Source organism: Sander vitreus, chromosome 14 (assembly GCF_031162955.1).
Source record: "Sander vitreus isolate 19-12246 chromosome 14, sanVit1, whole genome shotgun sequence".
NCBI classification, from domain to species: domain Eukaryota; kingdom Metazoa; phylum Chordata; class Actinopteri; order Perciformes; family Percidae; genus Sander; species Sander vitreus.
Genome location: NC_135868.1, coordinates 3,768,157 through 3,912,335, shown reverse-complemented (window position 1 = coordinate 3,912,335; position 144,179 = coordinate 3,768,157). Strand labels below are relative to the sequence as shown.

General features: G+C 41.6%; 2 protein-coding genes across 2 annotated transcripts; both read right to left on the bottom strand.

Moving 5' to 3' along the window:
* Positions 1-111: 111 nt before the first annotated feature.
* LOC144529255 (venom phosphodiesterase CdcPDE) lies at positions 112-47,129 on the bottom strand. The gene is made up of 26 exons (XM_078268258.1): positions 47,040-47,129; positions 44,698-44,760; positions 41,594-41,780; positions 38,860-38,994; positions 36,987-37,112; positions 35,163-35,223; positions 34,515-34,612; positions 33,601-33,680; positions 32,898-33,017; positions 32,106-32,215; positions 27,330-27,395; positions 27,142-27,214; positions 22,989-23,097; positions 21,676-21,798; positions 20,632-20,663; positions 20,412-20,539; positions 18,984-19,053; positions 18,272-18,359; positions 17,877-18,049; positions 13,720-13,765; positions 13,249-13,403; positions 9,260-9,395; positions 5,473-5,550; positions 5,258-5,390; positions 3,647-3,803; positions 112-2,364 (listed from the first exon to the last, which is right to left on the bottom strand). The coding sequence occupies exons 1-26, from the start codon at positions 47,127-47,129 to the stop codon at positions 2,191-2,193; spliced, it is 2,811 nt and encodes a 936-aa protein (XP_078124384.1). The 3' UTR covers positions 112-2,190.
* Positions 47,130-59,556: 12,427 nt separating this feature from the next.
* Positions 59,557-132,223, bottom strand: enpp2l (ectonucleotide pyrophosphatase/phosphodiesterase 2-like). The gene is made up of 25 exons (XM_078267710.1): positions 131,885-132,223; positions 126,368-126,473; positions 124,839-124,988; positions 121,614-121,739; positions 119,315-119,375; positions 116,835-116,932; positions 113,283-113,362; positions 113,009-113,128; positions 111,886-111,941; positions 109,495-109,560; positions 106,650-106,722; positions 106,452-106,560; positions 104,507-104,632; positions 103,698-103,729; positions 103,453-103,580; positions 102,322-102,400; positions 100,090-100,177; positions 98,124-98,293; positions 91,850-91,910; positions 90,883-91,022; positions 87,547-87,691; positions 86,753-86,830; positions 78,257-78,389; positions 76,680-76,833; positions 59,557-60,216 (listed from the first exon to the last, which is right to left on the bottom strand). Exons 1-25 carry the CDS (start codon positions 132,149-132,151, stop codon positions 60,046-60,048), a joined length of 2,817 nt encoding a protein of 938 aa, XP_078123836.1. The 5' UTR covers positions 132,152-132,223; the 3' UTR covers positions 59,557-60,045.
* Positions 132,224-144,179: the final 11,956 nt, after the last annotated feature.

Here is a 144,179-nt window from a genome sequence, read left to right as displayed (position 1 = left end):
CAGAATTTGCTTTCTAATCCAGTCCGATTTCTACCGGTTGCGTAGGAACCGGTTCCATAGTGGAACCGGATTTCGGTACCCAACCCTAGTCACAACCCTCCTGAATGGAATTTAACACCTTAAACACCTGCCTCTCATGTACGCATCCTGTCTGCAGACTTTGACAAACATGGGTGTAAACCTCACTCTTGTAAAGTGGATTCAGGACTTTTTAACAGGCAGACAACCGTATGTGAGGGCGGGTCACAGTCAGTCAAGAACCATCATGACACGGGAGTGCCACAAGGATGTGTTTTATCACCACTGTTATTTATTTTATATACTAATAATTGTGTCAGCCACCATTCCACTGACTGAGTTTGCAGATGATGCTGCCCTAGTCGCTTTTTTAACAGATAATGAACAGGACTACAGGACTGAGGTTGACTACTTAGATATTCGAAAGCACAGCAACGGCTCTATTTTTTAAGGAAACTGAGTAGTTTTAATGCAGACACAACAACTCTGACATTGTTTTATTTAACTTGCGTTCAGAGTGTAGTGACTTTCACCATCCAGTGCTGGGGAGGGGGGGAGGTATTTCTGTCCAGAACAGGAACATGCTGATAAGCTGACTAAAATGTGCAGGAAAATTACTGGATCCGATGTTAAAAGCATCTCCAACCTCACAGAATGTTTAATATGGCTCCCTTGAGTGCAAAACAAATTCCCCTCAGGGCATTCATTCATAGCAAATGTTGGCTGCTCGGTGTACTTCAGCTGCACATCACAATAAAGAAAACAAGATAAAAACAAAACAAATGAAAGATGCTTGATATTCATTTATGTTGGCTGTTTGACTCCATCTCTCTCTGTACAATCAGCCAAATACATTTAAATGAAATTGTCATTTCCGAATCTCGGTTTCAGTTACATTGATTTATGCAATCAAATGGGACTGGGGGGGAGACCAAGTAAAACAGCACTTGTTATTTCAACTGGTTAGTCTTTGAAAACAAAGAATCTGGCTGAGGTCTTATTTGTTCCTGCGAACCTTACTTTCCTCCTCATGGTCTACCAATGCAGGCGGGGGAGACTGTGTCCTGTTTTATTAAAAAGAAACATTTGGTTATTTACATTGTTTAAGTATTTGTTGGCCTAAAATCTGCGAAGACTGATTGGCTTGAATTTCAGCCAACCCGACGGCCAACCGTCAGCAGAAAAGGCAGTTGGACTGATCAGTCGGCTCCCGTCGGTCCAAAAAGTGCCTCGGAACACACCGAAGCGACGCCGAAGTCTCCATAACAGCAGGTGGCGCTAATCTGTATTGTCGCCCTAAAAATGAAAACCGGAAATGACGGAACATCTCTCCAGACCTAGTAAACACAGAGCACGCTGTCGTCAGTCATCGTTTTCAACAAGTCAAATTGGCCAAAATGACCGCCGACGGCTCCTCCGACTGACGACGGCACAGAACGCACCAAACGGACTAGAGTCACCGACCTCCTCGCCAGACTGTCCGACGGCCGATAATCGGGTTGGTGTGTCAGCGCCTTTAGACCACTTTAGATTTATTTGTTTTTATTAGGATAATGCACATTAGGGGGGCGCTATAGTCAACATAGACTAGTTTTGACCCTTTTACTCAATCAATGTTAATGGGATATTTGCAACGGCAATGTACCGCAGACCTTGCGGTTCACTCCTCTCGACACTACTGACTGTTCGCCTCCCCACCGTTACGCTTTGGGTCCCGCTTTCGCGCGTTCCCTGGGTCGTCAGGGACGACTGGCGCCGGGAGGCTTGGACCCCATCATAACTGCTTGCAGTTCTAGTTATGATTTGATACTGTAAATAAAATTGAATTGAATTATTTAAAGTCCAGTAGCAACACGGCTCTAAAAGTCCAGTACTGTCAACAAAGATTTGTAAATAGTTTTCTGCTTAAATACCCATTCTGTCCATTTGGGTTATGCATGAATTAACCCCTTAAATACACGATACAAATCATGACAATAGGAATATAATGAGAAGAAATAATATTACAAACTTTTTAGAATTGAAAAGCAAATTAACAATGTCACTATGTTGGGAAATCGATACCTCCAGTCTAGTGGTGGCGAAGTAATAACACAATTTGAGACTACTGACTCAACACTTTTACAGATATGGACTACTGATCTTGGCGATTTCTTGTGGAAAAGAGCTCTTTCATTGTTTTCTGTGAATGGCAGCTGTGGGGCGGGTCTTCATCCTCAGCAGCTCTGGGATTGGGCGACTGCTGCCCTGGTAAAAATCCAACCCTGTGATCCACTCGACGTCTCGGACTCGTGATTGGTGGAACCACACGAGATCCTCGACCCAATGAGATTCGTCTTGTGAACTCTGTCAATGCAAAATAAAAAGTGACCAAAACAACATTTCAAATTGGACAAGTCAACTAATTGTTTGCGATGATGTGTCCCCGAACTAGGGCTACATTTCTGTTGCTTCCTGTTCTCGAAAAAAGAACTGTAATTTAGTACCTGCAAGCAAGAGGGAAGCGGACACGGAGTACACGGTGGCCATTTTCCCTAACGCTAACCCTAACACATCTGAGTTGATTTGAAGGCACCATAAGTAGGCGACATGCACGTTACTCAGGTTGTGTCAGTTGATTGACTCATATAGATATAGGCAATAATAAAATAATATGTAATAAGAATATATACAAAAATATAGGGAGGAAACTTCATTTAAATGATTAGATCAGCATATATGATAGAATAGTGTGTCAGAGGCCACCAAATGTGGCCTATTACGGCCAAAGATTTCTCCGGGGAGGCATGCTCCCGGACACTACTACACAGTCGATGGTGTTTTAAGCCCCCAACGTCCCCTTCCAGGCAGCGCTGCGACCGTTGTCTTCACCACCTGCTTGGTCCAATTAAACATCTCAGCAAGATCTGAATTTCGTTGACTTTGTTCAAAAAAGTGCTGGCCGGATTACCAGAGACCTTCATGTAGATATTCTCGGTCCCCAGAGGATGATTCCATGTAGGTAGACCCAGAATACCTGGATGACTTATCTCAATATTGTTGGTAATCTCCTGACCTTTCTTATAGGACCCCCATTAAACCAAACTTTGCACTTCATCTCTAGAAATATACTGGACAGTCTAGGCATCCTTAGGTTCTTTTATGTTCCAGTAGTGAAGTTTATCTTGCCTTGGCTTTGAGTTATGGGAGTTGACCAGAAGCTGTCAGCCTCTTATCCTTTTTGCACGGTGCTTCTTTCTATTTTTAAATCATGCATGAGGGAGTATAAGTAGATTGAAGTGGTACATTCATGCTGCCAAAAGGCATGAACCCTGATGAACTTGTCATCATTTAGCAACACAGGCTCTAGAAATCTAAGTCTCGTGGCAAAATGAACGTGGAAAGTCCAGTGTAGCACTAGCAGGGAATTCAGTCTCAACCAAGAATGGACAAGGGACTGACAAAAGCAACTGACCATGACCGTTACACAGGGGAACAGAAGACAGTGCTGCTTTGTTCAGGAGCAGTCAACAGGTAAGGCAGGGCCATGCTCAGTCATACAGAAAGTTTCAGTTTAAATGAATGGCCCAGTGTGTGAGGGATGAAGAGTCATATTAAATTGGAAATGTATCATGGTGTGGTTTCTTACTTTGCAGCTTTCAGAGTTGTCTTGTCTGTGAGGCAGCAGGAAGGACACTGTCTGCAGCCTGCCGGCACAGGTGTTCACCGGCAGGGCCGAGTCCCCGCAGCTGGTTAACACAGCAAAGTAATGCGTGGGGATCGGGATGTTCGTTCCGGACACAAACCTGGAGTCACACAAAAACAAACTTGTCTTACCTTGCTCTAACAGCCTCATTTCGTCCGAGTTCAGGAGCATATATACTAATGCAACAAGAGCATTAGTGAGGTCCAACACAGGTGTCAAGTGAAACAGTCTGGCTCACAGTCAGTGGTGTCATGTAACTAAGTCCATTTATTTATATATATATATATATATATATATAATTTGCACTGTACACTGTATATTGTCTCTCTCTTCTCCACATTCAGCATTTATATGTCTAGACTGTCTATTCATATACATTGTGTTATAACTGATCTACTTCACTAACTAGACCACTAGACTAACTGATTATTGACTCTTTACACCATCTCAGCAGTGATATAGACTCTCTGTTCATGCATACTGCATATCCATCGACTTACTTACACCTCGCTACGTGCCGGCATTTGTAATGCCCACATATTCTGCACTTTATGAAGCATATTGTATTCTGTATTCTTGTACTGTATTGAATGTGAAACTATTTGTTGTCTTGCACGCCTACGCTTTTCTTGTCCAGGTCACCTTTGCAAATGAGAACCTGTTCTCAGCGGCCTACCTGGCTAAATAAAGGTTACTACTTGTACTTTTGTCTTTTCTTTTCATGCTGCTTTCAACTTCTACTCCGCTACATTCCAGGGAGAAATATTGTACTTTTTACTCCACTACATTCGTCTGACAGCTTTAGTTACTTTACAAGTTAAGATTTTTGCACACAAAACACATGTAGTTTATACAATATGTTTTATTATGAATTAAACTACCCAACAATAACGGCCTACAAGTCCAGCTGAAATGATCAGACCATTAAACACACAACTGTTTGGATCGTTTCCAGTTTCTAAAATGGGAGGATTTTTCTGCATCGAGTACTTTTACTTTCAATACTTTAAGTACATTTCCCTGATGATACTTGCATACTTTTACTGAAGTAACATTTTCAAAGCAGGACTTTTTTACAGTGTGGTATTAGTACTGACACAAAGTTAATAGCATAGCATAGTCTAAAATAGCCCTGTATGCTGTAGAGTTATTAGGGAAGCGACACTATGCTATGTTTAATATTTTGTGTAACATGGCAATTTCACATAAAAAAAACTCAGGAAATTGTCTTGAAGCACACATCGACTCTTTCTCCCTTATTGAGAACCGCAGCTCGCGCTTGGTTGACCGGTGGAAATAGCAGTTGTTGTTTTTTTTCTATAGAACAATAGAACTGTGTAGAAAGTCAGACCAAATAAACGATGGCATTCATGAGAAAATGTATTGAGTGGTCTGCAGGGATAAATATAAAACAACCCTTTTGGCTTTTAAACCCTGTGGATGAAGTAAAAATGTCACAGTGGAGCACAAATCAAGGCTATTTGTACTGAAAACGAAGAAGCTGTATAGGTGGTAATGGTAATGCCATCAGTTTAACAAGAAAATGAAACTTACTGCTGGATCTGCTCTGGAGTGTCGTATTGGCCGTCATGGTTGTAATCGAAGGCAGGGCCCGTCACCACGTTAATGCCGTTGTAAATAGATGCATATTTCTTTAATAGCGTGCTGTAAAAATAGTCCCAGATCTCTTAACAGAGGAGAGGAGAGACGATTACATTCAAGGAGAAAAAAGGGGAAGTGCTGCAGTGTAGTATTAACCAGTAACTTACTCTTGAACTCGGGGTACATTGGCACCACATTACTCATTATTAGAGCATCGTACTGCTGGTCCGCTGTCGCATTCAGATCTGCAAGAACAACGACAAACAGTGATTTTTTTTTTTTAGATGTGGTAACGTGTGGTGAGAGGAATAACTTCACTGAATGTGTAAAGACAGAAGGTACAACCAGCAGGTGATTTGTTCATTTTTAACAGGGAGGGACGGATCTGTTCGTTTCGTTCACCCCATGAACAACTCTTTTGGTTCCGTATTTTTCAATACCACCCGCCCTAGCTACTGTATGTAGTTTAGAGAATATTATAAATCCAAGACGAAACTGATAGGAGGGCGACAAAAAGACATGATTACAAATCCGTCTGTTACTTCAGCTCCATGGACAGCGCCGTGGATTTATAAATACACAGTGAGTACTGAATATTTCAGAGCTGTGGTCGGAGCCGTAGAGTCTAACGTGCACAAACTTCAGTCAGATAAAGGATCAATGACTCAGGCAGAATAGACTAACATTCAACCAAACAACCCCTCTGCCCCTGCACTCTCTCTCCTACTAGGGGATGGAGAAGGGGGGCAGATTAACAACAGACATGCATTTTGGTCATTTTGCTAACAAGGGGGATGGCTTTACCTCCTTATCCCCTCGCAAATCGCCTCGGGAGTATTTCTGCCTAGTACGATACTTTGTAAAATCTGTGGACTTTTATATGAACAATCTTCTTGCTAAAAAGACAGTTTTTTTTGTGCACATGAACCTCAACTTCAGTTTTGAGAAACCTAGCACTCTGCTGCATCATCTCACTGGGCTTGGAAACAGTTGTTTAGGCCTTCAAGTGTCATAATTCATTGTCTATTTAAAAACAAAAAATGACTGAAAAATGACTCAGGATGAATGTGCCTCTATCAGTGTGTCTAGCACAGGAAGTAGACATTCCCTCTTTGTATCTGTTGGAGTAAACATGTTATTGTGTGTTATTGTGTCACTTTCACATTAACAGAGAGAGAGAGAGCGAACAATAAACAAGAAAGACACAATTCTCAGCCAGGCTACAAGGTCAACTACACCCCCCACATAGAGAAATCCAGGTCATTTCGAGAGAAAGCGCCACAACTCCAGCCAACTCATTAATTCTCAGTTCCCATCATTAGTCCTGGAGTATGTTACACATTATACTGGCCTACTGCTAGCCACATAGCTTGTGTACTGTTGTCACGCATTAGCTTTCCGGGCCAAGAGCTCAGACAGAGCATTTCAGACAGAGCATTTCAGACAGAGGCGCTGCAGCAATAGGCAGTATGAGAAACATCAAAGCATGTAACCAATTCTAGTGGACCCCAAGAGTACAAATATGCCGCTGAAAAGGAGTATAATAGGGGCTCTTTAACCTGCCTGTCAGAGTTGTGCATCTGGATACAAACCCGTTTATCTGTACAGCCTTTACATAAAGTGATTGTCTCTGTATTCAGTGAGCAACAATGTTACCATCGCACATAACATCACTTCAAACTACAGTCTATAGACTTTGTATTTTGTATTGGACGCTGCAGAAGAACTTTAACTACAGCCAAAAAACGAAAATACATTAAAAGTAGTGAATGTAGAGTCTGTTCATTTGCATTGAAATAGCTATAAGAATGGGATGCAATTAATGGGAACCTGCACCAGAGTCTAGTAAAACATGGTTCAATAGAATTTGCAGATACTGTGCAGTGTGATTCCCTAAGGCAACCATTTCTTGTCGTCATAGTGCATATGTCTGGTGTAGAGAATCTTGTGGAATTTTGCTAAAATGCAGATAAGGTCCATGTAACAAGGTGGGAGTGTATTTTCCCAGCAGGAGATAAAGTCAAGATGTGTAAATGGAGGTGGTTACTAATGTTAACTAACATTTTAGTTAGCAATAATTAGCCTGTGCCTATGTTATCTCCTTACATATACCTAATCTCTCCGTCCCTGCTAGATTGATTGAGATTTCTCTTGGCACAGCTACCAGAAGACTTCCAACTTTCAGACAGGTCGCTCACGTCACATTTACGTCTTCAAGCTCAGTTGGAGGCTGCTCAGTAACGCTCAGCCATCACTGGAAAAGTGCTTCTAATAGACTTCACTGGTCTCCGTGGAAGTCTACGGCGTCGCTTTGTCCATTCATTTTACTGTCTATGTGGATAGCCAGATAGCAACGGCCTTTTAATTTCCTGTTTTGTGATTAAAAATTTGATTTCCTGAGAAACTTAGGTCAAAATCCAATCGACCATACCGACGCATTCTTCCAATGTCCTACCTTCCACTGACTGCAGAACGGCTGCGTTCCGCCCTGCAGAGCAGATACGCAGAGCTTCTACTTTTTGCCGGATGCCGGAGAGCTCCGCAGCAATTCAGCACAGGGCAGACAGTGTGGGACAGGAAGTCGAGCACAGAAGCAAAATAAAACATCCGGTTAATTTTCAAAATAAAATACACCGTGCTCATGGCGGATCATATTTCCCTGCACTACACCTTGAAAACGTCATAATGGGCGGAGACAGGCCTGGAGTCGGAATGGAAACAAACTGTTGTTGGTTTTGTGGTTCTGTTTATAGCAACTACATCCTGTTATATCGCGCGATCATACGTGAATTCGTGAGATCTCGTGGGTCCTCGTGACTTAAGCTGTCAGTCATGGCCGCAGCAATTCCGCAACAAATACGGACCTGGTGGGTATTGAAGGATGGCGGAGCACGGAGCCGACACGCAGTGGAGCCGTTCCGCAGTTGGTGTAAATCCGCCGTTAGGCAGACTTTAAACGTTTTTGTTCTCAAAACATGGCATTTCCTTTTGTCGACGATCCCGTTGATGAAGAAGCTATAGGCTTTAGGCTACTTCGCAGGGAGTTAAACATACGTCGGGAGATGATAATGAGGCCCCGACTATAGATGCATTTTCATTTCCAGATAGCCTACTAGCCTACCTATTTGAGCGTTGTCGGTTTTCTTCCCTGTCTATCAGTTATGTAGCCTACATAACGTTATCCGTCCTCATGTCACTAACGTCACGTCTTTACAACATTGGTGATGTTAAAGCCACTGTAGCAAAGTAAGAAAAAGTGACTCGCTCTGAAACGCTTTTGTAGTGTTCCCTGAACACAAACCAGTAAGAGACATTAAAAAGGAGTTCCACATGATTGCAGGTGAATGATGTAAACCCTTTGAAATAAAAGATTATGAGTTATAATTCTGTTAATGATGGTGCTGCAGCCTCAGAATGGGATTAGTAGGCGTAGTACTTTTATAGATATAGTTTCAATACCATTTCACCAGTAATATTATACTTATGATTAACTATGATATTAATACACTATATTGGAACTTACGCATTTACCCTAGCAGCAATTTTCTCCCACGCAAGTCCTCTCTCTTTTGCAGCACACGCTGTGTTGCTTTTTTAACGAAATACATGCAAACTCGCTGTATGTGCGCATGAGTATTTCCTCCGACCGTTTGTTTGTGGTTGTTACCATGGTGAATCGTAGTATCATGGCTCCATTCATGCTGCCTTTTTATTGTGGTGGTGCACGTGCTTAACCCTGAGTGAAACTACTCTGAGTTGATTGAACCAACTCATATCAGCTGTTCTGGAACCGAAAACTCAGAGTTTCCCATCTCAGGGTAAATCAACTCAGAGTTCAGGGTTAGAGTCAGAGCTTGTTAAACCTCCTTCCTGAAACGGACCCCTGGTTGACTCAGGGTTTTGTGAACGTGTTTGTCTGGGTTTGTTTTGTGTGAGGTGGTTGCTGATACATACTGGGAGAGTATAGGAAGGCGTGCGTCAGGTTCCCAGCAGTGTTGTACTGGTTACATCTGGGACTCTGGGACGCTGGGAGTCTGACATCAGCCCTCAAACAGTTTGGGATCACTGGTGGCAACGGGTCCAAGTTCATCTACGAGAATGGGAAAACCTAAGCTTTAATCATAATTACAGTGATAAGCTCCAGGCACAATTTCAAAACCAAAAGTTGGCCCTTTAACTCCATATTAATTCCAGCGATCTTTTATGTCTAGCCTTATTTACAGGTTTTACATGCGTAACATAACGTTTTGAGAGACCACAACTATGAAGCAGCTGTGGTCTATGGATTGTTATCTATTTTCACTGGAACTAAGTACATCAAAACTAATTTATTTGCGCAAACCTTTCATGCTTGTTTGGTCCATATGTTTGTCTGTTTCCCAGCAGGGGTGTAGCATGGGCTGAGTAAGAACACATTACATGATACTGAACGTTTAAGCCAACAATAAGTCCTAAAACTGCTCAGAATGAAATCATAACATTTACTGGGCTTGATGTGTCAACAGATCCATCTCCATGACAACTGAGAAAATTTCATCTGCAGATGAAGACTGTGTGAAATGCCTTAAAGCACCAGAAAGCTAGTAATTGGACCCTTGACTATAGTCTGTAGAAAATGGGAAGAATCATTACTAAGATACTATATCTACTCATTTATTTTTACAGTAAAGTGATACTGATATTTTATTTATATACTGCAGATTTTTGATCTTTAAGTGGTTTTTTTCCCGTTCATATCCATTGGCTGTTGTATTGGTCCAGTTTTTAGGTGCATCACTTACGGTCGTCTTTTACTCATTGAATGCATTAATACATTGTTTTTTTAATCAATGGCTAGCCCAGCTCCTAGACTAAAATAATGGCCTGCATTTATATATTTCTACCTTACTAGACAAAGTGCTTTACAACTTGCCTCTCATTCACACCGATGGTGATGGCTGGCATGCAAGGCACTGGCCGTCGGAAGCAACTTGGGGTTCAGCGTTTTGCTCAGAGACACTTTGTGTGCCAGCTGCACACCGGCTGCGTGGCGTGTCTGTTTTTATTTTGGCTCCCATGCTAACAGGTTAGAGCTTCCACACTGCCTGTGTGACACGCGTGCCTGCTAAAAATAGAACCGACGCCTATTTTTCACGCGACACACAAGCGTGTCGGAAGCGTTTCCAGGCAAAATAGAATAGAATATGTCATTTTGACAAAAATACATTCAATACATGACATTTTGATGTTTGAAAGTCTCTCTAGGTTTTGACATTAATGCAGATATAAATGTAATTTAAATAAATAATAATAAATAATTATCGATTTTCAAATATTGCACCTGTCAATACAGAACTAAATATTCTGGAGCCTATTTTGCCGTCAATACTGCCGACGTTGTCTCTGCTGTAATCCAATCAGTATATATTTATGTTTAACATGGTATTTCATTTTATCAAAGGGAAACATACATGTGTCCAGACAAGGCTAGCAGCAGCAGCAGCGCCGCGTCAGACACGTTTCCGGTGTGTAAAGACAGAAAAATCTACGCAGCCGCCCCGCAGCTGACACGCAACAGAAACGCCACGCTCAGGCCGCGCAGCCAGTGTTCCAGCCGGCTTAACATGCGGGCACCAGGAGCCGTGGATCGAACCGCCAACCATGTGAGCAAAGCATGACCTGCTCTGCCTCCTGAGCAGGGTTCAAAATGAGCACCATTTACCAGCCAAATGCTGGTAAAATATGCAAGTGGCTGGTAGATTTGCTTCACTTGCCAGCCAAAAAATAACCAATGGTAAACTTTTGAGTTGCTGGTCAACTTTGAACCTCGACTAGCCATTTGGCTGGTGGACCAAAATGTTAATTTTGAACCCTGCTCCTGAGCCACAGACACCCCAATATCTTATAATGTGAATTTGATAAAAAATAAATGTATGTTTAATTAAATGCACAGCAAACCTGACGACATATAACATATACTCCGGTTATTTTCTTCCCCGAAATTGACAGATGTGTCTTTGCCTGACAGTGTCCTCGCGGGAAAATGAAAATGCCGTAGCTGTCTCCCCACATACTCTACTGTGATTCCTAAATCCCATGATTCAAACAGGAACCAGCAGACTGGTGGTGCATGAACACTTATTACTGCTACATTTTAATGACCATCCAATCATCATGAGTCACAAGAAATCTGAGGAGTAGTCCACTAGTCCAGTAAAAAGGACTAAAGATAAAAAGGTTTTCTTTTTCTCTTACCAAGAGATTTTTTTTTTTTTTACCATATTTAGTTTTTTGCAAAACACTTTTTTTTACTGCTTTCCTTACATTCTTGCCAACTTCTATTGAACATAAACTGCCAGAACTTCTTTCCAAATTTAGATTACACATGCAAACAACAAGTCTTGGTGATCCTGCAAAATGTGATGGTCATTTCAACCAAAAGGTGGCGCTACAGCTAAAATAAATAAATAAATAAATAAATAAATAAATCAGTGATCAGGATTCTGGTTGAATCATTGGCTTGAGTCATCCTCGCACAAAGCCCTGACATCATGTTATTTTAACAATCGACATGTATCTCACCATGTGTAGTTTCATAGGATTCCAATTTAAAACTTTTAATTTAATTTAATTACTTAAATCAAAGTATTTTTTTCTGTGCCATAGTGATCGCCGACTCTTCAACGGCTCTTGTTCTGGAAGTTATTTTCCCCCGTTCAATATCTCCAATGACGTTTCATAAAATTCTTGTATAAAAAGTTGTCATGGTTGTGTATGTTTCAGTTTCCTGTTTTATTTTGATAGTCTGTTTTTCTCCCTTGTCATGTCTTGTTTTACTTCCTGCCTTGTGTTTTTCCGCCTTTGTGATTGTCTGTGACTTTTTGGGATTCCTGGTCTTTTGGCTTCTTCGACGTTTTGGAACAGTTTTGCCTGCTGTCTTCAGGACTCCTTTTGTTGTATTGATTTTTATTTTTAGTTATTAAATCATCAAGCTCAGCAATTATCTGAATCCTATTACAAAAGAAAACGGCAAAAAAGGCAAAGGTACAAGACTGTGTACAGAACCAATCATAGACAGTCAGTGGTAGCAGCTCGCTTTAGCCGTTCGCAGGTACAGTAGACATTACCGTGGTAACAGCAAGTTCCACCAATCAGAGACGTCACTGTCACGTTAAGGATTGTGGGTAGTGTAGAAGTTCTCCATGAGATTGTGATTTCAACATGTTTTTCTTAAAACAAGGTTGATTGCATACAGACTTCTGGCTTCTACAGGAGCAGAAACATTCGGGGTCAGTCTACCTCGGATGGTTTAGACATTATGGGCCCTATTTTATCGATCTAAGCGCACGGCGTGAAGCGTCTGGCGCAGGTGCGTTCAGGGCGTGTCCAAATCCACTTTTGCTAGTTTGACGGCGGAAAAAAGGCTCCGTGCGCCGGCCGCGTGGTTCAAAAGGGTTGTACTTAGTGTCTTCATTAATCGTAGGTGTGTTTTGGGCGTAACATGCAATCAACCAATCAGAGATCATCTCCCATTCCCTTTAAAAGCCAGGCGCGTTTGGACCTTGGAGCATTGCTATTATGATGGCAGATTTTCACCGTAATATTTTTATTTGTAATCTTTTGCATGTTTGTGTGCTTCTGCGCGTCCCTGTGCGTGTAACAAGCATAGTGTGCACGCGCCGTGCACAAGCCTAGGCGCATTTGACTAATGCTCTGTTAAAATAACAATGAAATGCTGCGCAATACTCCCAGAATGCACCTGAACACGCCTCCCTGTAAGACCAGCACGCCCATGGGCGCACAGATGGGCGCAGGTGCATTTGCTATTTAAACGACTCAGGCGCAGTGCGGGAAATTGACAACTGCGTCGGTCTTAAACTAGCAAAGACACCTGCGTCGGGCTTTGTGCTGCGCTGCGCCGGGTGCAGAGATAGGGCCCTGTGGCTGATAATCAAAAACCTTACTGGCTTGTCCATGGTGAAGGAGCTCCACAGAGGCATCAGCGCTTTGTGGCCGTAGGCGAGGATGAATCCCTCCTGGCGGAGGACGCAGTAAGTCTGGTCACGCTGCAGCATCCGGGGGCGACCAAACAGCATGTGCTTCTTCTCTGCCGCGGACTCTGAAACACCAAAAGTGCACTTCCCTTTACTTTGTCCAATCAGTGGCATTTTGACAAATCAGCTGGAAATCAGCGGGGAGAAGAATGCAAATGTCAACAATTCATTTCAAATATTGTTAGAGAAATTTATAATAGAACACACAAAAGCAGTTTCATCAAAGTGCATTCAGTTGGGATAGTGCAGATAAGAATTGAAAAGATTAGTGGCCAGATTTTGAGGAGCTGATATAGAATCCAAAAATCTAGAAAATAAAAAGACAAATACAGATCCTAGAGGCATTTTAGGTACAGAAGAAGTTTCTGCGAACTTCCTCACCTTCTTCTGCTGTCAGATTCAGACGCATGTTGATAGGGTTTCCAATCTAGAGAGAGAGAAAAAACAAAAGATATGTTATAAACGAAAATAAATGGAAGTTATAGCTTTTAAATTTAGCACAGTACACATTTACATGATTAAATGTGATAAAATACAGCATGATATGCTAGCCTGAAAAAGGTGTGGGAAAAAAAAAATGTATACAATAAACTGCATTAATGTGAAAAGTTAAGATTGAGCCCTTGAAGAATGAGCCCTTGATGTCATATCAAATCCCTTTTATAACATTAGCACTAACACAACACTCTGCTTGTGTACTTTAACATGTTTTTGCCCTGTCCAGCTTCCATGCCTCATAAAGTATAAGGAACAACTTGTCCTGTTGTTTCTTGCTTGTTTCCCCATCTGTCAGAGCTGTTCTTCGTCCTGCTTTGGTCTTCATCATCAGCGATTGTTTCCCCAGCTGAGTAATGGATTCATTGAGATTCATGAATTGTTCACCAGATGTGATGTCGGTTATGACCGAGGTCTCACTTTATTTCCATCGTTTGTTGTTCGCTACAGTTTCCAGGTTATTATTTGTGATTGGAGCCACCTCTAGTGCAGAGATCTTCAACAAAGGGTCCGGGGCCCCTAGGGGGGTCCTAAGAGTTACAGCAGGGGGGGCCACCAACTTTTTGTTATTTAAAAAAATAAAAAAATAAAAAAAATTCAAATGTCTTAACATTGATTTAACATATTATTAGGGAATATAAATCCGCTTTTTTGTGGAAAAAAAAACACAATTCACTGTGCCACATGCATTTTTAACATTAAAAAGGATTTATAAAATCATTCAAACAATTATTTAATAGCTTGGTGTTCTATGCACTATAGAGTCTGTATAAAGGCTTTAGGTCACTAGAGTGCAGATACCCGACCATTCGGACAGATATTTAGAAATGATGTTTGGGTTCGGGTCAGGCTCGGTCACATAAGGCACATAAGGCATTTGTTGTAAAAATGGTGCTGCGGCCCTTGTGTTGTCTTCCTGTCAACCTTGAAAAAAACACTTTTGACGCCATTTTTTCACAGTTTGTTTCTGCTTTTTCCAACGTTTGAAATTGTTACATTTTTCTTCTACACATTTTCAGCGCTTATTTCTACGTCCCATATTTTCTGATATAAAACAAAAACTGAAAACGGGTCAATTTGACCCAAAGTCAACACAAGGAGAGCTCAGTGCGTGTGTGTGTGTGTGTGTGTGTGTGTGTGTGTGTGTGTGGAAAGTGGACAGAAGAGAGAGAGAGAGAGAGAGAGAGAGATAAAGAGGAAGCAGACGTGTAGCTGCGACTGGAGTAGAGTTGGTGGAAAAAGTTTATTTTTTGTACACAGTGTGTGCAGTGTCTGAAATAAACCCCAGACTCAAAGCCAAGTTTGGACATAAATATCTTAATGCCTGTCGGACGCGGGCCGGACTCGGACAGAAAAATGCGGCCCGATCAGCACTCTATAGGCCATTCACATGTACAGTAATTGTAGGCCCAGTTTAATATGCAACTTGTATACTAAATTGTAAACAATATATGTAGTAGTGGGTCCCTGCTCCGTTTCTCTCTCAGTTAAGTGGTCCTTGGCCTAAAAAACTGTTGAACACCCCTGCTCTAGTGGGACATGATCCCAGCAGCCAAATTACTGGCTAATCTGGGGTTTTGCAGAATCTCTAAATGCTGGACGTACTTTTATGGCGATGGGGTTGGGGAAAACGTCACTTCAAGTGCATGAAAAAACACCTACTAAAGAGCAGAAACTGAACAGGAAGCAAGCTCATGAAACAAAAAAAACCCCACAATACTCATAAACAAACAAAAACCACACTCACATGATTTAAGGCCTAAGAGGTCAACAGTATCAGCTCTGTGTATGTTTGTAATATGTCAGCAACGTGTCATTTATTCATTTAAAGACCAACAGTAAGATCCAAAATTGTACTCTGTGACACAGGGTTATTTTTAGGCAGGTAAAACAGGAAACTGACCTCAGAATGTCTGTCTTGCTGCTGACAAAAGCACAATTCCATGTATGCCGCAGATTTCAGAGGCTGATTTCACAAGGCTTGCATTCACTAGTTGGCTTTTAGTTGGCTGTTTTTTTTCTTTCTGGGTCAATTAAGCCCAGTCTCCCAAGTCTCCCAAAACCTCCAAGATTTCAACAGCCGCAATAGCATTTTACAGGGAAAAATTAAGAATTAAAGCAGCTTTAGCAGGAAAGAATAATATGGAAAAAAGAAACTACAGTAGCAACAACATCTGGTGAAACCAGATGTAAGACATCTCCTGTGACTTTGAAAGAGCTTTGCCTTAAAATAACCCTGGTGAGGTCATGCGGGGATATCTTGGCTTCACTCGAAGAGCTTGAGAGATGTGAAAATAATTAGATAGGGAGGACATGATAAAAGGAAATTGTAAGATCCAGCATTTTTGTAACTTGACCCATACGTACTGCGGACTAAAAGTCAGGTTGTCATAATCTTTTTTATTTTGCATAATAAAAAGATCCATCCTTCTTCGTCCGCTTATCCGGGGTTGGGTCTCGGGGGGGCAGCAGCTCCAGCAGGGGACCCCAAACATTATAATATAATCCCAATATAATCCCTCCACCTAGTCCCCCCTTCCTTCTCATAAAATGCATACTTAATCACTGGAGTCCCCCCTCTAAAACCCACAGTTGTCAGTCGCTTTAAGAAAGGGTATACAAATGTGGTAAATGATGCTTAAAGTGCCCATATTATGAAAAAAAAACTTTTTCTGGGATTTGGGGTGTTCTTTTGTGTCTCTGGTGCTTCCACACGCATACAAACTTTGAAAAAAAATCCATCCATGCTGTTCTGAGTGAGATACGGTTTCTGAATGTGTCCTGCCTTCAGTCTCTGGGTGAGCTGTTCAAAATCGGCACGAAACGAGCTGGCTAACCACAACCGTTAGCTCGTAGTATTAGCGCATGCTAACGCTAGCATGCTACCTCGTTCTCAATAGCAAAGCACTGCTACAACACACACAAGTTCACCATAATCTACAAAAGAACTACTTCCATGTGCGCCCTCATTTAGAAGTCTCCCAGCTAATCCTGCCTTGTAACTGACCGAAGTTGGAGAAACAGCCTTTCTTTTACTGTCTATGGAGCTAGCTAGCTGACATGATCTACATCTGAGCTACTGAGCATGTGCAATCAAAGATAGTACAGAAGAAGTAGAAGAAAAGAAGTCTCACTCTGTAGCTAAAGCAGAGACCAGGTGAAAGAGGATCTGGAGCAGTGAGAGAGAGCTGTGCAGTACAACAAATATATGGTGTTTTTTGAAAATTAAACTATGTAAACCTATTCTGGTACAACCTTAAAATACAATAATGAAACTGAAAATGAGCATAATATGGGCACTTTAAAAATGTTCAAAAGAAAAAACATCCTTTACCATGGAAACACTGCTCTCGGGTCTGTTGTGTAATTGTGAAACTGGCTCTGAGTCTGTTGTTCTTCAAATGTCTTTAATATGATAGGAGGATGACATTATGTCTGAGTGCACGATGAGGTCAGACCCTTGTTATAAAATGTGTTGACATTAGTGATTAGCACTAACCCTCTTTTTTTGGATAGAAAAATAATGACCTTAAATTTGTCCGTACCGAGTTAAGAAAGCAACCATGAATTATTTTTATGACACTAAATAAAATTGAATTTAAATTATTATTATTATGGCCACTGTGTTAAATCATGATGTCAACAGGAGTGTAATTGCTGGTTAAGGTCTTTATCATTCAGTGATTACTGTCACTTTGTGTTCAACATTCAAACAATAACCCCCAACCCCTAACCCCTAACCCTAAAAGCCAACAGCCGCCTTTTAAAAATGAACTCTCTTTTATAGACCTATTTTTCTGTGATGCAGTTACGGGTTTTCTAAGTGACTCATTTTGGGCCAATCACTGATTTTTTCATAAGCCTGCCTGAGTATTTGTGTTCTGCAACTGTTACATTAAATAGAACGGCCACGTGATTAAAACTTCCACCACAGCCATGTGTGACGGTCACCATGCGGCCGTAAATACAACGTATCGTCGTTGGGGGAGTCATTGGCAATCAACTCATTCTAAGTAAATGAGGATGTTATGGAAAGTACCCACCAGGGCAGGACAGGAGCATCCCAGGTTGTCTGCAGGGTCGAGGCTGATCATCCGACACTGAGCCGGAGCGCTCTGCTCGGCAGGGTCCGCTGGCGTGTAGTAGGGCCTCCTCAGGACGTGGTTCATACTGCCGTGGGTCCCGTTGTTGTTAGTGGGAGAGATCTGCATCACGTCTGCATGGAGCAATGAGTGTTTAGTTTAGTGGTCCACACTACTGTGTGTTTGTTTACAGCAGATGTGTGCAGTCTAAACATTTCCCAAAGGTCACTTTTTTTCAGGCTGAAATCGTGCATGACAACAGTAAAAGTAATCAATCGCCGTTTACATTTAGTGTGCTTTACTATAGCTAGCTATGGAGGTATTGTATAGGAACGCAGGTACACCCATCCACTCACCACACATAAGATTGTAAAGCTCGATGTTGGAAAAGGGTTCGATTTCAGTTTTGTAGTGAAACTTGGGTCCATAACTGACAAACATGGCCTGCAAGACAAGAGGGAGGAAGAAACATTGATTCCAGTGCTACCATGGCAATGGTGGCCATGTTTAGGCACAAAAAGGTCAAGATAGTTAAAAAAATATTACAACTTAAGGAATAACTGCAATAGAACTACATACAAAGTTTTTTGCCATTAAAGGTGCCCTAAGCGATGTTTGGTGACGGCACTTCTTGTTGACGTTCAAAGTATTTTCAAACAAAACGAGACTAGCTCGCCCCTCCCTCCTCCTCATCCCGTCCCCTCCCCCCCCCCCTCCCCTCCGTGCTTCCGCGCACTAACCCCCCCAACCCCCACCCCCAACTCCTTCTTGTGTATCTTTAGTGGTGCAGGTTGGCGCGGTTTGTTTTTGTTGCCGTTTGTGGAGCCTGGGCTGTCTACAGAGACCGCGTTTGTTTTTTTACAGTGTGTTCAGGGGACAGGCAGCTCGCGGATAGTGAGGACATGTTTGCCGTATGTTACAAAAATGTTTTGACATCGCTTAGAGCACCTTTAATTGCAATGATAGAGACATGTTTTCTTAATATTTTAGAGGGAGGCTAATTTTATTTGAGAGACATTACTGCTGACTGATGACTATTGGAATAATATAGGAATCCTCAGTGCTCACGTGCATGCTCTCAGCATCGTTGTCATAGCCGTGAGCCCCGCCAGAGCAGAATGTGACAGAGCCTGGATATCTGTGGGGACACACGCAAACGCTTTTTAGTTTTCACATAAAAAAAAAATAATAAACATATCAGTGTCTTATAAAAACTGAAATGCTGAGTGTGCCGAGCTGGAGGGGGTGAAGGAACACCCTCTCTCTCTGAAATGACCTGTGATTGACCAAAGTCTCCCGCCACAGCTAGACTAATCAAAATTATGCATTTTATTTATATAGTGCTTTTTGCAACACTCAAAGACACCTTACAGGGAGTTCCAGAGGGAGGGGGCAGCTATGGAGGAGGCTCTGTCAGCCCAGGTCCTAAAGCCTGGAAACAGAGCCAAGTGGAGGTGCAGAAGTCTAGTTTTCTCTTAGGGTGTTTTCACACCTGTAGTTCGTTTTCTTTGGTCCAAATCAGTTGGTGAGTTAGTAAACTTAGAGAAATTTGCCCTCGTCGGTTTGGTTTGGTTTGGTTTGGTTTCACACCTGGAAAAATCCAAGCGTACCAAAATGCGTCATTACAAATCAGGCAAGAACGTCCAGCCCTCTTATTGGTCGGATATGTCTGGGGGCGGATTTTCTGCTGCAGTTTGCTGCTCTGCTGCATTGCAGATTGCTAAACACACCTGACTACAGGAGACATCAGCTCAGACTGGAGGAGTACATATAGTTGGTGCTCTTCGAGTACGGATCACGTTCTCACCACAAACCAACCGCTCCAGAGTTTGATTGAAAGCATACCGAGACCACCTCTTCAAGCAGGCCTCGGTACACTTGTCTGGTCCGCTTCTGGTGCGCACCAGAGTTCGATTGCCGCGTTCTCACCTGCCCAAACGAACCGCACCAGCGGGGCAAACAAACTCTAGTTCGATTCAACCGAACTAAAGGCGGTCGGTGTGAAAACGCCCTTAGATCACTTGAATTACAATATGCTGAAAGATTATTATGTAATTTATGTCCAAGTACGCCAGAAATAAAGTGCCTACCAGAGCTTTAATGCCCGTAGGCCTACCATGTGTTTTCCATGTATCACCATTATGAAAATGAAGTTGTACGTTTCTCACAGTCCACAGTCCTTTTGTTGTCATGTCAGCAATGCCTTTTATTACTTTCAGTTATCATGAGTTTGGCCTTTCTAGCTTGTGTGTGTTTTTGTTTCCATGACGGTGTATTTAGTTTGGAACCATTGCTGCCAAGCAAAAACATTTTGACAAAAACTAAATGTTAAAAATGGTAAGGATGCCCCCTGGGCGCCTCCCTAGGGAGCTGCTACCCCCGCGACCCGACCCCTGATAAGCGGACGAAGATGGATGGATGAAAATGTTAAAAACTCCAGACTACAACTGCAAATAAGAAACAACTAAACAACTGATGGAGGGCAGACATGGATACCTCTCAAACAGCCATTTAGGGTCCACCAGGACGTTGACGTCTTCGATGCGGCGGCTGTTGGCAAAGTGGAGGCGCTTTGGCAGGTTGGCCTTCAGGTACGGCTTGATCTTTTGATCTGGCTTCTTACACTGAAATCCCCAGAAACACAGACAAATATCTTTATTTTAAATAGACACATTTTTATACAAGTTCATTTCTTGTGAGAACATGGAACACTTACAGTCATGTTAGCAACAAGTCCAGCTGAGTCCACTGGAGAGGAATGAAAAAAGGACGTCAACATTTCTGTTAAAGCCAAAACCTTAAAAAAAAAGAATGTTACACAAAACCTATCCTTAACCATGTTGATACACATGCAGCGTTTAGAATCAAATCTGCAGTTGTTATTATTTAATAACATGAGAAAATGATCTACTGTAAGTGTTGAAGAAATCTTTTTGTTGAAGAAAACTCTCACTCTCACAGAACTTTTTACTATCAGCAGAAGAAAACAATGATTTATGCAGCAGGGATGGAGACACACACACACACACACACACACACACACACACACACACACACACACACACACACACACATTTTTCATTAGATGTTTTTTAAAAGATATTCTACGGCCAGACAGCCAAAAACAATAAAGCTATCGAGTGGTTGTGATACCATGAAATGCTAATGCTATTGTGAATATCCAACAAGACATATTTATACACGTGTTATTAATTAGCAAAGTGCTGCTTTGTGCAAACATAATCTAAAGGTTGTTTGAAATGCAGATGTTTCAGCATGGCGTCATTAAGTGTCATTATTTGGTCAACATCAAGTCAGAAAGTCGCGCACACAAACATACAGAACAGATCACGAAGTCCAGTGTGAAAGAACATCTTTTTAACTTGCATGCGTATTTCTTATGCAGACTTCTCAGGTTGTTGCTGTTGTGTGTAGAAGAGCTCAACATGATCACCATGCAAAATAATTACTCTGGGATTTAACCGTGCGGGCTATTCTCATGAAACAGACATATAGCTATGAAAAGTAAAGCCCTGTAATTCATATGTATTTCACGTATTAATTACTGCGTGCACCACATTGTCTGCTAGAGTTCACTTCCCGGGGAAAACGAAAGACGTGTCACATGACGTAGGGTTAGGGTCAGGTTTGGGTTAGTTTACTTTTGACTTTTACTTCTAAATGGGACTCAAAACGCTGTCACCTGGATTCTCGTTCAGTCAGCAGCATTTGAGTAGGTAGCCTCAGTAGGTTAACTCACGCACGGTGTCGTTGTTTTTGGCTCTGATGCGTCCGAATGGTCCCTCTGTGACCCAGTAGTTCTGGATGTCTCCCACCAGCTCCTGCAGCACTTCCTTCCTGTCGCAGCTCGTGTCCTCCATACCTGCAACAGCAAACCAGCTGTTTTAGTCATCCCTCTTATATTGTGCTCCATCACACTGTTGACGTTCTCGTTCTGAGGGACTAGAGAGAATATACCAGTGGTTTTACATGTTCTCTCATGAACTCGCAAGCATTTTTACACTTCCATTACACTGCAGTTGTTTTAGTGATTTCCACCCAGAAATTGGTTTTATTGGTTGTGCACTAATAAAACCTGTGTACGTGGGATATCAGACAAACGAGTCAGAGTCAGCTGCTAAGTACAGTATCAACCTGTAAACTTTATGAAACTACTACTATTCTTTTTAACCGGATCCAGGTTCGCTAATTGTTCATCTTGTTCATAAGACATTGCTGAAACAAGTTACAATTTTAAAAATGAGATGCTTTTTCAGCAGAAAATCCCTCAAGCCTGTGTTGTCGAAGCTTCCCGAATGAGGAAGACTTTTTCAAAATACCTCCTGCTCAGAACTCGACAGTGTAACGCTTTTGCCAGTTGGTCACTGCAATGGTTCCCAAAGTGGGGTCTGGAAATCCTCAGGGCTCCTTGAGGGGATTCCAGGGGGGTCCCCAGCACAAAGGGGAATACATTAATGTATGTACTTATGTATTATTACTATAATTCCGTCCATAAGTAACAAAGGGACAGAATGCATGATTATGTGTGTCATAAGAAATCAGATGGGGGACCCTGGGACAAAATCTTTAAATCACATAGGTCCGTGGTCTAATTAGAGTCAGTTTAGGGGTCCACCAATTGGGAATCCGTAGAGGGAACCACTAGTTCCCTCGACGGAGTCCCAATTATTTCAAGTCTACTATTTTCAGAAGGGAAACTTTATCAGGACCATCATGAAAAGAATTTAAATACGCTTTTTTTTTTCATACCCTTCTTATTTAAATGTTCTTTGTAATGTTCTGCCATTTCATCATTTTTATGTAACGTAAGGCCAGGGATTGCTGTGGCACCAAAATCTGCCTCAGCGGCCAGCAGTGACTAAATAAGTGGAGCCTATAAATTAAAAAAAACACTTTGGAAGTGAAACTGGATCGGTCACATCATTGCATTGATCGGGTGTATCAGAGCATCCTTTTTCAACCCACACAATACACCAGTACATGTATGTGATCCATGGCTACATTGTGATTCATTCGTTTTAAAAAATGCCATCATTTTATATTGTGTGTTACCGTGATCTGCCACGATGATGATGTTGACGCAGCGGTGGAGGCCAATCTGCTTGAGGCCGTTCATAAGCTGACCAATGATCTTATCCACACCCTGGATTGCTTCAATCAGCTGTGTGAAACAAATGAAACAAACACACACATTCAGCAGCTGGCTAAATAGCTCAACTTTCCTCCACAAAAAGCCCCCATTAACTTCAGTGCAGTTCACTTCAGACACTTTATTAATCCCAATGGGCAATTCATTTGCAGCTTACCAGTCCATACAGTCAGTTCCAACAAACACTCACCAAACAGTAGTTAAAAATGTTAAAGATACCAGAGGAAACATATTAAAGGTCGTATGACATGCTGCTTTTATATAGGTCCCCTAATACTGTATCTGAAGTCTCTTTTATATAGACCTTAGTGGTCCCCTAATACTGTATCTGAAGTCTCTTTTATATAGACCTTAGTGGTCCCCTAATACTGTATCTGAAGTCTCTTTTATATAGGCCTTAGTGGTCCCTAATACTGTATCTGAAGTCTCTTTTATATAGGCCTTAGTGGTCCCCTAATACTGCATCTGAAGTCTCTTTTATATAGGCCTTAGTGGTCCTAATACTGTATCTGAAGTCTCTTTTATAGACCTTAGTGGTCCCCTAATACTGTATCTGAAGTCTCTTTTATATAGGCCTTAGTGGTCCCTAATACTGTATCTGAAGTCTCTTTTATATAGACCTTAGTGGTCCCCTAATACTGTATCTGAAGTCTCTTTATATAGACCTTAGTGGTCCCCTAATACTGTATCTGAAGTCTCTTTTATATAGACCTTAGTGGTCCCTAATACTGTATCTGAAGTCTCTTTTATATAGACCTTAGTGGTCCCCTAATACTGTATCTGAAGTCTCTTTTATATAGACCTTAGTGGTCCCCCTAATACTGTATCTGAAGTCTCTTTTATATAGACCTTAGTGGTCCCCTAACACTGTATCCCAAGTCTACTGTGTAGACCTAAGTGACACCTACTACTGTATCAGAAGTCACCTCTATGGAGACCTTGGTGGTCCCCTAAATAACTGTATCTGCAGTCTCTTTTATATAGACCTTAGTGGTCCCCTAATACTGTATCTGAAGTCTCTTTTATATAGACCTTAGTGGTCTCCTAATACTGTATCTGAAGTCTCTTTCCAGAAATTCAGCCTTGGTGCAGAATTACAGCCACTAGAGCCAGTCCCACAATGACCTTTCCTTAGGATGTGCCATTTCTGTGTCTGTAGCTTTAAATGCTATTGAAGAGGAGAGAGGGGGGGAGCTTTACCAGCTTGCCCTGGGCAAAGCAGAGAAAGTGGAGGTAACCTTTCCCTTTATGATGACATACTGTATAGGGAAGATTCCAGATCGGCCCATCTGATCTTTCATTTTCTCAAAGGCAGAGCAGGATACCCAGGGCTTGGTTTACACCTATCACCATTTCTAGCCACTGGGGGACCATAGGCAGGCTGGGGGAACTCATATTAATGTTAAAAAAACCTCAAAGTGAAATTTTCATGCCATGGGACAGGGACAGGTTACAATAACAAAAATGAAAGCAATACATGAGACAATAAATAAAGGCAATAATACAGTAAAAAACAACAAGTCATATAGTCTATGTGATAGCCATCATTGAGGATGAGCATTATGTGTTGAGCAGCCTTGTAGCAGAAGGAATATAAGACTTGGAATAGCAATTAGTTCTACCTGGAGGCACATTATACCGCCGGCCCGAAGGCATTAGAGAGAATGGAAAGGATGTGGTCTGGTTGGCTGATAATTGTCTTTGTTTTCTCAGGAAGTCTAAGTCTTTCTGCTTAACCTCTCTTCTTCCATTTAGGCGGTTCTTGTCCTTCACAGACAACCCACTAAACCAGCAGATATAAGAGAAAGTTAGAATGCTTTCAACAAAAGATTGATAAAAGTTACATAAAATAGTATCACAGTGTATCGGATATAATATGAGGTCAAGAAATACAAGGATATCAAATATTTTTTTCTATTCGAAATGATGCACTGCAAAAATCAGTCAAATAGTCCCAGGACTAGGTGGAGGGATTATATCTCCAACCTGGCCTGGGAACGCCTCGGGATCCCCCAGTCGGAGCTGGTTAATGTGGCCCGGGAAAGGGAAGTTTGGGGTCCCCTGCTGGAGCTGCTACCCCCGCGACCTGACACCGGATAAGCGGACGAAGATGGATGGCTGGATGGATGGAGTATCACACACCAACTATAGGTGTGTCAGATGTCAGACAGTTTTTTCGTTTGTAAAGTTGTCCTTAATTCCTGTGACGTGATGAACTTTGGATCAACACTACTTTCAACATTAGCATTTTTGAATGTGCTCACAGGCACAGGTGTTCTTTGTCAGTTTGGATGTGCATGAATCTGCAGCGGACATCACATGATCTCATTGTTACTGGGAATAGTCTGTTTGGGTTATTGTATCCAGTGTGGGCTGTATTAGTGACCAACTGAAACAAACAATGTTTGTCATGTTTAGTTACAACTGTAAATGTTTTTTGATGTTGTGTCTGAATCAGCCATTAACCCACATTTTGATTACATTAAGAGGTCCTCTTCCTTTACATGTACGCACACAATTAGTTGGTGGTGGAAAGAGATTATCTTAAGTCCTTAGGTTTGATTGGCTCATTGGAGTTCCACTTGACAAAACATGACCCACCTCAATTTCTAGAGGCAATTAGACCTGTTTTCTAACTGTGCTATGCTGGGGATTGACAGAGGTCTCTAAACTCCAGTAGAGTGTATGGAGTCGAACAAAAATGTATCTTGTTGTTCTATCATGCAATACTAGAGAGTATTCTAAAATAAGGTATCACAGCCTGGTATGGTAACCTGACAGTACAGTCCAAATCACAGGTCGCCTCGTTAGGTACAGACAGCTATGAAGATTTTGGGGGTCAAAAACCATCTGTCCCCCCAGACAATTTATGAGCAGTCGGTTATCAGAACGGCACAAAAAATAGTTTCCGATCCGACCCACATACTTCACCCAGAATTTCAGCTTTTACCCTCTGGTAGAAGATTCAGGGTTCCTAAATGCAGGCGAAACCGATATAAACACTCATTTGTGCCTATGTCCATTAAGCTTATCAAGGAGGGGTTGAGACTGAGTCAAGACCAAGACCAGACCAGAGCGAGTACCACACTGCGTGCTGGATAAAATGTGGAAAATGCTAACCATAGGCAGTCCTCAAACTGATCTAAAAGATGCACATTCCCACACCCACAGGAAACAAATTAAGATTCTTCTCCATTCATCTCTTTTATTGCCATAATAGTATCATGAGAAATGCCTTGATAAAATAATCAAAAGGAATGGAATAAAAATCTGAGTCCTCTTTATCTGAGACAGAGACAAGACCGAGTAAAAATGTGGTTGATTCCGAGACGAGACCTTCAAAAAGTGACTCGATCTTGAGTACTACAACACTGGTTTGCACATTACACAAGTAAGTTTACCATACTGTATCACTGCCAGGTTATTCATTAAGGCTCATAAAGAGTCTGACTGCTGACACGAGTCAAAATGTTTTATTAACGATCTCATTAAATCTTTATGGAAATCTTTTATCTGTGGTCCACGAAAGGAATTCAGACCTTTTTAAATTGAGCTATAACGAGACTTATCTGTGATAATCATCGGTAATGGACAACAAAACAAGGCTAATGTGTCTAATGTGATAAAGGGATTTCTTTCTGTTTAGTTGCATTATTGACAAAGGTGGAAGTCAGGTGAAGTGAACACTAAGATGTGCTTAAAGTATTTACAGAATGGATAAAAAATATAATTGAAAAACAAAAATGTGAGCTTGGGCTTGGGTCTTCATGGATGCTACAAAAGACAACAGTAAAAAATGAAAGTAATGTATATAATAATAATAATAATACATTTTATTTATATAGAACTTTACATGGTACTCAAAGACACTTTACAGTAAAAACCAGCACATATAGCACATTAAAATCAGATAAGCAATAAAACCAACACATAAAACAAGCATATTAAAAGCAATTAAAAACAATAAAACCAGTAGCTAGCTATCGTTTAACTCACTGATTCATTTCTTTTCTTAGCTCTCGAGTCATGATCTGATCAGTGATCAGGTGAACTTACCCCTCCACTCACAGGTCCGTAGTTGTGTCCAGATTTATCAGGTTCCTCCAGATACAAAGTGTAGAAATGTGGTCTGGAGGAAAACATTTTTTAATTTTTTTTTTTTTTACTTTAGCACCAACGCCACCAGACAAACAAAACATTATGGCATTTGCTGAATTGCTGTGCACTTTATTGAATACACAAACCTTTCATCATCTGGCAGCTGTAGCCACTTCAGCACCGTGAATACTCGTTCTTCAAAAGGCACTTTACTAAAAATAACAATACAGAGGTAGAGAGATACGGCAGTGGTGAAAATATCTTTAAAAGGCATTGTAGCAGAGTGGTATCATCGTTTTGTCCGAACAAAATGGAAAAAGTGACTTTTCAATGCTAAATGCATTTTCAACATTTAGCTCACTTTCCTCACATTTAGCACATTTTCCTCACATTTGAGACAGAAATTGTATATATATCATATCTAAATGTTAAATCTAAATGTTATATCTAAATCTAAATGTTAAAGTGCCCATATTATGCTCATTTTCAGCTTCATAATTGTATTTTAAGGTTGTACCAGAATAGGTTTACATGGTTTAATTTTCAAAAAACACCATATATTTGTTGTACTGCACAGCTCTCTCTCACTGCTCCAGATCCTCTTTCACCTGGTCTCTGCTTTAGCTACAGAGTGAGACCTCTTTTCTTCTGCGTCTTCTGTACTATCTTTGATTGCACATGCTCAGTAGCTCAGATGTAGATCATGTCAGCTAGCTAGCTCCATAGACAGTAAAAGAAAGTCAGTCAGTCAGTCAGTTAGTCAGTTAGTTAGTTAGTCAGTCAGTCAGTCAGTTAATTAGTCAGTTAGGTAGTCAGTCAGTCAGTCAGTTAGGTAGTTAGTCAGGTAGTCAGTCAGTTAGTCAGTTAGTCAGTCAGTCAGTCAGTTAGTTAGTCAGTCAGTCAGTTAGTTAGTCAGTTAGTTAGTTAGTCAGTCAGTCAGTTAGTCAGTCAGTTATTCAGTCAGTCAGTCAGTTAGTCAGTTAGTCAGTCAGTCAGTCAGTCAGTTAGTCAGTTAGTCAGTTAGTTAGTTAGTTAGTTCGGTCAGTTACAAGGCAGGATTAGCTGGGAGACTTCTAAATGAGGGCGCACATGGAAGTAGTTCTTTTGTAGATTATGGTGAACTTGTATTGTGTGTGTTGTAGCAGTGCTTTGCTATTGAGAATGAGGTAGCATGCTAGCGTTAGCATGCTAACGCTAATGCTACGAGCTAACGGTTGCGGTTAGCCAGCTCGTTTCGACTTGTGACGTCACAAGCCGTGCCGATTTTGAACAGCTCTTTGAACAGACTGAAGGCATCCAACATATTCATCCCAACACAACTAAAATGTCACAATCCAGCCACTTGTAAGAAGTTAGTAATACTGGTTACATAGCTAGTTATCGTGTTTTATTAACCTTAATTCTGTTTGCCAAGGAAATATTTTATTGGCTTGCAAAGTAGCTATCCGTTGCTAACGCTAACGTTAGCTAGCTAATTTATGTCAAAAAGCAGTAGCTAACTAATGTTACTTAATTTCTGTCTCAAATGTGAGGAAAAAGCGCTAAATGTGAGGAAAGTGAGCTAAATGTTGAAAATTGATCAGCAAAAACTTTTACATTCGGCACCCCATACCCACGCACATACTGTTATCGTACTGTTTACACTGTCTGCTTGGGTGGTTCAGTCGCTCAGAACATAGAAAGTGGGACAACCAATGAATGAGCGGGAAGCATTGTCTCGAACACGTATACACTAATGCAGTGGTTCCCCAAAAAGAATTTCTGACGGGCTCCCCTTTTGTAGATACAAATAGTGTCAAGCCACCCTAAAAAAATGTTTTTATTTTTGATCAGGATATATCCTTCAACGCCCACTTAAAACAAACCTCAAGAACAGCCTTTTTTCACCTTCGTAACATTGCCAAAATTAGGAACATCCTGTCTCAAAACGATGCTGAAAAACTAGGCTGGGCTATTGTAACTCCCTATTATCAGGATGCCCAAATAAAACTCTTAGGACTCTCCAGCTGATCCAGAATGCTGCAGCGCGTGTTCTGACAAGAACTAAGAGGGGAGATCACATTTCTCCTGTGTTGGCTTCTCTGCATTGGCTTCCTGTAAAATCCAGGATTGAATTTAAAATACTTCTCCTGACCTACAAAGCTCTAAATGGTCAAGCACCATGATATCTTGAAGAGCTCATAGTACCTTATTGTCCCACTAGAGCACTGCGCTCCCAGAATGCAGAGTTACTTGTTGTTCCTAGAGTCTCTAAAAGTAGAATGGGAGCCAGAGCATTTAGCTATCAGGCTCCTCTCCTGTGGAACCAGCTCCCAGTCTGGGTTCGGGGGGCAGACACCGTCACCACCTTTAAGAGTAAACTTAAAACTCTCCTCTTCGATAAAGCTTATAGTTAGGGAGTAAGAAGTTGCAGCCTTCGCCTAGACCGGCGAGGGAAGGTGTGTAGGGGAAAGGTGTGTAGCCACAGTCATGACGCACCGCCTCCCTATTTCAGCTTCTCTTCATAGAAAGCCTACTATATTTAAGGTATGAGGAGTTGCAGCGTACGCCTAGACCGGCGAGGATGTGTGTGTAGCCACAATCATGGCGCACCCCGACCCATCTCTGCTTCTCCACATAGAAAGCTTACATATACTTAGGGAGTAATGAGTCGCAGCGTTAGCCTAGACCGGCGGGGGGAAGGAGTGTAGCCACAATCGCCGAACACAGCCTCCCTATCTCCCTATCTCCCTTTCTCTGCAGCTCTTAGTTATACAGTTATAGTTCTAGACTACCAGGGTACCTCCTAGGACACACTGAGCTTCTCTATCCTCTCTCTTTCCATCTGTGTGTATTCGTGTCACAGAAATGCTTGTTACTAACATAGCTCCGAGGAGCTTATTCCCCGCAGTCCTTATGTTCTTTTTCCAACTATAGAATAGATCTACCTATCATATAATCAATAATATAGTGAGAGTAGAGGGAGGCAGGAAGTACAGCCTGTTCCGGCAGGGGAGAGTTCAAGCCCGATCCGGCACCTCTCTTTAGCCTGCCTCTCTTAGTTATGCTATTATAATTCTAGACTGCTGGGGAATGTCCTTCCTCCCTATGACACAATGAGCTGCTCTTTCATCTCTCTTTTCATTTGTTCCTTTTATGTGCATCCTTCTCCCAGAAATGCTTGTTACTAACCTAGCTCTGGGGAGTTTTCTCCCCGGAGTCCTTATGTTTCTTCTTCACCCAGAATATCGCCTTGGATTTGGGTGGCACCAAGACCTGGGTTTTGGGTGCAGCTGTCACTGTGGACCTACTACACCCTGCTATGCTCTGCGATTCCCTGCAGTGTCCGGCTGCGTCCTACCGCGTCCACCCATGCTGTGCTGTCCCACATTACACCCCATAATGCCCTGCTGTGCCCTACTATGACATGAACTACCACGACTACCATTGTAGTCACTGTTCCATTATCTTTATTGTGACTATTACTACCACTGTTCATCACACCCCCAACCGGCATCGTCAGACACCGCCTACCAAGAGTCTGGGTCTGTCCGAGGTTTCTTCCTAAAAGGGAGTTTTTCCTCGCCACTGTCGCAATAGCTACCGCTAATGCTTGCTCTTGAGGGAATTATTGTAATTGTTGGGGCTTTGTCTTACTCTGTCTGTAAAGTGTCTCGAGATAACTCGTTATGATTTGATACTATAAATAAAACTGAATTGAATTGAAAAAATTAAAAACATGTTATCGTTTCGGGAGCCATGAATGTACAAATATTTGATCTGATTCAAGTCGTGACCTTTCTCTGGCAATGATGGCCTCCTTTCCTCTGGTTTGATAACAGTACAGAAGACCTTAAGAGCTTAAGTATGATGTGATAAACATGCCTTTATCGAGTGATACTAAAGCAGGAAGGAGTGTCAATGTGCTGACTTTAGGGCATTGGCTGATAAAGAACATCTGTACTTCCAACGAAACCAATATTCCTCATCCCACACCGATAAAAAACTCCTGTCACTGTGTTGCAAAATCAGCATTGTAAAGTACTTTATCAGCAGAAATCCAGGTATGACTATGAATCACTTTGATAATACTACATGGAATATCCCCAGGCCTGTATCAGTGCATTGCCCTTTTATTAATATTGTGTCAACATCTCACTTGTATTTACAGCATTTTATGAACGCTAAATCCTAGCCAGTTCTCTTTTCTTTATTTACAGTAGACACATCTAAAGCTTTATTACATAAGTTCAAACAAATAGTTTCTGAACTATTTTTGTTACTGTTAGTGATTTGATCGGGGACTGACCAACTATTGCAACATCTGCTGTACTTACTCAAGGGCAGGGTTGGTAACTATTTCCAATATACACTTTTTTATATATTGTTTGAGATGGTCTTTACACCCTGACAGCAATAAATAACTTCTGGGTTCTGAAAAAGGAGAAAAAAAGATCAGTCACCTGTAGCTGCTGTGATCCTGTAAAAAAACACCTACCCATCACTGCCACGCGGTCCGCTTGGAAAGAACCTAGATACCAGTTCTCACAATTACAGTGAATTGGGTAATATTTTTCTAAGGAAATAGTACTTTTCGCATGCCTTTTTCTCACGCATTTGCCAACAACAAGCCAGTCATAAAAATGTTCTGTTTGAAAGGCAAGAGATTTTATTGAGCATTTAAAAAAATATATTTTCGGTGTATCGATACATGGACGCCAAGTATTATATAAATTGCACATGAGAATTTCTCAGACTTCAAAACAATAATAATTGTAATAATTATATCTAAAATTCCCACATTATACTGTATGGGACATTGCACTGCCTGTTCTTTTGGTAATGGTGCACAGCCAGTAACTTTGGAGACCAGGTAATCATCCAGCAGGATCTCTCCTATTCTGGTTTCCCAGAATGCTTTTGAAAGGGGGTGTCGGTCTTACCCGTTGTAAGGTTGGTAGATGTTGGGAAAGCTTCCATTGATTTTGACATCTGATCCTGGCCAAAAGAAAGTCCCAGACTTCAGCCCCTGTTGCTTCGCTGTGTGCCAAATCTACAAAGACAAACAGGACAGATCCACACAGGCCAGGGTGTCATTATACAGTCTGCCTTCTACAAAATCTCACCGATTATGACAGTGTTATTCAGGGGTGTCAAACTCATTTTAGTTTAAGGGCCACATGCAGCCCAATTTGATCTGAAATGGGCCGGACCAGTCAAACCATTGCATAATAACAACTCAAAATGTGTCCCTTTCCACAAGTGTCATAGGGTACAAGTACATAATGAAAAATCTTTTTACAAACAACACATTCTCACTTCCAGCATGTTAAAAAGAGATGCTTGGTCAGGTGCCTTCGTTTGTTACTGACGCAAAGAGTCTCATTTAGCGTCTAGCCCTTTGGTGTCAAGATTAGATGCGCTTGGTCGGGAGTCTTCGCGTCACTTTTTGACGCTCTCGGTCGGGACGTACGTTTAAAGGACAGTTCCGGCGCAAAATGAACCTAGGGGTTAATAACATATGTGTACCGAGTCGACCGTTCGAGCTAATCACTGGTTTGCGGTAGCTTGTTTCAAGCTAGAGACACATTGGATTATTATTATTATTATTATTAACCCATAGGTTCATTTTGTGCCGGATCTGTCCTTTAACTGACATGCAGCACAAGAGCGGGACAGTTAGGTTTAGGAAAAGATGGTGGGTGGGGTTCTGACTCAAACCTAACCAGACTCACAGGCTGTCCGAGGTACCAGTCAGGGTTGTCTTTCTCAGGACTGGACAGACTGAAGGTGGCGTCAAACACAGGGTCGTACATAGTGTTGTCAATCAAACCGTTGGACTCTGGATAGAGACCCTGAGAGGATGGGAGAGGAGAGGAGAGGAGAGGAGAGGAGAGGAGAGGAGAGGAGAGGAGAGGGTGTGACCGTTATTTGGATAGGAACCAGTTTCTCAATGGAATACATCTGTAGAAGTTGCTTCATGTCTATCTATGACAAATACTCGCAAGGTTTAACATGAATCAACCTCTAGAGGAACATGTTGTTGTTAGAGACAGTTCACCCCAAAAATGAGATACTACATCTGAAGGGGCGATCCTTCCCATGAATTCAAAATCCAAAAGTACATTGTTGAAAAAAGTTTGAAAACCACTGCCTTAAGCCACACTGGGGAGGCTAACAAAGGCAAATTAAAGCGGCTGAGCTTCGCAGCTCTGCAACAATAACTTATAATAATAATTTTTACTTGCAATTCAGCTACAAATGATGCGTGTATGGTTAGAGGATAGAACGGGTTTTTTTTAAGCCACAGTCCTATAACTTGAAAACATGAAAACCACCAAAAATCTAAATGGGAGTTTTCCCCACATGTGTGTGGAATGTGCATACTCTACAAGCTTATCTATGCATACTATATCTATGATATATGAGTGTCTTTACCGTAACAATGGTGTAGTGATTGGGGAAAGTCTTGCTGGGAAAGGCCGCCTGCATGTACGGTGCCGAGGTTCCACACTCCTCTGTGACGTAAAGAACAGAAGACAAACCACATTAGCTGCTACTTCCACTGAAGACATCTTCATCTTCGTTATAGGGGCATGTGCGTCAATTGCCTGATATGGCCTAATACACGTGGTGTAATGAAAGGATGTGGGTCTGTTGAAACTAGCAACAAACAAAATCTGTACACATGGGCTGGATAAATTCATGATAGAGGACATGACATAGTAATTCTTACTTACACAGACATTTGCACACACATGGAGTAAATATAAATACAAAGACACTTTTGTGATTCATGAGCTCTGCACAGTATTTAGAAAAATGAATCAAGACGTTTTGAGCTCTCATTCAAGAGGCTTTAGGGAGTTCAGGGACTTTACCAAGACATGAAACATCTTCGAGGCCAAATAACAAACTCATTTGACTAAGTGCTTTTAAAAACATCCAGGTCCTGGTAATGAGAATCTTACCAGTCACTGGAAAGCCCAAAAATCACGAGATGGCAGAGCAGTTTTGAAAGCACCGTGAAGAAACGCTTAGAATAGTCGAATAGTAGTCGAATGAAGTCGAATGAAGTTTTATTTCCCCCAGTTGATTTTCACATTGTACCACAATTCTACTGAGTAACCAAAGACTGCTCGAAAGGAAGCAAATCTGAAATGCTCAGAACTGGCCGAAATACAAGTTGAATTTGTAAGGGGAATGTAAGGGGAACCTTCAGGTTCCTCACTGTGAACAGACGTGTCTATGTGCATAGGAGTGTCTTAGTTTTCCAAAAGACTTTGGTCTGGTTTTGTCCACGGGACATGAAGATTAAAAGCGGAACAGAGCATGATGTGGTTAAGACTAACTGAGTTTGTCCAGAACAGGGATGAGAGCGCTCCATGTCTGCAGGTACTCAGCCCGCAGTCCATCCAGAGAGACGAGGAGCAGAGGCTGCTGCGTAAAGCTGTGACGGAGGGGGAAAAATGTAGTCAGAAAGAGAAGATTAGACTTAATACAAACATACAGTTGCTGGATACTGGATAACAAACAGCATGGCTTATGTGGTCATTGCTAACGTAACCGCATGTTTTAACATTTTTATCAAGATCTTTATCGATGTTTGTTAGATTTTCAAATGAAAAAGTAGTTTTTCCATTGGATTGATTGCACATTCTATTCCCCTCATTTCCTCATCTTACATTTAGGCAACTACTGTAAATGTGGAGTCTGGAGCCATTTCTGTCCAAAAGTAGTTACTATAACAAGACCTTCAAAGTTCTGAGATGGCCGTTTTGTCGGCTGGGAGTTTTGTGAATGCCTCCGTGGCCCAAACAAGGAAACACATCTCATTACCTTTAACTTTATTCTGTGATTAATGAAAATTTGGTAACTGCTCAATGTGCAAGAAAAATATTGTTTCATAACTCTCAACTTAAAACTAATGATAACTTCAATCTAATTTCTATAATCTTGTTGTATTTCTGATTATGAATCACATCACATGACATTATTACCCTGCTGGACATGCGGGGGTTGAAAGGTCCTCACACTTGTCCACCACCCACTCTTTCTCTCCTACAGCAGGGTGGCAAACACACACAGCGCGTAAACGACAGTTACATTACATTTCACAATATAACCATTGAAAATTGACGGTCAACACACACCTGATGTCTTTTCCAATGTTGTATTCACATTTCAATCAGCCAGGAGAGCTCCAACAAGATGTGGACAATATAATAATAATAATAATAATTCACTTTAATAATTATACATGTTATTTGTGGAGGACGTTTCATTATTAAAAGTAATCTACGGTGGCCCTGAAGTGCAAATCACAACAGCAAATAGAAAAACGCAACGGCAAATATGAAAACACTTCAACAAATCATAAAACACGACAGCAAATAGGAAAACACGACAGCAAATAGGAAAACACGACAGCAAATAGGAAAACACAACAGCAAATAGATAAAGGTAGGAACTATCTAGCAGAGGACGGAGACTCCTGATTGGACAGACGGACTGTCTAGGCGCTTTTCCGTGTTTTTCACCTCTCCTTCCTCTTAAAATACAGACAGTCCGTCTGTCCAATCAGGAGGGTCCGTCCTCTCCTAGATAGGCCCTACCTTTTCCGGTAGAAGTTAATGCTGTCGTGTTTTCATATTTGCTGTCGTGTTTTCATATTTGCTGTCGTGTTTTCCTATTTGCTGTCGTGTTTTCCTATTTGCCGTCATGTTTTCATATTTGCTGTCGTGTTTTCCTATTTGCCGTTGTGTTTTCCTATTTGCCGTTGTGTTTTATGATTTGTTGAAGTGTTTTCCTATTTGCTGTCGTGTTTTCCTATTTGCTGTCGTGTTTTCCTATTTGCTGTTGTGTTTTATGATTTGCTGTTGCGTTTTTCTATTTGCTGTTGTGATTTGCACTTCAGGGCCACCGTAGTAATCCCAAAGTTTTTCTGAGTAAAACAAGGAGCAAAAAAATACAAAGTTTAATGCTTTCTTAATAACAAATGTTTGGTAACACTTTACTTGAAGGTATCTACATAAGAGTGACATGACACTGTCATGAACACGACATAGTTATGTCACATGAACCCTAACCCTAACCCTAACTAATCATGACAAAAAACCGAATGACACTTACTGACAGAAGCGTTATGTCATAAACGTTTATGACTTGTTCATAATGTTTATGACACGTTCATGACAGTGTCATGTCACTCTACCTATGTAGATACCTTCAAGTAAAGTGTAACCAAAATGTATTTATGCCCTTCTTGAAAGAGTCAGCTGTTTCTGATGCCCTCAGGCAGATGTCTTAATCTCATAATGGCATGAACCAAAATACCAAACGCAACATGAGGTGTTCATAGCAACAGCTGATAAATTATGTGTTGAAGTAGCTCTGCAGCCAGACTGCAATATCTTACGAAAAAAAAAAACAAGCGTCAGAAATTAATCAGGCTGTAAATACACTGTACCAATGAAAAAAGAAATCCTTCACTGAGCCCCGTCCAGCATAATCCCTTTAAAGTATAAACTGGTTTGAAATCGCAAGATGCACTTAGGCTAGATGCTGAAAGGAACTATGAACAAAGTCTTAAAGACCAGAAACAAGACAACATACCCACACAAGTCTTTTTCTGGCTCTCGAAGTACATCAACCAATGAGCAAGACACTTAACCCATAGTAGCTCCAGAGGTGTGCGGCTTCTGACATATATAGCAATTGTAAGTCGCTTTGGATAAAAGCGTCAGCTAAGTGACATTTTATCTCATCTTTATCCATCACCTCACTCGCTCATCCTCTTTCCCCGCCTCTGTTCCCATTCTCACCGTGGCAGACATGTTTGTAGTTTGTGCAGCAGTCTCCTGCAGACAGACAGTCATCGGAGCAGTGACATCTGCTCTGCGTTAGCCTCTTCTCCCCACAGCGTAGCTTCGTGCACTCCCACTGCTCAGCTGCAGTGAACAATCATGGAGTTAGTGTACTACACTGCACTATGCAACCCCGAAGGTGTAATCATTTTTGGCTTGTAACCAAATGCAGAGGTGAAAAGTATTTGTGGATTGTGTTTGTGATTTTTGCAATGTCACGTGCCCATTTAAATGTGATGCATCTCTCAAGAATATTGGTCGGTTTACAGCTCAAAATAAAACAAATGTAGGCTATTGGTGACAAAGTTAGAGGTGTTTTCCATGTGTTATTATTAGTTATGCTATAATGTATGTTATTTTAACAGTTTATTGTTGCTCACATCATAACATGTTATATATTATATAAGCATTTGTTGATGATTAAGGAATTGTTCTTAAACTGTCCATCAAATAATTTGGATGGCTATTATAGGGTTGCATCTGATAAATATAATACCTTGTTAATGGTTAATAAAGACTTTATAAAGCATCCATAAACGTTATTTAGTTTGATATTGTCAGTGTGCAAATAATCAAATAGATTGCCAACATAAGATTTAATGGGGCCAAATTAATGTTACTTGATGCTTTTCAAACTACTTATTATTCATTTACTTATTATTATAAGCATTAGTTACAACTTTATACTGTAATAGCCATCCAAATAATGTTTATAGTAGGGATGCACCGAATCCAGGATTCGGCTTCGGATTTGGCTGAATATTGGGCTTTTTGACGGGGTTGGGTTTCTGCCGAACCTTAGAATTTTTTTCCACTGAACCCTACACTTGCACTACGCGCGCTACGCTGGTCGACGTAATGATGCCGCCGTTGATTACGGGAAGGTGTTTACGTAGGTGGAGCGTTCAATGCAGCAGGCTGTGAGAACGTGAAAATGGAACTGGTGAGCAGAAAAAGTGTAGTTTGGCAGTACTTTCAGTCAAAAGAAGGCCATTCAAGTCCAGCTACATGTTCAATTTGCAGTGCCGAGTTGTCTCGTGGTGGCGAGGACCCTAAACAATACACAACATCACCGCTGTTAAGACATTTTCGTATGAAACATCCGAAAGAATACGAGTTGTGCATGAAGGAATCTACAGACAGCAGCCAAAATGCAGCAACTTCAGGTACGGCAAAGAAAGGACAGTCACAGCTAAAAACTTGTGTTAACCAGACAGTGCCTCTCCCGGGCTGTCAGCCGTTCTCTCGGAGTCTCCCTACAGTGGTAGCGGAGCGGCCGGCTGCTGCTCGTTAGCTAACGTTAGCTTTCTAATTTCACCCACCCAACATGCTTTCAACATACATTTGTTGTATGGCGATAGCGATGTGCTTTCCTACGATGTGAAAAGAGCGTGTGATTTCAACATTAAGTTGTTACATTGAACTATTTTAGAGGCTATGGACGTTGTTTACTTAATTAATGTGTTTACTGTGTTAACGGACTGAGGATGGGAGTAGGATTCGGTATTCGGTTTCGGATTCGGCAGAATCTTAACCAGTGGATTCGGTATTTGGCCGAACCCCAAAAATCTGGATTCGGTGCATCCCTAATTTATAGATGGCTTACAAAACAATGATTTACCATTGACAAAGTATTAACTACCTTTCTTAATGTAAAAACACTGAACTAATGATAAAATAATTTGAAAATGAGTAATAAATCAACAGTCCGTTGTTTGTTAACAGTAAAATAACTATTAACTAATGTTTAATTAACTATCAATTTACCATTTAGTAGTGCTGCTATGATTAGTTACAACGTGTTACCAAAAGAAAAAAAACAGTGTCTCACTGGGGACGGTGCAGATGTCATGGTAGTCATAGCAGCAGCTGTTGCTGGTGTTACAGCTGTGGTCACATCTGCAGCCGGGGGTCTGGTCATCATAGGGCTCGTAGCATCGAGTCCTGCAGGACGTGTGGGGGACGACTGGAAGAGGAAGACGGGATAACACCTTTGTTAATGTTTTGTCTGGTTATTTTGGCAGCTCTCCTACAGATCATCCACGTGTGAATGGCGGCCGTGGATACAAACTCTACGCTGGTTATAATATCATTTACATTTTCAAAATGTAAATGATAAATGTAAGGCTCTCAAAATAGCTCAGACTATTTCTAGAAATATCCTATTCGATGATATTACTTCATTGAGATGACAGCCTTAGTGTGATAATGTTATGACTTAGACATTAAAGGTACACTGTGTAGTGTTTTAAGTATTTTATTAGATAAAATCAATGTCTTCATTCATAAATATGTCCTCATTGGTGTAAAATGACCTCTGCCAATGATCTTATCCTCGTAAGCGAAGAATTTCTTATCTGTATAAGTAACTTTGAATGCTAACGGTAGGCTAACGTTACCTGCTGCTAAGTGTAGTGTTGACTAGCGGCGATGTTTCAGTTCCCTCTAACGTCCGTTTTCGGAGCATCAGAGAGAAGCGCAGGCATTTAAGTGGCACCTAAATAAGGCACCGAAATCCGGGTTGCTATTCGGTCCGGTAGATAGCGGTCGTTAAGGCACCGGTGCCGTATTAGCACCGGGTCTCGGACCCATTCAAAACGGCAATATATATATATATATATATATATATATATATATATATATATATATATATATATATATATACACACACAAGAAACAAAGCAGGACTGAAAGTGTGTAGGCTGAAGCCTGAGCTCATCACACCTACCCTAACCCATGATGTGACTTTTTTTGTTTTTAAAAGAAACTTGTCATGTGTTCAGTACGTACATGTCACGCGGATGGTCCTGGATTTTAATATCACTCAGTCTTCTCTGTGTGTAGTCATAATTTCTTGCCTTGTCACAAGGGACACCTCATCTGTCACATTTTGAGTGACACATCTCTCATCTGATGTGACGTGAGATTGCCATGCGACATCAAGGTGTGAATCATCCGCTGATTCTGCTCTGCTGCCAAAACTGAAAAAGCCTCGAGGATGTGGGCTCACCATGACAAAGCAATGTCTCTAACCTATGAGTAACTACCACACATGTTCTTCAAATTCAACATTCAGGTTTAACAAGATTTGAAGGACGTCTCTCAATGAAACAGGTGTGGAATAAAAAAACAGCACACACCTGGAGCCATCATGCATGTATCAACTGGTTTTAGATTGAACAGGCAAAAACAAGTGAGTCAAAATGTCCACAGTAAAGGGAGGACAAACCTTTCCCTCATGACAACAGTCTTCTTACTACATAATTAACTGTACCTGTCTATAAAACTTGTACAACAACTTTATATCACTATACATCTTGATGCCTTGTTTCTGATACCATATATGTATTTTTTCTCTTTGTCTTTGTTTGTTTGTTTGTTGCTGCAAACAGACCGACAATGATGACCTGTGACATGTGACACAACCCTGTTTCTATTAGCTCCTGGAGCCCCACAACACACCTTTAGCTACAAATTGGCCCGTCGTTGTCCACCATTCCCTCGGTGAACAGTGCAAGGTGCAACTGGACTGCATGTTGTGCACTGCACCTTGATTCATGACACAGTGTAATAGTGTTTGGCTGCGTAACCTCTCGGCTTTATCTACACTTATAAAAATGGTTATACCCAAATCAACTTCCACAGTGGAATGCCTCAACTTTGACTCAGCTCACTGGTATGATTATTGTAAGCAGAAAAGAAAGTGCTCTTGATGATAAGAATGAGAAAATGGTGAATCAACAAGAAAAATGTTGCTAGCTGCTTAGACATTCGGAAACGTATGCAGAGCCAAAACCTCTTTTTCTTCAAGACAGAATGTTCCCTGTATGCGTCAACACTGTCTGTACCCCAGCAGGACGACCAGAGAATTAAAGCCACAGGAATGAGCAGACCGCTGGATAAAAATGGTCTACTGAGCGTTGAAGTTACTGTCTGAACTTGAAGATACTGTCTTTAAGTGAACCCCGCCAGGGCATGCGCTGCTTTGTCCAATACTGTGCTTAGTAAACAGCTGCCGAAACACATGCATGGCTGACAACTAAGCACGCCACTCACCTCTCTGCTATTATGACAAACCAGATTGCATGATGATAAAACAGGATGCGGGTCTTGAGAACGGTAGGCTATTCGTGACAAAGTTAGAGGTGTTTTCCACGTGTAAAAATGTTTGTAATGATCATTAGAAGTCAAATGTGGCTTCACTGTGTAATGTCTAAGACACCACACGGAGAAATCGCAACAATCTGAGGTAAGGGCAAGCATCTGGCTTCACTCAGCAACTATTATACACCGCTACGTGGTCATTGTATGCAAAGGGCTCATTAAATGTGACTGAAACATGTATCATACCATTTCACAAATGATATAGTTAAGTGGTGTCAGTATGAAAGGGAAGAGCAGAGGGTAGACACATGGTTGCCGTAGTGAAGATAAACAATAATTCCTGTGAAATATATGAGTCTGAGCAAGGAGGTGACAGTTTGTTTTAACGCGTGGAAAACGGATTCTTCAGTTCAGTGAAACATTTTTTGTGAGTGCAGAGAAATGTATGTGTCTGACCACACCTTTGGTTCGACATTTCTGCAAGTCCAATCCGAGACCAAGTCCAAGACCGAGGATTAGGATCACAATCGATACAGCCAAGGCACCTATCTGTGACACACAAACACAAATAGATTCCCTTAAAGGTGCAGTAGGTAAGACTTGTAAAACTAACTTTCTGTCATATTTCCTGAAACTGACCCTAACTGCCTAATCACTGCTCATACACACGCATTCATTCTCCCTCAGAAGGGGCTTAGAAGACCGTTTGGGCTTTAGCAGAAAGGGAGGGAGGGGCTGAGAAGTCCTGGATTTCCTCTGAATCCTCTTACAAGACCAGACATGTTTGATAACCCTAAAACTTTCTTTTTGCAAAACTAGTTTGTTTCTGCAACCAAAACCGAAGCTAAAAGGTCAATCTCTAATTCTTCTAATTCGAGAAATAGGTGAATGGCAGCCAAAGTAAAAGCAAACACATTCGCCATCAGTGTCATTCACATTTGATGACATGTTAGATAACAAATGTGTGAAGTTGCTGTACAAACTTTCTGTTGGCATACCCTTCACATTCTTTTGCTGTAAGAACATGATCCCATTGCAGTTTACAGTTTCTGTGTTGCTCTTACATAGAACTGAGAAATGCAAACCATTTTAAAAATGGACTGTTTCAACTCTAGCTGATCCAGTCAATAAAACGGTTAAAGGGTTACTACCGTTTTTTTCAACCTATGTTTTTGTGTCTAAGTGACTGATGGAAACAACAATCTTTGACATTTTTGCTGATCTACGCTGCATGATTTGATATCATCTCTTCCAGACTGCTCTTTAATTGAAGGACAATACAGCAGGACAGCTGGACAAAAAAAAGATAGGGGCTGCTTGTAAAGACAAGTGCGTCGGCTGCCAGGTGTTATTTAATCCAGAATGCTCTTCCATTCATGGTGGCGTGCGAATGTGACGGGACAGTTACCGTGTGTGTGTGTGGAGCCGCCCCTTTTGGAAAAAGACTTTGGTGTAAATGTCATTCTGTTCTTTGAGCTTTTGTCTGAGGATTCCGAAGTCAAACGTGAACATAAAGCCATGAAAACATGGGCGTAGGTCACGGACGTTTTGTGTCACGTAGAAAAGCAATTTAAAATCCCAGTTTTACAATTGATAACGTCTTTGTAAACGTGAATGGGAAGTGATGAAGTACACTTTACAGCTGGATGAACTGAATGCAGTTAAAACAACAACAACAACAACAAACAAAAATGGGGAATGTACATTTTTTTATAAACACCACAGAAATAAAAACCATTAAAAAAAATAACTGGTTGTTATTTTGATTATCGATCAGATGAGACAAATATGCTCCTTTTACAACCCAGAGGGCAACTCAAACATATGGATTACATGTAATATCAAAATGTATATGTATGAATATAAAAACACTTTAAAATGTATTTATTTATTTGTTTCTTTGAACATAGAAATAACTGTTAAAGCCTTTTTGGCACATCTAGTCATAAAAAGTTGGAGAGAAATTCCGGGAAAGTAGATAAATCAATTTTTTTGGGCAAGTTATGTGAGTGATGAACTTAAATCAAACGTAAAATGAGTTGTTTTTCTGGTTGTCTTTTTGACAACTAAACTAAATAGTTTATTTGACATCTTAACTCGACTGCAGCGATCTCGCTTAATACTGGACCAATGTCAAATATTGTTGTTCCCATCAGTCACGTAGACACATAAACACAGGAAAATAGGGTTTTCCAGGTTGAAAAAAACGTTAGTTATCCTTTAACCGTTTTATTGACTGGATTAGCTAGAGTTGAAACAAGCGATCTCGCTTAATACTGGGCCAATGTCAAAGAGTGTTGTTCCCCTTTAAAAGGCTGTCCACTAAAGGAATTACTGAGACCACTGATTTGAATTTATGGTCCACACTTTGTTAGACTCTTAAGCAATGTCTAACAAATCTAAATGGTCCATTTGCTTGAATTGTTGAACGTTATGGAAACAGGAGGACAAGGCGCCTATATGCAGAAATGCACCACAGAAAGATGCTTGCAGTTTGCAACGTATCATTTCATAACTCAGATAGTCCACTGTCAACAGGTTGGATGATGATGAGGAGGAGGAGAAGGGAAGAGAGGAATATGAGAACACATACAGGTAAAAGGAGACCAGCATTGTAGGGATGGAGACAGAGAGCGAGGGCAGCGCAACCACTCTTTCAGGTAGCCGGGGTGCCAAACGCAAGTAACGTTACTGTCAACGGAGAGAAGCGAGGGATGGAGTGGGGGGAAAAGGAGAGAGAGCGACAACAGTTTCACATTTTTTTTTGTTGTGCTAATTTTTTCGTGAGGAATATTTAGGAAGATAGATGTGAAAAAAACGCATACGAAAATTTCGGACTCAGTGTGCAATAACCTAAGAGTGACAAATACATATCTCATAATATGCTATATTTCCCTTAAGCCATCTTATTATATTTAAAAGCATTCTCTACATTGGTGAAACCCATTGAAATCACTCCTCATGATAGTGTGGATCCAATATGAATCCAAAGAGTGGTCCATTACAATCACTCTGCCAAGGTTTGGTGTTCTTCCCATATGTGCCCATGATACCACATTTTGCATTATATAGTAATATCCAATGAAAAAGAGAGTAGTGTGCTCACCAAAACTTCCAAAGAGGTTAAATAAACTATATCTACCAAAGCAGATTCTGGATTATATTAAACTCCTAAACTTGTATCACTGTCAAAACAAAAAAAAAGGCTTCTGACTGTGCATCGTGGCTTTCGCCCATTACCTTCAATTCAGAACCAAAGCCGATACTCACAATTATCTTCTTTTTCTGCAACTCCTTTACAAAACCCATGGTTCCAATGAAAGTGGCAGTCACTCAATGTCACAGCACACAGACAGAAAGACAGATAGCCGATAGATAGATAGATAAAAGGAAACACTCTACTTGTAGAAAAAGGGAGATAATTTCACAGAAGTGACCTCTGGACTAGGAGTGAGCAATAGATAAGTAAATGATTAAACGCGGCCATAACCTCACGTTTCTGTGTTTCAATCTGTCAAACAACAGATGCAGAATGCTTTTGACACCTTTTACTCCAGAAACTCACCTGATAATCTCTAGGAAGAGTCCTCCATTGAAGAATTATGGAGGCCACTCCGCTCCTGGGAACCTACAATAGAGCAAAAAAAATAATTCTAGCCTCATATAAAAAGGTGTGTACCTTTCCAAACCATGTCCAATCAAATGAATTGACCACAAGTGGACTCCAATCAAGGTGAACATCTTAAAGTTGATTAAGAGACACGGGAGGCACCTGAGCAGAATTTCAAGTTCCATAGCAAAGAGTCTGAAAACATCAGGTTTTTTCATTTTAATAAACATTAAATCTAAAATCCTGTTTTGCTTTGATGTCGAAGTTTTCATGATGGGGTTTTGAGTGTAGACTAATGAGATAAAAATCTTAAGTTCAAACTATTTTAGCATGAGGCTCCAACTCACAATATCTGAAAAAGGGGAAGGAAACTAAATACTTTCTGAAAACAGTGTATGTTTGAAAATTGACAAAGACAACACACTGTTTAACAGGCAGAATACAAAGTATTTCTATCTACTATTATTTTAGCCTGCTAACAATTCAATTCAATTTTATTTATAGTATCAAATCATAACACGAGTTATCTCGAGACACTTTACATATAGAGTAGGTCTAGACCACACTCTATAATTTACAAAGACCCAACAATTCCAGTAAGAAGAGCAAGCATTAGCAGTGGCTAATGCGACAGTGGCGAGGAAAAACTCCCTTTTAGGAAGAAACCTCGGACAGACCCAGCTCTTGGTAGGCGGTGTCTGACGGTGTCGGTTGGGGATGTGCTGAACAGTGGCAATGATAGTCAGAAAGATAATGGAACAGTGACTACAAATGGTAGTCGTAGTAGTTCATGTCATAACAGGGCACTGAAGGCGTTACAGGATGTAGCATGGCACAGCACAGCATGGGCAGGCGTAGCAAGACCACACTGACAGCTCCAACCAAGATTGTGGTGCCACCCTAATCCAAGGGAATATTCTGGGCGGGAAAAGAAACATAAGGACTCCGGGGAGTAAACTCCCCAGAGCTAGGTTAGTAACAAGCATTTCTGGGGCAAGGATGCACACAAATGGAAACAAATGGAAAGAGAGAGAAGATAGCAGCTCAGTGTGTCACAGGAAGGAAGGAACTTCCCCTGTAGTCTAGAACTATAATAGCATAACTAAGAGAGGTAGGCTAACAGCAACTTATCTGAGGCTGTTCGTTGCTGTTTAGCTAACATTATGTAAAACACCATGCTAACATGTTAACTGTATGCTAAATGTGCTAGCATGCTAAATCTGAATGCTACATAGGCCTATAATCTGTGATATATCCAAATGTGTGCTTACCATTACAGCTAATGTTAGCAAGATAAATACCATTATATTAACCTACAACTATTGTTTACATCCACCCTAAAATGAACAAGTTAGCACATAATAACATAGCATATATTGTCTTAACACTTTCCTCTATGTTCTCAACTGACTCAAACAATCAGTCTGGCCTTAACATTGCTTTAAATCCTTAGCATTACATCAAAACATCAACACAATTGTGTCAGATATTTGTTTTTACAAACTCCAACTGTAGTTGTCACCGACTGTCATTAATTGTCTTGGTTTTAATTACAGTAAATGACAAAAAATTAAAAACGTATTATCTTAAAAAAAAGAAAGAAATTCAAGTCAAAATGGATTAGCCTGGTCTAGCCGTTTGCTTGTTAGCTAAACAAGACAGTAGGCTAATGTTACTAGCTCTCCAGAATTACAATTCATGTAGTTTAAAATGCCTAAGGTACAATACGTGTTCAAGAGAATCTGAACACAGTTTAATATTTAGCTAGCTAACGTTATCTGTGATTTAAAGTGAAACATTAGCTTAATTATCACACTCGATAGCGTTTACATGCCCCAAATCTGTTGAGCAAATGACGTTAGCTAATGTTAGCTAGTAAACGAGGGTTAAGTTGTTTTTTGTCTTTTGTCTTATATTGCAGTTTGACACTTATCTATCACCCACAGCAGCTGTGTGATAAACTGTCTAGAAACCACAACTGTCACCACCTGTTCAGGTTTTTAAAAAAACATTGACAGTAGACAGTAGCTATTAGATAACTTGCCACCAGACAATGGCTGGTGTAGTTCATTTGGTAACGTTACAGTGTCAGTCAAAGCAAGGTTTGTTTCTAAGTGCATGTTACTGTGACAGTATGCTGTCTAGTCTTCAGAGTTGGGACTTGACAACAGTTATCTATCTTAACCTGAACATACCAACAACATTTAGCAAGGACACTGATGTTAATACAGGTCAACACTTAGCTTTGTATTTATTCACCCTGAGGCCCTTCAAACCCTCAGTAGGTCAACACTCACCTTGACCTGTCTACCTTCGATTACCATGTAGGAAGGGGAAACCTTCATCCAGGGGCGTAGCACCAAATTCTGGGCCCTGTAGGAAGGCATTTTCTATGGGTCCCTCCCCGCATCCACAGCTATTCATTCTAGCATATTTTTGGGCCCTCCTCACATGAGGGCCCTGGGTAGTCAGTCCCCCTTTTCCCCCCAGTCCGACGCCCCTGTCTTCATCCCTTATCAATAAGCAACTAACTAAACAAATTCATCAAAAAGTTTAATGTGCCTTAAATCCCTTTTGGATTATGTCGTAGGGTCTAGATTTCAAGATTTAAAATAATTTATTAATCCCACAATGGGGAAATTCACACTGTTGCAGCAGCAAGGGACAAGAGGAAAAGTAGAAGACACAGATATACACACAATAATAACTAATAATACCAATAATAATGGTACAACTCCGCCATCTACTGTTAAAAGCCGTACCTGCTTCGAGTAGTTTTGGCGCAGCATTATGCTTCAATTTTGTTTATTTATTTCAATTACATTTATTATTCATGTATATTGCTTTGCTAAAGTAAGTGTCAAAGTTTTGCACAGAGAAAATTAGGTTGTAGAGATGGGAAATTCCTCACAGCAACGAAAGATTTCCAGCGAGACAGAGCGTGCTAGCTGTTCACACAGGGTGTTTCTCAATCTCAAGAATGCAAAGAATGCACTTGTGTTCTTGGGGAGAACATTCTTGCTGGTTGTTCTTGGAAGTTCACAAGCACAGAAAACGCTGTTAACAGTTTGAGACGATGCGTTCTTCCTGTTATTGCTCAACACCCCCAGCACAGAGGCTACCAGCAGTGCTCCAAAATAACAGCTAGAAATAAAAACCACAACAATATAACCACTTTGTATTAAAACAATCACCGGACAAGAAAACCTCATAATGCTACAACTGTTGCAATAATATTAGTAAATCCTTGCAGTTGACGCCTCCTTTGATGGCCTAGGAGCCGTCCTCTCACAGTTGCCACCTGATGGGAAAATTGCCAGACCAGTGGCGTTTGCCAGAAAAAGTTGTTCACAGAAACCTTTACTTCCCGTGAGTTTTCTCCCTGCTGGGAGTGACAATGCCTTGGAGTCAAGTTGCCTATCTGTTGCTGGTAGTGACCAGTCTGACCTTGTGGTCCCCACTGATGTACAGGACAGTGAGACAAAGACAATTAACTGGCTGATGCAAATGGATGATGGTGATGCTGCTATCAACATGTTTGATGGTCTTCCAGTTGTGGCTGTAAGTGATCTGCCCTCTGAGAGTGAAGTGACTGTAGCCCCAAATGCAAATGAGGATTTAAATGCCTCTGGTTCATCAGTTTATGCTGCACAGTTGCCTTCTCCCGAGTTTTCTGCTGAAGGTGTGGCACACCAGGTTGCACCCTCCCCACCCTCCTCACCCTCAGCAGTAGTTCAAGTCCTCTCCCCTGAACGTACAGCTAACACGACAGTCTCCTCCCCTGAACATGCTACTGACACACTAGTCCCCTCCCCTTAATATTCACCTGACACACAACCAGGTGCATTTGCACAGGCTGATGTAGTGTGCACACAGCCACCGCCACTTTTCACTAGGGCAGGTAGACATGTAAAACCCCCAGCTCGCCTTATTTGTGAAATTAACGAGCACATTGTAGATGACTCAGCGTCAACAGTTTGATTCTCTGTTTTCCTTTGTGAGGAACATGTTTTCTGAGTAGAGTGCTGGATGTTGTGAAAGTTTTTTTTTTATATATATTGACCTGAAGTATTATAGTATTAGGAGTAATGTATATCATACGAGAGGTGTAAACGGAATCTTTTATGTCTGGGTTGGTAAGGGGATTGGCCCACCCTTCCTGACTTTATTCCAGAAGGAAAGTCTCCGACTGACTTAAACTAAGTAACGCTCTTATCGTCATACAACTTATGTGCCTTTTTGTGAGTTTTGTAAATCTCATCTTGTATTGTTTCCCTCATTTATTGTACCCCACTTTAGCAGAATTTAAGGGGGGTGTATGTAACATATTTGAATGGGTTCAGGTTAAATTCTACTAAATTGGCACAACTTCGCCATCTACTGTTAAAAGCCGTACCTGCTTCTAGTAGTTGTAGCGCAGCATTATGGGAAATTTCTCACAACAACGGAGGATTTCCAATGAGGTAACATGTTTGTGAATGCTTGTGGACAATATAGAGTTAACTACTTGAAAAGCACTTAAAAGTTGACCCAGTTTGTTTGGTTAGATATAATAATTGTCTGAAGTTAATTTGGCAATGGTTGTATTTAGTTACCAGCTGTTTTATTCATGTTTTACCACTCGAAAAATATTTTCTACATATTAACTAGCCACCTATGCGTCTTCCATTGTAAATGCTAGTGCTGTCAAACGATTAAAATATTTAATCGCGTTTAATCACATTAATCTCATAGTTAACTCGCAATTAATCACACTTTTTTATCTATTCTAAATGTCCCTTGATTTCTTTTTCTCCCATTATTTTTTCTCATTTTAATGCTCTTATAAACATGATATGATACTTTTAAAACTGTGCCTGAACCGAAAGATTTATTTATAAATATATTATATTATATATTTTTTTAAAAAGGAGCACCTTGTTCAATTGTATTTGTCTGTTCTGTATGTTCAAAATTATAAAACAATAAAAAGTTGATCTAAAAAAAACAAAAGGAGCACAAAACGGCGAAAAGAACCACTGGATGGGAAAAATGTATTTTGCAATAACTTTGAATGCACCACGAGGCTGGCGAGGCGAGGCATACAGTCACACTTTACTCCGTTTAGCTGTCAGCATTTTAACCGTGTTTACTCCAGCTGCTAGCTAACGGTAGGCTAACGTTAGCTGCTGCTAAGTGTCGTGTTGACTAGCGTCCCGTGCGGCAATGTTTCAGTTCCCTCTAACTTCCGTTTTCGAGCATCAGAGAGAAGCGCAGGCATTTAAGTGGCACCTAAATAAGGCACCGAAATCCGGGTTGCTATTCGCTCCGGTAGATAGCGGTCGTTAAGGCACCGGTGCCGTATTAGCACCGGGTCTCGGACCCAATTCAAAACGGCAATTTTCGCCGAAAAGCGACTAGTTTGCAGGTATGTACTACTCTTTGGCCGGTTCACCAGCCCAAACAAGTGTGTTCAGTGTGTCATTATCATTCCATTCAATTGGGTTACCATTGTCTGAGTAGATGCAAACCTTAAAAATGTGTTTGGTGGCTATTGTTATGTAGTCAGAACAAGCTGCTTGATTCAATAAAAGACTTAACTGTGAACCTGTGTAACCCTTGTCTTTGCAGGATTAATATCAATAAATAAACCTTAGTTTTCTTGATATGTTTTATACATAGCTAAATATGTAGTGGCTTTTCTGTGCAGAAACCACAGTTGTAAAGGGATCTTTTTTGTGTGTGTTACCATATTACCCAAACAACCAGTTTCTGACCATTTTGAGGACCCAGATATCTACTGGCGCTTCTGAGGGGATCTTTTTTTTATTTTGATTTTTTTTTACAGCCATATAAATAAATGAATATTGGTTTCATTGAACCTTATCATTGTCCTTAGTCTTAAAGCCTGGAGGGAAACTTGAAACAAGCTAGTTAAAGGTGCCCTGCCACATGTATTTCATTACTTTGTGGTAAAACGTTCTGCCATGGACTCTGTAACATTTTTTGTGAAAAAAAAAATGCGTTAGTTACCTTTTTTCAAGCCATTCTAGTGTGGTATAGAAAGCCTGCAGGAAGACTCAGCTCGATTTGTGCCAGTTCTCATTAATATTCAATGAGCTAAGCTGCTTGACTCTGATTGGCTAACAGCTAGTCACAAAACACAAGCAAATTAAGAAAACATCTTCATTAGTTTGACAACACATGCGCAGCATTCAGCAAATGCACTGCAAATACACACAACACAACTAAATACATAAACGCGCTGCAAATGAATAACGATGCAAAAAGAAAAGCACACAAACCCAGAAAACAAATGCAAAAAAAAACCGCAGCATCCAGATTACACAACGGAAGTTCTCCAGACCTCTAGAGGGAGCAGCTGGTGGAACAGCTGGATTTACGACCCCACATGGTTGTGTTTGCAGCGCGTTTGCTGAATGCTGCGCATGTGTTGTCAAACTAATGAAGTTGTTTTCTTAATTTGCTTGTGTTTTGTCTATTTGCGTGTGTTTTCTTAAGTTGCAGGGCGTTTGCCCCTGTCGGCCACCGTACAGATGAGTATTGAAAAGGATTTTCCGCGACAGAAAAAGGCACGTGTCCCCCCCGCCACAAATTGCTTTCTAATCTGTGGGAAACACTGTACTATCGTGAGGGTTTTCAACCACAGGCATTTATTGTAGAAACCACATCGCTGAGCTGTTGTCTATAGCTATGTTTCCATCCACATGTTTTTATCCGAATTAAGTGATATCAAATGAAAAATGCCTTATGGAAACAGTCAAATTTGATTGAATTTCATGAATATCGACTCAAAGGAAATACGTTCGGTCTCATCGGATTTTATCTTGATCGATATACAGCACAAAAGTGACTCTGTTCATCCTGGTGCATATATAGGACACTTGAGGCTGACCTTTATCTCAACTCATACATGCACCCTCCCACTAAAATGCACAGAATATATATCGTGTGATAACTGCAGAACGGTAGAGCGACAATATTTGAAGATTGGGTTTGGTCGTCTCTCCGAGCTCCTGCAGAAGCTTGTAAATTGATGCTGGAATCTTTGATGTAATAAACCTTTTTAGAATCAAGAACAGTGTCAACGAAGTTCCTTCTCCACACATCGGCAACGCAGTGCTGCAACTTAATTTACCACAGTCATTTTATGGTTGCAACCAGCCACAAAACGAAGAAGAGGTTTTAGTTCATTTCCGCCCAGTATTTCCACTCTGTTTGCACACATGGCGGGTGTCAACAAAGACAGATGGAAGTGGACGAACAAGGAGACGCACTACCGGGAGTGGCGACACAAATGTCCCTTATGATGCAACGATCGTCTACCACAGCCTGTAGTACGATTGATGGCCAGCCCTTTCTATTGACAAAATCCCTGTAGCCTTCAGCAGGGGGTCTAATCAGGACGTGAGTCCCATCTATTGCGCCATACACCTGTGGCACAAGGTGTGCTCTGGAGTTAGGCAGCGAGATATCATGCGGCTCATCCACTCCAGGTAGGTACAGTCAGGTCCATAAATATTGGGACATCGACACAATTCTAATCTTTTTGGCTCTATACACCACCACAATGGAGTTGAAATGAAACGAACAAGATGTGCTTTAACTGCAGACTTTCAGCTTTAATTTGAGGGTATTTACATCCAAATCAGGTGAACGATGTAGGAATTACAACAGTTTGTATATGTGCCTCCCACTTTTTAAGGGACCAAAAGTAATGGGACAACTGGCTGCTCAGCTGTTCCATGGCCAGGTGTGTGTTATTCCCTCATTATCCCATTTACAAGGAGCAGATAAAAGGTCCAGAGTTCATTTCAAGTGTGCTATTTGCATTTGGAATCTGTTGCTGTCAACTCTCAATATGAGATCCAAAGAGCTGTCACTATCAGTGAAGCAAGCCATCATTAGGCTGAAAAATCTAAACAAACCCATCAGAGAGATAGCAAAAAACATTAGGTGTGGCCAAATCAACTGTTTGGAACATTCTTAAAAAGAAAGAACGCACCGGTGAGCTCAGCAACACCAAAAAGACCCGGAAGACCACGGAAAACAACTGTGGTGGATGACCGAAGAATACTTTCCCTGGTGAAGAAAACACCCTTCACAACAGTTGGCCAGATCAAGAACACTCTCCAGGAGGTAGGTGTATGTGTGTCAAAGTCAACAATCAAGAAGACTTCACCAGAGTGAATACAGAGGGTTCACTACAAGATGTAAACCATTGGTGAGCCTCAAAAACAGGAAGGCCAGATTAGAGTTTGCCAAACAACATCTAAAAAAGCCTTCACATTTCTGGAACAACATCCTATGGACAGATGAGACAAAGATCAACTTGTACCAGAGTGATGGGAAGAGAAGAGTATGAAGAAGGAAAAGAACTGCTCATGATCCAAAGCATACCACCTCATCAGTGAAGTATGGTGGTGGTAGTGTCATGAGCGTGGGCATGTATGGCTGCCAATGGAACTGGTTCTCTTGTATTTATTGATGATGTGACTGCTGACAAAAGCAGCAGGATGAATTCTGAAGTGTTTCGGGCAATATTATCTGCTCATATTCAGCCAAATGCTTCAGAACTCATTGGACGGCGCTTCACAGTGCAGATGGACAATGACCCGAAGCATACTGCGAAAGCAACCAAAGAGTTTTTTAAGGGAAAGAAGTGGAATGTTATGCAATGGCCAAGTCAATCACCTGACCTGAATCCGATTGAGCATGCATTTCACTTGCTGAAGACAAAACTGAAGGGAAAATGCCCCAAGAACAAGCAGGAACTGAAGACAGTTGCAGTAGAGGCCTGGCAGAGCATCACCAGGGATGAAACCCAGCGTCTGGTGATGTCTATGCGTTCCAGACTTCAGGCTGTAATTGAATGCAAAGGATTTGCAACCAAGTATTAAAAAGTGAAAGTTTGATTTATGATTGTTAATCTGTCCCATTACTTTTGGTCCCTTAAAAAGTGGGAGGCACATATACAAACTGTTGTAATTCCTACACCGTTCACCTGATTTGGATGTAAATACCCTCAAATTAAAGCTGAAAGTCTGCAGTTAAAGCACATCTTGTTCGTTTCATTTCAACTCCATTGTGGTGGTGTATAGAGCCAAAAAGATTATAATTGTGTCGATGTCCCAATATTTATGGACCTGACTGTATAAATACCTTCGCATCATCCTCGTTCGTATGGCATTGCACATGGCGTAAACACACCGGTGCACGGTGGTTTTTCTGACTCCAAACGTTTCGCCTACCACTCTGTACTCTGCGCATGGAGCCAGTTTGTAGAGCGCAATGGCGATACGCTTCTCGGTTGGAACCGGAGGGCAATAGCTTGCGACATCTGGGGAAAGGGACGGGCCCAAAAAACTTACACAACAGGTCAAATGTTGTCTTGGTCATCCAAAAATGCTTCAACCAAAGGGTTTCCATGAAGTGTCTCTGAACCACGATCTCCCAGAACAGTTTGGAGCGCTGTCGTTCCCACACCACAGGCCGCCTCCGTTGTCGTCAGGCATTTACGTGCATTTGCATCTGCATCATCATAGCAATATGTTGATAGCGTCGTTGTTTTCTTATTATAGCTTGATATGTCGCTATCAGCTGGCACATAAGCACTATCACAACTTGTGCAATATTGATCATTTGTTGGTGGCACGATCCATTTTGTCTAGCAAAACTTGTTTGCTTGAATGTTGTGCGATTCAGTGCGAAAATGAATGGAAACACCTTCAGATGTCTAAAATCAATTCGATATACCAATTTGATTGCAAAACAGCATGTGACGTCATTATGCACAGGTTTTTACTTGTTTTAAAGCCGTTGGATGGAAAAACACTTTGACAGGCTTTATTCACATGAATAAGTTTTGGATGGAAATTGGATGGAAACTTAGCTTATGAAAACATTGGAAGAAGCCAAATGTGTGGTAGTGATAAGTGAAACATGTAAACATTGGTTGCTGATGATGTAACGCTGCTCCATCATTCACATGGAAACATACACAAGGGACTGTTTATTTACCCATACAATGTTGATTTGGAGCAAACATAGGAACTCTGCAGATGATGAAAGCAAAACCATCTGTTTCTAACTATTAGAATCATCCGTATGACATCACTGAAGCACGTTTGACACTCCTACACACAAATCTTCAATTAGCTTCAATTATATATATATATATATATATATACAGTCAGGTCCATAAATATTGGGACATCGACACAATTATAATCTTTTTGGCTCTATACACCACCACAATGGAGTTGAAATGAAACGAACAAGATGTGCTTTAACTGCAGACTTTCAGCTTTAATTTGAGGGTATTTACATCCAAATCAGGTGAACGGTGTAGGAATTACAACAGTTTGTATATGTGCCTCCCACTTTTTAAGGGACCAAAAGTAATGGGACAGATTAACAATCATAAATCAAACTTTCACTTTTTAATACTTGGTTGCAAATCCTTTGCATTCAATTACAGCCTGAAGTCTGGAAGGCATAGACATCACCAGACGCTGCGTATCATCCCTGGTGATGCTCTGCCAGGCCTCTACTGCAACTGTCTTCAGTTCCTGCTTGTTCTTGGGGCATTTTCCCTTCAGCTTTGTCTTCAGCAAGTGAAATGCATGCTCAATCGGATTCAGGTCAGGTGACTGACTTGGCCATTGCATAACATTCCACTTCTTTCCCTTAAAAAAACTCTTTGGTTGCTTTCGCAGTATGCTTCGGGTCATTGTCCATCTGCACTGATGGGTGTGAGGCGCCGGGCGGGTGTGGGGATACTCACAAGCCCCCGGCAGAGCGCCGCTACGTTGGAGTTTACCCCGGTGGACGAGAGGGTCGCCTCCCTACTCCTGCGGGTTGTGGGGGGAAAATCTCTGACTGTTGTTTGTGCATATGCACTAACCAAGAGTTCGGAGTATTCGGCCTTCTTGGAGACCTTGAATGGAGTCCTGTATGGGGCTCCAGGGGGGGACTCCATAGTTCTGCTGGGGGACTTCAACGCGCACGTGGGTAACGAGGGAGATACATGGAGAGGCGTGATTGGGAGGAACGGCCTCCCTGATCTAAACCAGAGTGGTTGTCTGTTGTTGGACTTCTGTGCTAGTCATGGATTGTCTATAACGAACACCATATTCGAACATAGGGATGCTCATAAGTGTACTTGGTACCAGAGCACCCTAGGCCGAAGGTCAATGATCGATTTTATAATCGTTTCATCTGATCTGAGGCTGTATGTTTTGGACACTCAGGTGAAGAGAGGGGCGGAGCTGTCAACCGATGAGCCGTGAGTTGGGTCAGGGGGTGGGGGAAGACGCTGGACAGACCTGGTAAGCCCAAACGGGTAGTGCGGGTAAATTGGGAACGTCTGGAAGAGGCCCCTGTCCGACAGACTTTCAACTCACACCTCCGCAAGGTGCTGGAAAGGAGGGTTTGGCCGATAGTCGAACCTCGGGTTGAAGAGGAACAATGCGGATTCCATCCTGGTCGTGAAACAATTGACCAGATCTTTACTCTCGCAAGGATCCTGGAGGGAGCCTGGGAGTATGCCCAACCGGTCTACATGTGCTTTGTGGATCTGGAGAAGGCGTATGACTGGGTCCCCCGGGAGATACTGTGGGAGGTGCTGCGGGAGTATGGGGTGAGGGGGTCCCTTCTCAGGGCTATCCAATCTCTGTACGACCAAAGCGAGAGCTGTGTCCGGGTTCTCGGCAGTAAGTCGGACTCGTTTCAGGTGTGGGTTGGCCTCCGCCAGGGCTGCACTTTGTCACCAATCCTGTTTGTAGTATTTATGGACAGGATTTCGAGGCGTAGTCGGGGTGGAGAGGGGTTGCAGTTCGGTGGGCTGGGGATCTCATCGCTGCTTTTTGCAGATGATGTGGTCCTGATGGCATCATCGGCCTGTGACCTTCAGCACTCACTGGATCGGTTCGCAGCCGAGTGTGAAGCGGCTGGGATGAGGATCGGCACCTCTAAATCGGAGGCCATGGTTCTCAGCAGGAAACCGATGGAGTACCTTCTCCAGGTAGGGAATGAGTCCTTACCCCAAGTGAAGGAGTTCAAGTACCTTGGGGTCTTGTTCACGAGTGGGGGGGAGGGGACAATGGAGCTGGAGATTGGTCGGAGAATCGGCGCAGCGGGTGCAGTATTACATTTAATTTATCGCACCGTTGTGACGAAAAGAGAGCTGAGCCAGAAGGCAAAGCTCTCAATCTACCGGTCAGTTTTCGTTCCTATCCTCACCTATGGTCATGAAGGCTGGGTGATGACCGAAAGAACGAGATCCAGGGTACAAGTGGCCGAAATGGGTTTCCTCAGGAGGGTAGCTGGCGTCTCCCTTAGAGATATGGTGAGAAGCTCAGTCATCCGTGAGGAGCTCGGAGTAGAGCCGCTGCTCCTTCGCGTCGAAAGGACCCAGTTGAGGTGGTTCGGGCATCAGGTAAGGAGATATATATGTATATATATATATACACACAGACTTTTGTATACATTATATATTCTAGTGTATTATCATAATTTGTTTAACATGTGCAAATATTTTTTTTTTACCTCACCCTCAAACCAGATAAAGACTTGCGCACCCCCTGTGATCTTTGCCGCCCCCCTGAGGGGTGCCCGGACCCCAGGTTGGGAACCACTGATTTAGACCATGGGTGCCACTGTTTCGGCCTGTGTGTTAACTGTTTTGAAAATGTGGAGTTTGAGTTGACTGCTGCATCAAAGCAATCAAGAAAAACTGTAATTGGCCGCCATGGCCGATGACATCTCACCGTGGCTATAAGTTGGTTGCAGCAATTTTTCAGCTAAATGAAAAAAGAAGTCAGTTCCAGTCAAGTTTTCCAATTCTCTAAGGCTTTTATTTGAAAGACTACACAACAAACATGGCTTCGTGTACCGTTTGGCAAGCGCTTAAGTGATTTTTATTGATGTTTTACTGATTATTGTCTCTGTTCTACTGATTACCCTGACATTTAGCGATGTTAACTAATCACCAAAGTGAAGACTAAACATGAAAAAAAAGACAGGCTCAGACTGCTTTTTATCTGTGTCGAGTTAAACGTGTGAATGCAGGGAGTCAAATAATGAGATGAAGTAACAAACTGAAAATGAGAGCAGTGTTGTTAATATTGCATTAAAAGGAAGATTTCTTTTTCCTTTAAGGTAGCATCAGTCTTGTCACTGTGTCAGCGATCTATCTCATTACAGTAAACGGAGACAGATCTTATACACTGACACTTTTAATACCCTAACACTAGGTGCTGTTATTATTATGATGCTACGCAATAAATATGACAAATTGTATAAAAATATACACCTAGATGATCAGCTGAGACAGAGGGAGGGAAAGAGAGATGAGAGGGAGGATGTGAAAACAGAGAGTAAATCGTTGCAGTTGGTGTGTGTGTGTGTGTGTGTGTGCGTTTTCTTGTGTGCACCGGGGTTAGAAATGAACTGCGATTTCTATTCTTGTTTTCATCTTTTTAAGAGTCACTCCTGTATTTTCAGGGGCATTTACATTTGAATTTGTATATTGACAAGCAAACCTTCTATTTGCCACATTTTCATGTATCGTAGCCACTGCTGAAAACTGTCAGCAGACCATAAAAAAAACTAAAAAACCCCAGAAAGGAGCTGTGCCAGCCCTCCATTCCTGAGACTATTTTTCTTTTACAATATTGCTTGGTTTATGTTATTGATGCAGTGGTTTGTTTACATAAAAAAAAAGGTCATTGAGCACCTGTGGTACTGTAACTAGGGCTGGGCAATAATTCAATATGATCATTTATCGTTTCTATGGAATCATAAATGTCGATATTGTGATGTAAAATTACGTTGTCTAAATTGTTTACAACAAGCACATACTGGCTCCATTTTCTCAGAACATCTGTTGTGAAACATTTTGAGGGAATTTCATTTGAAGAACTATGGATTTGTTTGAACATCACACTATTTTTGTGCACGCATATAAACATAGTCAGTACATAGCTGGAAAAAATATAAATTTTTTCTCTATAATAACACTGTTTTCAAGTCACGTTATTGATGATTATTTGTCTAAAATCTCATTGTAAAAACAAATTGTCGCAATATCGCTACTGAGGTATTTGGCCAAGAATATATTTTAGATAATATCTGATTTTTTTTCCATATCGCCCAGCCCTAGTGGTAACCCATAAAAAGGTTTTGTGCAAAAGTATATTTGTGTAATGTTTGTTTGGAAACCGTTTCTAGTAATCATGAGATATTAATAATTCAGGTTTAGTTTTTTTTTTTTTCTTCCCATATGTTTAATGCCACATACTTTCGGGAACTTTTGAGTTCCGAAAGTATTTGGCATTAAACATATAGTTGCCACATGTTGTTTTAAAGGAAAGGTTTGACATTTTGGATTAAACAAACGAGATATAACATGTTAATTAGTGAGCGTTAGAGGTGCGGTGGGAAGATGTTGTTACCATTGGACAGAGTCAGGCTAGCTGTTTCCCCCTGTTTTCGGTCTTTATGCTAAGCTAGGCTAACCAATCTTCTCATCTAACCAAAGAGAATAGGTGTCGTTTCCAAAATATCAAACTATTCCTTTGCAAAACCATACCAGCAGTGCTGCAAGTCAAAGCCCATTGACTGCACTTTACATTACTGCTGACTATTTTGCAAACCGTGCTGTAGACTTTCAGATTTTTGAATGTATTTTTCCAGTTTTTAAGTTTCTACTTATTTCGATACAGCATAACAATGTAATCTGTAGTTTGCTATGAGAAGTCCTCCCAATGATATTATAACTTTGGCTAAAAGAATTACAGACAGATCCGCTGATACAAGTGATGCAAGGTTCAAGAGTCTTTTATGGGTAAGAAAAGACACATTCAAAAATGTTTCAAATCTACAGTATGCAATGGATGGGCAGTAGGAATATAAAGTATACATTGTTTATAGTTATGGAGCTAAAAGCCCAATATAGTCCTTTATGTGTGCATGATGATGTCCTGTACTGTATAAACTGGATTGAGTAGTGGCAGCTGTTGAGAACGTCCCTGTGCTAGCTTATTCCTTCTCAGAATTTGTTTTGTGATAGTGTTGCATGTTCCTGTTGTAATCTTCCAAACTACTGCTTGCCAAACCATTCTTTTAATCTTTTCAATTTTCCAAAAAATGTGTTCCCTTTTTTGCAAGCACTTCTGGGGCAGTTCCTCAGGAGTGGAACAACGATGCGCCGGCTGTCCAGCGAGCATGCAATAAAAAATAACGCGGGACTTTCTACAAAGGGCTACATCCTGTTATGTGTGCGTCTGTCTCCCTGTGCGTCTAGTCGTCACTCTCAAAGGTGTGCAGGTAGGTTTTGAGGCTCAGCGTGCTGGTGAAGGTGAGGTTGGTAGACCGGTAGAGGTCCAGGCCCGTCAGGATCTCCACGTCTCGGACTCGGGCCGTGTGGACCTTCAGCAGGTCCTCCACCCACTGCGACTCGTCCTCTACACTCTGCAGAGACACAGACGGGAAGTGGTTACTCACTGTGGAGCAGTGTTGTTATGTAACAAAGTACAAATACTTCGTTACTGTACTTAAAGGAACACAGCAATTTATTGGGACTTTGTCTTATTCACCGTATCCCCCCGAGTTAGATAAGTCCATACATACCCTTCTCATCTCTGTGCGTGTCATAACTCTGTCTGACGCGTCCACCACTAGCCTAGCTTAGCACAGATCCTGGAGGTAATTGGCTCCATCTAGCCTACTGCTCCCAATAAGTGACAAAATAATGCAAGTAGCAGTGCTTCGCCTTCTGAGAATATAGTTCCCAGTTTGTATACGGTTAGAAGATGGCTGTGTCTCATGTGACATTTGTACACGCTGTGACTATACAAATCACAACATGTAAATAGGAAAATGTTGCCGTTATTTTGTCACTTATTGGGAGCAGTAGGCTAGTTGGAGCCGGTTACCTCCAGCATCTGTGCTAAGCTAGGCTAGCGGTGGGTGCGTCAGACAGAGTTACGCCACGCACCAAGATGAGAAGGGTGTGTATGGACTTATCTAACTCTGGGGGATACGGGGAATAAGCTAATGTCCCAATAAATCGGCGTGTTCCTTTAAGTAGAATTTTCACGTATCTGTACTTTGTTATTTATATTTCTGGAAACTTTAACTTTTACTCCACTACATTTCCTAAATAAAAGAATTACTCCGATACCTTTCCCCTAAGCATCTTCATTACTCGTTACTACAAAACAATATCAGAAGAAATTTGTTGGACTGCAAAAGAGCAGTTTGGCGAATCATTGCTCCTATATTGCAAGTTAATGCACGCTCCATTCCAGTTGGTGACATAATGCCTGTTTGTTGACACGCGCCCAAACTAAAGAAGATGAGGAGGAAGCATAACAATAGATAGGGTAATGGAAACACCCGCTGCAGTCTCTGCCGCCAACGTAACAGCCAAAGTTTATTGTTTTTCATGGTGCAATGAATGTAGACACGGGGGGTGATTTTTCCTTTTGTCAATCCACTAACTATTTGAGCTCTAATAAAACAGCAGCCCTGTGAATTTATCTGGTAAACATGTTTGGAAAAGTAGAACTCAGGCTGTTCAAGCTCCTTAAACACCCTAAGGGCCAAAAGAGTCCAGACTTTCCTACAATTTCATTTGCCACAAACCTGCAGAAACGCAAACGTACAGTTTAACTGGACCTCGTATAGAAGCAGTGGATTAAAAAGGAGGAACATTTTAGCTCCGAGCAGTACAGATAAGGCTAAAATGGACGTTGAGACCAAAACGAGCCTTGCATTCAATTCAAATAACATAAGCGGCTGTGTTGCTGCCAACACATTCTCACTCCTAGCGTGTCAAAAAAGCGACGCCTGGTCAGGAGCCTTTTTTAGCGTTTGTTACTGATGCAAAAGGTCTTCTTTAGGCGTCACTTTTTGACGCTCTGGGTCGGGACGTCTGTTTCACTGACATGCCTCACAAGAATGGGACAGTTAGGTTTAGGAAAAGACAGTGGGTGGGTTATAAAATGTATGTGTCATTGACACGGGGGACACCCCGGTCTCCTGGTTGAAGGTCTTGTGATGTTTGACCCATCCACCACCCCAACCTGCGTCCTTACGCAGATTTTTGGTATGTCATACTACTCGCTACCGTTGTTGCTCTTCATACTACGTCCTCTTACAGTGACCGGCGCGGCGCGTTCCATATAGACGCTAAAGGGTGATTTTTGCGTTGCTATCTCACACTGATAGTACGTGTCCGTATACGCGTAGTTTTCTAGGATGGGACCTCCCCCGCTACCCAGCATTGCACACTAATGGGCCACCATGTTCTCTTCACTGACCACTGACAAGCAAAGAAAACAGGCTACACCCTTCTACAACCGTGATGGCTGCAGCTGATTGGACAAACGTCACCACCCGGGTCTGGCTGCGAAGCGTTGTGCGTATGGATTGTGCAAAAAGTTTGGACGGGGTGGTGGAATATTTTCTCTTACCGAAACCTAAAACCCAAGGGGTTGTGAGACATTCACAACTGAATGTCGACAGGATTAACAAAAACACATACGTTTGCTCCAAGGCAAGAACGCGCTAATGTTAGCTAGCTAGCTAACTCAGCACAGCATTGCTTGGAAATAATGACGGTTCTTTGTTCATAATGCATATATTTGAACGTAAAATAAGATGATTAAAGGCAAGACGGAGGCTCACTAAAATGTATTGCAAAATGGTCAGGCTAATGTATTGTGTTTATTCCACAAGACTTATGGATAAGCTGTTTGATTTGTAATTATTAGATTATTTTCAAATTTCAATTACCCTGCTGTGCATGAACATAGCTGTTCCTCAATTTATGTGTTTCCCATTTGAATGGTCAGCGTATGAGGCGGCTCACATTATGGCATGACCTAGCTTCAATTTTGATGAAATTATTCTCTAATCGATTGCATATTATGTCGTGGATATATCCCTGGAATGCATACTGCAGTCCCTTTTGTCTTGCTCTCTCAGATATTTCACTTGTTCGCCAAAAATTACTAATTATCTCCTTGGGAATATCTGACACCGGTGCATAAATACTGTAATAGACTGCCAGGCACGAAAGCTCGTCAGGCGTAGCAACAGTAACTAAGGAGACCGGAGCTTAGCGAAGGGTCAATTCCGCACTTCACCAAAGTCCCAGTGGCGCTACAGGATGCATTGTCCGGCTGCTTCTACAGAAATGAATGGGAAGTGTGGAAATGACGGGACAATGGACATACACACCATGAGTAACATTGACCAAGCGTCAGCATTTGACTAGTTGGGAGTGAGAACAGGTTTCTTTGCCGCAACGAGACAATGGACAATTATCCAGCTAAGTGGATTACTTGGATTTCATGAGCATGTGCATTACTGTTAGATTTCCAAGTAAGCTGCTTGAGACCTGGGGCACTTTTTCTGACTCATTTAGAGGATAAATATCATTCAAGCAAACTAGAACAGGACAGCATTATAAGCACCAACCAAATGATTAAAACTTGCTGTAAATGTGTGTCAAAATTTAAAACCCATTACTGTGATTAATGATGCATGTGTTTACAGTCCGTGTTTACAGTCCGTGTCACTGATTCACACTAACACGCCTTGTAATGACAGAATCTTAATTCCATTTTCTATGTGAGCAGGGGTGGAGCACAGAGTGGCTTCTGGGACTCTAGCCCCGAATGTTTTCTCAGAAGCCCTGAATCATTTAGGCCAACTTTACTGTCTTTCAGAGGCTGTAGCGGGCTTCTTTATAAAGCTAGCGTGAAGCTAGATATTGTTCTATGGGTACCCACGAGTCTCCCCTTTACAGACACGCTCACTTTATGATAATCAAATGCATGTTTTTCCCAAATGATGAACGGTTTCTTAGCCATTCGAGTATCAAAACGGCTTGATAAATAGCATACAGCTGCTGTAAATAGGAAGAACAATAATCTCCCCAAGGAGCATGCGCTCCTAGGTTTTGGCTGAGCCCCGAATGTTTACAACATCCGGCTCCACCTCTGTAGGGTTAGGGGGCAGACTGGGCAGAAGAAATCTGTAGAGAGTGTCGGTTCAGTTGTATGCGTTGTCACATTTGTGATTTTGGTGTGTCGATGTCAGGCTAGAGAATGGCCCTACTGATGCCATGATACGAACACATGCATTTTTGTACAGATGGACTGCTGAGTTAACTTGGCCTGGTCTTTTGAAACCTTGTCCATGAAAAAGCCTATTCACATTAGACTACTCACATAGCAGCTTCTGCAACTAGCAGCTCCCTTAGGTGCAACACAAAGAAGCTATTGTACTGTACGCTCACATGTTGTACATTTGGCACACTTGGCTCACAACAGACACAGCTAACATTCAGAGGAAGTAGTGAAGGTGTTTTCTTCCCATCTCATTACTTTAAAAAAGAACAGCGGCATGTTGTGTTGCGTTATTCGCCCCTGCTGTGTTTTGCCCTTCAGTCTAATGTAAATTAAACAGTTGTACAATATGTACAAAACTGCTCTAATTTAAACCACCCTGCCCTCAAGCTATCTAGAACTAAGAAGAGGATTTATTTTACCTTTGGGCAGGGCAACAATCTACCGGCATCCTGTAATGGAAAAATTACATAGACCATGATTTTCTTAACCATGATTGTTCATCTATTAAGTAAATTTTAATTATAAGTAGATCCTTAAGTATGCCTCTGAAACATGTGTCTCCTAAAGATATTTCTTGAAACAGTCCTCCAGTTTAAAGATAGCTGAAAAGGGTATGACCCTGTGTATTCTCTACTACAAGCAGATGGCAACGACGCACAGGCGTCTGTAGAGATATGCAAAGGTCAGTTTGTCCAAAACCTAAGGTTGGAGCCTGAACCAATCTGTAGACGAGATAGATTCCTGACTCCTATTGAAGGACTTTTTGACGCACTAGACAGATGTACAGGGACAGTTTTAGACAGCAGTGTTCAAGATTAGAATGTTTTCCAAACATGGTCGTGTTTTCTGCTGTGAAAATGGGATATAAGGAGTTGACATATGTTACGAGACACAGATCGGCTGTCACTTTGTAACTCTGTTCATTGTTCATTGTGAATTGCTGTTCTTGTCACTGTTTGATTGTTCTCTCGAGAAAATAATTAAACCCCTTCCACCGAATACCTAAACTTTAATCCAGTTTGCAGCCTGTCTTTATTTTGTTTCAACAAGGTCTCTTCTTCACCCAAATTCCTCCCTCGCTAAACAGAAACTTCCACAACAATCCCTACAGTCGACATCTACATTATCATCATTCAAAACACATTTGAAAAGGTCAATTATCAACAATCACTGAGTAGTACACATACCACCGATTTTATTGTCCTTTTTTTGGGGGAATTTTAACTGCTGCTTAGTGCAACCAGTGTTAGTTAGAGGGGTGGTATCTTTAAAAGCCTTTTCTTGGCTTCTAACTTCTAACCTCCCCTTTCTTTTAACCCTTGAATGGTGTTCGGGTCTGTGGGACCCGTTTTCAATGTTTGCTAAAAGAAAAATGATATCTTCATTGAAGCCTCTGTGTTTACAGGCTTGTGGTGATGCGCAATGTGCTATAGGTGCCAAAAAAAAAATCTACGTTTGGTACTGCCAGTTAGTTTTGTTTTGCATTGGTTCATGTGTGCAATAAACATCACACTTCGTGAGAAAAAAATCCTGGCAGAGAATCGTGATATCAATTCTGAGCTAAATAAATCGTGATTCATATTTTCCCCCGAATCGTTCAGGCCTAGCCTGCTGTGTGTGTGTTTGTGTGTGTCTATGTGTCTGTTTGTCTCTGTTTGTGTCTGTGCGTCTGTATGTGTGCGACCATCTAACTCTCCGTCAGGAGGCAAATCGGCATTCTTTATTTGTGTTTGCAGCTACACACATCTCGTAACGTAACCAAAGTCTGATTACATAGACATATGAGGTAATGGCTTTCTCCACTGTGACTGCATGTGAACACTTAATAAAATGAGACAAATCACTATCGACCAGAAGCCAAAACCAACAGGAACATGACAAACAGTAAAACATGACAAACTGTTCTCAGAAATGTTGCCTGCAGCACAGAAGGTTCTAGATATTATTAGATTTTATTTTACTGCTGTTGCTCATTTTTTGTTTACACTGCTGAGATGAAAAGAAAAGATAGTCAGGTTTGACGACAGAATATGTCAGTGAACAACTCATTTATTTTTTTTTGCAATGAATCATTCCTCCACAGCGCTGCAAAGGAGGGTCTGGCTAGTCCACACATGGGAGAAAAACATTCCCTGGTCTATTGGCATTTCTTTAAACCAATCACAATTGCCTTGGGCGGCGCTAAGCGCCACACGAAGCCTCTGCAAAATAGCCTCGGAACTTGTTTCGGTGGAACATGTGTACGTTCAAAGGTTGTTTTAGTCGTGCAACAGAAAACTCAGATTGGACAGATAGTCTAGCTAGCTGTCTGGATTTACCCTGCAGAGATCTGAGGAGCAGTTAACCGTAGTCCTCGTAGATCCACCGGAATTTAGAACGCCAACACAAAGAAAGAGGAAGGTAACGGACATCTGGTCGAAAAGAATGACATCGCGCGGAATTTCCTGCGGCACCAGAGCAATCCCAGAAGTGGAACGTCGTGGATATAGACTAACCAGATAATTAAAACTAGGGATGTCCCGATCACAGTATCGGATCGAAGCAGATTCTGGTATTTTTTTAGCTGATCGGGGATCGCCATTTACCCCGTTTACCTTACCCCAACCATGTACATCAGCTTGTAGTAATCACTGCCTTTTTATCACACAGGCCCTGCGCCACAGAAGCACCGCCAGACTGCCTGGATGCTTTCAAACCAAGATGGGTGCGGCCACTCACTCAGTGTCTGTCCAGAGAGTGTCTCGAAGCTTGCCAGCCCTTGGCAACAAGTGAAACAAGTCTGTCTTCATTAATCACCCTTTTTATCCCAGCAGAGGATTATTCTCCAATTCTCCACACTTCTTCCGTGATTCCACCAGGAATGGTTTGCACAGATCATAAGAAAAAAACTAGTTTTATTGTTATTAGGCTGCATAAGTGGACCTTCATACTTCTGAAGAACCCTGAATTAAACTGCACTGTTATTGTAATTCATCATCTGCAGCAGCAGGTTCTTAAGTGCTTTATATATATGTAATAACATGTCAGCTAATGTGAACATCAAGAGCCATAAACACAATTTACATTTTTTTTATGTATTTTAAGATGTTTTTTTAAAACTACAGTTTTTTTTAACAGCTCGGTTGAAAACATCGACGTAGTCATATTTTCAAATGTCCAGTTAGCTTTTAGCACTGACTAAATGTATGGCCCTATGGAATCTGTCTTATAGCTTATTTAAATTCTCATTTTTGCGATTCTGGTATCACAGAAACTATTGGGATCTACGTTTAATGCTGTGACTGGCCCCAGCCGGGCCCTCGATCCAAAAGATACAATCAGATTTTTCCTATTGACACTGACATTCCTGTTCCTCCCACATATACTGCAGCTCAATGGGTTCGGCAGAAAGCACTTGTCCACCCACTGAGAACTGTGACCCGATGACAACAAAGACAATGAGGCAATGTTCCTCGATACCAACAAAAACATTCTGTTCAGAAAAGAACTGGGCCAAAGCCAGATAACTCCAACTATGTCAGAGCCTTTCATCAAGGAATTCTACAAGTACAAAGAGTACTTCAGAAGGGAGAGGAGTAACTGCCACCTGTCATGCAACGTTGCCATGTGATTAGCGTCGGGTCAGTTTTAGGCCTGAAAAGGACGTTAAGCGTTGGTAGGAAACAGTAATGCAAACTGTGATGTCTAAGTTATGTTGTGTCTAGACACACCTTGGCTTGGAGTGTTAGCATGCTAATAATTGCTAAGAGCACTAAAACACAGTTTTGCAGATATCTGATCATAAAGCAAAAGTACAAGACTAGATTTGGACCTGAAATCACGTTCTTTTTCTAAACCTAACTGTGACGAAGGATGGCCTCTTCAGGCAGTTAAAACTGGCTGCTTGAGAATCAGCCAATCAGGAGCGGCGCTGCGCTCTGCTGTTCGCTGAAGAAGACTGCTTAAGTTTCAGTTTCGGGAAAGTTTGGAAGGGAGAGCTGGCGTCGAAAGACTGAGCAGTTATATAAATAGACAAGGTACAAATATGAATAAATATATATATAAATATATATATATATATTTATTCGGTGCATCTCTAATATATATATATATATATATATATATATATCATATATATATATATATATAAATATAAAACATAGTAATGCATTGCATAACGCTGTGCAATCTTAAGTGCAAATCAATAATAAAGTAATTGAAACCATAATTTAAAAAAAGGTACTATTTTGCAGTTCTTAATTTTGAGTCTGGGGTGGGCGTATGGAATAATGGATGCTGAGTCAGGGAGGTGGGGCGTTAAGAAGCTAGACAGCACTGGGGAAAAAGGTTGCTCATTACCTGTGTGTACGGGCTTGTCTGCAGTCTGGGCAACCAAGTCACAGGAAAGGAGGTTTTCTTATATATTACAGTGTAATGACGTTAGTACCAGTGAGAGAAGACAATATGTTTTTTGAGAAGAGAAACTGCAAAGGTACATCAGAACAGTCAGCTCTTTTGTCACTTCTAATGTTGGACGGTAAAATGAGAAATAAGGAAATTGGTCGTTATGACCCTAACACCAGCAACAAGACAATTGAGTGATTCATCTTTCTGGACATTTTCAGCCTGGGATTAAAATGTCAAATAAACTATTTAGTTTAGTTGTCAAAAAGACAACCAGAAAAACAACTCATTTTACGTTTGATTTAAGTTCATCACTCACATAACTTGCCCAAAAAATTGATTTATCTACTTTCCCGGAATTTCTCTCCAACTTTTTATGACTAGATGTGCCAAAAAGGCTTTAACAGTTATTTCTATGTTCAAAGAAACAAATAAATAAATACATTTAAAGTGTTTTTATATACATACATATACATTTTGATATTACATGTAATCCATATGTCCATATATCCAAAGGAGCATATTTGTCTCATCTGATCGATAATCAAAATAACAACCAGTTATTTTTTTTAATGGTTTTTATTTCTGTGGTGTTTATAAAAAAATGTACATTCCCCATTTTTGTTTGTTGTTGTTGTTGTTGTTTTAACTGCATCCAGCTGTAAAGTGTACTTCATCACTTCCCATTCACGTTTACAAAGACGTTATCAATTGTAAAACTGGGATTTACTGGGATTTTAAATTGGTTTTCTACGTGACACAAAACTTCCGTGACCTACGCCCATGTTTTCATGGCTTTATGTTCACGTTTGATTTCGGAATCCTCAGACAAAAGCTCAAAGAGCAGAATGACATTTACACCACGTCTTTGTTCAACGTCCTTATTTATGTTACCTGCAGACCTCCAGCAACTTAAAGGGTAACTACCGTTTTTTTTTTCAACCTGGACCCCTATGTTCATATGTTTTTGTGTCTAAGTGACTGATGAGAACAACAATCTTTGACATCGGTCCAGTATTAAGCGAGATCGCTGCAGTCGGCAGCGGCGAAACAAGCTACAATGTAAGTACACCGTTACACACCAGGCCGATAATCGGCGGTTGGACAGTCTGGCGAGGTCAGTGACTCGAGTCTGTTCGGTGTGTTCCGTGCCGTCGTCTGTTGGAGGAGCTTCATTTTGGCTGACCTGACATGCTCAGTCGGAGACAGGGCAGTCGGGACTCACCCAGAAATGGCAAGCAGGATGAGTGTGACTAAGCCTCTTAAAATCTGATGAAAATCTTTTAAACTGACTTTTGTTGATCTGAAATGAAGACAGATTCAGCAACTGCACGGCCTATTTCTCTCTTTAAATGTTTTCAGAAACACGTTTCGGTGAACTATCTTAGTCCAATATGAGATCGTATTCTGAATGAGTCGCCATTAATAGCCGGTTGAAAAATCTAAAATCCGGAAGCAGCCGCCAGACCCACATGACGCGTTCGTCCAATCAGCTGCCGGTTTTCATTTTTGGGCGACAATACAGATTAGCGCCGCCTGCTGTGGTGTGTTCCGAGGCACTTTTTTGACCAACTTGGGGAGACTGATCAGTACAACTGCCTTTTCTGCCGACGGTCGGCCGTCTGGTTGGTGTGTAACTGCCTTAATATCAAAGCTTCTATTCTTCTGCTCAGTTTAAAATCAGCCTTTACTCAGATTGAACTAAGCTAAACCTCAACAAAACCTCTGGACTGCTTTTGGGCCTGACAGTGTTTAATACACTTTGATCTTTGTTCCCAATGACAGATAATTACACACACTGTATAAAAGGTTATGAATTCCCATACACTCTTCGGCATTTGGTTGACATTTGGTTGACATATGATTGACATTTTGTGGCCTGACGGGGGGAGTATTCTAGTGTTGCTTAAAGTAACTGTGCAATTGCACCATAGCGAAATATGGCTGAGTTGCATCATATGTCATGTTGATGCAACATCATATGTCACTTTCAAGGGTCAGTACACCCAAATTACAAAAAAGCTTTAAACTGTATCGCCTTTCTATGAGCATGGAACTGTAACTTTTATCATTATGTGTTCATAGCCAAGTAAAGATTTCAGGGTTTTGTTCTGCTTGGCAGTGGACCTTTTTACTGGTGGAACACCCCGCTCGTGTGAAAACACTTCATTGACATCACTGTTCTTTGTCTTTGACTTGGTTTGCAATTAATCCTTTTTGTGCAAGCAGAGGTTGCAAACAGAGAATTCCCAGCAGAGCACGTTACACTAAAACATCCGGTCAGTTGCGCACTTAGAGCAACCTGGCAGGAAATCAGCCACCTTGACTTTCCATTCATGTAAGAGGCTTCCTGGCAGCACATGCACTTCCCTGACACAACTCAAATGAACAGACAGCTTCCAGTTAACAGGAGGATTGTTGTTTGGAAAGGTTCCAGCACTTCCAGTGTTCTCCCTAGGTTTGTGGAAGACTTGGGCGCGTGTATTTGCCCGGTGGTTTATCATTTTTGACCATTACTATTCCCATATCTGTCTAAAACATTGGAAAAGCTAAGGCAGATAATACATACATTACACTCAAAAAAGCTAAAAGACAAAACTTGCTAAAGAAGTCTAGTTTAAATCTAAAGAAAAGCCATTTAGTTAGTTTTGAAGCCCATATTGAGTTAACATTCATTCGGCTGCACTTAAACCTCATCATTTTAGGGAAAAACCCTGACTTCTGCTCATTTCTCTCGAACAGCTGGTTTTAGTGGCGGAGACGGGTCGAAGAAATACAGGACTTTCAGTGTCCTGTTTGAAGAAAAAAACTTCAGCGGCGAGTTCGTTTTTTGTTTTTACTTAGATCCGTGTCAAGTGCGTAACCTTCAGGGAATAAAGAAACATTGGAATTTAACCCAAACCATGATCTTTTTCTAAACTTAACTAAGTAGTTTTGGTGCCTAAACATAACCAAACTGTGACGGTTTCACATATTTACTTATTTACTTTCGTAAATATACATTCCAATGAGTCATGTTTGAGTGCTGTGTTTATGTGGGACATAACAGCGAGGAGATTCCCTATCTACAACCCCATAGCAGAAGTGGGATGTGAAACACTTGCAAATAAGGAGAATTACAGAGTTTGGTATCTGGGACACCAGCGGTTTCCAAGTAAACCCCTGATGTTTTAGCTACAAAAATGTGTGATTTCCCATAGAAACCACATGTTGTGCAAATCTAACAAACCAAATATAAGTTCATACGTGAGCTTAAAGGTGCTGAAGAATGAATGCGTGTGCATGAGCAGTGATCGACACGCAGTTAGACGCCCTAAGCTCTAGGCTAATTGCTTTGTAGTTAATGCACAGACATGAAAGCGGTATTGATCTTTTTGTCTCACTCTCAGAAAGAAAAATGTCAAGCTTTTTCTCTTTAAGACAAGAGTGCGATTTATGTAAGTTAACGCCTGGGAGAGCAAACAAGTTACATATTTGTTACGACGGCATTTAAATTAAAGGCATACTATGTAACTTTTCCCTCTTCGGTGCCCCTACATGTTGTCTCATTGGAACTACAGCCGCGCGAGCTGTAGTTCCAATGAGACAGGGGGACCGAAGAGCGAAAAGTTACATAGTATGCCTTTAAGTCAAAACTATGCAGGGAAATACCCTGATGTCTAGACATTTTTCCACTGGCAAATCACAGAAACCGAGACAGAGACCTGTCCTCCCCGCGTAAAACTCAGTCTTTTGTTCAAGCAGCAATCACTACTCATGTTTACATTTTTATTTAGTAGTTTTTTGTAGTAATTACAACGGGGGCAAAGGGGAAGTAAGGTGACAAAGTATAAGAGTGCCATGATCTGCCTAAGAAGGTAGGTTGGGGCAAACAGAAACAGAACTTTCCCCCCAGGAGACTGGGGGCCGAGTCCCATTTCAAAATAAAAGTTTTTACCCCAAACCTAACCCTAACCCCTAACCCGATTTTAACCCAAACCACAATCTTTTTCTAACCTTAACTAAGTCGTTTTGGTGCCTAAACCTAACCAAACTGCAACAGTTTCACAATGTTAACAATGTGTTTAAACCTGTGACCGTTTTCTGGTTTAGATAGGAGGACCGAAATTGCTCTTGTGGGTCGCATTTCCTGCCACTGCTAGGGCCGTTAATTTCTTGTTGCCAGGACTTGTTGCCAAAACCATGCTGCCTGCAAAAACAAACTACAAGCTAAACATGATTAAATATCAAGGACATTCTATCCACAAACTGCAGATGAAACCTTTAAGGATGAGTTTAGTTTTACAGAACATCTGTAATTTTATACTTTTGATGTCAGTCACTTTCTGACATCTGAGAAAAACACCCTATACTTTATCTCATCTCAAAATCACTGAGCCAGCTTTTTACTGACAAGACCATATTACATCTGTGATCTGTGCTGCCAACACATCACGTGTATTCACATCGGGAAGTATCTCTTTTAAAGCCAGGATTGCTTTCATTTCCTGCAGGTTTTCCCCTCTCTGTTTCAGTCGAGGGTTATTGAGGCTGCAGGGGCTTAGTAGGGGAGGTTTTTTTCATATATCCTACCACTTTTCCAAAAACAAAAATGTACTTTGGCTACTGATTAAATGATTTGACTTCTGCTTGCAGAGGAAATGATGAGTCTTCTAATTACTGTAAAGCGGAGCTGAACTTGCATGCATACCATGCATTGCACACACACCCACACACAGATGTAACAGCTGCTGGATTGGCTTGGTTCGTCATCTAATTGCAAACTTTAACTTAAAATAGTTCCCATGAACTGAGCTGCATGCTTATTTTAAGATCATATGAGGTTTTGTGGTTTGTCTAACTTGAAGCTCTTTAAATCTGACTGTCTACACCACAGGTGCCCAAATTCTTTCACGTGGAGGGCCAAAAGGTACCTGGATGGAAGGCCAAGGGCCAAAAATAAATGTCGATGTTGAAGAATACCATAATTCTTGCCATTCTCAATGGGAAGTTTACCAGCACTGTGTATTACATTGCCATTAAACTCAGATTACGTACTTTTTAACTGCACAAAATGTACGTGTCGTAGTCATTACTTTTAAAATAAGAGGAGAATAAACATGACTATGTCAAATCCATGGCCGGCCAAAACAGACTTGGCCAAACTTGGCCCGCGGTACCCAAATTGGGTGGCCTTGGTCTAGACCTTGGCGCAGACTGAAGGGCGGCAAGCTCAGGTTTTCTTTGGAAACAAGGCGGGGAAACAGGTGAACACACACACACACACACACACACACACACACACACACACACACACACACACACACACACACACACACACACTATAATACTATAATATTACAGTAATCATCACTGCTGAAAATGTCCTGCCAGTGAACTGTGTGTGTGTGTGTGTGTGTGTGTGTGTGTGTTAGCTGTACACTGTAGACCCATTTCACATGTCTTCTAATGGCTTTTTACATTGTGCTGTTGTATTTTTATTGCATTGCTGAAGGCTCAAACAATGCTGCACAGAGCATATTGAAAAAGGGAGCGTGTTTTGGCTTCTCCTCAGCATAAATTTACTGTTTGCTGAAAACAACATCAGAGAAACATTTTCAGGGCGTGTACAAATCACAGAAGCTTAAACATAATTTCTAATGTTTATTCTGACCCAGTGGACAGTTTGACCAACTCCTTGATAAAATGACTCAAAGGGTGATCATAAATACATCTGATGCATTCTCTTTAGAAGGTCAATCAATGATATGGCCTCTCCGAAAAGGATCATTTCCCAAAATTGGGAGAGAAACAAAAAGTCATATAAGTCATGTTCTGCATTCTCTTTTTTGGCAAAGAGAGAAGAGCAAAAATGTAAATAGGGAAGCAGCCCGCATGTGTATGAGCAAGATATCCCCAACAGGAACACTCACACATCTGTGTGGAAATGTAAGAAAGGGATTTCCCCTTAGTTACTGTGATTGCTGTTGTCACGATTCAACCTGACAAGCAGGAGGTAAACCCAGAGACGGACACATTGATGCTTTTGGGTTGTTTTTTTTCATGGGATTTGTTGACAATGAGAAAAATACAGAATAACGTCATTCTTATTCTTGAAAGAAATCCTATATTAATAGACTGATAGATAATACAAAACCACTAAGATCACATGTCTGCTGGTTGACAGCTGCCTGTTCACATCAAATATTTCTATAAACAAGGTTCATATGTATTTTAACCAATACCTTTTCCATGACCTTTTCATGACTTTTCCATGACTTTTTGGCAAATATCCATTACTATGTATTCCTGAAAATGTCAGTCGCCATTATACAATAAGAATAAAAATCTGCGTTAAAGTTTACCCTCAGAGGTTTAACAATAAACAATTTACGTGGTTCATAGTGGGATTCGTAAATTAAACATATTATTATGCTGTGTTAAAAATTCCATGACTTTTCCAAAACTTTCTGGGTCTTCTTATTTTTCCAAAACCTTTCCAGGCCTGGAATTTGCATTTTTCAAAATTCCATCACTTTTGCAGGTTTTTTCAAAACGTATGAACCCTGTATAAAGGAGTTTCCTCTTGTAAAACTTAAGACAGTGAACCTCTCAGTCCATATCATGCCTGTATCTAGAGACAGATTATCTCTTTATGTTTGTCGAAAAAAAATGTCATGCCATATATATTGCGATATGCAAAAAAGACTGGGGTGATTTTGTAGGGGAGTGCGTCTACATAGAAAATAAAAAACTGAAAAAGGAACTTTTCTTATGTGAACCATTCTTTGTTGAACTTGAATGCTTTACAAACACCAAAGCAAGTAAAGCTGTGATTACTCTTCTGAAGTGACTTTGAAGATGGAAATTAGATGGTTAAATACACTGGTTGACTGACACCATTGGATTCATATAATACTACCAATCCAGGCTAAAGTGAATGATAGTAATAATGCATGTTGCTTCCTCTAAATGTTCAGGTTGTGGTCGACTAGCGGGGCCTAGCTTTGGTTGTTTGATAAATGGATCAACATTGATTGTGACTGGTGGTTGGCTGTGCATGGGGAGCCCTGCATGTCACACACTAGCAACCAACTGTTTATCCAAGAACACTTCAATCAGTGTGAATGACGTTATATCGGACACAGACTGCCGTTGTAGATTAGTGTTACGTTTCCAGCGTCGCGGCTCCGAACCGTAACGTTAGTTGGGACGGACGCCTTGTTTCTTTAAGCTACCTATATTAGCTTTAGCCTGGCTGGTAGCAGTTTTCTGCGGTGAAAAATGGCCGGGAGACGTCGTGATTACGTTGCGTTAATCAGGTGATTTAGTTTGTCTTTGCAGCGAACATAAAACACTGACTACTGTAGCTTCCCTACCCATGGAAAAGTATGCGCATCACTGTGTCAGCGGCAGCTGCCGCTTACGGTACTTTTCTACACACGGAGAGCCTCACTCCCCATAATAAACCCTGTCGGACTAATGTTACGTCATATACACACACTGCCTACTTGGCCACCTTTCTTAAAGTGCTCATATTATGCTAATTTTCAGCTTCATAATTGTATTTAGAGGTTGTACCAGAATAGGTTTAATTTAACTTTAATTTTCAAAAAACACCATATTTGTGTTGTACTGCACATTGCTGCAGCTCCTCTTTTCACCCTGTGTTCAGGTCTCTGTTTTAGCTACAGAGTGAGACATCTTAACTTCTGTAACATCTCTGTTGTCAGTCGCACATGCGCAGTAGCTAGGTAAGGATTACGTGAGCTAGCTAGCTGTTTCTCTAACTTCAGTCAGTACAAGGCAGGATTAGCTGGGAGACTTCTTCTAAACAAGGGCGCACTTCCAACTTTGCGTGGAATACCTGCAGAACAGGTACATGGAAGTAGTTCTATACAGTTTATTTTGTAGATTAGGGTGAATTTGTGTGCGTTGTAGCAGTGTTTTGCCATTGAGAACAAGCTATCATGCTAACGGTTAGCTCCCTAGGCCCCTCGTCTCGGCTAGTTATGTAGAAAGCCGTGCAGATGAATATATCTTTAAATTGGGTCACTTATGTAGTAGGAATGTGACATTTTTTTTTAGAAATTGGTGCCTTCTAGGCCGAGAAAAGCCAGAAAATATGTTTTTGGCTCATGTGGATGAAAGACATAAAATCCACTTGCTTCACTGCTGCAGCCTTATCTCCATGATAAGCAACCCAAATATATATTTCTAGTGTACAGTCAAATGGAAAGTATGTACTTTTCACTGAAGCTGTTTTCAGTGCAGGACTTTTACTTGTAACAGGGTAGAAGTACCTTTACTTTTAAGTGAAGGATCGGAATACCTCTCGCACCGCTGTCACCGACTGATCTGAACTGATTCATGCAGCTGCAGTGACAGCTGGGGCAGCGCTGCCCCCTGCTGGAGACAGGTTGAACTCACGTTGCAGGCCTCACTGTTGTCTGGTCTGTGTGGAAGCAGATAGGAAAAGACCTTGAGTGGCCCGTCACACTCCTCCACTGTGTGGTTCAGCTCCTGGCAGCTCGTCACCACCGTGTAGAAGTGGGTGGGGACGGGTGGGGCGTCGGCCGAGAACCTGGACAGAGGAGAGGGGGTGGGGGGGCAGACATTTAAAAATATGAACCATTTACCATGACAGTCCATACTGGGATGTGTACACTCCCTATAGAGTAGTGTGTGTATGTGTGTGTGTGTGTGTGTGTGTGTGTGTGTGTGTGTGTGTGTGTGTGTGTGGGGGGTCAGCGTTACATAAATAACTAGCCCAAGGTTTCCCCCACCATTATAAGGCTTAGTAAGTAGTAAGTAAGTAAAGTGTATTCATATTGCACTTATCACAGAGTCACAAAGTGCTTCACAGGCCAAAAGAATAAATACATTTAAACCAATCAACAATCATAAAAAGCACCACAAATCACAGGAAATCATAATGAATAACAAAAAGCATAAGATAAATAGTAATACAGTCGAGAATGTGGCTAAACGAATGTCTGACTAAAAAGCTGCTTTTACTTAAAAGCGTGATTTACATTTCTGCGTAAAATCTACGCCGTGGCTACGTACGTAGGTACGAGGAGGCATGGACCCTGACGTGCACCTCTCCAAAAATGTAACAACACATCGCGACGACGCATGTCACTCGGCCGTGGCTCTCTAGCGTTGCATTGAAACCTGGCCGTAACAAAAACAAACTAAAACTAAGTGTGTAAAAGCTAAAACTGACATCTCTCCATATGTGCATGTATGGGTCCAGAGCATGTGTGTATTTCAGGCCTGTGTGTGGTGTGTTTGAACATGCGATGCCATGTTACCAACTTAGCTCCTTAGCTCCTCGCACACCCCGCACTGCTACAACTGTTAATTATAGTCATAGTTCTATTAGCTTCATTGCTACTACAATTGCCACGGCGCGTCAAGCCAACATGCAATTATTATGAATCATATTTCTACATATCTGTATCAGCGTCTCTGTGTCTCAACCGGCAGCGGCTAAAGGCCGCCCACCAAGAGTCAGGATCCGTCCGAGGCGTCTGCCTAAAAAGAAGTGTTTCCTCGCCACTGTTGCACCAAATGCTTGCTTTTGGGGGGGGGGGGGGGGCTTTATAAAGTACAGAGTGTGGTCTAGACCTACTCTATCTGTAAAGTGTCCTTAGATAACTCCTGTTGTGATTTGACACTATAAAAATTAACAAAAGAGTGAAAAAAATTATAATTTTCCCACTGGGCATCAATAAAAACTATAAATTAAAAAATGTAATGTCATTAAACCTTTCTGAAAAACTGAAACTAAACTAAAACTTGGAAACACTCTGAAAACTAACTCAAATGAAACTAAAAAGCTAAAAACTTTAGCTTTAATGAATCCAATCACACAGGAACAGCTGTTGCGTTACGATGTGTTTCTCATACGGGACCAGTATAATATTGTAGTATATTTAAGGACTGTTGAGTCTGTGTGTGTTCTCTATAAACAGGGAAACTGTCGGGTGATACGGCCTTACTCTTTTATCTCCTGTGTGGTGTCCCGGAGGCCGTCGTAGTTGTAATCGAAGATGGGTCCGGAGAGGACGTTGATGCCGTTGTTTTCCTCTGCGTAACGCCTCAGCAGCGTCCCCTGCAGGTAACTCCACATTCCTGCAGACAGAAAGAAGAAAAAAAAGGATCAGCTGATGCTACAGCACAGAGCCAAACCTTTTTAAACCCCCTTTTTGTCATTCTGGGTCAAAATGAAAATGTTTTGGTCGTCTTTTTCGACACTCTTGTGGCTTTTTTTACGTTTTGAAGCTTTTTTTTTTTTCTCCCTTTTTTTGTCACTTTCTCCGATGTCTTTGTCGATTATTTTTATTTTCATTTATTTATTTTTTACGTTTTTGTTGTTGTTCCATCAACCTTTTGAAGCTTTTTCTGACCTTTTTGTCAATTGTTTTCCACGTCTATCACTTTTTCTGGTGTCTCCGTCGATTTCTTTTTATTTTTTATTTTTGTCGCTTTCTTCTATCTATTTTGTTTTTTTTTCAAATGCTTTAAAATCTAATAAAATACCCAAATTAATTGAAAGTATTGAACTGATCTTTTATTTTACACTAAAGAACGTTGTTACGGAACCATTCACGTTATTTTTTTGGGACAATTTGTTGAAAGAAACCAACATTTTTGATATAGAGACTTTTTGAAAATGGGTCAAATTTGACCCGAGGACAACAGGAGGGTTAAACAGTTCAAAAGTTCCAGGTATAAGCCCCAACGAGGGCTGTACAATTAATAGAGTTTTGATCGTGATTAGGATTTCGGCTCCTAGCAATCACAAAAACAACGTCATTATTTTGCACGTCATGTTTCGCAAGTAAACTCTTATTTCATCTTATGTTCTGAATGAAAAAAAAAGGTTAAATGGGAAAAATATTAAGGGGAAAGTCCACAGTACAAGGTGTTTTAACTGTTGATTTGTTAAACTGTTGCAATCTCCTGCATACGTATTAACAGAAATATTATATACACATATATATGAAATATTTTAACAGAAAATGTCCACAGTAGGGGTCGACCGATACTGGTTTTTCAAGGCCAATACCGATTATTAGTAGTTATTGAAACCGATATTTGGAACCGATATGCATTTACTGTACAGTAAAAATGAAAATCTTCAAGTCAAAATGAACTATTTGGAATGTTACAAACTCCAACACAAAAGTTTGTTTAAATGCTTCAAGCAATTATTTAATAAAAATGAAACTTTAAACGTAATACGCGGTCAAAAAATAAATAAATAAATAAATAAAAACAAAACTAGCTACCTGAAGTTGTAACGTGCTAACAGTTTGTCTGCAGACTGCTTACAGAGCTGTAGCGGAGCCAAAGGAGCACACTTTTTAAATGAATGAACTTTTTTGGTTATCGATCAAATTAAACACCGACACAGATGATCTGCATATTGCCAAATATCGGCCCAATGATTGGTCGTATTTCTGTTCAATCACATGTCAACTTTCATCGGTAAGTAATAGTGTGGGAGAGTTAACATGTTATTGGATGTATAGGAGTTTAAAATGTTTCGTATTTTTATCACTACAGTTTTTTTTTTTACCTTTTATTCATCCAGGTGAGTCGATTGAGAACAATTTCTCATTTGCAACGACGACCTGATCACATTCACACAGTTCCACATTCATACCTGGAAGCCGCCCGGTACAACCACAGTCTGATCTGCTGAGCCACTGAGCAGCTCCACTGGAGCGGTTGGAGGTTAAGGGCCTTGCTCAAGGGCACCTCAGTCATCGTATTGAGGCTATGCGCCCGGTCCCAAGTTCGCTTCTTTAACCTTTAGGCCACCACTGCCCCGTATGCTAGCTAATGTAGTGAGCACAATGCCGTTATCGTACATTTTTAACCAGCATTTGGCATTAGCGACCGTCAAAAGTGTTTAAGTTCTGTATTTTTACTTTAGCTACACAATATTTCTGTTTTTAATTACGGGACAAAGTCTGGGTTATGAGCTGCCAGAACTTTCTTCTGTTATTTTTACTAATTTATTTCTTAGAGTGTGGGGTAAATATCAGCAAAAACTGCTTCCTCTCCAAAGTATTCCCCCAGACGGGACATTGTTTTTAATTTAATTGGATGACTTGCCTTTAAAAGCTCTGCATAATTACTGTACGTCAATATTTAAGAAATCAATTAAATGCAAACCATTGATTTAATTCCACTAATTGCTTTATAAGTACACTCTTTCTCTGAATAAGGGAACACAACTGCAGGAAGAAAAGTGAAATGACCAAAGCAAATTTTCCTGGCGACGTTAAACATCCTTAAATGGCCTCGAAAATAAAAGTGTTTATAATCTTTCTTTCATGTCAGTTAGAAGATCCTTAAAGGTCCTTAAAAGGGGTGGGTGGGGGTGAACTCAGACATGATGAGCCACCAATCTTGGAACTGAAGCTTTAAATGTTCAAGTAAACACCATTTTCCTCCTTAAGGGTGATTTATGGTCGTGCGGAGGCTCCATAGCCTACTGTACGTAAGCGGGCTCAAGTTTATACTTGTGCGTTGGTGTGTGCGTCAATCACCAGAGATGGGAGTAAGTCACACATGGGCAAATCATATTCTTCAGACATGCCTCACTTTTATGGGACAGAAAACCCATTTAACTTTTCCTTCTCTTAAAGAGTTTAAGAGTAGCTGAATCCCACCACATTTGGAAAGACTGTGTATGTATCACATGGAATGGATAGCATATGTTCATATTTACCAGTGTATTTGTGAGTGAATGTGTGCGTGTGTGAGAGAGAGAGTGAGTGAAAAGTTATTAATATCGGTGAGTGAATGAGTGTGTTGGGTGTGTATGTGTGCCTAGCTTTATTCACATACTTACGTCTGCGTGTGTGTGTGTGAGAGAGAGAGTGCAGTTTGTGTTGTGTGTAGTATGTATGTATGTGTGTGCCTAGTTTTATTCACTCTTACCGCCACCTTAAACAAAGAGGGGAGGGTGTGCTTATTCATGGCCCAGAACTGAAGGGAGTTCTGTCCATCACAAACGTCCATAGTGGTTCAGCTGAATACGGGGATTGGAACGCGAATCTCTCCCGATTTGAAGTGTCTGATGAAATTGTTGTACTGCAGACAGTTTGTTTCTTCTTTGCCTGGTCAGATGTGTAATCCTTATTGCCAAACTTTATTATTGTCGATGCAGAGGGATCCATGACGTTAAGTTACTAGCCGTAGCCAGTCTCGTTTACTGCGGGTCTGCCACCGCGTTCCGCGTCATCATATCAACGGGTTCCCGTGCATGCAATAGCACTAAAATCGTAAAGTTCCTCCTCCTCAATATCAGAGGAACCAAAATATATTTAGTAAACAGAAAATCAAGTCATTTCATTTGACTCGAGTCAAAGTCAAGTCGAGTCTTTTATGAATGTCTGTCAAGCAAGTCTCAAGTCCTAAAATTTGCGACTCGAGTCTAACTCCAGTCAAGTCATGTGACTCGAGTCCCCCCATGTCTGTCAACCTCTTTAAGAGAATAGCAGGGCCGGCGTGTGTGTGTGTGTGTGTGTGTGTGTGCGGGGAGTGTGTGGTAGAGCGAGTAGAAAGAGTGACGACGATTATCTTCGGAGCGAGTAGCGACTCTAGAGTCATAGTGAGAGAAACAAAATGTCTCCCCTGTTCTTTCTGACCACGGTGGGAAATCTGGAGCAGGAAAAGTTAAAGCGTAACTCTTGCCAAAATGCAACCTAGGGTCTTTTTGTGAATGTACCCGAGTCAAACTTTCGTTTAAAAGCATATTTAGGACGGAATCGCCACTTTTAAGATTTACCGTATTTTCGGTCAAATGGCCTTTTGAATGGGAGTGCTAGGGACACTTTTATGCTAGCCTCAAAATAGCTATTTTTAAAACACTAAGAAGGCTCGACACAATATGAAACTTTGCTCCAAGTATGACCAGGGGCTCTACACGTTAACGAAGACACTGACAACATTGTTTGTGTACCCAGAGTTTACTAAAAAGAAAGGTTTTGAAAGGTTCTAACCTCCGGTGGATTTGTGAGGACTGTGGTTAACTGCTCCTCAGATCTCTGCAGGGTAAATCCAGACAGCTAGCTAGACTATCTGTCCAATCGGAGTTTTCTGTTTCCGACTAAAACAACTTTTGAACGTACACACGTTCCACCAAAACAAGTTCCTTCCCGAGGCTATTCTGCAGCGGCGCCGTGGCTCCGTCCGGCGTCCCGGCGCATTGGGATTGGTTAAAAAGAAATGCCGATAAACCAGAGCACGTTTGTCTCCCATCCCAGAATGCTTTGTGGACTAGGCAGACCCTCCTCCGCAGCGCTGTGGAGGAAGGTCTGGCAATGCGAGACTAGGGGAAATGCAACGCTACCGAGCCACGGCCGAGCTTCGTGCATCGCCGCGACGTGTAGTTGCATTTTTGGAGAGGTGCGCGTCAGGCTACGGCGTAGGGTCGGTATCTCCACGTACCTGCTGTACGTACGTACCCACGGCATCGATTTAAAGCAGAAGCATGAATCAGCCTTTTATCCCGATGCAACAAATCTATTTCCCAGCCTGAAGAAAGAAAAAAAAACCCAGAAATTCTCCAGACACACACTCTGTTTACAGAGCTAATGACAATAATAAATTATGTGTATCTGTATGAGACAGCGATTGAGAGAGAGAGAGAGAGAGAAAGAGTGTGTGTGTGTGTGTGTGTGTGTGTGTGTGTGTGTGTGTGTGTGTGTGTGTGTGTGTGTGTGTGTGTGTTTTGTCCTGATAAGTCTTCTCTTTCTACAGAAACAATGGGTATCAGGCTGTCCTGGCTCAGACCTGACGTCACCACACTGCTGTCTCTTTGTCTCATGTGATAACTTTGAAACCCTCGACAAGAGGATTCAACTTGACATTCGGGTTGGAGGTTGACACACGCTGATTTTGGTACGGCACCAAATTTCCTCTGAGCTTCTTGTTGAAAATTCATCTAAACTCGCAGTTCACGGAATTTATATCCCTGGAAGACTTTTGGGATTTTAGACGTTTCTGCTGGGATGAACGTCATGTCGATCCGTTTACAGTTCAGTTAAAACACTTTCGGGTCCCAAATTTGTATTTTGGAAAATAAACCTGTATTGGCCCTCTTATACGACGATCCCATGACTAAACACTTTCTAAAACGCAGCTACTGAAATGTATTATTTATTTATGACGTTATTTGTTGTGGTTATGGCTCAAACCGGGGCATGATCAGCAAAGAGTTGGCCGAAGAACAAAAAAAGGTAAAAAAAGGACAGCGACAGAGCACCCTCGGTCACTCGTTCACATATTGGCCCTCTATTTTATTGTTGAAAAGACGTGGTTTTACATCAATATATGAATTTACTTTGGTGGCTAAAACAGAGCCACCCTCCTCCAAAGCGCGCTGAAGGAGGGTCTGGCTACTCCACGTGGCATTCGGGGATGGGAGGAAAACGTGCTCTGGTTGCAGTATTATGATTGTTAGAAGTAAAGAAGACAGGAAATTAGTATTCTTTCTGTCTGGTACTGCCCTTAAAGTGTGTGATGAGATTAAATATCTTGACCGTCATATTGTTAATGATTGATCAGATGATAAGGACATCAACAGACTAATGTGCTTGCACCTAAATTTGGCATGCGTTGTGCTAATGTTGAGGTAGCTTTATTCAAAGCATTCTGTACACCACTATACTATACTGCCCACTTGTGGCGGTCTTACAGGAAAAAAAGAGCATGCAGAGACTGAATGTAGCGTATAATGATGGCATGAGACTGCTTCTAAAACAACCAAGATGGTGTAGTGCTAGTCACATGTTTGTCAGTGTTGGTGTGCCTACATGTTCGGCCTTAATAAGAAACCTTATTTATCGATACATGTGGAGAATGTCGGTCTCAGAAAACAGAATTATACAAGCTTTAGCCCACATTGATTTTAGCTCTGTCAGGTATCTAGACTGTGGAGACGTTGGCGCTCCTGTTTGCATATTACAGGTGAAGGTTGTTGACCTTTTATTCATTTATATGAATTGTACTATATATTTATTGCTATATGTTTGTAAATATTGGTTCGTGTTTTTGTTACTTTGTATACATTTGATCCGGTAAGTTTTGGTTTCACACTGCAGTTATGCAAGCGCACTAAAAGATCTATACGTGACAACACTACGTCCTGCCGTCATCACATACGTGAGCTGCGTCTCCAGATACTTATAATTGATTGTTGTTGTTGTTTGTAGACGGGCTTCCCCGTCCTCTCGTATCCTCTCTCTGTGTCGGAGTTTTTTTCAACTGACTGCTGCTCTCCCCCAATGCCGCGGCACACGGGAACTTTCTTTCTGGAGCATTTATTCAGAGACAAAAGGAAACCTACACTGTACGTTTACTACCACTTAACAAGTAAACTGCTGATGTATTCTCAGCTCTGATAGCCGACGTCTGTCTGCTCTGAGCGCTGACACCGTCACTCTCTCATGTAGCCTACACACTAAGCACCGAGCTATTCCTTAAAGGAAGAAAGCCCTTAATGTACTATTTTTTACTTTCTTTTTTTTAACCTTTATCCAGTCAATTGAGAACAACTTCTCATTTGCAACAACGACCTGTCACATCCACACACTCATACCTGGAAGCTAAAATCATCACAAAATGAGAGTTCCTTGTTGTTACTTTTAAGGTGTAAAGAAAATGAAAATGTGCTTATTTCATGATTTGCAGCTCCTTTTTATGGACGTAGCTTTTCTGGAGGCCAGGGCAACACTGATTGGCTCTTACTCTGCCTCTTACGTCTCAATCTGATATTAACATAAATAAAGGGTGCGGACATATTGCCTGACCCTTCTAAATATTAACTTGCTCAATTGTTTTATTCTTATATTCACATTTTTTGGGGGCATTTCTTACACATTTCTTCCCTTCAGGGTTTCCACAGATTTCTGTAAGACTTTTTAAGACCTTTTTTTTAGACCATTATGAATGAAATTTAGGACTTATATCACGACATTAAAAACAAAGTCAGATGTCAGAAACCTGGAAATGTTGTCTGAAACAATTCCCCGACTTCCTCATTGGCGTCATAGGACTGGTGTCTAGATCGGCTGCAATTGAGTAGCATGTTGGTCTCATTTGTAGTCATAATAAAGCAAATTATATTTGGACTAGCGACAGAAAGAACTACAACGCCACAGAATTAAAAAAAATAAAGACATTCTAAAGCGCTGTGGGAGCATTTCAATGAGCATTTGAGGCAGCGTCACACGGACGTCAGAAAATGAAGACCTGTTTAAAATGATTTAGGACCTAGAACACAATACTTGAGCGAATTTAAAATGCTCATATTATGCTTTTTGGCGTTCTCCCTTTCCTTTATTGTTTTATAGATCTTTTTTTGTGCATGTTATATGTTTACAAAGTGAAAAAGCCCAAAGTCCACCCCAAAGGGACTTACCATCTCCAACAGAAAACACTGTTCACAAACTGACTTTACTTCAGAGACAAACGTGGTCACTTTGTAACACACGTTATAATGCTCGCCTAGCTGCTAGCATGGCACGCCCTCATACTCTGCTTCTGACTGGCTAGTAGTCCTTACCTAGGTACTGTCAGGGCACGCCCTCATACTCTGCTTCTGACTGGCTAGTAGTCCTTACCTAGCTACTGTCAGGGCACGCCCTCATACTCTGCTTCTGACTGGCTAGTAGTCCTTACCTAGCTACTGTCAGGACACGCCCTCATACTCTGCTTCTGACTGGCTAGTAGTCCTTACCTAGCTACTGTCAGGGCACGCCCTCATACTCTGCTTCTGACTGGCTAGTAGTCCTTACCTAGGTACTGTCAGGGCACGCCCTCATACTCTGCTCCTGACTGGCTAGTAGTCCTTACCTAGCTACTGTCAGGGCACGCCCTCATACTCTGCTTCTGACTGGCTAGTAGTCCTTACCTAGCTACTGTCAGGGCACGCCCTCATACTCTGCTTCTGACTGACTAGTAGTCCTTACCTAGCTACTGTCAGGGCACACCCTCATACTCTGCTTCTGACTGGCTAGTAGTCCTTACCTAGCTACTGTCAGGGCACACCCTCATACTCTGCTTCTGACTGGCTAGTAGTCCTTACCTAGGTACTGTCAGGGCACACCCTCATACTCTGCTTCTGACTGACTAGTAGTCCTTACCTAGCTACTGAGCATGTGCGACTCCCAACAAAGACGGAACAGAAGTGAGATGTCTCACTCTGTAGCTAAAACAGAGAGCTCAACACACAGGGTGAAAAGAGGAGCTGCAGCAATGTGCAGTACAACAAAACATTTTAAAATGAAACCATGTAAACCTATTCTGGTACAACCTCTAAATACAATTATGAACCTGAAAATGAGCATAATATGAGCACTTTAAGACAAAGGTTTTAGACTTTTTAAGACCCTGTGGATAGCCCTGTCCCTTCCGCCACCATAATGCTCCCGTGAACTTGTGTTTTGAGTGTGAAGTTGAAGTGTGAGACTCACTCTTGAAGGCCGGGTACATGGGCACGATGTTGGTGATGAGCGAAGCGTCGTATCTGGACTCAGGAGACGATGCCAGCTCTGTCAACAATGTAGCGGAGTAGAAAATAAATACTCAAAGTTGAGAACAAGTGCCTCAAAATTGTACTTAAGTACAGTGCATCTTGATAGGGCTGCACAATATGAGGAAAACATGCCACAACGATGTTAAATGTCGCGATAACGATATTACTTAAATAAACAGATATCAAAGTGCACTCAGTTCTGCATTTCTGCTGCTTTCACTATTCTGCTAGGATATACGCCAAATTGCTTGTTGAATTGAAAACAAATGAAAGGAAATCATTTCCAACATTTAATTGAACAAACTAAAGATTGAATTGATATAAAAGGCACAACGATATACTGTGCAAACCTAGTGCTTGAATAAATGTACTTAGGCCGGCTACACACCGGCTGTGTGGCATGAGCGTGGCGTTTCTGTTGCCTGTCAGCTGCGTGGCGGCTGCGTGGATCTAGCATGCACGTGTTTTCGGAGACGTGCGCGTCACGCAGGCAGTGTGCAAGCTCTAACCTGTTAACATGGGAGCCCAAATAAAATCGGACACGCCACGCGGCTAACACGCTCACGCGACGCAGCCAGTGTGTAGCCGGCCTTAGTTACACTCCACCACTGTCAGATACTACAGGTGAGAAAGAGCTTTTAGACGCGTGTATCTGGGAAGAATTACGTGTGCTGTGCATTGTCCCTGTCAAACAAAGCAAACCGTGCGAGTGCTCCGACTCTGCGGGTTTACCTGGATGGAAGAGGAAGCCGTAGGTGAGCTGGTTGTTCTGGCTGTAGGCGGTGCAGCTCTGACTGTAATCGGCCGACACTCGGGAGTCGACTCGGACACACTGAACGCCGGGGGGCGAGACCTCGGGAACGGGAGTCATGTCCTCCTGAGAGACAAAGACACCAAACGTTAGCACTTAAAGGGTAACTACCGTTTCATTTTTTTTCTAACTACTAGTATTTTCTAGGGGTGGGAAACGACAGAGGCCCCCACGATTGGATATTACCATGATGCTTTTGTCATGATACGATATTATTGCGATATTCTGCTATATAATGTCCTCCACCTTACCTTTCCAACTTCAAATGATGTCCCCAAAGGAAAACTTTGTCAACATCTCTTTTATCATAGAAAGATACATTTCTGTTTGTTCATCTTACTTCAATTTTCCATCTAGTGGGCTGAAAAAGCAATTCATTTTATTATCCTAGTACCAAAACGGTGCAATTTATATAATAAAAGATCGATACTTGGCATCTGTTTATCGATACAGTATTGCCACAAAAATATTGCAGATTATGCTGTATTGATTCCCCCCCTCCATCCCTACTATTTTCCTATGTTTTTGTGTCTAAGTGACTGATGGGAACAACAATCTCTGACATCGGTCCAGTATTAAGCAAGATGGTTGCAGTCAGCAGTCAGCGAAACAAGCTACAATGTAAGTTAATAGGGCAATTGTCCAGCTTGTATTTACCTTCACAAAAGTGCTCCTTTTGCCACTGACAGGCTCAGATTAATATTCTAAGTGTCTGACAACATTATGGAAAGGATTTCTAAGGAGGTTGACCTTTCTGTTGAACCGTAAGATTCTTTTTTTAAACGTAAAAACATCCGGGAAATTGCGTTCGTTAAATCCACCAGACTCCATGTAAATAAACAGTAATTTAAGCATCGTAAAATACACTTCATTCAAAGTCGACACAAACAAAATAAAACTATGAAAATCCGTTTTGGGTTGTCTTTCCACTTTTCCAACCATCAAAAACTCTAGCTATGGTTGAAATAAACACATAGTTTACTGATTTACATGTGAAAATATGTTGGCTCTATACACGCTAAAAGTATTGTTTTTTTAAATGGAGTCTGGTGTGTTTAGCGCGAGCGACTTCAGAGCTGTTTCTGTTTAAACAGAAAGGTCTCAAAGAGGTTTTAAAGGTCTATCTTTCCATAATGTTGTCAGACACTTAGAATATTAATCTCGTGGCCCGCCTTATTCTGCCTCTGATTGGCTTAGCTTGGTATTCTTACCCTAACCCTAACCAATCCCCACTCCTCATGCCTTAAACCTGACTACGTCGATCATTAACCAGTATAAGAGCGCTGGGTTTTGCCTATGGAGGAATGGCTCAAACATACACAGGACTTTCATCAACGAGGCCGGGGTCCATTTTTCATTTGAAAATTAAATGTTCAACTTCACGGAATAAGATGGAGCAACGCCACGTTTAGCTATATGTGCGTAACCGAAAGTGAAGTAAAGTGAAGTAACCAAGATCTTTTTTTTGTAAACTTAAACCAAGTATTTTTGGTGCCTTGAACCAAGCCAAACTGCTTTTTTCTGCAAAAGTTTTTGAAAACACTGACGTCACGTTTAAAACCACAACCGGACTTGTTGGTATTTCTGCGTGTGTCCCACGTGTGAGCGGCTGCACCTTGTAAACTTGCAGCCTGTTCCGTGTCAACATCTGGCGAACACGCGTGTTCAGTGTCACAGACACAGAGTTCTGTGTGGTTACTGGTGTTCTTGGACACGTGTGTGTTTATGTTTTGCGTGTTTGTGCAGGTCCGTCGCGCTCTGCGCCGGACACAAGCACACTGTCACACACCATGTACAACGACTTGTAATGTGGGGCAGTAACGGGGGCCAGGATTTTACAACGTTGACACCCAGTTCAACTACATGAAAGACAGAGTCGGGAGCTGAGGGAGGTCAGGGGAAGTATAAACACTGTGTTTGGGAGAAAATTCTGGTGCAATAGTTTCTGGACGTTCTTGGCTCACTGGGCAGTGTTGAAGAAAAGGGAATGACCTAACAATTACACATGTTATCCTAATATTCCCTTTCCTGTTCACTGATTAGGTTTCTATAATTGTTTTACTTTATCAGTAAACCTTTAATGTCTCCTGATTTAATTATGTCTGCCTTTTCTCTAGCTTAGTGTTAAGCATTCCACTTATATTCCACTGGTCGCTGAGTGAGACCCTTTGTTAAGAGCCCGGGGTTATATCACCCCTTAACTACTCAAAGCACTTTTCATTAGTTGAAGGAGACAGTATTGAGTCTAGGCAAATCTACTCAGACAGACTTGTGAGTTGAATGTCTTCTCAGCTTTTGTTTATGCTTGTATAAAAACTAGAACCGAGCCCCGTCGGGTACCGTCGGGCCGGGTTCGGACAGATATTTAGAAATGAGGTTCGGGTCGGGCTCGGTCACATCAACGCGATAAGGCATTGAACATTTTCAATTTAAAAAAGTGTGTTAACGTGCGCTTGTTGCCCCGTGTGCGCTGATACGCTCATCTGTTGACATTTCCGAATGCCTTCCTACAGTTGCTTAATAAAAGCGGGCTTTCCAAACAAACAAACGTACATGTGTCATTAGTATGAGAAAAAATATTTTTAACCAATACTTTTCCATGACGTTTTCATGACTTTTCCATGACTTTTTGGCAAATTTCCATGACTATGTATTCCTGAAAATGTCAGTCGACATTATACAATAAAAATTAAAATTTTCCCCTCAGAGATTTAACAATAAAATGAAGGACAATGTATGTGGTTCATAGCGGGATTCGTAATATCGCGCCCCGAATAGAACGTTGAGGTTAAGACGACGTGAAAATACATTTATTAATCACATATTGTTATGCTGTGTTAAAAAAAAATCCATGACTTTTCCAAAACTTTCTGGGTCTTTTTTTGTTTCCAAAACCTTTCCCGGCCTGGAATTCGCATTTTTCAAATTCCAAAACTTTTCCAGGTTTTTTCAAAACGTATGAACCCTGTAAATATCTTAATGCCTGTCGGACGCGGGCCGGGCTCGGACAGAAAAATCCGCACTCTAGTGTGTTTTTATTTTGTAAATAGAGTGCTTACTTGTGTTCAATTTGTAGACTTTAGGACTTTTAATTGGTCGTTATGCTTGGATTGGAAGGAAGGGAATCAATATTAATACAAAGACTGATGTTTGCTTTGGAATACAATCTGCAGTGATGTCAAGTTTGTTCAAGTATAAAAAAAAACAATTGATACAGTAAAGTTTGTAGAAAACCAGGTAAAAGATGTAATGAGTACCTGTCGAGGCAGCGTGTATGCTGTCCACAGAGGCATGGCCAGCTCTTTGCTGTAGCCGCTGATGAACTCCACGTGATGAAGCAAACTGTACTGAGTGTCAAACATCACGGCCGGACGACCAAACGGGAGGTGGGTACTGTCTGCACACACGCGCACACAGACACACACACACACACACACACACACACACACACACGCACACACACATGCACACAAACACACACAAACACACAGACACACGCACACACACACACACACACACAGTTAATTAAAGAGATAGTTTGGATCTTTTTAGTGTGGTTATATGAGATACTTATCTCATAGCCACCAGACTCTTTTGACAAAAACTGTAATTTTACCTCGCAGAACACGGGGAGTTGCTGCTGTACCTCTCTTTTTGTGTTATTGTGTGACTTTGGTTTTTAAAAAAGGTTGAAAAAAAGAGTTTGGACTTACCAATGTCACACATTAACATGAACAAAGCAACCGATGGAGGAAGCGGTAGAGAAGCAACTCCCGTGTTCTGCGAGGTAAAATTAGGAGGAGAAATAAGGAGTCTGGTGGCTTTGAAGAAAGCGGCGATAACGGCTTCAGTTCCCTGTCGTAAAGGGCTGTCTGACAGCAAGGTAAAGCTAATTACAGCATTATATTATAGCGCTGACTTTAAACTGATAGATATTTGATGTGTCTAAAATGCATTTAGCTGCTGCCCCCGTCCACAGCAGAACATTAGACAGTAACTGGAAACTGGAAATAATGCCTCGGTTTCGCAGTGAAACTCAATGACTTGGTACTGAAATACTGACATTTGCACGTATATTTTGTGGCTACTTGCTACTACTAAAACTACTTCTGAGCTTGTGCCACTTTTCAAAGTGGAATAACTTGGACAATCTAGTGGTCCGTTGTGCCTTCTGCATGCGGTATCTATCCTTAAAAAAGAGACTGAGGTGTGAGAGGAACCTACTGTAACTGTAGAGTCCATCTGGTGCTGGACTGAAGGCTTCAATGACCTCCTCCACTTTGTTCTGTAACACAAAAACATGGTTTATGACAGCAGATTGTTTGGATGGTTTTCTGTCCCCTAACGGCACGTTCAGACTAGAAGCAGCGATCCGCTGAGTCGCTGCAGGGTTGTGCGGCGGTGGGAGTGTCACTGAAACGGCCTATTTGTGTGACATACTGTTCTTTAACCCCCAGTGTAGCACAAGCAGACTTTATATTTCATAATTGTGAAGATCGTTTGTAGATCTCGACATTTCTGACCGCACTCGAAGGCGGCTTCGTTTCACGGAGAAAGAGAGAAAGAAAAAGAGACGAAGGGGCCGAGGAAACAGTCAGCTGTTCCACAAACTCCCGGGCGGTACGGTGCTTGTGTTTGGTGTTTTAAAACTTTCTTGAGGCAGCAATAGAGGCAGTGATGTTTCCTGTTTCCTGTTTCCTGTTTCCTGTACGGGACTCTCACATACCGCCTCAAAACACACTGACTGAAGTCTGATCGCCGGTTACATGACCAGGGTTTTTGCAGGTTTCAACAAGTCAAATGTAAGACATTTTAAGACCTTTTTATGAGTGAAAGTTTATAATCTGTACATATACAGCAAAATTATATTTGGACTATTGAAATAAAGAACTACAACCAAGGAATTAAAAAAAAAAGTATTTCAATGAGCACTTTTAGATTTTTTTGTCGATTGTTTTCCAGCGATATTTGTTTAATGTTTTTGTCGATTTATTTACCCCCGCGTTTTGGAAGCTTTTTCCAAATAAATGTGTCACTTTTTGACGTTTTTGTTGATTTTTTTAAATGTTTTTTTTTTTTTCACCGTTTTTTTTGGGATGTTTTGTCGATTGTTTTCCCCTGTGTTTTGGAAGCTTTTTCCAAAAAAATTTGTCACATTTTGACATTTTTGTCAATTTTTTTTTTTTTTCACGATTTTTTGGGGGCTTCTCCGGGAACCATCACCTTATCGTGGTGGAGAGGTTTGTGTGTCCCTATGAACCTGAGGGCTGTGTTGTCTGGAGCTTTGTGCTCCTGGTAGAGGTCTCCCAAGGCAAAGTGGTCTCAGGTGAGGGGCCAGACAAAGAATGGTTCAAAAATCCTATGAAAAATCGAGGAAGGGATGAAGTGACCCTGCCCGGAGGAAGCCCGGGGCCCCCCGTCTGGAGCCAGGCCCAGATGGAGGGCTCGTCAGCGGCGTCTGGTGGCCGGGTTTGCCACGGGCCCGGTCGGGCACAGCCCGAAAAAAGCTACGTGGCGGACATCCCTCCATCCCATGGGCCCACCACCTGTGGGAGGAACCGCTGGGGTCGGGTGCGCTGCCACATGGGTGGCAGTGAAGGTCAGGGGCCTCGACGGACCAGACCCGGGCAGCAGAGGCTGGCTCTGGGGGACGTGGAATGTCACCTCTCTGTGGGGAAAGGAGCCGGAACTTGTGCGGGAGGTGGAGCGCTACCGGTTAGATCTGGTGGGGGCTTACCTCTACGCACAGTCTTGGTTCTGGAACCATACTCCTGGATAGGGGTTGGACTCTTTTCTTCTCCGGAGTTGCCCAGGGTGTGAGCGCCGGGCGGGTGTGGGGATACTCACAAGCCCCGGCTGAGCGCCGCTACGTTGGAGTTTAACCCGGTGGGCGAGAGGGTCGCCTCCCTACGCCTGCGGGTTGTGGGGGGAAAACTCTGACTGTTGTTTGTGCATATGCACCAAACAAGAGTTCAGAGTATTCGGCCTTCTTGGAGACCTTGAGTGGAGTCCTGCATGGGGCTCCAGTTGGGGACTCCATAGTTCTGCTGGGGGGACTTCAACGCGCACGTGGGTAATGATGGAGACACATGGAGAGGCGTGATTGGGAGGAACGGCCTCCCTGATCTAAACCAGAGTGGTTGTTTGTTGTTGGACTTCTGTGCTAGTCATGGATTGTCTATAACGAACACCATGTTCGAACATAGGGATGCTCATAAGTGTACTTGGTACCAGAGCACCCTAGGCCAAAAGGTCAATGATCGATTTTATAATCGTTTCATCTGATCTGAGGCCATATGTTTTGGACACTCGGGTGAAGAGAGGGGCGGAGCTGTCAACCGATCACCATCTGGTGGTGAGTTGGGTCAGGGGGTGGGGGAAGACTCTGGACAGACCTGGTAAGCCCAAACGGGTAGTGCGGGTAAATTGGGAACGTCTGGAGGAGGCCCCTGTCCGACAGACTTTCAACTCACACCTCCGGCGGAGCTTTTCGTGCATCCCTGTGGAGGCTGGGGGCATTGAACCCGAGTGGACAATGTTCAAAGTTTCCATTGCTGAAGCTGCGGTGAGGAGTTGTGGTCTTAGGGTCTTAGGTGCCTCAAGGGGCGGTAACCCACGAACACCGTGGTGGGACGCCCGGTGGTCAGGGAAGCCGTCCGACTGAAGAAGGAGTCTTTCCGGGATATGTTATCCCAGACGACTCCGGAGGCAGTTGCAAGGTACCCGAAGGGCCCGAAGGGCTGCAGCCTCTGCCGTGAAAGAGGCAAAGCAGCGTGTGTGGGAGAAGTTCGGAGAAGACATGGAGAAGGACTTTCGGTCGGCACCAAGGTGCTTCTGGAAAACCGTTCGCCACCTCAGGAGGGGAAGCGGGGAACCATCCAAGCTGTGTACAGTAAGGATGGGACGCTGTTGACCTCAACTGAGGAGGTAATAGGGCGGTGGAAGGAGCACTTTGAGGAACTCCTAAATCCGACTAATACGCCCTCTATGGTAGAGGCAGAGCTGGAGGATGAGGGGGGATTGGCATCAATTTCCCTGGTGGAGGTTGCTGAGGTAGTTAAACAACTCCACAGTGGCAAAGCCCCAGGAATTGATGAGATCCGTCCCAGAAATGCTTAAAGCTCTGGGTGTGGAGGGGTTGTCTTGGTTGACACGCCTCTTCAACATTGCGTGGAAGTCTGGGGACGGTGCCTAAGGAGTGGCAGACCGGGGTGGTGGTTCCCCTTTTTTAAAAAGGGGGGACCAGAGGGTGTGTGCCAATTACAGGGGTATCACACTTCTCAGCCTCCCGGTAAAGTCTACTCCAAGGTGCTGGAAAGGAGGGTTCGGTCGATAGTCGAATCTCAGGTTGAAGAGGAACAATGCGGATTCCGTCCTGGTCGTGGAACAACGGACCAGATCTTTACTCTGCAAGGATCCTGGAGGGAGCCTGGGAGTATGCCCAACCAGTCTACATGTGTTTTGTGGATCTGGAGAAGGCGTATGACCGGGTGCCCCGGGAGATACTGTGGGAGGTGCTGCGGGAGTACGGGGTGAGGGGTCCCTTCTCAGGGCCATCCAATCTCTGTACAACCAAAGCGAGAGCTGTGTCCGGGTTCTCGGCAGTAAGTCGGACTCGTTTCAGGTGAGAGTTGGCCTCCGCCAGGGCTAAGCTTTGTCACCAATCCTGTTTGTAGTATTTATGGACAGGATATCAGGCGTAGTCGGGTGGAGAGGGGTTGCAGTTCGGTGGGCTGGGGATCTCATCGCTGCTTTTTGCAGATGATGTGGTCCTGATGGCATCATCGGCCTGTGACCTTCAGCACTCACTGGATCGGTTCGCAGCCGAGTGTGAAGCGGCTGGGATGAGGATCAGCACCTCATCGGAGGCCATGGTTCTCAGCAGGAAACCGATGGAGTGCCTTCTCCAGGTAGGGAATGAGTCCTTACCCCCAAGTGAAGGAGTTCAAGTACCTTGGGGTCTTGTTCGCGAGTGAGGGGACAATGGAGCGGGAGATTGGTCGGAGAATCGGCACAGCAGGTGCGGTATTACATTCAATTTATCGCACCGTTGTGACGAAAAGAGCTGAGCCAGAAGGCAAAGCTCTCAATCTACCGGTCAGTTTTTGTTCCTACCCTCACCTATGGTCATGAAGGCTGGGTCATGACCGAAAGAACAAGATCCAGGGTACAAGCGGCCGAAATGGGTTTCCTCAGGAGGGTAGCTGGCGTCTCCCTTAGAGATAGGGTGAGAAGCTCAGTTATCCGTGAGGAGCTCGGAGTAGAGCCGCTGCTCGCTTTGCGTCGAAAGGAGCCAGTTGAGGTGGTTCGGGCATCTAGTAAGGATGCCCCCTGGGGCGCCTCCCTAGGGAGGTGTTCAGGCACGTCCAGCTGGGAGGAGGCCTCGGGGAGACCCAGGACTAGGTGGAGGGATTATATCTCTAACCTGGCCTGGGAACGCCTCGGGATCCCCCAGTCGGAGCTGGTTAATGTGGCCCGGGAAAGGGAAGTTTGGGGTCCCCTGCTGGAGCTGCTACCCCCGCGACCCGACCCCGGATAAGCGGATGAAGATGGATGGATGGATGGATGGATTTTTGGGGATGTTTTGTAGATTTTTTTTTTTTTTTTCCCGGGTTTTGGAAGCTTTTTCCAAAAAATTTTTTCACTTTTTGACGTTTTTGACGATTTAAAAAAAAATGTTTTTGTTGATTTTTTCCAGCTGTGTTTTTTTTAAATGTTTTTTGTCGATTTTTTTCCCCATGCGTTTGGAAAAAAAAAAATTGTCACCTTTGACGTTTTTGTCAATTGTTTTTTTTTTTTCACCGATTTTTTTGGGATGTTTTGTAGATTTTTTTTCCCCGTTTTGGAAGCTTTTTCCAAAAAAATGTGTCACTTTTTGACGTTTTTGTCGATTTAAAAAAAAATGTTTTTTTCCAGCTGTGTTTTTTTTTATTTTTTTATTTTTTATTTTTTTGTAGATTTTTTTCCCCATGCGTTTGAAAAAAAAAAAATTGTCACCTTTTGACGTTTGTGTCGATTTGTTTTCAATGTTTTTGTAGATTTTTTTTTTCAACTTTTTTTTGGGATGTTTTGTCATTTTTTTTCCCCCGTGCGTTTGAAAAAAAAAAAAAAATTGTCACCTTTTGACATTTTTGTCAATTGTTTTTTTTTCCACGATTTTTTTTTGGGATGTTTTGTAGATTTTTTTTTTCCGCTGGTTTTGGAAGCTTTTTCCCCAAAAAATTGTCACTTTTTTGTGACGTTTTTGACAATTAAAAAAAAAAATGTTTTTGTCGATTTTTTTCCAGCTGTGTTTTTATTTATTTTTTTATTTTTTTTATGTTTTTGTCGATTTTTTTCCCCATGCGTTTGAAAAAAAAAAAATTGTCACCTTTTGACGTTTGTGTCGATTTGTTTTCAATGTTTTTGTAGATTTTTTTTTTCAATTTTTTTTTGGGATGTTTTGTCATTTTTTTTAATTTAAAAAAAATAAAAAATTGTCACCTTTTGACATTTTTGTCAATTTTTTTTTATTTTTTCGTGTTTTGGAAGCTTTTTCCCAAAAATTTTTTCACTTTTTGACGTTTTTGACGATTTAAAAAAAAATGTTTTTGGCGATTTTTTCCTGCTGTGTTTTTTGTTTTTTTTCTTTTTTAAATTGTCACCTTTTGACGTTTGTGTCGATTTGTTTTTAATGTTTTTGTAGATTTTTTTTTTCCAACTTTTTTTTTGGATGTTTTGTCGTTTTTGCGCGTTTGGAAGCTTTTTCCCCACATTTTTTGTAACTTTTTGTCGATTTTTTTTTTTTCAAAAATTTTTTGATTTTTTTTTTTTCCCGTGTTTTGGAAGCTTTTTCCCAAAAATGTTGTCACTTTTAGATTTTTTTGTCGATTGTTTTCCAGCGATATTTGTTTAATGTTTTTGTTTTTTGTTATTTGTTTTTGTTTTGTCCCCGCGCGTTTGGAAGCTCTTTCCAACATTTTTTGTCACGTTTTTTCAACGTTCTTTTATCACCTTTTTGTTTCTTAAATGCTATAAAATAAAACAAAACACCCAAATTCAATAAAAGTAGTAACCTGATCATTTCTTTTACCTGTGAAGAGTAATGGTTGTATGGAACCATCTACGTTAGTTTTTTTGACAATTTGGTGGAAAGGAACCCAAATTTCTGATATGGAAACTTTTTAAAAACGGGTCAAATCTGACCTGAGGACAACACAAGGGTTAAGGCCCCAAAGTTTGGTTTTGAAATTCAAGACGTTTTTTTTTTTTTACTTTTTAAGACCCTGCGGAAACTGCAGCGTGACGTCGGGTTACGTTTCTCCAAAAGTTTAATTGGTCTTAACATTTCAGTTTTTCCAGCTCCCCTAAATGCACCCCGCAATTCAAAATGAATTGGCATGGCCGCACCGTCTGAGGACCGACTCGGTTGTTTGTTCTTAAACAAAAGAATAATGCGGCTTTTGGTTTTTTTTTGTTATGCAGGTGAAAGTCAGACAGAATTGTTCAGCCCTCTGACCTCGTCGTCACAGCTGCAGCCCAGGTCGTGGGTCACAGCGTCGGAGTTGGACGCCGGCGACGGCAGGGTCACTTCCTCTGGCATGCTGGGTTGGTACGGAGGGTGTTGCAGCATGTCGTTCAAGCTGCCGTATGTCCCGTTGTTAGGAGCCGGCTTCAACCCCAACAAGTCTGACAGGGACAGAGAGAGAGACAGAGAGAGAGAGAGAGAGAGACGGGAGGGTCAGTAACAACTAGAGCCCGACCGATCTAGCGGCGGGCCAAAATTACCGGACGACATTAGGCATTTTCCAAACTATCGGTAATGGCCGATAAATGAATATTTAAAAAATGAAATAAAAACGGACGAAACACCCTTCAACCATGTTCTGCGTGTTGGCATTGCGTAGTCTGTCCCCCAGAGGGCGCTCTACAGCGTCCCTGATGGCAACACTCGTGTTTAATCCTTTAATTTTCATACCTTAAGTTTGTATTTTTATACATTTTATCTATCAGAACTTTAATATATTTTGATGTTCCTCTGTTCTGTTGTGACAATAAAACAAACTGCATAAACTGCATTATCATATTATTTTAGCGAGGACTCATAAATAACTACAAATAACTAATGTTAGGGAAATCTGTTCATGTTTTGTTAAGTGTTTCTGGATTTATTTATATTTTAATCTATATATATCGGCTGATATATCGGAATATCGGATTTTTAAATCACCAAATAGTTGTATCGATATCGGCCTTAAATATCCTTTATTGGTCGGGCTCTAGTAACAAGGCATTATGATATTAGCAATTTGTCAAAAAGAAATCATGTTAACCTGCGTATGATAGTGGGGATGTGACTGTGGATTCATGTTCTGTTGTATGCCTAAGACACTAGTGTACCCTGGTACGACGTGTCCATTGGTTACTTGGTTTTTGAGAAAGAAACGTGAAGGTATCAGTAGGACTACTGTATATTTTATTTATTTTTTTAAGATTTTTGTGGGGGGGCATTTTAGGCCTTTATTATATAGGACAGCTGAAGATGTGAAAGGGGAGAGAGAGGGGGAATGACATGCAGCAAAGGGCCGCAGGTCGGAGTTGAACCTGCGACCGCTGCGACAAGAACTGAGCCTTTGTACATGGGGCGCACACTCTACCAGGTGAGCTTCCAGGTGCCCCATATTTTATTGATAATGTAAAATGATTCATTATATTGTATTTATTTATTGTATCGACAACATGGAAGTATTACTGTAACGTTGAATGACTTGTTTTGTTGTATCTTTTGTGTGGACCCCAGGAAGAATAGTTGTTACGGTAACAACTAATGGGGATCCTACATAAATAAATAAATAAATAAATAAATAAATAAACGTCCAAATGTAATGCATTTTCACTTCGTCATGTAATAATCTGCCACATTTTATAATAAAACCCCTGAACGCAATATGTAATAAATGCAGTGACGTGTATTGACCAATGAAAGGTAATCTTCTAAACAAAATGTATTTCTTAAATTATTTTTGAGTCGCCATGATTCACGCTAGAATTCATAAAATAAACATGTGTATATATATATATATATATATATATATATATATATAAAGAATGATGACATCCATTTCGGTTGGTTATTACATAATGCACCATGAGTTTACATGTTTTGTTCCAAAAAAAGTGCAACCCCCGTATTTTGTTATAATTGATCACAAAAAGCAGAGAAATTTATTACATATTGCATTCAGGGGTTTTTACTGCAAAATGCGTCCGATTATTACATAAACCTGTGTTACAGAGTCAGTTTGTTGATGAAATGTCAGAAATGTATTTGCATGTACATTTTGGGATCAATGTTCTTTTACAGTTTGTTGTGTAGATGTAACATCACCTGTGAAAGTATGGCCTGTTAAATGGCTTCATTAGGACCTTAGGTGCATCACGGATGACATTAAAAAGGCAAATAATAATGATAGTAATATTCTCACCACACATGACGTTGTATAATTCTATATTTTCAAACTCTGGCACTCTTGTCTGGAACTTGAAGCTCGGTCCATGACCCATGAAAATAGTCTGCGTGAAGAAAATAAGACATTAAACCCGGAGCAATATCATCTAATATAACTCAGTGGTTACCCTGCGTCCAAATGATATCCTACGTTTATCTTTCATATTATTAATTCAATCAAAGAAAAATCAGAGAGTATATCCTAAAGAGACTATTCTATTAGACAGGTGAAGTGCAATAATCACCACGGCAAATTCCACGTTAAGTGGACTTATTGTGGCAATAAACCCTTTTTTCTGATTCTGATTCTGATAATATAACCCCAGAGATGTATTATAGTATACTTATACCATGGTCTGGGTGAATACTCGATTCTGATTGGCTGCAGGGTGTCCATAAAAACGTGTTTTAGGACACCTACTAAAGGAGTTCCGGTGAAAAGGGGTGTTTACCGTTCAAAATTAATAAATAAATGTGCTGGCTACATCAGCTGTGAGTGACCATATCTGACCAACAATATCTAACACATTACGTAAGGGTTTACTTACTTTGTATCAGCGATCATGTCTCCTCCAGTTTGCCGTTTAGCTTCCTACTTAGCTAAGGCTTCGACCGACAGTAGCCTAACATTGTCGGGGACAACATTGTTTTGGGGACAATGACATGGCTGGATAGCTAGCTTGTCTTGTTGTTAAACATACTGTCAACTTATTTTGCCTAATTGCCAACTGTACACAATGTTATTGACTTTGGATCTTGCTAGCATAGCGTTGGCTTTATGGCTCGGAGCTGAGTTGAAGGGTTCTACGAGCTGAGCGGACTATATAAATATCTCCTGTTGCTAAGGGTGGCAAGTCGTATCTAAGGTCCTTCCTATTTCCTGGAGCAGGGCATAACGTTTGCATTGTATAAGAATCTTATGGGATGGGAATGATTGGTCCAGGTATTAGTCAAAGCCTCAGGCGTAGCCAGGGAAACGGAGTTATTGTTTGGAAAAACTTTAGACTTTAGAAAACTTTTCGATTGTAAAACAAATTAAAATATAAATTAATGTTTTAAAAAATATGTTATTTGGCAAGTGACCATGGTATAAGCAGGTTAATGACCTTCGAGGTGTCCATTGTCAGGTATGGACACGCCTCAGGTATGGAGGCCTCGCCGTCGTCCATTAAAGCGTAACTCTCGCCAAAATGCAACCTAGGGTCTTTTTGTGAGTGTACCCGAGTCAAACCTTCGTTTAAAAGCATATTTAGGACGGAATCATCACTTTTAAGATTTACCGTATCTTCGTTTTGAGGTCAAATGGCCTTTTGAATGGGAGTGCTAGGGGCACTTTTATGCTAGCCTCAAAATAGCTATTTTTAAAACACTAATAGGCTCGACACAACATGAAACTTTGCTCCAAGTATCACCAGGGGCTCTACACATGAACTCAGCATTGAGAACATTGTTTGTGTACCCAGAGTTTACTAAAAAGAAAGGTTTTGAACAACTCACGTTAGCAGTTGTTGTTTACGCTGTCCGCCATTTTCCCAGTCAAAAATAGTCAATCTCCAAATGTGAATGAACAGACTCCATAGGAGGAAATGTCATTCCTATATGAGGCTCCTTTTTCAAATACAAGGTCAATATTGTGTTTCACTAACGACAAAACAAACAACAAATGATCCGTGCATTTATATGGAACTAAGCTTTAGGAGCTTTCCATCTTTACTCTCCTCCCTCGACTATTTTTGACTGGCTCGATAGACGGCGACTGGAAGAACAACTACTAACGTGAGTTGCTCAAAACCTTTTTTAGTAAACTCTGTGTACACAAACAATGTTGTCAGTGTCTTCGTTAACGTGTAGAGACCCTGGTGATACTTGGAGCAAAGTTTCACGTTGTGTAGAGCCTTCTTAGTGTTTTAAAAATAGCTATTTTGAGGCTAGCATAAAAGTGTCCCTAGCACTCCCATTCAAAAGGCCATTTGACCGAAAAACGAGAATACGGTAAATCTTAAAAGTGATGATTCCGTCCTAAATATGCTTTTAAACTAAAGTTTGACTGGGGTATATTCACAAAAAGACCCTAGGTTGCAATACCTGACAATGGACACCTCATCGGGCATTAACCCTTACAGATACAACACATGATAGAACAAACAGTCTGTAATACAGGAGAGAAAAAGAAGTCTAAAGTTGGAGAGACTTTACAACAACACAGTACCCTCATGCTGGTTATCTTGTTGTCAAAGCCGTGGTCACCATTGAAACCACACCGAGTCCTCAGTTTTTCTGGCATTTTCCTGCAGCAAACAGAACAGAAAAAGAGTGTCTTTTCCACAATTGAATGCCTTTGCACCCTTTAATTAAAACCACAAACCCCACAAACTCTGGGGCGGCCTATGGCTCACCCAGTAGAGTGTGCGCCAGCGGGGGGGAGTAAGTCACACGTGCAAGTCACAAGCAAGTCTCAAGTCTTAACCTTTTAGGTTGCAAAAAAGTCTCAAGTCACTGTGGTGAGAATCAAGCAAGTCAAGTCAAGTCCCTGCTATAAGTCCACCAGGTCACAAGTCTTACCAAAAACTGCCGTTAACGTTAGCTAAAAGACACATTCACGTACCTTTGTTTGTGTTGCTTGAAATGACAGATGAAGTCGGATGTTGTGGTTCTTGTGTCAGTAATTTTGGAGTTGTAATCCTTGCACACTGCTTTTCTTTTTTTAACAACGAGCATTGACTACAAACTCCTTAAATCTGAATTTCACTATTTTGGGCATAATCCCTTCCATGACGGCTGCCTCCTACCTTTGTCTCTGCTGGTCTGCCACGCTCTGGAAGGTTGACAAGCAACTTGGCAGGGTGGCACGTACAGCACAAAGATGTTCCGAAAACAAAACGTAACTTCTCAATAGCTTAAAAAAAAATAAGAATTCGGACTTGGCTATTACATGAATGAAAAGTCAAGTCCTTTCAAGTCAAAAGTCAAATCTCATGTCTTGAATACCAAAGTCAAGTCGAGTCATTTATCAATGTACAGTAAGTCAAGCAAGTCTCGAGTCATCAAATTGGCGACTCGAGTCAGACTCAAGTCAAGTCGTGCGACTTGAGTCCCCTACCTCTGGTGTAGAAACAACGACTGAAAACTCTTGTGGTACTAGAGCTCAGGTGTCAAACTCAAGGCCCGCGAGTCAAATCCGGGCCCCTCACAGACTATGATCAAGGGTCGCACTTTTTCCTCCGCGATCGCATCATTACTTTATGGTAATCACAATCATTGCTCAGAGTCAATAAGGTAATGATTTGTTGCTTTGAAACCATCACGTTTAGCAGAAGTGGATGAGTGTGTCCCGGGTTACCTGGCGATGTGCCACTTCCTCTCCATCAGCAGGTGGACGTCCTCGATCCTGCGGTTGTTGGCGTAGTGAAGCCTCTTGGGTAAATGCTGCTTCAGGTAAGGCTTGAAGTGCTGAGACGACATTTTACACTGAAAACAACAAATATATATATAAAAAAAGGTGATTGACCTGTCCTCTGTGTCTTTGTCTCACCGGACAGTTTGAGAAATGTCACATGTGTTGTGACGGTTTTGTTTTGTACTCACAGTGAGGTTTGCAACCACAACTTTGGGGTCATCTGGAAAGGAAAATATCACATCAAAAGCCTGCCTAATTATTTTATAAAATCTGATCCAGTCTATGGTGTTAAAGGGTATTTTCTTTTCCAACCTGTGTATAAGTGACTGAAGGAACAACAATCTTTTGACATTGGTCCAGTATTAAGCGAGATCGCTGTAACCGGCAGCCGCGAACCAGGCTGCAATGTAACCGTATAGGGCACATGTGCGTCGTCAATTTCCGTCCACTAAAAGTGCTGTTTTTGCCGCTGACAGCCTCAGATTATTATTCTAAGTGTCTGACAACATTGTGTAAAGGATCCCTACAGGGATAGAGCTTTTTTTAAAAGAGTAAAATCCTCTTTGTTCAACCAGAAACAGCTCACAGATCGCTAGCACTAAACCCACCAGACTCCATTTAAAAAAAACACGATTTTTAGCGTGTATAGAGCCAGTGTATTTTCACATGTAAATCGGTAAACTGTGTGTTTATTTCAACCAAAACTAGAGCTGTGATTGTTAGAAAAGTGGAAAGACGACCCAAACGGCTTTTCACAGTTTTATTTTGTGTCTGTTGACTTTGAATGAAGTGTGTTTTACAATGATAAAATTACTGTTTATTTACATGGAGTCTGGTGGGTTTAGCGATCACAATTCTGCGGATGTTTTTACGTTTAAAAAAAGGATTTTACTCTTTAACAGAAAGGTCGACCTCCTTAGAAATCCTTTCCATAATGTTGTCAGACACTATGTTTAAAAACGATGTTACCCTTTAAAACCAGTCACAGTCTACTTACATGTGGGGGATTTGGGTTCCCGGGGTCGTATTCTGCCCAGCGAGCCAGGGATCAGCGCGATCTCTTCTATGTTGAGCGGGTAGCTGCTGAGAAACTCTGTGCGATCACAGTGGGCCTCCTCCATACCTGAGAGACAGAGAGGGCAGCCACGCTTTCAAGTGTTATTATTGAAAAGGTCAGTTTACCTAAAAGTAACACAATTTGAAATCTCAATTTCTGTTCATGTTGATAGTTTTGTTGTAATGTGCCAAGATCTGAAACTTGTGCCGCCACTGAAAATACGCTTGGACGTGAATGGGACTTTGTGCTCCTCAAAAGCATCGAAAAAAACGAGGAAACAATGTCCCAGTTACTCTGGGAAATCTACAGGAATCACTGTCAAGAGTTGCCATAGGGACTATTTCTTTTGTAGAAAGTAGTTCCTGTTTTTTTAACGCTTTGAGCCAGGGCCGTAGTACTTGAGTCCGGTCTTGAGTCTACTTTTTTTTAAGCCTTGCACTTGTCTCGGTCTCGTGCCTTTGTTGGACTTGGAATATGTCCTGGACTCGGCTGTTAAGAACTGGTCAAGTTGTTCCCTGGCTGCTGATTGAGGAGCAGTATGGTTGCCCTGCTTTGAGCATCATAAACCAAAATTCCATTCACCTCTTTTGTATGAGGATAGAGGCACACAACTCAGATACAGAAAAGTATTGGCATGACTATTAACTGAAAAGAATAGTTTTATGTAGTTTGGGTGAATTGTCCCTTTAGAAATCATTGACTACAGAGATGATTAGATGGGATTAAAAGCCAAGCACAGTCAGTATCCAGTCAAATTTAAGACCGTTTTAAGACCATTATGAATAAAATGTAAGGCCTTTATCACAACATCCCCTTAGCCCTAAATGATTTTTTTCAAGCCACGTATCGCTAAACTTGCACTTCCCCATAGCTGAAGAATAAAATCATTTTTATGTCTGTGGTACAATCCGAAAAAGACTCAAATACGCCAATAACAGGAAAGCTGATTGGCTGCAATATAAGTTGCATGTTGGTGTCAATTGTAGTCGTAATACAGCAAAATTCTATTTGGACTAGCGAAAGAAAGAACTACAACACCACGGAATAAATCAAAAATGAACATTAGAGGTAGCGTTGCATGGACGTAGGAAAATTAAGACCTGTTTAAAATGATTTTAGACCTGGAATTATTATTCTAAGTGTCTCACAACATTGTGGAAAGGATCCCTACAGAGATAGACCTTTTTTTAAAAAAGTAAAATCCTCTTTGTTTAACCAGAAACGGCTCAGAGATCGCTAGCGCTAAACCCACCAGACCCCATTTAAAAAAACAATACTTTTAGCATGCGTACAGCCAACATATTGTCACATGTAAATCGGTAAACTGTGTTTACGTCAACCAAAACTAGAGTTGTGATAAAGTGGAAAGACAAACCAAAACAGCTTTTCATAGTTTTTTGTTTCTGTCGACTTTGAATGAAGTGTATTTTACGATGCTAAAATTACTGTTTATTTACATGGAGTCTGGTGGGTTTAGTGAATGCGTATTTTCACATTTAAATCTGTAAACAGTGTTTTTGGGGGAATTACTAGAATTTTTGGGTCTTGGGAGTGTGGTCTAGACCTACTCTATCTGTAAAGTGTCTTGAGATAACTCGTGTTATGATTTGATACTAGAAATAAAATAGAATTGAACACAATACTTACGAATACAAATTTAAGACTTTTCAAGGCCTAACTTTTTAAGACCCCGCAGAATCCCTGGTATCATTATTCATTTAACCTTTACTTATGCTCCAGAGATCATTACATAACTAATGGTATTAAGTCCTTTTTGGGGTTTATCTGTATTTGTGTCCCTTGTCGTCCTCTTACTTATTAACTCAGCTTTACATTAACTGTCCAGATCTGACTAAAGAAAAGAGACGTAACACGACGGCCATACCGTGGTCTCCTACGATGATGACATTGACGCAGCGATGCAGGTTCATCTGCTTCAGACCGTTCATCAACTGACCAATGATGTTATCGATCTCCCTCAGAGGGTTATCCAGCTGTAGACCGGAAACACAGGATGATTTATTTAATGATGTGATGAAGCATGACTCCCGCTTCACACTTTCAGCAGCTTTGTCACACTCACCTCGCTGCTGAGCGGTCCCAGTCGGTGCCCGAAGGTATCGGGCTGCTCCGAGTGGACGGCGTAAACGTAAGGCCTGAAGACACACAACAGAAAATGTATTCATGATTTTTCCATAGGTGAGCGCAGAGATGTGGACTTGAGACTTGGTGACTTGGACTCGAGTCGACTCGAGTCACTGTTTTGCCTCGCATTGCCAGACCCTCCTCCACTGCGCTGCGTAGGTGGGTCTGGCTAGGGAGAGAAACATGCTCTGGTTTATTGCCATTCCTTTAAACCAATCACAATCGTCTTGGGCGGACAGAGCCACGGCGCCTCTGCAAAATAGCTTCAGGAAGGAACTTGTTTTGGTGGAACATGTGTACGTTCAAAAGTAGTTTTAGTCGTGCAACAGAAAACTCAGATTGGACAGATAGTCTAGCTAGCTGTCTGGATTTACCCTGCAGAGATCTGAGGAGCAGTTAACCATAGTCCTCACAAATCCACCGGAGTTTAGAACGCCAACACAAAGAAAGAGGAAGGTAACGGACAGCAACGGAGCAATCCCGGAAGTGGAACGTCTTGGATAGACTTACTTGGGACTTGAGCAAAGATGACTTGGTCGCCGAGCTTGTTGTGTCTGGCAGAGAGCGTCTCACCTCAACTCACACTCAACTCACCGCACCATAAAAAACACTTTATCAGCTCGTGACCCCTTCACTGACCCGGCATCTGCTCCACGCTAAAAACAACCTTTTATCTTCAAGTCTTCAAGAGACTCTTCTTACCAACTCACAGACTAAAATGTAAAACACACAGCCCTTCTTACAACCCTGTGTAAGATTAACAACAATCTGTGAGATTGTTGATGTACAATACAAGTTATATTTTAAACTACATATGCATGAAAACCACCTCAAAGGTGTACACATTTTCAGTAAAACTTTCATGAGAGCACGACCTGTTCATGCAGCTGCACACACATCTTAAACAGCCACTAACAAACCAACTGCAGTCACTTAGGCTGCTCTGTGAGTCCAGAGGAAAGGAGCGTGAAACCTGACAGTTAAAGAAGACTCGGCCAAAACAGGGACATTACATTTTGATAGCTAGAATGTGTGTTACAGTAAATGGGAATGACTATTTTTACATATTGAGCCTTTTTCATAGTTTTCATATTCCATTTTATACAGCAAGAAATATAGGGATTCTATTTTATCACTATATTTTAACTTCTGCACTATTTTATGTCTTAGATTCTCATTTTATTTTTACTTTTTATACATATTGAAGCAGCAGTGTTGGAAGGAGCTCAATGATTCTCTGTAACTGTTACGCATGTGACAATAAACATCTTAAATCTTGAAATACAACTTCAGAAAAGGAGTCAGTGGTCACACGCAGCATCAGTTTTGGTAAATTGGAGAGGTTTTAAAGTTGAAAACTAATTATTTGGGAGAGAAAACAAAAGACGAAATGTGTCATTATTACACAAACGCTCCATTATGATCATCAATCAATTCCTCGTGAAACGTAAACACAGTTGTGTAATGAAGTGAACAAGAAAAAAAGAACTAGAATCAACAGGAACAGGGTTCAACGGTAAGGGTTGCCCGTTGGCCCCGTGGCAAGTAAATATAACAATCCACAAAAAGGTTTCAATCATTTTCTCCGATCGTCATCGTATCATAAATGACGTAATCGTTCTCTTGCCCTCCTCCCCCGTGCCCACATGAGAGAATGCTTGTTGAATGATTTAAACGTGGCGTTGGCCAATCAAAAGTTGAGTTGGCGCTGGTTACGCGTAACTGGCGACTGTCTTGTTAGAAGAAGAAGATGAAGGCTGCGTACGGGCTAAAGCGAGAGTTTCAAGCGTCCTGGAAGAAGCAGGTTTTCTTGGGTGGCAGTAGAACGTGTCTATGAAACAACTACAATGTTTTGCTAAGTTTGCCGCCAAGTTTGAGGCCAAGGCAGATGAACGTCTTCATTTAGAAAACAAATGCTGTGCCATGATTAAAAAAAAAAAAAACCCAGTAGGAGCCAGTAAAAATGGACTTTTTGGGCAAGTACAATTTTTTTTAAACCTTAACGTTGAACCCTGAGGTACAATGGTCCAAATGATTATACTGCACCATTCTCACGGCAGACATTTTGACTTGTTTACATTAGCCGCTTTCCGACCGGAGGGATTTTTGCAGTTCCTAGAACATAACGTTCCTAGAACCCTTTTTTTCTCGTGTTTTTTTTCTCTGGTTCCTGTAACTCTTTCAGCTCCTACTTCAGGGCAGGGTCTTTTCCCTTTTCCGCATAGTGGTGGTTAGATGGCTGTGTTAGTTCCTATAGCCACTTGGCCAGTGTGAATGCAAAGGGAAAAACCAGTTTTGGGGGAGAGTAGTTAGTAGAACTGTTTAGAAGTGGACTGTTCCTATAACTACGTTCTTGTAACTACTTGGTCAGAAAGAGGCTATTGACGACGGCTGCGTGCAATTTAGGATTTGTTGGCTCACTTTCTTGGCTTATTGGGACCCTAATTGGAACTGAGCCTACTATAGCCGTTTTCCGACCAAGTAGTTACAGGAACTTAGTTATAGGAAAAGTCCACTTCTAAGCAGATCTACTAACTACTCTCCCCCAAAACCATTTTTGCCATTTTCATTCGCACTGACCAAGTGGCAAAAAAAATCCCTCCGGTCGGAAAGTGGCTATTAATGTTGTTAGTTCCACATGTGCTTTTTTCGGCTACTGCAAGTCAAAGTGCGTACCATGAGAAAGACTCCAGGTGTACAAGACCACAGTCAAGAAGATTTTTAATCAAACAAATCCTGAGTGACGTCCCGATTATAAAAAAATTAATAAAAATGAGACGTACCTTTCATCATCAGGCAGATGCAGCCAGCGCAGGATGGTCAAAATCCTCCTCTCCAGAGGAATCACCCTGGAAACAAAACATGATATTGAATGATGATTTAGAAAGTACAGTAGGATTAGGGCTGCACAATTAATCGCAATTTTATCGAAATCGCAATTCGAACTAGTGTAATATCCAAATCGCAAGGGGGGGGGGCGCGATATATGTGTCTAACCATTCTAAAATAACAACACTTTGTGGTGCTGCAGAGACGTCCCGGCCTACAAATCCTATCCTACACACTGAAGAAAACAATCTTTGTTTGATACAGGTCCTCGCAAAGAAATCCCCACTTAAATCTTTTTATTTCTTTCATTATATTTTTCAATCAAAATGAGAATAATGATACAAAAATGATCATTCCCTCCAATATCATGAATCATATCGCAATATCAGCTAAAATAATCGCAATTATTATTTTTCTAATATCGTGCAGCCCTAAGTAGGATGCCAAAATAATACACACTGACTTTTAGCACAGATTCTTCACAGTATGTACTTGACACGCTGCGTTTAAAACACGTGTCAAACTCAAGGCCCGCGGGCCAAATCTGGCCCCTCGCAGATTTTGATCCGGCCCGCATATCAATTCAAGTTTACAATATATTTTGGCCCGCCTAGTTTTTGTCACTTTTTCCAAAGTTTTTGGGCACTTTCTTCTATGATGGCTAAAAACATTTCTGCTGACTTTTTTAGGACTTTATGTGGACCAAACTGTAAGTGAGAAGACTACAGTCATGTGAAAAAATTAGGACACCCATGCTAAAGTTGACTAAAAAGAGGAATAAAAAAATCATCTTTTGGAAATTGATCTTAATGCCTTACATAAAAAAATTAGGAAAAATCCAATCTTTAAGGACACCAATTTTCTTTGTGACTGAATAATGTATCGTAAATAAATAAATGTTCTTCCTTAAAATACAGGGGGCATAAGTCAGTACACCCCTGTATTAAATTCCCATAGAGGCAGGCAGATTATTATTTATAAAGGCCAGTTATTTCATGGATCCAGGATACTATGATCCTGATAAAGTTCCCTTGGCCTTTGGAATTAAAATACTCCCACATCATCACATCCCCTTCACCATACCTAGAGATTGGCATGGGGTACTTTCCATAAAATCATCTCTCAATGCAAATCAAACCAGCTATTAGGCTAACTGAAATAAAACCATGTCAATCTCTAGGTATGGTGAAGGGGATGTGATGATGTGGGGGTATGATGAAGGGTATGTGATGATGGGGGGGTATGGTGAAGGGGATGTGATGATGTGGGGGTATGGTGAAGGGTAAGTGATGACGTGGGGGTATGGTGAAGGGGATGGGATGATGTGAGGGTATGGTGAAGGGGATGTGATGATGTGGGGGTATGGTGAAGGGTATGTGATGATGTGGGGGTATGGTGAAGGGGATGTGATGATGTGGGGGTATGGTGAAGGGTATGTGATGATGTGAGGGTATGGTGAAGGGGATGTGATGATGTGGGGGTATGGTGAAGGGGATGTGGTGATGTGGGGGTATGTTGAAGGGTATGTGATAACGTGGGGGTATGGTGAAGGGGATGTGATGATGTGGGGGTATTTTAATGCAATGAGACAGTCAAAGATATCTGACTTTTCCCATGACATAAAAGCAATAAACCCTACATGTCTGGCCCTTGGTGTGATTCTCATTTTCTGGTGTGGCCCTCTTTGAAATTGAGTTTGACACCCCTGGTTTAAAAGAACCACCTGTCCGTATAAACAAAAAAAGAAAAAAAAAAGTGGAGCTGATCTGTGTTTAACAATGTCTGAGTGCAACATGTCCTCGGACAAACGCAGACACAGTCAGAGCGACCGCTATGAGCCTAATGTCAGATATATTCATTTTAAAAAATCCAGTCTGATGTCGGTCTTTTACCACTTTGGCTTTAACATGTTTTTGCTCAGTGCCTCAACAAGCTCGTGTTCCAGTCCTCAATGCCCTCTGTTGTTGACAGAGTGTGTTTGGGGGGTATTGTCCTTTGTCTCTGTGTGTTTGGGCCATTGTCAGTCAGTTGGTCAGTCGCCGGCCGTTGCCCTCGTGATTATTATGTCATGGATATGCAAATGTCTTCTGAAGCAAAACAAATCTGTGTGTGCTGTGATTTAGGTGAAGTGAAGAGAAAAGCATCTTTAAATGATCAAAGGGTGACTTCAATATAATCTTTTCAACCTGGAGCCTATTTTTTCATGTTTTTGTGTCTAAGTGACTGATGGGAATTAAATTAAATTGGTCCAGTATTAAGCACCCATAGCCTCTTCAAGGTTTTGTAAGTCACCGGTGTTCAGTGTCTGAAGCTATTGAAAAATATTCCAGTACTAACTTAAGTACCAAGGCCAGAAGAAACTAGCTGCTTTCACTCCTTGTTCCTCTGCTGTGATCCAGATCTGTAAAACAGAAACGAGAGGAGGTTGTCAGAAATATAGTCTGGATCCACAACATTTTCAAACGGGACACGAACCCCGGTCTCCTGGGTTCAAGTTTTGTGTCTATTTGACCCATCCGCCACCCCACACTTCCTCCTTATGCGGAATGTGGCACTCTTATACCTTACACCTTCATAATTACTAGGGCCACTAGAGGGCGCCGCCATTATGAAGTAAATATGAGTCGTAATTGGTGCTTGAACAAACAACTTATGTGGGTGCTTTTCGCGGAGGACAGTCTCCATTCACCAAATGGTTAGTTAGGACAGTGGTGAAACTTGGCAACCCCACAATTATTAGCACAGGAGTTTTGAGATGCGTGTTGCAGCAGCTGTCCTCGTTCAAGATATAGCTCCAATTCATAGCTAACCTGATCCTGAAAGCGCCGTGCAGGCTGTTTTAAATGAGGTACTTTTGATGCAATTTGTTAACTTTTGACACAGAGCTAGGCTAGCAGTTTACCTTTGCTTCAAGGCTTTGTGCTAAGCTAGACTAGAGATAGATAGAGAGATACTTTATTGATCCCCAAGGGGAAATTCAAGGCCCCAGTAGCTTAAAGACATCACACACAACATACACATACATCATAAACAGGATAATAAAATGACAAATCCACATGTATAATATGGACAATAAAAGATAAGATACTAAATAAAAAAAATCTACATGAATGTACTAAGGGATGTATAAGCATGAGGCGCTTGCAGTGACTGACCCTGTGATTCAGTATGCATGGTAAGGTGCTCTATGAGAGTGTCTGTGTCATAGTGGTGGTGCAAATAAGTCCAATAGTGCAAGGCTAAAGTCTAGAGACCAGCTTTAAATACGGACAATATAAGAGAATAAACGTGTCCTGTGTACTAAAAGGCATCAAATGTGATATCATTCTCTCCGTCTGATTCAAGGAAAGATGTGACATACAAAGTTTCAGTAGTGTCGACAACTAACGTCACAGAGTACAGCGCTATGGTTTCTTTAGCCGGCCTGATTCCAATCCGATCACAGGCTGCTATCTGGAGTTTACTCACAGGCTGCCCGCCCCACCAGCGGTGGTTCAGTTTCTCTCTGGTGCGCAGGCTGAAGGTGGCATTGAACACTGGGTCGTGCATGGTGTTCCCCACAATCCCATGAGACTCTGGGTACAGACCCTGCAGAGAGATCACACGGAGCGACGTCATTACAGTTAACATATTAAATATCAGTCCTGCAGCAGCGTCACAACACAAAACAGGCTGTAGGACCTTTTAAGCGTGACGTATCGGTGTTTCGATTTAGACGTACACAGCCATTAGAGTCACTTACCGTGGCTAGAGTGTATAAATTTGGGAAGGTCTTTGATGGGTAGACTGGACGCATGTAGGGTGCCGACGTGCCACACTCGCCTAAGAGGAAACAAACGTAAACTTTTTAGAAAACTAACATAAATACTTACAATTCATTGCAATTGTACTTTATTGTACGGTGGCCGACAGGGGCAAACGCCTGCTATTATTGTCCCCCTTGGGGAAACCTTTCTTGGACTCTGGCGCTGACAACTTCAGCTGCATTTACAAGACCAATTAAGGATCAATAGATAGAAAAAAATCAAAACAGAGTCATTTAATAGAGAAAAATAAAAACAACAACAAAAGTTGAGAACCACAGCGACTATTTGGGGTCACCCCTACAAGACATACGCATGAATATATATCATATCCAAGACACGTTTGGGAACCAGTGGAATAGAGAATTGAAAGCTAGTGGCACACTCTGTCCGAGCTTGTCTTGGAAACATCTATGTTTTTTGCTGTATTTTGTGTACAATCAGTTGTGCTAACTGATCATGATGTGCTTTTATCAGGCTGGGGAGACAAGAGGATGATTTTGATGCTGCCATAACCGTTTGGGGAGATAAAATAGAAGTCCTGGTGAGGGAAGTTTGTTCCCAGCACTGACTTTATCCGGTCAGTAAATCATGGTGGAGGTTCCGATGTCCCTCGTGTTTAAAGTCCTTCAAGGTTTCTGGCGTGTTGTGTTATGTCTTGTAGTTCCTTTGATTCCTCTTATCTCTTGTCCTTGGCAGAGGGAGCAGATGCGTGACCCAGGAAGTAAAGCAGATTGGAGGGCCACTGATAAACACCACAGTATTCACGGAGCTGGGTGTTCATTAGATCAGTGAAGTCTACTCAGATTGTTGTTATCACAGTGTAACAATGATGATTTTGAATGAATTTGCAGGATTCTTTCTGTCATGTCACAGACCATTTATTTGGGTATAAAGCAGGGTATTTTGATGTTTGGTCTCTTTTAGTAGCCTGACAAGCCAGACCCACATCAAGATGTTGGGTCTGGGAACTCACCATTGGCAGGGCTCAATACGAGGGGCGGGATAAACGCTTGTCTTTTAAATTCCCTCTGCACGCAATAGGATAGCGCTACAACCAACCAGAGCAACGCTAGTTGATAGATTAAAGTTTTGCCGTATCCAGTTGGCAAAACTCCGAACACATCTTCCTTTTTTAAGAATGACTTCAGTGCCGTTCTTTGTTCTTTTCTCAAAGAAAAGCTGAACTCCAAGTCTTCCAGAGTCGCTTCCAAAAGACCGCTGTACACCAGCAGCAGCAGCCATCTTCTTTGTTTTCAAGTAGCAGGGAACTCACGCAGAACTGTCGCAACTCTGCCGTCATTATGTTAAGCCCGCCCACCGACTCTATACACGACCTGATTGGCCTGACGGGAGTTTGGTCTTTCCAGCTCGCAATCCAATGGAGAGTTGCTAGACTGACCCTGGCTGCAAATTACATTTGCTGCTGCTAGGGTGCGTCTCGATTTCGAGGCTACAGTCCTGCAGCAGTGGTGCAAATCTGTTCTCGAGTTGTACATTTTGTTGTTGGGGGGGTTTGTTGCTTACTGTTCTTTCCCTTTTTTAGCTAAGAACACGGGTTGATGAGGCGCTCTACCTGAAAGTTATGCAGGCCATAAAATAGCAACAATACCCCTACCGTCTTGATGTTCCTTACAAAATTATCGTTATACGTTTTAAGTCTTGGTAGTGAAGTTAAATCACGTGAACGTTATTAACAACCAATGGGTGCTCTCCCTCCAACACCAAATGGGAAGCAGCAAACGGCTAGAGCCGGTGGTGTTTATGGTTGCTGTGGCGCCGCGCTAAGCCAAACGCTAAAGAGCGAAAGTTGCCAATTTTCAACCCTTCTGAAGCGAGTCATCCAACAGGAGTGTTACCGGCAGCTCCGGGTACTGCAGCCATTCATCTGCATGTACGGCAGAACTGAAAATTGGCAAACTTTCCCTTAATATACCAGCTAACGCTAGCGGAAGCTAGCTAGCTTGGTTACATTTTTCAAAACGAATGTAGTTGTAGTCTTGACCTGCCAGATTCCCAGTCTTTGCAAAAATCTTCTAGTCCGTGACTACAAACTATGACAGATTGTCTTTAGATGTGAAATGGTGACAGACTTTAATCTTTCCAGAGTCTTCTAGTGTACGGTAGGCATTAGTTGTCCACTGTGTTGAGTCCATGGTACAGTGGACCGTACAACATGGACCAGAGTCACAAAGATCATGACTTCAACAATCTCTACAATCTCTACCTTTGGGAAATAGTAATTGTTGCGGCTGTAAGCAGTCCAACAAAGTGCTGCCGCGAAGGACTAAACACTGAGAGATGCATAAACACACTGTGACATGCTCGAGATTGTATTGCAATGATTTACTCCGTCAATACGGACATTTGGACAGTGGCTGTCAGTGTCTGACAAAAAGCGCCCTTCAGCGTGTTTGTAGAACGTACCGGGGAGAGCAGCAGTTACACGGGGTTTAGCGAGTAGTATGTAAGGGGGAAATTCCACGTAGGGAGGTTGGTCGAGATGGTGGATGGGTCAAACACAGGACTTTCACCCAGGGTTCGTGTCCCGCGTGTGTCTTTAACCGTCCCGTTATTCCCGCGAGTCACGGAAGGCGCCTTCTTATTTAACCGGCCCGTTATTACAGCGTGTGACGGAAGCGTAAGCCCACCCACAACCTTTTCCTAAACCCAACCATCCCGTTCTTCCCACGAGTCACGGAAACGTAAGTCAACCCACGACCTTGTCCTTAACATAACTGCGTGAAAAGGGACGTCAATAGTCCCGACCTAGCGTGTTTAGTTAAAGCGTGTTATATGACACTAAAGGAGACTTTTAGCGTCAATAAGAACAACAAAGGCACCTGACCAGGAAGCGTAAGCCCACCCACGGCCTTTTCGTAAACCCAACCATCCCGTTATTCCCACAAGTCACAGAAACGTAAGCCCATCCACGACCTTTTCCTAAACTCAACCGTCCCGTTCTTCCCGCGAGTCAGGGAAACGTAAGTCCACCCACGACATTTTCCTTAACCTAACTGCGTGAAAAGGGACGCCAATAGTCCCGACCAAGCGCGTTTAGATAAAGCGTGTTATATGACACTAAAGGAGACTTTTAGCGTCAATAAGAACGACAAAGGCACCTGATCAAGCGTCTGTATTTTACGAGATGAGAGTGAGAATCTGTTGACACGTAAAATACAACTAGCACTGCAGTTACCAAATGTAAAGTTACTTGTGAGTCGAAATAAGTGCGTTAGTGTGGCGGTCAACAGAGAGTGTTCGCTCCCAGGCTCACCCCCCCCTCTCTGTCAAAGCCCAAAAAACCCAGGTGAACATGTGAAGCAAACAAATATGTTATCACTTCCGCTCAAACCGCGATGAAAACGCCCACCACCTACAACATAAGTGCACAACACAATAATAAAACAACAACATAAATGAGACCATAAACAACATACAATATGCAGCTCCTATTGTAATAGAAAAATAAAAAAGTAAAGCAGACGTACTGAGTTTATGTATGTTGGGGATGACAGAGTTGCCTTTCTTCAGGTAGGAGGCTCTGAACCCGTCGACAGACAGCATGATGAGGGGAGGACGGATGAAGCTGAGCACAACAAGGACGCAAAGACAGAATTGAAGTGGCAGTTGTGTCATATTAAAATGTAATAAAGAGAAAAAGTTCAGTGATTGTCTCAGGATCCAGAAATGACTTCACTTTAAAAAGACTGGTATAGGTCCCTTAAAACCTTGAAAATAGTCACTAAGAAAAATCCTTAAACATTTCACTGAATCCAATTGGAGTCCTCCTAAATGGTTGGGTTTCTGTAAATTGTAGAGTGTGGTCTAGACCTACTCTATCTGTAAAGTGTCCTGACGTAACGTCTTGTTATGATTTGACACTATAAATGAAATTTAGGGCTGGGTGATACGGAGTAAATCCGATGTCACGATATTCTTGACCAAATACATCGATGTCGATATTGCGACGATATCTTCCAGCCGACTATGTTTACATGTGTGCACAAAAATAGTGTGATGCTGAAACAAATCTGACCCTCAAAATGTTTCACAGACAGATTTTCTGAAAAAAATGGAGTCAGTATGTGCTTGTTATAATCAATTTTTCATCACGATATGATTCCATTGAAAGACGATAAATGATCATATTGAGTTATCGCCAAGCCCAAATTGAAATGAATCAAATGGAAGTAAAGGACAGTTGTTTTTTCTATATTGGCCAGTTCAGACCTCGTCAACTTTTGAAAAAAGGTATTGAATAAATATTATGGGGAGGGGGGGTGGGAATGGATACCGCATAGTATCGTATTATTTTCCATGGCAATACTGTATCGATACACAGACGCTAAGTATCCATCTATTATTATACGTATACGTGTTGGTCAGTTTGTCTGCTTGACAATCCCATTTTGCAGCAATTAAATTGAATTGAGATGAACAAACAGAGAAATGTATCTCTCTTAAAAAAAATTAAATGTGATTTGATCCTGTTCATTTATTCAGAGCGTCACCCCCCCCAATGCCTTCTGAGTACATTTTGCGAAAGGCGAAGATGCAGCAAAGAGTTATATTAAAGTGCTCGTATTATGCTCATTTTTAGGTTTATAATTGTATTTAGAGGTTATATCAGAATATGTTTACATGGTTTAATTTTCAAAAAACACCATATTTTTGATGTACTGCACATTGCTGCAGCTCCTCTTTTCACCCTGTGTGTTGAGCGCTCTGTTTTAGCTACAGAGTGAGACATCACACTGCTGTTCCATCTTTGTTGGGAGTCACACATGCTCAGTACCCAGGTAAGGACTACTAGTCAGTCAAAAAGTAGAGTATGAGGGCGTGTCCTGACAGTACCTAGGTAAGGACTACTAGCCAGTCAGAAGCAGAGTATGAGGGCGTGTCCTGACAGTACCTAGGTAAGGACTACTAGCCAGTCAGAAGCAGAGTATGAGGGCGTGTCCTGACAGTACCTAGGTAAGGACTACTAGCCAGTCAGAAGCAGAGTATGAGGGCGTGCCCTGACAGTACCTAGGTAAGGACTACTAGCCAGTCAGAAGCAGAGTATGAGGGCGTGCCCTGACAGTAGCTAGGTAAGGACTACTAGCCAGTCAGAAGCAGAGTATGAGGGCGTGCCCTGACAGTACCTAGGTAAGGACTACTAGCCAGTCAGAAGCAGAGTATGAGGGCGTGCCCTGACAGTACCTAGGTAAGGACTACTAGCCAGTCAGAAGCAGAGTATGAGGGCGTGCCCTGACAGTACCTAGGTGAGGACTACTAGCCAGTCAGAAACAGAGTTTGAGGGCGTGCCAAAACAGTAGCTAGGTAAGGACTACTAGCCAGTCAGAAGCAGAGTATGAGGGCGTGCCCTGACAGTACCTAGGTAAGGACTACTAGCCAGTCAGAAGCAGAGTATGAGGGCGTGTCCTGACAGTACCTAGGTAAGGACTACTAGCCAGTCAGAAGCAGAGCATGAGGGCGTGCCCTGACAGTACCTAGGTAAGGACTACTAGCCAGTCAGAAGCAGAGTATGAGGGCGTGCCCTGACAGTACCTAGGTGAGGACTACTAGCCAGTCAGAAGCAGAGTATGAAGGCGTGCCCTGACAGTACCTAGGTAAGGACTACTAGCCAGTCAGAAGCAGATTATGAGGGCGTGCCACGCTAGCAGCTAGGCGAGCATTATAACGTGTGTTACAAAGTGACCACGTTTGTCTCTGAAGTAAAGGCTGGACTACAATAGAGCTGTTTGGAGCAGTTTGTGAACAGGGTTTTCTGTTGGAGATGGTGAGTCCCTTTGGGGTGGACTTTGGGCTTTTTCACTTTGTAAACCTATAACATGCATAAAAAAAAAGAAAATCACTATAAAGGAAAGGGAAAAAGCCAAAAAGCATAATATGAGCACTTTAAGGTAATCAGATAAACTTGCTAGCTGTGTTTAATTGCTGAGTTTGACGTCAGTTTCAGACTCACCCTGCGGGACATTCGGCGCTCTTGATCTCCTCGCAGCCTCCGTGCACCCATGATGTCTCACCTTCACGTGGAAACAACAACAGAGAGTGATTACCTACCTTCATGCACGTTCATTTTTTAATTTCTTACATAATGTTATATCTAACTATAAATCGAGGAATCTCTGTGAGTGTGTGTGTGTGTGTGTGTGTGTCCGGCATGCGCAGTACAGCAGCGGGGGTGAGTACTTTAAATCAATACTTGAGTAAAAGTATCTTACCAGAAAATGACTTTGGTAGAAGTTATAGTCGCCTTTTGGAATATTATTTACGTAAACGTCTTAAAGAATCTGATATTAAATGTACTTCATTATTAGAAGTAAAAGTTAAGTTATTGTGGCTTCCTTATAGTGAAGCTGCAAGCAGCGATACAGGAGGCCAAGCAATCAGCACGTTACGGCACTGATATGAGGAATATATGGGATATGTGATAATGTTGTTGAATATCACGGTAACGATATTACTTAATAAATAAACAGATATTAAAGTGAACTCTGTTCTGCTGCTTATGGTTGTCTAAACTACTGGATGCCTACAATTTCCTAAAATCTGTCTGTCTGTCTATCTATCCATCTATCTGTCTATCTGTCTATCTATCTATCCATCTGTCTATCTATCTATCTATCTATCTATCTATCTATCTATCCATCTGTCTATCTATCTATCTATCTATCCATCTGTCTATCTATCTATCTATCTATCTATCTATCTATCTATCCATCTGTCTATCTATCTATCTATCCATCCATCTGTCTATCTATCCATCTGTCTATCTATCCATCCATCCATCCATCCATCCATCTATCTATCCATCCATCCATCCATCCATCCATCCATCTATCTATCTATCCATCTGTCTATCTATCTATCTATCCATCCATCTGTCTATCTATCTATCCATCCATCCATCCATCCATCCATCTATCTATCTATCTATCCATCCATCTATCTATCCATCCATCTATCTATCTGTCTATCTGTCTGTCTATCTATCTATCAGTCTGTCTATCTATCGGTCTATCTAGTATTCTGCTAAAATACAACACATTGCTTGTTGAATTTAAAACAAATGAACTGAACATAAATGGGTTAGGGTTAGGTTTTCGATGATGTTCACGTCGCGTAATTACATCACTTCATAACGTTCCCATGGCAACAGGGGAAACTGGCTGCTCTTGTGTGAAGTAAACGCAACATTTCTGCTAAGATAGTGACTTTTTTGCAACGAAAATGCGGGGATTATGAAATCATGCAAGCCCCGCATATTTTGCCCGGAAATCGGCAATTTATCCGGTGAAAGTGCAGCGTATTTGAGAAAATGCGGCCCCCGTATAAATAAGCAGACTTTGGCTGATTATGCATTGAATTATGCAATCGCATAATCGCGTTTTTCTGGAGGGACTGCTCATTCACTTCCTCACTATTCCCTATATAGTGTTTGTTAAATAGTGAACTACATAGGGAACGGCCAAACGAGCTTTCGAACACTTCAGCCCAGCATCATTTAAACAGACCGAAACAAAAACACTTCTAATACGTCCCTGAAACAAACCGAGCACCCATGAGGATAATGAAAGGTTGTGGTGTTACATTTTCGCTGTTCAGAAACGAAAGCCCGCTCCATTTTTCCTTTAAAGTTCTCGCGGGTGCTTCTCCGGGAAGACGCGGCCACGTTGCATTGTGGTATACGGGAGCAAAATGTAGGGTACATCGTAGTGGACTATGTAGTGAATGAAATTAACCGAGGACAATTTGAACACCACTACAAAATGGCGAACGCACTATGTAGAGCACTATTTCCGTGACACAGCTTTAGTTTCAACTGACACAAAAAAACCTTGGAGTGTCTTTCGCGATGTGTTCAATCCAGTTAATATCGCGATAGTCTCGCTAGTCCACAAAGCATTCGGGGATGTAAATGGGGGGAAACGTGCTGTGGTTTCATGGCCTTTCTTTAACCCTTGTGTTGTCCCTAAAAAAAAAATATTATATCAGAAATATGGGTTTCTTTTAACCAAATTGATCCAAAAATGGTGCACAGATCAAGGAGCAGTTAACCATAGTCCTCAGAAATCCTTTAGTTTAGTTTAGAACGCCAACACAAAGAAAGCGGAAGGTGACGGAAAACACACGCATCCGGCGGAATTTCTGGATTCCGGAAAAGTGGAACGCGAAGGACATAGACTGATATTGCGATGGCGACGAAAACACAACATGTTGTGCAGCCCTACTGGGCTAGCAGAGACAAATGGGGAGAGTACCATTGCAGAGTGACATATAGTTGGAGCAGCAGTCTCCTCTCTCCAGGCAGTCCGCCGAGCAGTGGCAGGCGTGGCTGTCATTCCTCTCCTCCCCACAGCGATCCTGCGTGCACTCAAAACCTCCCGCTGGGACACAGGAAGGAGAAAAAAGTTCAACACATATCACATCATCGCCGTCACGAGGCTAGAAAAACATATGACAAACGTCACGGATGCATACGTTGAACTGTGAGTTAAATCTCAGGCACCTAAACGTCTGTAACAATTTTCCAATTACAAGCGCAGCAAAAGGAGCTCATGGTTGTACAATTCATTTGGAGAGATTTTGGGGGGTTTGGAGAACGTCCCACTGTTGTTTGCTTAATGTTTTCAAGATGAGACTGCGGTTGTACTCTCTTCACCCGGGCCAAGGTCTAAATCAGCATCAGATGAAAATTGCCATTTTGGCGAGCTCCAGGACAGTTGCCCTTTGTTCACGTTATAATCAGCTACAGCAGAAAGCACTTATCATGTTGTGTTAATGGAGCCTTTCTGAGTACTGGAGCTACAGCTGTGTAGCATTCCAAACAAACGCAGTAGTGAAATGTCTCACACTACTGCTACTTAACTGTTACCGGGAGAAGAAGCACCATTAAATGTGTGAAGCTGTTCACATATGTGCAAATAAACCTGTTGCACTGGGTGACATGTTCCTTTCTTACCATGAAAACACACACACACACACACACACACACACTGTAATTTATTTTGACTCAATCCCACACACGCCGTCCTGTTGCCACAAATACTCACTAGGGCAGAAAATATGGATTAATCCGCGGCTGAGTCCCCCAACAAAGAATTCCGATCTAGTGTAGGAACCAATGGGCTTTGAGTCCCACAGAAAGGGGTAGGGGAGTCAGAAAGTATCGAGAGACGGACTAACACATTGTTAGTTTTGATCTTTTCATGGACTTTGTTGACAATACGAAAAATATAGGATAATACCAGCCTTATTATCCTTGAAAATACAAGTAAGTACAACATACATTGAATCACTTGTTTCTTGGCCAAAGGGTCTAGGCCCGCTTGCACACGGGTGCCGATTCCATTTGTATTGCATTCATTGCGATTCTAGAAGCATTGCCATTCGGTAGCATTGAGTGCTGCAATTTTATTTCCCTTCTTTAACAAATACAAAAGTTGAATAACACACTTCTAGAGACAATATATCATGAGACATTTATAAAAAACTAATTGTTTTCTAAGAAGAATGCACATCACATGTCAGTCAGTCGGTCAGTCTGACATTTATTTCATTTGAAAAATAGAAAGAAGAACATAACACGTGTTTTCTGCATTTTCTGCTTTCGGTCAGGCTTTACTCACAGCTTTACGTGACAGCATTATTGTCAGTGTTAGCTAGGGTTGGGCGTTTATATCGGTAAAATTACAGTAGAGATGCTAATGATTAACTCTTTAACCGTTAACCGACAATAATAATTTTGACCAATAGCTTTCCAGTCGACAGAAAAGTGTTTTTGCAAGTCCTTGCAGAGACCGCCAACGTAAGAGCTAACGTTAACTAAACAGAAAATGAAAGCAGAAAACAAGCTAATGCATTAGCTACGTTAGCTTGATAGCATCGGGAAGTTATCAAAATACATGATGAAATAAACTCAAATGTACTTAAACCCAAACAAATGCAATACGCGTACCTTGTAGCCACTCTCGACTGGAACTAAACTCATTTTTTCTTACTTCCCCCGTTCATTTCAACACTTATTTCTCTCTTTTTCTCCAGGTGACGTTACCGTGTCTGCACTGGCTTACGTACCGCGTATCTTCTGCTGTCTATGATCTTTTGTTGTTAAGTTCCGCTTCTTACATGTACATAGTGACCTTTCAAAATGAACTTCTGTTTAAATAGGAAACAGGAATTAAAAACAATGCATTACGAAGAAAAACTTAAAAACCTTTTCTTCGTCACTTACAAATACCATCAGTTAAACAGTTAAAAAAATGAAAAACAAAAGCTAAATAAAGTTATAAAAAACGTTTTGCATTGTAAAAGAAAAATTGGCTAAACAATCTATTTCTTAACTCTAAGCTCTAAGCTAGTTAACTTGCTAGGGCAAACCTAGTGCACTAGCACGTACCATTTTAAGCTTTTTTGTCCTGCTAAGCTAGCAGTTGTTTGCGGATGCTGAGTGCGGAAAGTACATCCGAGCGTCCTGGTTGCGTGAACTGGGACTCCGTTTCCCGTTTGTCAGTTAACGGTTAATGATCGGTTAACAAATTCAGCTATCAGTCAGAAAGAAAAGAAATCTCAATTAGCAACCCTAATCGCCGTTTGTTTTGTTTTTTGGGCAATTTTTCTCATTTTATTTTTGCTAATTTAACGGTCTGCCTCCAAAGAATGAATGAGAGCAGCTGCTACAAACTTGTAGACAGCTTGTAGACCCCATGTTGAAGATCTCTGATTTATTGCCAGGCAACTAAGTTGCTAGTGATTTGGTGCAGTGTGCTCATTACGCAAAAAAAAACCCAGAAAGCATTCATAGCAGGACAGTCAATACCTGTTAAAAACGTAGACACATATTCACACAACCCCGATTCCCCCCTCACAAATGCATATTCAACCCATAATGTTAAAGGTACACTGTGTAGTGTTTTAAGTATTTTATTAGCTAAAGTCAATGTCTTCATTTAGAAATATGTCCTCATTGGTGTAAAATGACCTCTGCCAATGATCTGTATTTACATTGGACGGGCAAGTCCAAGGAGGCTTCCATGTCATTTCGCCATTTTGAAAAATTATAATCCCTTAAAGGGACATAAAGCTACTAGCCTACCTGTCTAGCTAATCCACAACGCGTTTTCGTTCAGAGCCAGCGTCACGTGACTGAAACCAGCTGAAACGGAGAAGGAGAGGCGCTTGTCACTGTCAAAGCCTGCACTGCACTTTAGTTCATAATGGAGGATCGCACTTATGCTGAGTCACAGGAGAAGGAATCCTCGTCGCCAAAAAATGCGAAAAAGCAATGAAGCGCTATTGGAAGACATGTTGTCATAGCTTCTTGGTACATAATGGCTACCGTACTACACGCAACACGCATTTGAAAAAGCGAGGCGCTAGAGAGCACTATAGGCCTACAGTTTCACCGCTAGATGGGAGAAATTCCTACACAGTGTACCTTTTAAAGAAGGTAAACCCAGAAGAAGTGATCGTAACATCAGACTGACCTGTTTTCAGACAGTGATCGTCGAAGTCAAAGCAGCAGCTGTAGTAGGTTTTACACAGATTGTCACATCTGCATCCCGGAGGTTTGGCCTCCTCCAGCTCAAAGCACCGGCCCTTGCAGGAGCCCGCTGAGCTGACCCACTCTGAGACGACTGGGGGGAGGAGAGTTAGACACAACTGATGCAAACATACTGTATTCATCTGCAAAATACAAATCTGGTTTTCTTTTCTTAAGATGCCTATACTTTCACCTCATATAGACCTTTTTCACAGCAGACATGTTGACGTGTCATAGTGGGAAAAGCACAGGTGTATTCAAACCCATTAATGATGGCTGCATTCCACTTAGGAGAGGCCCTGGTATTGTTCATGCTGACTCACTGAAATAGCTCACTGGGACACTTGATGGAACTGAGCCATCGTTAAGGTTATCAATTTCAGCTGTGCTTTTCCTACTATTACAAGTCAAAAATGTCTGCTGTGAAAAAAGGTCTGTTTGAAAAGAAATTGAAAATGAAAGAGCCGTGCAGTCGTGTACGTGCAGTACACAAAGCATTCATGCAGGTTAAAGGCTGCTAACTACAAACAGCACATATTGCAAATAACTACAAGCTGTTTTTCAGAACTCTGCAGGCAGCCTTTGGTTTCAATTCACTTCAATGCACAATGAAACAAACGGAGCCGAATAATAGTCGTTCTGTTCTGTCAAGGTTTCATTTTAGTCACACATGAGGGGACTGTTTTGTAAACTCATTAGTAGGCCTATCTGAACTATTTTTCCCACATCCATGTTTGCCTTATGTTCGTCTCCTTGGAACATAAGTCATGCAATGGTTTTCTGCAGCATACTATTGATTCTGAGATGTCAGAGCATCAAAATGCCCCCACCATCTTGCAAGTATAGTGCTACAAGATGATACAATTATACATTTCACTGTGATGGTTTTAAATCTCTGTAGGTTGAGTTTTACGCAATGAAACCAATGGCTGCCTGGAACTTACTTTTGTAAATGAACTGCAATAATGTTAAGTATTCTCAAAACTACCAGTTTGATGATTTCAAGCATGTATAACTAGCTTTATTTGACTACAGTACATGAGGAATTGTTTCGATTTAGAGCTGGGCAATATATCAATATTATATCGATATCGTGATATTAGACTAGATATTTTCTTAGATTTTGGATATCGTAATCTGTCATAACTGTTGTCTTCCCCTTGGTTATAAAGGCTGCATTACAATAAAGTGATGTCATTTTCTGAACTTACCAGACTTACTAGCTGTTCTATTATTTGCCTCTAACCACTTAGTCATTATATCCACATTACTGATGATTATGTATCTCAAATCTCATCGTGAAGATATTTTGTTAAAGCACCATTGTCAAGCCTACAATATCATCCCAATATCGACATCAAGCTATTTGGTGAAGAATATCGTGATATCTGAACTTTTCTCCATAACGCCCAGCCCTATTTCTAATGTATGAAAGCGGATTTGTCCTGCGGCAAACATGGAAGCTGTTCTCACCTTTAGTGTGAGGTGGTGGGTTGTCTCCTCCCTCTCCGGGTCTACTGGCTTGGAAAACATAAGCTCTGCTGACATCAGTACCCCACAGACAGAACGCAACCACTACCTGCAGAAAAACCACAGACCACGCTTTACAACAACGTACATTCAATCATTTTTTCATGGACGCCAATAAGCAAATTCAAAGGGTCAAAGCAGCTCAGCAGCAACTCTGGGAATTGCTTAATGCCACTTAAGACCGCTCTACAGTCGCCGCAGCCGAGCTGGCGCACGTGAATGTGACGTCAAAATGACGTAGATCTCGCTGGCGTGCCACAATTTTGAGTGCGCGACAGAAACTCTATTTTTTTTCAGCGGCGCGCCACAAAGCGGAAACAGGAAGCATGAACGAGCTCCTGGGCACGAAATTACGAATCCTACTATGGCCACGCCAAGACCCGCCCTTCAGTCACTACTATTGGCCAGCCGTCCATACTTACGCAAGGTAACGTAACCCCATTTGTTCAGGTCCTATCCCCTGACCAATCCACTATTCTAACCTTAACCACTCGAGGTGAAATGACCTAACCCCAACCAATCGAGCTGCTTCGTAGGGCGGGTCTTGGCGTGGCCATAGTAGGATTCGTAATTGGGGCTCCTGGGCAAGCGGCTGCCAGGACTCTCAGAGTGACTGCAAGTCTCTCTTGTAAACTTAATGGGTTAAGATGAGTTCTTCTATGGTGAATAAATGTTTATTTGAACAGGGACAGAAGCTACGACATAGACATTTGTGCAACGAAAGTTTTTTTTTCTTTCGTTTTTTTTCCAGCGGCCCAAATCAGTGCATCAGCCCTCCCCCCCCCTTGTTCCAGTCCTCCAAATTACATGCTGTGGTGTTGTGGCTAAATGCTCTTGTGTTGTGACAAAATGCTGTCACCTTGTGGGATTTGCTGTCACGTTGTTGGATTTGCTGTCGTGTTGTTGGATTTGCTGCTGGTTGTGGGATTTGCTGTCGTGTTGTTGGATTTGCTGCTGGTTGTGGGATTTGCTGTCGTGTTGTGGGATTTGCTGTCGCGGTGTGGGATTTGCTGTCGCGGTGTGGCATTTGCTTAACCTGGAAATCCAGAGGTCTCGCGAGAGCACAATTTGAATTTGCTCAGCGAGTTACTCTGGCATTCAGTAATGATGCTCATTAACTATGCCCTTGTAGCCTAGCAGGTTTGCACTTCACGGCCAGCGTACGGCTCCCTTTGGTGAAAGTCCTGTGTTTGTTATGTGCAAGGGTACAAACCTTTGGGTTCAACATTGGGGGGGAGTTGAGCTCTCCTCCTATCTAGCGAAAATGTCTGATTCAACATTACGTGGGAGAAATTATAACCAGGCTGTCTGGTGGTCGTCCCACAAGAAATATTGAGCATCAAACGCTTCATTTCCTGCATTCTGGAGAATTTGTGCCTTTTCTGCATGCATTATGCACATCTACACAAATCACTACACATCTTTCACTTCATCCCCCCGCCAGTTTTGATTATTGTAACCCCCCTCATAAATTACGCCTATGGTTACGTGGAAATTTGGCACTCATATGTTTCATCACCATACTTCCTGCTTTGCTCCCGTCGTAATTACTACGGCCACTAGAGGGAGCTGCCACTATAAACGTAAAAATATAGGTCGTATTTTGCTGCTCAAACAAACGACGTCTGGGAGCATTTTTTCGGGGTGATGACTGTCTCTCCTGTTCACATCTCACCAAAGGGGTCGGAGGTCAACGGGCAGCCAGGAATGGAAATCCTAGAAAAGTTGAGTGTTGTGTGATTCCACTGCTTATAGCTCAGAGAGAAGAGCCCACATCAGATAAAAGTTCACACAATGTGCTGCACAGAGCCGATGAAGATGTTCACAGCAGCTTCAGTGGACTTGGATCATGTTAAACTGCTCTACAGAGCCAAATCACAGGTGCTTAAAGGACAAATCTGGTGCAAAATGAACCTGAGGGGTTAATAACACGCGTACAGAGTCCACTGTTCTCTGCGATATGTTTTTCATGCTAATCGAACGTGACCAGTTTTAGCGCATTTTAGCTTATAACGCTAGTCGTCAGGGCATGGGTAAAGTAAAAAGAAATCGCTATTTCTATACCACTAACAAGGCTCAAAATAGCACCACACTTCCACGGTAGCATAATAATTGTCCCTACATGTCAACCGCTTCGCTTTGAGAACTTACTTGAGAACTGTAATAAGTGTACAGACAGTTTATTACAAAGATAGTTTATAAAGACAGTACCATTCACGTATACATGCAGGCGCCATCTTGGGAAAACAGTCACGACCAGTCGAACCACGAACGCCGTGCTTGAGCTATGTTACTGGTTACTGGTTACACGGCGTTCGTGTAACCAATAGAATGGTCGACTCGGTACACTTGTTATTAACCCCAGGTTCATTTTGCACCGGATTTGTCCTCTAACTGTGAAATAAACATATGTGGCAGCTTTTTGCCAGAGAAGGCCCCTGTTTGGGATTAAAGACATGCACTTGGTCAGTGACTCGTCATAGCTGGGGGCCTGGCCTGTGGCGGAGTCGCCGTTAGGGAAAACAATCCTTTCCCCGTGACCGAATAACACAGCGTTAACCCAGTATGGGCTACTCAAAAGCACTTTCACCGCTTGACAGAGCAAGATACATAAAAAAAAACTGTCCTGTATTGGGTCGGATTGTCCGTACATTATATGTAACTGGACAAACGACCCAACGGAATGGCCACAGGTGTCATTTCCCCCAGGTGTCATTTGTTAACGTTAGCTACCTGATTGAGTCTCCAGGTGAGAGACAGCTAACGTTTAACCGTTAGCTAATTTTAGATAATTCAATCTGACTGTATTATCAGTAACGTTATCTCAGGGTCTGTTGTTATGCCACGTTTATTAAAGCTATATTATAGACAAGTATGTCTAAGCATGTTAAATGAATAAATTCCATGTTAACTGTTCCAGTTTGGACTGTAGCAGCGACGTTAGTGGTATTAACACCGGCTCCGTCCATCTATTCGGCAGTATATAAAACTTACGATCAGGATTTTTGAACTTATTAGAGGCGCAGAACACCACACAGCAACTTTTCAGCATTGTATCAAGAAAAAGCCGTAAATATGACAAAGATTAAAGATTAACTGCTAACAAGGTCTACGCTCATTAATTAGAATGGTTTGTTTTCCCCCACGGCATAAACGGAAATGATGTTTTAGTGGGCGTTCCCAGTAATGCCGGCCAAATCTATAACGAGGAAAAGAAACTGGGCTCACAAAGTGAAATTAATAACGTTTTTAACGTATTTGAAGGGGGGGGGGAATGTTATTTTGGGCTTGTGAGATGCACTGTAAGAAAAAACTCCGTAGAAAAACGGATAATGTCCTGGCAGAAAATAACCAGTACCTTTTCCGCTAAGTTTACGGACATTTCTGTTAACCTAAAAACTGAACATTCTGTTGATTTACAGTCTATCTGTACCTTTTAACGGACATTTCTGTTAATCCAAAAAAAAAAAAAAAACACGGAAAAACACCTGTGAAAAAACATTACAGGAAATTCCTTCATATTAACACAGTATATTACAAAAAAATATTATACATTATTATATAATATTCTACAATTTTTTTTTTAACAGTGTGGCTATAGGGTGGCGGTGTTTGAAAAGGGCTCGCCTGATTGGATGTCTACACGGGTAAATGGGGAAAGTACCTGAGCTTTCTGGAGGTTCTCCTAAGAAGCTTTGTGCTGGGGGGAGACGTGTATGACGGGCTTATGGGGTTGTCATTTATACATATGTTTATTTGGTTTACAGTTTATTGTCTATTTTATTATTATTTTCTTGTATGGTCTTCAATTTTGTAGTTACTGTGTCCTCTTTTCTTGATTTTTGCCTGGGTGGGTGGTGATGACGAGGGTCAATTGTATGTTTTGCGTGTTGTTTTAAAAATGAATACAAATTGTTAATCACAAAAAAGAAAATGTTATGGTTTTCAATGAAATAAAATGTATTTTCGCATCATTTCGGACCATTATCATCATCACCATATCTGTATCTACAACAGACATAATAAATGTCACTGTGTTAATATTTTGCGAAGGCACCAATAGTCAACCCTACAATATCGCCGCAATATCGACATCAAGGTATTTGGTCAGGAATATAGTGATATTTGATTTTCTCTTTTTTGCACAGTTCTACATACCCGGAGCCTCAAGGTGTCCAATCTCAGGTGTCTTCCAAATAATTCTACAGTTATTTATGACGATGATGATGTCGATGACGATGACGATGACAATGACGATGATGATCAAACCTCCAACTTGACAGGTGGAAACGAGGACAGTACACAGTGTAACCATACCACTTTTTGCTTACCTTTACCTCCCCCAGGTAAACAAACCTGTGAGTCACTGTTGACAGTGAGCAGTTCCTGACAATCCACCATCATAGTAGGGCTGGGCGATATGGAGAAATGACTAACCCTTGTGTTGTCTTCACATCGACCATAAACTTGTCTGTCCGGGTCAAAATTAAACAAACTTTCTTTTTTAATGGCGTTTTTACGTTTTTGTCTCTTTTTTAGCTACTGTTTTTTTTATTTTATTTATTTTTTTATCCATGGTTAATAAACCTCATTTATATGACATATTACCTAATTTTTGAGTAAAAAAAAAAAAAGCAGAAATAATGAATTATTTTGACTAATAGTTAAGATCAGAGGGTATATGTCAAATTTGAGTCAGGATAAAACCATATAAACATTTTTTTTTTTCAAATGCTATAAAATTGAATAAAACACCCAACATGAAATGAAAGCAACCATTAATTTGACCTGCGAATAATGTTGAACAACGTACATCCACGCGTCCATGTTATTTTGGATCAATAGGTTAAAAGAAACCCTTTATATTTCTGATATATTAAAAAACTTTGAAAATAGGTCAAATTATTGACCTGAGGACAACACAAGGGTTAAGTGAGTAAAGGCAAATAACAGAACAGTTAAAACAGCCTGGTAAGTTCAGAAAATGACATCACTTTACTATAATGCAGCCTTTAAAAGCAGGAAAAGACACTTGTGTCACATTGCGATAGATATAGCCAAACATTGAAGACGATATTTTGCCTTGTACATCGATGATATATCAATATATTGCCCAGCCCACCATCATCGTCACTATCATCATCATCATCATCATCATCAACAACATCATCACTATCATCATCCATCTTGTCCCAAGGACCGACAGAACAAAATCACAGCAACGATCTGCTCCTTTATTCATATCCCTGCAGTCTTTCATCCCCTGCTGTGTAGTTCCCTCTCTCAGGCTTCCATTGATGTGAGGCAAAGTGCAGCTCCCTCACTCATAGGTCGATATATCGGGTGTTTTTAGTTCGGGGGAGAAAAAGGAGGGAGAAACACTTCAGTCGTTCGTGTGAAAAGCTCAAACAAAGCGACACGGGAATCAAACAAAACAAAACTGTCACAGTCTTACCGTACCAAATTTCCCAATTGCATGTTCCAAACAGTGAATCCACTTTTAGTATTCCCCCTTAAAAAAAAAAAAAAAAGCCCCGAAATTGTGTCCAACGTCCGGTAGAAGCTCCTCTGTGCGCCTCTGCAGATCGATGGAGCAGAGCGCAGGGGTCCAACTCTCTCTCTCTCTCTCTCTCTCTCTCTCTCTCTCTCTCTCTCTCTCTTCCCCTGTTGTTTGCTTTTGCTTTGCCTCTGCCGCTCTCTCTCTCTCGCTCTTGGGCCAATAAGCATGAAGTAATGGTGACAGCTGCGCTCTGGTACAAGAGTGCGTCAGGTCGGGGTGACGCTCCGGAGTCCAACACAGTCAGCAGCGCTGAACTGATCACCCGGAGAGAGAGAGAGAGAGAGAGAGAGAGAGAGAGAGAGAGAGACAGAGAGAGACAGAGAGAGAGAGAGAGAGAGAGAGAGAGAGAGAGAGAGAGAGAGACAGAGAGAGAGAGAGAGAGAGAGAGAGAGAGAGAGAGAGAGACAGAGAGAGAGAGAGAGAGAGAGAGAGAGAGAGAGAGAGAGAGAGAAGGCACACTTTGTGCTTGTGCTTTGTCCCACACACACACACACACACACACACACACACACACACACACACACACACACACACACACACAATCTACTGTAATAATCTTGTTTTCATGTTTTGCAGATATCCATAAGTTATGCCACTGCTGTTAAATTTTGTTGACATAATTGTTGCTTTTGCATGAATGTTAACATAATGTTTTATTGTCTGCATCCTACTGTTAAAATGTATGGACATGTGCACGTTTCCCTGTTTACTATGTGCTTTAGCAATACTGTGTGTAAATATGGTCATGCTAATAAAGCCTCTTTGAATTTGAATTTGAAGGAGAGAGAGAGCGAGAGAGAGAGAGAGAGAGAGAGAGAGAGAGAGAGAGCGAGAGAGAGAGCGAGAGAGAGAGCGAGAGAGAGAGAGAGAGAGAGAGAGAGAGAGAAAGATAATTTTTTTTAAAGAGATTTTTATTCTATCAATCCTCCTACAAGTTACTTACAAAAACAATAAGTTGGTCTCCTTTTTACATCACCATAGGCCGATCTCACGCTGATGATCTACATCCTCATTTCTTTGTTACTGTAATAGTTCAAATCAATCCTTATTCTGGCTATGACCATCCTAGTAAACAGTCATTCTACATCAATATCTACTGAGTCATCAATCTTCCTCCTCCTGCTCACACACACAGCCATCTTTGTTTGCCCCAAGATAAAGTTCACGAGTTGACATTTGTGTTTTGCAAACATTTTGTTCCTAAAACCAAAAAATGAACCTTTGCTTGGAGAAAAACCTCCCCTGCCTTACCAAATAATCTCTCCAGCAAGAGAGAGAGAGAGAGACTCTAAAGGAGATGAGTGGCTTAACGGATTAAAGGAATATGGAGGTATTACTGGCCTTTTGGGAAACTCAGTAACTTCTGACAACATAGACACCAACATCATCCATGTCCCTGCTGATGTTGCGGTTCATGCTGATACTCAGCGGTGGAAGAAGTATTCAGATCCTTTACTTAAGTAAAAGTACTAATACCACACTGTAAAAATTCTCTGTTACAAGTAAAAGTCCTGCATTGAAAATGTTACTTAAATAAAAGCATGTATCATCAGCAAAATGTACTAAAAGTAAAAGTACTCAATGCAGATTGAACTATCAAAACATTCAAATGTTTAATGGTCTGATCATTTCAGCTGTACTTGTAGGCTGTTATATTGTTGGGTAGTTTAATTTATAATAAAACATCAGATTTTATAAACTACAGGTGTTTTGTGTGCAAAAATCTTGATTTGTAAAGTAACTAAACCGTCAGATTAATGTAGTGGAGTAAAAAGTACAATAATTCTCTCTGATATGTAGCGGAGTAGAAGTAGAAAGTGGCATGACAAGATAAGACTCAAGTAAAGTACCTCAAATGTGTACTTAAGTACAGTACTTGAGTAAATGTACTTAGTTACATTCCACCACTGCTGATGCACCATTATCAGGGTTTCCTCCAGTGTATTGCACCGGGCCTAAGTCTCTGGGAATTATTAATGTATTTTTAAAGCTTTAGTGCGTAACTTTTTGATATTAATGAACGTCTGTTACATTCAAGCCATTGCCAAATGAGTCGCTTCAAAGCTAATCGGCTCCACACAACTCCGTCGGTATTTCTCAGTATGGCTATGTTCAGAAGATTGTGGCGTCCGGCGACTTTCCCGCGCAAAAACTCGAGTGAAGACAATTACCTCTTGCTCAATCATGTTTTCTTAATCCTCCGTGTCCTCCTTGGCTACTAGCAACTGCGTGGAGGAGGGGGTGGGGATGAAGCGCGATCACGGAAGGCTTGCGTCATGTGGATGCACCAACAGAATTGTTGTCATTACTTTGAATTCCTCATGGGGGGCGACAGAATCTACACACTGTAGCTTTAAGATGTTTGTAGAGTAGGTGTTTAAAAGTAGAGCTGCAAACATGAATCGATTAGTTGTTAACTATTAAATTATTGTAATATTGTACTATATGAATTTGGTTTAAAAAAACACAGACACAGTGGGCAAAGGCTATAGTATAGAATAGTATATAGAATAGAACTCGGAAGCCGGAGCTGGGAATGACGTCACACCCGAGTTGAACGCGTCCCATTCACAAGTCAGATTTTTCACTGTGGGAGTTAGCTGTAGCCAGGTTAGCCATTGTTAGCAATACCAGTTGATAACAACGCACTACGCTGTTTTTATGCATACATAGAGCGCCGCAACAACAAATAACAAAATATAATAATAACAAATAAGACAGAAGTGCTAATAACTGTATGTTACTATGACTTTCACAATTGTTGATGCACGGAGCAGCCATGTTGGATTTCTAGCTCGGGTACTCGGTGGTTGCCCGAATTCAGAGCATGGAAATCCGAGGTCAGGGGGCGTGTTTCTGTCTGTCGACCTCGAAAAATCCGATTTCTGAGTACAAATGGAACACACTATTAGACTTGAAAGCGGAGATGTGGACTTGAGACTTAGTGACTTGTGCTGCGTTCCAGACCCAATTTTTTGCCCGTAAGTTACGACTTCAAGTCATGACTCACGACTTGGTAGCGTTTCAGGTCACGACAAAGCCTTCTGCGGCTCTGGTCTGATGATCTTCGCGTCAGCAAGCCAAGCTCTGCTCGCACAAGTGGCTGCTCACTTCGCTTGCGCTAGCAGAGTTTGGCTTGGTGGTGCAAAGATCTTCTGGCTAGCTAAACATTGTGCCGTTGGCAGGGTTCAGGTTAAGCTACCTAACGTTAATGTTAGCTAGCAGCTACCTAACGTTGACGTTAGCTAGTGCTAGCTGATACTAGCGATTTCTAGTCAGCTACATATTTTGGGCTTCATTTAATAAACATACCCTGTAGTAGCACACAATTGTATGTGTATTGTTTTGATTACTGCCGTTCCAGGGCACTTTCACGGGTAGAAGGTTGTGAAAACACGGGTTACGGGTTGCCTGGAACTCAGCATTGGACTCGAGTCGACTCAAGTCAACATTTTTTGACATGACAAAACATAAATACTTGGACTTGTAAGTTAATGACTCAAGACTTGACTGGAGGCATGATGACTCGGATGATTCGCATGTATTCATGAATGTAAGCTGTTAAATATCAAATTATGTAATTTACTGATGGGCAGGGATTATGAAATAAATGAGTTAAAATTAGTTTTTGCTTTGATTTGATTCATTTCACTGAATATCAATAAGTATAATGCAGATCAATTCATTCTCATACTTTTTGTACTAGTTATACAAACTAGCCAATCATTGTATTAGATGGGCTACTTATACCTTGTCTTTTCTCTTCATAAAGACCGGATACTACAGGTAAGAGATTTGCCTTGACTGAAGACTCGACTTGACTTGACTGGACTGTGACTTGCCTAGACTTGCCCAAAAAAGAAATAACTCGAGACTTGCTTGAGACTTGAGCAAAGATGACTTGGTCACTGCTCAAAACCAATAACCCTACACTAGTAGATAACTTGTTAACCCACACAAAGACAAAAGAAGAGACGTTTCTACATGCAGGTTTAACCAATAACACAGCGTGCCCGGTAGCTCACCTGGTAGCGCGTACGTACCGTGCACCAAAGGTAAAGGTACTTTATTTTCACAATACACGTAGCGAAATTCATTCTCTGCATTTAACCCATCCCTCAAGGGAGCAGTCTGCAGCCATTTACAGCGCCAGGGGACCAACTAGCTACAGATCTGAGCCAGTGCCTTGATCAAGGGCACTGACTGGAGAACCTTGTGCATGTTTTTTGATGGTGGGGGAAACCAGAGCACCCGGAGGAAACCCAAGCAAACATGGGGAGAACATACAAACTCCATGCAGAAAGGCCCTGGATTTGAAACAAGAACCTTCTTGCTGTGAGGCCACAGTGCTAACCATTGGGCCACCATGCTGCACCAAGGCTCAGTCCTTACTGCAGCGGCCCAGGGTTCGTTTCCTACTTGCCGCCCTTTGCTGCACGTCTTCTCCCTCTAAACCCTCTGTCCTGTCTATAACTCTCCTATCAATTAAAAGGCCAAAATGCCCCAAAAAACCAAAACACATCACGAGGAAATAACTTGTATGTACCCACACAAAGACTAAGTACAGATGTTTCTCCATGCAAGTTTATTTAAACAAACAGCCAATCGGATGGCTGCTTCAGGATTTTTTTTCTCCCTTTCCCAACTCAGCCAAACACTGAGCCGCTGTGATGTCAGTCTGGTCTGGAGGTGACTGAGGAATTTGTCGGCTTATTGTCAGTGTAAAGCTCGTCCTCGGGCTGTGAAGCCTGAATCTCCTCGGTGTCGGCGCTTTGATGCGTGATGACATTACATCATCATGACAGACAGAGTGTCAAAGGCAACAAAGACCTCTGGCACCTGTAAGGCGCTGGACATAGAACCATTATCAGGGTTTCCTCCAGTGTATTGCAAGCCCGGTGGCCCACTGGGCCTTAGTCTCTGGGAATTATGAATGTATTTTTAAAGCTTTAGTGCGTAACTTTTCGATATTAATGAACGTCCGTTACATTCAAGCCATTGCTAATTAAGAGTATCAGCTGGTGCCGGGTTAGCTCAGTTGGTAGAGCAGGCGCACATATGTAGTGGGTTACTCCTCGACGCAGCGGCCACAGATTTGACTCCGACCTGCGGTCCTTTGCTGCATGTCGTTCCCCTTCTCTCTCCCCTTTCATGTCTTCATCTGTCCCGTAGAATTAAAGGCCTAAAATGCCCAAAAGCATAATCTTTGAAAAAAAACTCTCTCTGTATTTCTCAGTGTGTCTATGTTCAGAAGATTGTGGCGTCGAGTGAAGATAATGACCTCTTCTCAAGAGTCCATCATGTTTTTTTTAATCCTCCGTGTCCTCCATGGCTACCAGCAACAGTGGGGCGGCTTGGTTGGAAATTTAAACGTAGTCATATTTTTCAAATTTCCAGTTATCTTTTAGCACTGACTTAATGTAGGGCCCTATGGAATCTGTCTTAGAGCTTTTTAAATTCTCAATTTTGCAATTCCGTCCATGATTTGGTTATCATTTGAAACTATTGGGCTAAGACGCTTTCCACTGGGCTAAACTACTTTTCTGGGGGGAAACTCTGATTATTATTCTTTCTAAAATACGAACAATTATGCTTTGTGTATTTGTGGAGGGGTTTCTTTTAAGTGGTATGAAACTACAGTGTCTTCATGTAATACTAAAAAAGAATGAAACGTTTTTAATGCTGATGAAAGAAAAAAGAAATGCTTAGCTTAGCCATAGCTTAGACAACCATAACATAACAAACACACATACACACATCAATCTCACATATGTAAAGAGTTAACAATTTGTGAAGTGATTACAAAGGTCTGGTATGGACTGACCATGTGATGCAATGACCATGATAAGGTGCTATGGTAGAGTGTGTGCACTGGTGGTAGTGCAAAAGTGAACAGTGCAGGGATCGAACAGTGCAATAGCTTTTATAATAATATTAACTATGACTATGAAAAGACAAGACTGTAAACATAATAGAATTGCTTGACAAACAAGAAAAGAAATAATATACTTTAAGAACAATATATAACAGGGAATAAGTTATAAGATGTAGATGTTATGACCATAGTCCAGATTGTGTAGGAGGGCTAATATAGCCTACCAGCATTTGGCTGGTAAATGGCGCTCATTTTGGACCCTGAAAGTATACATCTTGAATTCTGACAAATGACATATTTGTTTTACCTCCATCAACCCCCCCAAATCCCCCACCTTGCCTCCCCATCTTTGGCCTCAGTACTTAGTTCTTCTACAAAACAATCATGTTGTCACAGATGCTCCGACCCTTTTGTGGATGTTTTTGAATACCTGCTGGGCCGTACCTGTCCACATCCTGCTGCGTTGCCTGCTGATAGTTTCACCGACACGGATGCAGAGTCCAGGTGCACTCAAGCTGCAGTCGGACTTCCTGCCAGGATCAGTCGGCTAAGCGTGGCCTCAGGTGATGGGGCGCACATCGGCCAATCAGATTGTTTTGTGGCTTATGGAAGGTAATCTGTGCCAGGGGCAATGTGCGTGTGATTGTCATTGACATTATGCAAGGCAAGGCAAGGCAAGGCAGTTTTATTTGTATAGCACATTTCAGCAAAAATACGAGAATAAACGTTACAGTGCAGTATAAGAAATTAAACATTAACATATAAAAGCAGATAAAATAGGAGATTTTAGGCTGCTAGTATGGGACAATGTATAAGCCGTTGCTCTATACACGTAATCCACATGCAATCCTTGCCGTTCCCAGAACGGGCTGGTCCCACCGCTCTTTTTAATTTCTCTTTATATGCTTATATAGATTGTCATACAGTGTCAACAATGCAACTTCAGTATAAGAAATGAACAGTTATTTAAAGAAAGGCAACATCAAAAAGATAGGTCTTCAGCCTTGATTAAAAAGAACTGAGAGCTCGCTGCTTCCCCCTGTTTAGTTCTGACTCTGGGGACAACAAGCAGACCTGTCCCAGACGACCTGAGAGGTCTGGGTGGGTCATAGTGTAGTAGCAGATCAGAAATGTATTTTGGCCCTAAACCGTTTAGTGATTTATAAACCAGCAAAAGTATTTTGAAATCAATTCTTTGAGGCACTGGAAGCCAGTGTAAAGACTTCAGAACTGGAGTGATGTGATCCACTCTCTTGGTCTTAGTGAGGACTCGAGCAGCAGCGTTCTGAATCAGCTGCAGCTGTCTGATTGATTTTTTTAGGGAGACCTGTAAAGACACCGTTACAGTAGTCAAGTCTACTGAAGATAAAAGCATGAGACATAAGTCCTTTAACCCTTGATATATTTTTAAGGTGGTAATAGGCTGACTTTGTAATTGTCTTAATGTGGCTGTTAAAATTCAGGTCTGAGTCCATGACTACACCAAGATTTCTGGCTTTGTCTGTTGTTTTTAACATTGTCGTTTGAAGCTGAGTGCTGACTTTTAATCGTTCCTCTTTTGCTCCAAAAACAACCACCTCAGTTTTTTCTTCATTTAATTTAAGAAAGTTCAAGCACATCCAGTCGTTAATTTGATCAATGCACTTAGTCAGTTTCTGTATTGGACTATAGTCCCCTGGCGATAAGGTTATGTAAATTTGTGTATCATCCGCATAACTATGGTAACTTATTTTGTTGTTTTTCATAATCTGAGCCAGTGGAAGCATGTAGATGTTAAACAGAAGAGGCCCCAGAACGGAGCCTTGGAGAACTCTGCACGTCATATTTGTATGCTCAGATGTATAATTACCTATAGACACAAAGTAGTCCCTATTCTTTAAATAGGATTCAAACCACTTTAGTACTGAGTCAGAAAGGCCAACCCAGTTTTCCAATCGCTCTAGTAATATGTCATGGTCGACTGTATCAAATGCAGCACTGAGATCAAGTAATACCAAGACTGAAATGTTGCCACTCTCTGTGTTTAAATGGACGTCATTAAAGACTTTAAAAAGAGCCGTCTCAGCGCTGTGGTGTGGTCGAGAACCCGACTGGAAGGCATCAAAACTGTTGTTTAATGACAAGAAATGGTTGAGTTGTTAAAAAACCACGTTTTCAATGATTTTACTTAAAAATGGAAGGTTTGATATCGGCCTATAATTGTTCATTAGTGACGTATCTAGATTGTTCTTTTTTAAGAGTGGCTTGATTACTGCAGTTTTTAGGGCCTGTGGGAAGACACCTGAGAGAAGAGACGTGTTTACAATCTGTAGAAGATCAGAAGCCAAACAATTCGAAACATTTTTGAAAACGCCCGTTGGTAGAATATCAAGGAAACAGGAGGAGGTTTTCAGATGTTGTATAATGTCCTCCAGGTTTTTATGGTTGATCGTATGAAATTGTGTCATATTGGAATTAGTTTTGCCTGAACACTGTGACAACACATACCCTGTACTTGATATGGAGGCACTGACTGTTTGTCTAATTTTCTGAATTTTGATAATTATTTTTAGTATTTCCATCAAGAAGTAATGCATATACCAGCATACTGTCTAATACTATAATGAGAGTACAACTCCTACTAGTAACAGTATTCCTCTACTCCACAGGATCTTAAACCAACTCAAAAAAGAGTTATAAAAATCATCCACATATATCTTTCACATTTTTGACACACAAACCCAAACACACATCAACACACAGTTTGACACACAAACCCAACCACCCACACACACTCACTCAACCGCAAACACACACACACACACACACACACACACACACACACACACACACACACACACAGACACACACACTTGGTTTCCAGCTCTCAGTCACCATACCTAGTCTTTATTTCTTAGCCATTAAGTTTACAAGGCTTCATATATGTCCTCGGTTATCTATTTCATTAACGGTATCGGTATTGGCCCAAAAAAACAGTATCGGTCGACCCCTATTTGTAATCCTGCACATATTTGCGCTCAAATATATGCTTCAAAACTCTATTGTGTAGTTTGCCTTATCTTGTATCTTGTGCTCAGGTTGTGGGAGTATCTCTGTATCTGCAGCCCCTTTCCTCTCTGTGTGTGCGTGCCCATGCATATGTGAATGTTTATGCATGTGTGTGGTCTTTGTAAGATGAGGATGTTTTCCCCTGAGGTGGTGAATGTACAGATCACTTTCAGTGAAGATTTGTCCAACAACCCCCACCCCCAGCCCCCCCCCCCCACCCCCACCCACACATGAACAAAATGTTCCCGGCAGAGTGCAGAGTTGTCAGTGAGAGCAGAGGCCTTTTTTTCTTCTTCAAAAAGCCCCTTGGTGTGTTTTGATAGCAGCCCTGTGAAAAGAGAAGCGTAATGCTGCGGCTTTTGTACGCCTTTCACCCAAAAATCACACGGCGGACAAACATCTTCCGAAACGCTGATACCCTCGTCTGCTGCAGAGACAGCTTTCAACAGGCGAGCCCTCTGCACGGCGAGGCGTCTTTGTCTCCTTGTTTACAGAGGAAAACAGCGATAAGTTCACATGTCCCTCTCGAAGGCTTAGCTAGCTGTTAGTTCACCGCGGGCCTCAGGTATCTTTCAGGTTTTGTATCACCTCATAGAAGAAACAGGAACAGGGTGTGTTTTAGAGATGCGGGGCCCTACTGACATTTTCCAGCTCACCCATTTCTTTCTTGGTTTCATTGCTGTTTTTGTCACTTTTAACTTCCTGTCATTATTAGGGGGCAATAGTAAACAAAATCAACAGTGTCTGTCCTGAGTAGTTCAATCAGCCTACTACAGATTTCTCAGAGTTGGGAACACACCTCGACATTTATGAAGATGTCGTATGGCTCGATAGCCTGACGTAGTCATACTCAGATTCTAGTCAGAATATGAGTCTGATTCTGCTCCATTGGGCTGTGATTATGGGGGGGTGTTTCAACCGAACCAGGAAAGAAAATGCCTCGGCACTCAATTGGATAGACCTACAACCAATCAGAGCAACAGATAGACCTACAACCAATCAGAGCAACGGAGTATGTGATGTATGTTGAGCGTATGTTAAACTTTTGCCGAATCCCGTAAGAAGGTCGGCAAAAACATCTTTCTGATCAACAAATGCCTTGATCGTGGTTCTCTGTTCCTCTTTTAAAATGAATACGCTGTCGTTATCTTCTATAACCGACGCGATGGCAGAATCTACACATCTCAATTCTCCAGCGGCAGCCATCTTTGTTGTAAACAAATTCAACCCAAGCCTCTTTGGTGACGTGGTTGATTACGTTACTGTTGATCATCTGTCCATCATCGTATAAAGCCCGCCCTGACAATCTGTCCAAACAGCTCTGGTTCGAGCATAGTTGCTCCACAACGGATCAAGTCCAGACCGAACTTCTCGACCTCAAATGTTGTGGGCGGGGCTAAGTTCGGCTGGCATCCAGGCCAATGACTCAACACTACAGATTTCAGATGAAAAAGACGAACGTTGGCGCAAAGTCACCCCTTATAGTCTCGCAATGCCAGACCTATCCACACAGCGCTGTGGAGTAAGGTTCTGCTACACCACCGATGCATTCTGGGATAGGGAAAAAATATGCTCTGGGGTTGTTTGCATTTCTTTAAACCAATCGCAATCGTCTTGGGGCGGCGCTAAGCTCCGGACGCAGCGACGGTGGATCTGCTAAATAGTCTCGGGAAGGAACTTGTTTTAGGTGGAACATTTGCACCCCGCAAAAGAAAAAAGCACATATAATATTAAATGAAGTTACCTGTTGACACAATACAGTAACGTGAGCTATTTAAATTAGCTGATACATGGTTAAACCTCATTTGCTCTTACGAGTGTATCTCTTGTGTGTACTTCGTCCACAGCAATCCCAATCCGTCCCAAAACGTCCAAAATCCTTTACTAAAATGTAGTAGTATATTTTCTCATCCGAAACAAAGTCTGTAATTCTACAAGGTCTTTAAAGTGACTATACGTAACTTTTTAATGTTTCTGAAGCTTTTTTCAAAAAATGGTCTTAAATGACCTGTAACAGCTAATGAGACTAACAGTGAAAAGAAGACTATTTTTATATAGTTTTTATTAATGCCTCTGCCCGTGTTCCATTTTTCCCGCGCAGTCACAGAATGATTTGCGGCAGGTAGACGGCGCTACAGTCACACATTCTGACGGGTCACAGGTTTCTTTGTTACACCGGAAAAGCCTGTGTTAGTATCCAGCCAGTTGAGCCAGGTAAAAGGTAGCAGGAGATTTCTTTATACAGGCCTAATTGTATTCTAATGTTATTTTAGAAGTTATCTGTTGTAGTTATGGCTGATTCTGGGGCAGGACCATCACAGGAAAGAAGGAAATTAAACGAAGAACAACTAAAAGATAAAAGGGAAAGTGACAGACGACGGCCCGATAACGTGAGTCACAGATGGAGACAATTACGGGATTGTAAATGATTCAAAACCGTCCCTGAATTGGCCCTCAGGTATGTAATATGTCTATTTCATTCATAAAATAACTTTACAGTGCGTGATGTGGTTGTACGTCAGTAACTTACATTAAATTACATCCCCTTTCCATTTAGCGCGGAGGTTTTCCTTTTACTCCGTGTTTGTAATGACCTACTATTTTGTCCCCCTGTAACGTTACTTGTGTAAAGCGTCCGTGGGTTTCATGAAATGTGCTATATGAATCTAAGTTATTGTTACGTTGGTTGCTACAACAATCTCTTAATGATTTGCCTCATGACCCAGAGACAGTGATACCCGGTTTAGCTCACGAGACATCCAAAGTAGGCTAAGTTACCGTATGCAACACTTGTAATGCAACGATGCATCTGTGACGTATTCTCTTATTGTAAATGAATGATTTTCTGTCTGAGCAAAACATCCATCGCGACTATACGACCTCCCCGTAACGCTAACTCAGTAATCTACAGTGGGCAGTACAGCACCGTAAAGAAAAGAGCTTTACGACAGCAGGTGTGGTAAAAACACTACAGCTTTTGTCCAAAGCGGCCGCTAGAATCAACACAAACTGAAAGTTACATATACAGTAACTTTAAGTTTCAATAAAGCTATAGTGCGTAGTTTCTGTCCAACTTCAAAGTAATGACAACAACACTGTCGGGGCGTCCACATGATACAAGCCTTCCGTGATCGCACACGCTTGTGTATGGCTGTGCAGTGAAATGGGCCTTTAATGAGCAGCTAGGGTTAGCCATAGATGCTCCTGCAGAGTGTTTGAAGTTCAGAGCAGGGTTGAACTGAAATACATTAACTCTGCTGGCATTTGTGCAT

Bases quoted from the DNA above. Each gene is read 5' to 3' on its own strand.
- LOC144529255 (XM_078268258.1), bottom strand. From the start codon at position 47,129: ATGCCTTCCTACAGGGCCCAGAATTTGGTGCTACGCCCCTGGATGAAG. The intron at 34,613-35,162 runs GTAATAATGTCA...CCTCCGTCACAG, and splicing joins ACCCCCGCATGTCCAGCAGG to CTTTACGCAGCAGCCTCTGC. The intron at 27,396-32,105 runs GTAAGACCGACA...TGTTATTTTTAG, and splicing joins ATCTACCAACCTTACAACGG to TAAAGTGCCTTTTGAAGAAC.
- enpp2l (XM_078267710.1), bottom strand. From the start codon at position 132,151: ATGCTTATTGGCCCAAGAGCGAGAGAGAGAGAGCGGCAGAGGCAAAGC. The intron at 102,401-103,452 runs GTAACCCGGGAC...TGTTTGCTGCAG, and splicing joins AGGAAGTGGCACATCGCCAG to GAAAATGCCAGAAAAACTGA. The intron at 98,294-100,089 runs GTGAGAATATTA...TGTCCCTGTCAG, and splicing joins ATTATACAACGTCATGTGTG to ACTTGTTGGGGTTGAAGCCG.